The sequence below is a fragment of the Petromyzon marinus genome, chromosome 34 (genome assembly GCF_048934315.1).
Source record: "Petromyzon marinus isolate PM22_M1 ecotype Great Lakes invasive population chromosome 34, UKy_Petmar_22M1.pri1.0, whole genome shotgun sequence".
Taxonomy (NCBI): Eukaryota; Metazoa; Chordata; class Hyperoartia; order Petromyzontiformes; family Petromyzontidae; genus Petromyzon; species Petromyzon marinus.
Window position 1 is genome coordinate 2733474 of NC_133700.1, and position 144179 is coordinate 2877652.

General features: G+C 48.4%; 1 protein-coding gene across 5 annotated transcripts; it reads left to right on the forward strand.

Annotated features, from left to right (window-relative positions):
* Positions 1 to 28562: 28562 nt before the first annotated feature.
* On the forward strand, positions 28563 to 113866 carry LOC116948580 (histone deacetylase 4-like). Of its 5 annotated transcripts, XR_012945915.1 has the most exons (27): positions 28563 to 28696; positions 47311 to 47443; positions 72768 to 72997; positions 73225 to 73354; positions 73700 to 73754; positions 75764 to 75876; positions 76276 to 76407; positions 80010 to 80125; positions 81902 to 82012; positions 83407 to 83605; positions 88045 to 88295; positions 88823 to 89077; positions 90239 to 90383; positions 91581 to 91714; positions 93201 to 93321; positions 93943 to 93989; positions 96310 to 96417; positions 96719 to 96774; positions 97792 to 97879; positions 98702 to 98821; positions 98964 to 99061; positions 99769 to 99887; positions 102776 to 102909; positions 104187 to 104271; positions 104869 to 105022; positions 105581 to 107505; positions 107555 to 113866. XR_012945915.1 is itself a non-coding variant. In XM_076071622.1 (26 exons), the coding sequence occupies exons 2-26, from the start codon at positions 47332 to 47334 to the stop codon at positions 105612 to 105614; spliced, it is 3147 nt and encodes a 1048-aa protein (XP_075927737.1). In that variant the 5' UTR covers positions 28563 to 28696; positions 47311 to 47331; the 3' UTR covers positions 105615 to 113866. The 5 variants fall into 5 exon arrangements, 4 of the variants coding, with proteins under 4 accessions (XP_075927737.1, XP_075927741.1, XP_075927739.1 ...); XM_076071622.1 differs by having other exon boundaries at positions 105581 to 113866; XM_076071626.1 differs by lacking the exons at positions 28563 to 28696; positions 47311 to 47443 and adding an exon at positions 60967 to 64325 and having other exon boundaries at positions 105581 to 113866.
* Positions 113867 to 144179: the final 30313 nt, after the last annotated feature.

Genomic DNA, 144179 nt, shown 5'->3' on the forward strand with positions numbered 1-144179 from the left:
TAGTCTCCAGCCATACCCACTGCCTAGTCTCCAGTCATACCCACTGCCTAGTCTCCAGTCATACCCACTACCTAGTCTCCAGTCATAGCCACTGCCTAGTCTCCAGTCATAATCACTGCCTAGTCTCCAGTCATTGCCACTGCCTAGTCTCCAGTCATAACCACTGCCTAGTCTCCAGTCATAGTCACTGCCTAGTCTCCAGTCATAATCACTGCCTAGTCTCCAGTCATAACCACTGCCTAGTCTCCAGTCATAGTTACTGCCTAGTCTCCAGCCATACCCACTGCCTAGTCTCCAGCCATGACCACCGCATGCCGTACTTTCAGCAATTGCATAATGATGCGGCGATTCAAATGGATGACCAAAGCTCACGATAAATTGTCAATCGGCCGATCGATGAAAGCCCCATCTGTGCCATGTCAGTCATTCATGGGGAGTTGTTTGGCCATACTTCACCGCATGAAGAGAGCAATACCTCGCTGATCTCGTCAAGGAGCATCAACCATCATCACGCGAATTCCAGTGGTCATCCTCGCAGCAGCAGCGGCTTTTTGGCTAAGCCACCGACCAGAGGCGGCAGTCACCATTGCGTCGCACGCTTTAAGATGCCCTTCTGCGGCCTTTCGGAATTCTTCTCCTTCCGATATCAGGAAGCCACGAGAGCAATGCCCTTTTAAATCTAGATTGAAACACTCGTTTCTTTAGAACTTCGTTTTGTGTGTTTAGTTTGTTGTCCTTCCCCCTGCACCACCGATTATCACGGTTGGATATGTACGGTGCGAAAGGAATTCAACAAACATGCATACACTGATCTAGGCAGTGGCCATGAATAAAATTTGGGCCACGTGGCGCTTAGCACAGTGCACAAGCCACTGCACCACCATTGCATCCAAAGTTCATGATGCATGTAATGATAATACGCTTCATATGTACTGTGTAGCACTTATTGCAAAACAAATAAGCACTTAACATCCGGAGTTGCATTTAAACCAGGGAAGTAATATTACGGATACAACTCTTCATTGAAAAACCCACATCAATTATTAACATACAAAAGCATATTAAGCAACACATTAAGCACAGAAATGTTAAGGAAGATGTTATGAAAAAAATTGATGAAGACAACTGAATGGCATGTGGAGGAATCAATGTTTTTATTTTTTTTATTTTACGTGTCATATGGAACGGCTTCAAGCGGAACCACCTGTGGCAACAAGGACATTGGTCGAATGGCAACCGTTCCCTCGAACTGCCCAGAGTCTGGGATAGCGTGGAGGTTAGCGGTGTGACACCTAGAGCTCTCAGTCACGGAGACCGTTGCAAGCGAACGAGACCCCGCGGCAAAAGTCAACGCAACCCGTCGGATTACGCGAGGACAATTTACCCAGAGGGCAGCCGCGGCCCTACTTGGGCAACTCTGCGCGACCCACGTGCGGCACGCAATTTACTGTGATTGAGGGTTTGCAATAACGGGAGACCCTCATCGTTGCCGAGGACCGCTCGCCGCTCGCTCGGGTAATCCGAGAGATTTCGCTCGCCCGCTAACAAACGCGATTCACCCTCCCCGCATGGAGAATCGCAGACGTGGGTTGCCTGGAACACCCTCTCTTGCAAGAGCGCTGCGATGCCAAAGACTGAAAACGGTGGTTCTTGCCGAGACTTAAAACAGCGGTTCTCAATCGTGGCAACGCAGTGCCTTGGGGGGGTACCACGTGGCAATGTCCCAGGGGGGGATACGTGCGGTGATATATGAACGTGCGAAATGATATCATTACGCGAGAGTCGTTGGTGAATAATCACGTGTGAATCTGCCAATATAAAATTACGACGTTAAAATGCATTTCCTATGGTAAGCTAGAACGATGTAAAAGACCTTTCTAACCTCGTTGATCGAAAACAACGCGGGTTTCCAAGAGTTTAACCGGCGGGCAAATTACGTCACGCACGGCAGAGCGTCCCGTTTAATTGTTTGTATTACCAGCTGGCTAGGACACCTCGCAAAATGGACAGTTGGTTACAATGTTGATGATCGTTAATTCGTATTTCTCAGAACCATGTTTGGGTCAGGCAAGGGGGTACTCGGTTGGAGCAATATTCAGCAAGGGGTGTTGCAGTAGCTAAACGATGTTTGAGAACCAACGGACTTCAAGTAACCCACGTGTAAATTTCGATTTAAAGCTTTCGTGACTGCAATGATTCATCTTCCAGCGCTGTCCTACCAGACAGTCTCGTCCCTTCACCTGATGAAGGCCGCTTGTGTTGTGGCCGAAACGTCGTGAGAATATTATTGTGTTATGTTATTTTATTTTATCAATTTATTATTTTATTCTCATTCTACGTGACTTTACCGAAAGAACCAAAGAAGATAACCCACGTGTTTGAAGCCATCTTCACCAGGGCAGCGATGTGCTGAGGTGCCACCACTGCAACGATTGGTTTTTCGTCTTGGAGGAACACGATTGTTCGTTACTTAACGTTTCCAAAAAATATATAAATAGATTTTGTGTACGCCCAATTCGATGGCTATCAATAATCCAGACTTTGACAGAGTCGACGAATGGATTGAAACACTGAGAAACAGCACAACTCATTATATAAGCAGACAAATAATCCATCACATATAAATTCTCTCCGCAAATATAAAGTATTTGTTACGCAACAAATTGACCCCACGGCCTCCATTCTGGGTGTGCAGAATTTCAGCAGCATTGGTTCAGTGCACACACACGCTGGACTCGTTGCGACATGCAGTGTCTCATCGGCAGACTTGCCTGAACACGATACAACATAATCTTGTTGCTCAATCATCCAATTCAACGCATTGTATTTGTGAACGCACACTGTGGCGTCGCCTGGACAAAACAACAACAACAAACAACAGCAGCACAGGCAGCTGCAGCCCGTGGCGGTCAATCCAAGAGGCAGCCACCAAGTCCATGCACACACACGGAACGCTCCCTCGGCCACGTCTTCTGAGTCACATCGCCGCCCACATTCAGAGCCGATTCAAGGAACGGTCTAAACAAAACAAGCACACTGATCCGTGCAGAGACTGCCCTCTGCTGGACCACGATGGGCCACATCACCGCGCATCGCCGCTGTCGCATCTGTAAACATGGGTGCAGCGGTGGAGAGATGTTAACTACCTCGCCTGGTATGCAATAGGTCGTGGGTTCTATCCCGACGCCTGTATATTTGGAGTTTGCGTCTCTCTCTCTCTCTTTCTCTCTCTCTCTTGGTCGCGTGAATTATTCTCCGTATCCTCCGGCTTTTCTCTCCAGATTTAGGAACACGCGTTTCGAGTATTTGGCTGCTATACATTCCCGCATGATAAGCCACTTCGTTGAGCTATCGTGTGTGGCCAGGTCGCTTCTGAAAAAGAGCTATGTAGCTCAGTGGGCCTTACCTGGTAAAATAAAAATAGTTAGTTTAACACGTAGGCTTCCGCGACCGATACTATTCATAAAGGTTTTTGGTTCGATCGCGTCAGTATAAATGTGTCGTAACTCTCCAACACCCGACACAGCCAATTCGTAAGGGATTTGTCAAGTAAACAAAACGGCAATTAGTTACTACTTCAGCCCACCGGTGTGTTGGAGAGTAAATCGACAACATTTACAATTTGAGTAGTACGACGTTTCGCTGGTAATTATATAATTACATCCAGCATCATCGGGCGTTTTTTTTCCAGAATAGTGAAGCCATCCACCTGCTTCCGGTCTTAAATAGTTGCAGCAATATGTGGAGGTCTTCTAGCCCCGACGGGAGGGCTCCAGGAACGAGTTGCGTGGAGTTTTGCTCTTCCCCCTCCGTTGAAGTAACGCGGGCTGCAGACCGTGTGTGGGACCGCACATCTCAGCACGATGTTGTTGAGCGATTACGCTGGCGGGTTGTTGGTAAGCAGAGTTGAAATTGTAAGAGTTCGGCCAGTCAGCAATTTGTATTATGCACACGTGGCAAACGGCGCACGTGTATTTACGCCGTCAGATTCTGCGCAGCAAGGTAGGTTACTTGCAAACAATTGCGAGGGTTGTTGGCAGTGGTGTACAAATTCAAATCACAATCATCAGCTTCACCACCACCACCAAACAAGAGAAACAATAGAATAGGCCGATAATGGGTCAGGCCCCACTGCTCTTAATGACCTAGTGAGGATGCGTCATTATTATTTAGAGCAGCGGTCCCCAATCTTTTTGGCACCAGGGACCGGTTTCGTGGAAGACAATTTTTTCACGGACCGGAGAGGGGGGGGGGGTCATCATTGGGTCTTTCCCCCTTTTCAAAGAAGCTCTCCAGCGACATTTGTTTTTTTACTAATTTTGGCTACTAGGGGGTTAGAGCTTGTGGCCTTACCAACACTGTGACTGAGACAAGTGCGCAGTGCGGGAAAGAGGCGCGGACGGAAGTGGTGAATAATAAAATAATGGGGCGGGCCACGCGCGGACTCACCGCTCTCACCTCCTGCTGTGCGGCCCGGTTCCTAACAGGCCACGGACCGGTACCAGCGGCCTGGGGATTGGGGGCCCCTGATTATTATAGAGTATATATAAAATGTATATGTTTTGATGAACGTGGCGGATAACAAGTGGAGTGCACGCTATGCCACTCTAAACGTGAGCATGCAGTGACCAATGTGGCCCAAACTTCCCGAGCAAGAAAGAGCCCCCGGTCCTGGACCTGCAGACTCTGCGTAGCCGTCTCCGATAAAAAGTCAGTGACGTAGCGACGACATTATCAGCTCAAGGTGTACGGCAATCGGTCAGGTGGGGTGCCCCAATATTTGATTTGTCTCGCACGGTCGCAATCCAGGATATTCTTAATCGCGGCTCCTCTTGCCCTAATCACATCGCTGTTACGCTCACGGTCTCGAATATTTAACGCTGTAGGGGCGCTCCATCTTCGCAAACGACAGCCACGACAGCTTCCCAAGCACCTCTTGGGAATATTACGCTACTGCTCGAATTAATTTAAGCTAAAAAGTGGAACGTGAATGAAATAATTTTCACGAAAGTAAAAGTTAAACCGCGTTTTAAATAAGTTGGTCATTTACTCTGTTGTTGAAAACTTATCTCATGGTGGTTGTCAAGGAGGCCCCCAACTCATAGCTTTGGTCACCACGGGGGGCCCAAGGCACCCCCTGCTCCAACACTCGTTACGCAACTGGAAAATTAAATGTATGATAGTATTGTTACTCCTACAATACTTAACAATACGGATTTACAGGTTTTCGGTGTTTAAACGCCGTGGCATCTCAAAACGTTGTACACAACAGAAAACGACGAAAATGGAAACTATCTCAGGGGCAATAAAACACACATTTGTCACAAACCACAAATGGAGGACTTAGCAGAAACACGGCGACCAATGGAACACACGGCACGTGAGGGCACACGACCACAACACACGTGGCCACGTGAGGGCACACGACCACAACACACGCCACGTGTGTTGTGGTCGTGTGCCCCAACACCGGCTCTAAGCGTGGTCCCTGGCACGCTCAATGATATCCGTGAGCTGAGTCCGAGCCAAGCCATGGCTGAGCAGCTCACTCGCGAGTGACTCTATCCGGGTGTGAGCCGTTGTCTAATAGTGCCCCAGCATCAGCAAAGTGCCAAGGGAAGGCGAGCCACGACCACCGATCCCTGCCGACGAGCGATATGTCCCAAACTGCCCAGTCACAACACCTCAACAGCAACCAGAAGCCGATGCCAGGGAGATAAATCGGGCTTATATAATTGAATAATGTTTTGTTTACTCATACTCAGTGACTTGCTTACCTTTTTTCTCAATTTTGCACTCCAACAGTTTTTTTTGTATTATGTTGTTGTTGTAACTTGCTGGACATCTGTGAAAAAGAGCTTCATAGCTCATCGGATTCCTCCTACGGTCTGAAATAAAGATTCCGATTGTGATCTCCGGCAGAGAGACGCTTGGTGCACCTTCGACGAGTCTTCCACGTGGCGGTTAGGGCGGCTAGTTGGACGGAGGAATGAAGAGGCTTTACAGGAGTTTCAGAATCAGAATCTTTGAGTGTAGTTGGCCACGTATTACAATTGTAGCGGCTAAAAGTCACGTCACTTTCCAGTGGCACCGACAATTGAGATATCTGGCTCTGGGATCATGGACTACTCAGCTGTGTGCGTCGCTCTAGCATCGTTGTCAGTGTGTGATGGCGTGTTCTCAGATGTTTAACAGCCAGAGGGAGCTCATTCACTTTGATAGACCCACCCAAGTCGTTCAAAACCTAAATCCTACGTCACAAACACTGACAGTTCTAGTCTCTATTAACCCCTAACACTCACCTATATTATTTTATTGATTTTTCTAGGGAAACGTTGCTGCGTCTCAAAACATATTCAGGAGAGGCCTGCATTGGCATGTGTGGCCAGTTCAACTGAGTGGTTTGTCTTGTGGGAGGACATAGGGTGTGCCGGGAGAAAACCCATCCATATTATGGGGATAACAAAGACAAAGATGCCCTGTACAGCCTTCACAGCCTGTTAGGGCAAGTGTTGTTAGCGAGTACCTATGAAGACCGGCACGGCACATCATGGGATGGGTGGCCAGCACCACGCCCGGCCGCCTTCGTCTCCCAAGTGGCGATTTTTACTTATTTGACACTGAGTCGACCAAGGAGAGGCCCAGGACCGGTTCAGACAATCGTCACTTTTGGCCGTGAAAGGGTATCGAACTCGTGACTTGTGGTGACTTGTACTCCCACGTGTGCTGAATTGTACTCCCACGTGCGTAAGCTTGTACTCCCACGTGTGTTGACTTGTACTCCCACGTGTGCTGAATTGTACTCCCACGTGCGTGAGCTTGTACTCCCACGTGTGTGGACTTGTACTGCCACGTGTGTTGACTTGTACTGCCACGTGTGTTGACTTGTACTGCCACGTGTGTTGACTTGTACTCCCACGTGTGTTGACTTGTACTGCCACGTGTGTTGACTTGTACTCCCACGTGTGCTGACTTGTACTGCCACGTGTGCTGACTTGTGTTCCCACGTGTGTGGACTTGTACTGCCACCTGTGTTGACTTGTACTGCCACGTGTGTTGACTTGTACTCCCACGTGCATGAACTTGTACTGCCACGTGTGTTGACTTGTACTGCCACGTGTGTTGACTTGTACTCCCACGTGTGCTGACTTGTACTGCCACGTGTGCTGACTTGTACTCCCACGTGTGCTGACTTGTACTCCCATGTGTGCTGACTTGTACTGCCACGTGCATGAACTTGTACTGCCACGTGTGTTGACTTGTACTCCCACGTGTGCTGACTTGTACTGCCACGTGTGCTGATTTGTGTTCCCACGTGTGTGGACTTGTACTGCCACGTGTGTGGACTTGTACTCCCACGTGTGTTGACTTGTACTGCCACCTGTGTAGACTTGTACTGCCACGTGTGTGGACTTGTACTGCCACCTGTGTTGACTTGTACTGCCACGTGTGTTGACTTGTACTCCCACGTGCATGAACTTGTACTGCCACCTGTGTTGACTTGTACTGCCACGTGTGTGGAGCTTCAGACTCACCGACTAATTCATGTATGTGTGTGAAAAGCACATTTTTCTTCGAGATTTAATGCGACTCGCCTTGTTTGCCGAAGAACAAGTCCGTCTTGAAATCGTCTATTTTTAGCGTTCAGCCAAACAAAAAATACAGGCGTACCAACAAGCCTGTGAGTCATAAACATTTGTGAATACGTTCTGAGAAGACACTTGTTGCATTCCCAGCACAACCGTGACGCCTAACTATCACATTCCCACTTTGCGTATGGAATCACTGGATACTACTTTTAGAGTCAGTAGGTACTACTATACACACTAGATACTACTGACTGTATTGTACGTGGGGTGTGTAGGTATATATGTCTACAAAATAAAAAAATTGGGTGGTGGGGGGGGGGGTAAAAAGATCTTTGGAGGCGGGGGGGTCGACATTTTTGGAAACCTTTTAGATCAAATAATTATTCCCCCCACCACTTTCTATAACTTTTTGATTCGGGACTTCTGAAAGGCTCTTATCATTTTGTTAACGGCCAAATGGACAAAAAAACGGAACGCCGGGCTTTCACAATAGCTGAGCATTTGTGTATGTATATGTTGTGTTCTTTAAGAGAAGACAAGTTTCGAAATATATATTTCCCCCCAGGGCAAAGCCGGGTACTTCCTGCTAGTTTACCATAATCTAACGTCACAATTTTAACAAACAAAAAATCGAATTCTCGATGTCGGGGGTGGGGGGTTGGGGCTCCCCATGCTGCGCAGGTCGTGTGTGAGTTTATTTGACCATACTTCACCACGCTGTTCAGTGTGGGTTGGTGAAGGATGAGAACCAATATCGTTGGAGCACAGTAGAGTACAACTATGGGGTTCAGCTGCACTGCCTCCTGTTGACAACGCAGCATCTGCAATGGCTATTCGTTGAACGTTGCTTAAATTGAGAAAACGACTCAGAGGCGCCAGGAGGAGGAATCGCAGACGAGCGGGAAGGCGGCAGCAGCAGCTGCAGCAGCAGCCACGTGATGAGCCAGGCCCTATTTTCCCACAAAGCTCTGCGGTTCTCGACATATGAAGGTGTGATTGTCCAGCTCAAGGAGTGTTTACGCGTGGGAGGCCACTTCAGCACCCGGAGAAAAAATCGCCACGCATGAGATGGGGCCAAGCACTCGATCCCGTACAGATGGACGAGATGGCGTGTACATGTTTGCTATTCCGCCTCCTGGTACGCCAGGGTATTGGCACCTCCTTAACGCCCACGGGAAGGGAGTTTGACAACGTGTTTTTGTGATCCACCAGCCCTTGCCTTGTCCACGGAGCTGGATTGGCGGCGTGCGTCATCGCCGCCCGGCAAAAACATTTGATGTTTATCACTTTCATAGTATCACTGGTTAAACCACAACGGTTGTTGTGGCAAGCGTTGCAATTTGATATCATCATGTGAGTAAAATTGTGTATGAACAACAATCACTTTAACTTTTTTGAAAATAAAACAACGTAAATAGTTTTATATTTTTGTTTTTTTATGTTTCAAATTGCACAATTTTCCCACGTATGCCCGCATCCAACCTTAAGAGTTCTGAAGAGGCGAGCTTAATCTTTTACGATGCATCGCACTGCATGCTGCTTGACTCCGAAAGGCAAACATGATGTTTGTTAAAACTTCGCAGCCTGATTGCATCAACCTTTGACCTCCAGCCGGTGAAACGTCCTCGGTAGCTGAGATAATATAATTGGGCGCTCGTGGGCCTCATTACTCTGAAAAAAAATTCAAAATGCCACTTTCCCTTCACCTGTTATTTGTATTCCTCATTTTGAACAGCGGCAAAAGCACACACACACACAAACCTGTGATCCGCTGTCGTCAAGTGCTCGCCTCTGCAGAATATTTTTTTTTGTCTCCAAATGTTACTGATATGTCTTGTTTATTTTAAATGTCAGGGTTTTTTTTTAATGAAGGAAGGCATTCGTTTGTTTTTGTAGGTCAGGTTTAGTCAGAGGTTTATATTTAGAACGTAGCCAAAGCAAATGGTTGCACCGTCTGTCATCGCGCACGATCGATGCGAGCGGATTGCCATCGCTACCCTGAAATTTGTGTTTCTGCTGCGCGCGAGTGAAGGGAACGTCAATCGCTCCGCCCTCGACAAAGTTCAGGCCTGCTGCCGTCAGAAACTCCGCGTTGATGCGTTCATCTGCAACAAGAAGCTCTGTCAGTCAGGAACGTTGCACGCTTTCTTTCTTTTTTTTGCCGAGTTCCAAGAAGAATGAGAGATGGCCACGAAATTGTAACCACGGAGTGCACAAAAGACGAAATCAAAGGGTACGGACACCACTACCGATCAGGAGCAAGTGAAGAAGGGAGGGATGGGAACAAACAATATATGGGGGAGGCCTTTGCCCAGCAGTAGGATGATACTGCCTGACAACAACATCAAAAACAACAACAACAACACGAACTAAACGACAACAACACAAGGATGACGTCAGACCTGGAGTCAGAAGCATCAAACGCTATGCCCACGGCTGTTCCGACAGCGGCCACACTTCAGGGGCAAGGGGCAGCCAGGCGAAAGGGGAAACTCCCTCCACCGAGCAACAATGCACTGCGATTACACCTCGAACTGATTAATTAACAGCCGATGTGCCGCAATTACGCAAAGTCGCTGAGGCTCAAAGGTATTTTTTTCAGGACAGTCCTGCATTTCCGACATTAGAACCCCCGCTGGAGCAATGCACTTTTAAATCGAGATTGAAAACGCGTTTCTTTACAATTGTCGTTCGTGTTCAGTTTGTTGTCCTTCCCCGCACCTCCGATGAGCACGGTTGGCTGCGTACGGTGCTAAAGAAGTTCAACACACACACACACATTAGGATGTTTGGATGTTTGGCCAGTTCCATGCGGAAGGCTGCACTTCATACAAAAACGAAGCTACCCTGTACAAAAAAAAATCAATGAAACAAATGCAAGCTTGACATTTACGGAGCGACAGACGGGAGGACACGCGGAGACGGCCGTGAGCTTGCGGTATAGGATCGCCGCTCGTCGTCAATGCATGGTTTTCCTGCTTCTCCATCTTCTATGTGGCTCCTGCTGCTGCTGCTCGGCTGATTCGGGACGAACAGGCAAACAGGAGGTTGTGCAATAGAACGGGACGTGCACCGCCAGGGTAAAATAACTCGGCATTTATAAGTACAGCTATATGCTATTGTACGTGTGTACGTTGAACTTCTTTCGCGAAGTACGTAGCCAACCGTGCTAGGCGGAGGTATTGAGAGGAAGCCGGCCAGACATGCGCAGATAATGGTCTTGAGCCTGAACTGGGGATGACAGGGATGTGGGAAGGTCACGGAACAGTCGTCTACAGAGCAACTCCATTCCACTGCTGGCTTGGTGGGTGTTCCGCCGTAGCCGCCCAGGGGAAGTGTGCGCTGGGCGACTGGGTTATTGTGGCCTCCGGATTTCAAAGCGTTTCTCTCGCTTTAAAGCCAGCATGGCCACTTTGTGAATAGCGGCACATCTATTCGGGGGGGGGGGGGTGGCACACTTCAGCAGTGGCACGTAAAGGTTACGACGACGGAGTTTTTTTCTTAATCCATTATTAAGTAAGGCAGAAAATAGCGAGCATGGTGCACGCGAGCGTAATTCGAGTAAGTGTGTTTGCCCTGGACGTTACCCCGACAGAAAATACACACTCGGAGTAAAGCCACGGTGGGTTCTGTTATACAAAAATAAAATAAAAAAGAACGACTTTTTGCGAGAAACGTTTCGCTTGATGGAGCGTTGCTTTGTAATTCGCATTAGACGGCGGTTAAGGTCCGTTTGCGTTCGAAAGAAATTCGTCGAAGTCCCAAAGACAAAACCGACATCATCATCATCATCGCCGCCGCGCGAAACGCCAAGCAGAGCCCCCACATCGTCCAGGTCAAGAGCGCCTTTCAGTCCATTGTCCGTCCCCCGGTAGACGAGGCCATCTCCTACACCGCCGGACAGTTAATAATAATAATAATATGCCACGAGTGTGACTGTGGTCACCAATCTCAAACCGTGGACCACACAGACACACCACTGCCCCCGCTTCGGGCGTTCGCTGGCAGCGTTTCACATTCACCAGGTGTGTGCGTGTGCACGTCTCAACATTGGTAACGAATATCGGAACCGGTCCTGTTCCTCCCCCTATGGCGAGAACCGCGAATCCTGCAAGATTGTGACGTGTGATCAGATGTGCATTTATATGAGTGATGAATATCTGAACCGGTCCTGGGCCTCTATTAGGTCGACTCGGCCTCAAATTAGTACTTGGTGCGGTGTGTAAGCGTCACTACTAAGGAAACAAAGACGGCCGGGCGTGGTGCTGGCCACCCCCTCGTGTGCCGTGCCGGCCTTCACAGGTGCTCGCTAACAGCACTTGCCCCAACAGTCTGTTAGGGCTATCCGGTGGATCTTTGTCTTTGTATCTCTACGTAAGTTTATTCACCAGGCACCCTTTAAAGCCCTCCACTGGCTCACTCACCGACCTCGACACGAACATACACGCGCTGTGATCAACTCCCCCGCCGCACAAAATAACAAGAAAAAAATGTATAGATCTTTAGTTTTGAACTTAAAACTTCGCCAAACTTCAGGGATTGTATCGACCGCGGCAATGCTATTTAGTCATTACAGACACGGTTCGCGAGCCCGCGTACTCCCGGCGAGTGAATGCAATTTACCGATCTCCAGTCGAGACTGGGCAGCCATGCAAACAATGTGCTTCTAAAAATAAAGAGAGGCCAAGCGTGAGAAAAGGCCTGTTTGTGCACGTGGAATGCAAAATAAACGCCGCTGCAGCCCCCAGTCTGTCTGCGCGCTGTGACACCACTGTTCGAGGAGCAGAATGATGCCCTTTGATTGGGTTCTGGAATCGTGCGAGACGCGGGTTCGAAAATTTTTTTTAACGAAACGCGCGTCGTGCGCATCTGCTCACGCCACGACTAAGACGCAATGGTCTCTCCTCTCGGTGGAGTTATCCAGTACAGGGCCTGTAGAATACGTTATAAAGGGGCCGTAAATGGAAGAAAAAAAACACGTAAATATAAAAAAATGTACTTGCATAGTAAAGTAATTGTATTATTTCACTTGCTATACAGCCAGATAATACGACAAATCGCTCACATTAAACACGCAGTCGTTCATAAAAAGTTGAAGGCAGTATAGTACTATAGTAATAGAGCAAGTGCAGAATCACTGCACCGGAATGAATAGCTTGAAAGCATTTAGCGCGGGGTCCCGTAGCATTTGCTACTTTTTCTACTAGGATAATCCGGCACTGGGTGCTAGTACAAAATACAGAGGTACTCCGTATAGCCTGAACAGACTGTTGGGGCAAGTGCTGTTAGCAAGCAGCACCTATCTAGGCCGGCACGGTGCACAATGGGGTGGGTGTCCAGCACCATGCCCGACCGTTTTTGTCTCCCCAGTGGCGATGTTTACACACCGCACCAGGTACTCATTTTTGTCTCCCCAGTGGCGATGTTTACACACCGCACCAGGTACTACTCATTTTTGTCTCCCCAGTGGCGATGTTTACACACCGCACCAGGTACTCATTTTAGTCTCCACAGTGGCGATGTTTACACACCGCACCAGGTACTCATTTTAGGCTGAGTCGATGTCGGGGAGGCCCAGGACCCCGGTTCAAATAATCGTCACCGGTGTTGGTGGCCGTGAGCGGGAATCTAACTCGTGTGGTCGGGTTCACAGTGCAGTACTCTAACCGCTGCATACCCTCTCCCCACATGTTTGGGTGTGAGGACCCACACTCTACGACACCACATGTTGCGACTTGTACATTTGGTGACCCGGGTCACCCTTGCCATTGAGGCAATGATTGGTTTCTTGAGGTCTCAACTGGTTAAACATAATAACCTTGACTTGATGTACCGATCGACTAGTTATGGTGAATTCTAGATTTGAAGCTTTCGTGACTGCAAGGATCCATACCCTTTGGTTTTATTCGGTGAAGTCACGTAGGTTTTATTTTTTACCTACGTGACTTTACCGAATAAAACCATAGAGTAACTATGGTGAACCCATATTATACATGCTGGGTGGACACATGCTGGGTGGACAGGTAGGAGAGATATAAGAACCTTGCCTCCATTCATTGAAATTCCCAATGGCGATGTTTGTCTTTTTATATATAATTTAATAGCGGTACTAGTATTAATATACTTACAAACAAAAACATATAAAATAAACTACAGTATTGCATAAACAGTGTAGAGGCCAGTGGTTCATTGTTGAGTGTGCGGGCAGTGCAACTGCGGGAGAGGGGGGGGGGAATTAAACTAAAACTATTAAACTAGTTTATCCATGCACCAGCACCACTCGTGACAACCCATGCCACTGACAGAGGTTAATATAAATACTGTATTTTGGAATGCGAACTGCATGCTTTTTTGTTGTTTAATCTGTGGACAATCGCATAAATGTATTTGAATAAAGCTCATCGGCGATGTGCAGAACACCACCATGTTGACACCACACAGGAGGCACATACGATAATTACTCAGTAACGAAGTGATCGATAGAGTGGGTGGGGGGGGAATCTGGACACAGGAGCGGGCCCTCTCGTTTTGGTTTAGCAGATTTCGGCCGCTCTGAGTAACCACTGGCCCCGTGCAATATTCTAAAAGCAGAAGGCAATTGCGCAAATGACCGCGTTATCACGGGGACGGACGTCAGAGCCTTCATTTGAATCTGTCGTTCCATTCTTCCCGTTCGCTTTTCACATCCGCAATCCACCTAATGCGTGATGCGTGGCACGGCGAGCTGTGTGGCAAGACGGGCCCCGCTCGGGTTTCGCACGCTGTGTCTGCATCGTCTCCTCCTCCTCCTAGCAGACTATCAGAATCGGAATATGTATTTACACTGGAGGAATCCGATGAGCTGTAAAGCTCTTTTTCACAGATGTCCAGTAGGGGCGGGTAAGAACGTTACAAAAGCAAACAATCCAAAAACACGGCAGTGGTGCAAAGTACACGAGAGGTAAACAGATAACCCAAATACAAACAAATACAATACTAAACCATTCCCATCCTATCAGTAAAAGCCCACTGAGGCGTTAACTTATTTTTTTAAAGCGACCTGCCCACAAATGAGAGCTCAATAAAGTGGTTCATCATTTGGACATTTATAGCCATAAAATAATCTAAATAATCGTCGTCACTATTGCCCCCCCCCTCTACTAAATATAAAACATCCACGTGGTATCATTTTTTTGTAAATATAAATTGTACGTATTTCATTTTCGGCGTTGTATTTTCATAAACACTAATTATAATGTTCTAATTAAGTGCTCAGATTACGCTGCATGAGTCCTTTATTTAATCGGGAAAATGCCCACTGACTTTCAAGACCTTTCATGAGTGTCCTGCATTGTTATTCTTGGCCATGCTGTATGGAGTAGTTTTGTTAGTATGTGAATGCACATATATGGGAGGAAACTGGGAGTATTCAGAACATGAATTTTAAAATATACTCGCACAACGGTGCCGTAGGGATCATTGCAAATCTAAGAATTGTACAGCAGCGACAAAATAAACCCCGATGGTTGAAATCCGTGGCCAATTGATGGGCTGCTTCGCTCGGTGAGTTGCGGACACTGGAGTGTTCTGTTCGAGGGAGGAAAAACAACTTTTAAAAAATATATATAAAGATGAAGTCTACGTCGTGCTCCCAGCTGGGAGAGGGGAGGAGGAGTGAGCAGGAGGAGGAGTGAAGAGGAGGAGGGAGCCGTGCACGTTGATCCATTGGCACAGGGAGACTGTCCGTCACGGGCACGCACGCCGATGACTCTTGTGAGACCAGCGTCACAGTATGCACCGCAAACCACGTCACCCCCTTGTCATCCATTTATTTTACATCTGGCAGGCGGGGGGTTGGGGGGGGGGTAACGTGCCGGGCGTGTGGGGCTATTGAGCATAACGCCTATGCGCTGCATAATGTAACTTTTTGTTTTGTTAAATCATCAACTACAACTGTGTGCATCACCGCAGCCACTGGTGTTGGCCACGTGCACTGTATGTGCCATGGGCAAATACCAGGGGAGGTCATCATTTTTTGAGAAAGCTGCGATATGTACATTCGACGATTGCCTTATTTTAAGGATTGTGACTATCATCGTTGATGTATGATTCATGACATGAGGTTATTCCATTTTTGAGTGACTTCTAATACTATAACACGAAAAGCCCCATAAAACATTGGGACACAAATATATCAGCGGTCTCAGAGCTAAGTTGTGACGCGATTTGATGTTTGTGCTCTTCCTGCAGCCAGTGCGTTTCACAAAAAGCCATCTGTGTTAAAATGCTCAATTATTACACAAGCGACTCAACCATTTAGTTATGTATTCATTCCTCTTGCAGACAACATTTGCAACCGTCCGTGCACTGGAACCCAAGGCAGTGACTAATCGAGACGGGTGGGACATTGCCCGGCTTTGGGTCGCGGCCGCATTAATGCTGCTGCTGTCCCTACTGCTGCTCGCTCTACTGGTCGAGCAGGTGAGTAAGTGGTGCGTCACACACGCCCGCGTGTCGGATCAATCACACAACACAGGAAACGCTTTGCTCGACCCCAAGCATTAAAACAACGTCACATCGATCGGGCACGTGTACGCGCGTGGTCACATAATGAAGACTTCTCGGACATATTTGCGAGTCGATGTTGCCGGTGATTAATTTCAGCTTCAGCTCCCCGGGCTGAGCTCTAGAAAATATGTATCTGTCCTCCCCCTCCCCACACCGCCGGCTAGGGTGTAATTAGTGGATCCCGACGCAAGGATTTAAATCACCCCCCCCCCCGTCCAATGTCAGCCCCTCTTCGTGGTCCGGCGTCTGTGCCTCTGTTGCAATTACACCGCCTGCACACTCGATAGCAACGCCACCGATGTGACTGCCAACACCGAAATTACGTGTCAAGGAATTGTTTAGGGCCTAAAATGGAAGAAATAAAAAACGCAAAGAGCAATGCTGCTGACTACGTGGAAAGAACCCCTGCTGATATCACTCTTGATTGTCTCGAAATAATCGACATGCTGGCACTTGTATTATTATTATGAACAACACGTTGTGCCCACAGGTGTCACAAATACGTACAGGGAAGCGCGTCATCTGGCATGGGCTAGAGCTGGAAAACGTGTGGATAATTTACTAAGCAGTGCCACATTGTCAGGATGCCTGTGTGGGCGGATCGAGCCAGCTACATTGAGTGTGTGACGGTGGGCACTATGATCGAGTTGTTGCTATTTTTGTTTTATTATTTCGCTTTGTTTGGCCAGGAAAGTCTCACCGAGTCTCAAGAATATTTTGCAGGAACATCCTGCCAGGTTGTCCACAGCAGGGAACCATGTTGTCATATCTAATCCCAGTTGAGTAATTGGCAGCTGTTTGTTTTGCATTCGAATGCCTGTACGTATGTTGAACTTCTTTTGCAACGTACGTAGCCAACCGTGCTAATCGTAGGTGCGGGGGAAAGACAAAAAAACTAACAAGCACATTAATATTTTAGTATTGACGAAAGGACAGGGGGAAATGGTGCATATATGGGATTAGTAGGATGTCCTATCGCGTGGGCTTACGGTTACGCAATACCACGTTGCACTGGCAAAGATCACGCCGGATAATATCAAAATATCAACAATTCTGCCGTGGAAATCGTGAAGTCATGGAATGTGTACGGACGGAAAATGTTTGCAGCTCATGGTAAGAATTTGGTTTATTGAAATAGCCACGCTATTTACTTTGCAATTACCTGACTTTGTGTTCTACCGTTCTCCTGTGTAAACATTCGCGTTTGAAGTAGACACCGTTGCTGAACAGACAAATGCGATGCTGTATATTAATTCGCCTCATTTGCAGAGCTTAACAGAGTTCCGCTGTGCTGGCAGTGTGGCTATGTCACATGCCTCTGGTCCAGGCCAGATGGCATCGATCCAACATTCTACAAGAAAAAAAAGATTGTCATTACCGTTAGGTTACAACAAAAATATATGGCGAGGTGGTTTTTGTTTATTTAAAAAAAGGCTTTGCATTTGCCTCGAAAATATGGTATTCATATTCTTTGGGTCTTTCGGTAAAGTCATGTAGATAGGTTCAAAGAAAATAACAAAAAAAATAACAAAAAACTACGACGTTTCGATCGCAACACAAGCGTTCGTCATCAGGAAGAAAAAAATACCTGACTTTTTTCTTCCTGATGACGAACGCTTATGTTGCGATCGTTTTGTTACTTCTTTTTTGTTATTTTCTTCGAACCTATCTGCGTGACTTTACCGAAAGACCCAAAGAATATGAATTCCTGCAGTCACGAAAGCTTCAAGTCAAGATTTACGATGGCATTCATTTGTTGTGGCAAAATAAGCAGGGAAAGGCAGAGGAAGAAATGCGAGACAAGACCTTGAGTTCAGAGGCCACGGCTGGGCAAGAGCAACTCAGGCGTTGAGGAATACAAGAAAATTGTGGGAGGCCTTTGCCCAACAATAAGTTACCAGCTGTCAACAACGATAACATTCATTACTGTGCAGTGTTTTAATTACATTTCCATACAACGCGTACACGTTTAAACGTATTCGTCGTGTCTCCTGTCCAACCTCTTTGGCTATTTCCCAATATTCTGCACAGGCCACCGCCGCTTCTGGTGTGGGCATCGCCAAATCTCGAGGAGCGCATTGTGGCGCTGCAGGGCATCGACAAGTTCATTAAAACGCGAACACGTTACGCGTTCACCTTTAACGAACACGTTGTTACGTGTACGGGCCCCTTAGACGATGTAAATCCACTGCTGAATAAATATACTTGGTTTTAAAAACAAAATCCAAATTCCCCAACACCTAGGCTTGTGACCTCACTACTGCTGTTTTGAGACTCCCCACGATACACCCGCGTGTCCTAACCCTTGGGAAATCTGCGTCGTCCCCCCCCCCCCCAATGCATTGCACCGCACCCCGATGTAATTACCGACATAACAACGTGTCAGCCTCTCCAAAAAAATGCAGACACCACCACCTCTGCAGTGCCGGGCGTTGCCTCCCGCTCGGCGCGAACGAAAACTGGCACACCAAGTGCGCCGGCCGGCGTGTCCGCAGCAACGGCCAAACCATTGTTGCTCGACGTTACCTATGTCCCGTAAAAGGTCACGTCTGAAAATACCCTGGATTTTTGTGACACTGTAACATGCCAGGGACACTTAGTGCAAGTGCTGGAGGTGGTTATGTGGGTGTGTGTTCTGTGGGGAGCGGTGGTGTAGCGGTTAGCGCGCTGCGCTACAAACCTGGCGACCCGGGTTTGATTACCGCTTACGGCCAACACCCAGTGACGATTATCTTAACCGGTCCTGGGCCCCCCTTAGGTCGACTCAGCCTCAAATAAGTACCTGGTACGGTGTGTAAACATCGCCACATGGAAGGCAAAGGCGGCCGGGCGTAGTGTTGGCCACCCACCCCCTCGTGTGCCGTGCCAGCCTTCATAAGTGCTCGCTAACACTTGCCCCAACGGTATGTCAAGACTATACGGGGAATCTTTATATTAGTTTTTGGCTGTCACGATCCCCCATCTTCAATGCGATCAGAGCAGGATCCACTTGCATGAGACCTTTATGAGGCGGGGGCTTCAAAGAGCTTTTGTGGGCATGTGTTGCGACGTGGCCTCCTGAAAAGTTGCTTGAGTTAACATTACAGGGTTATTAGTTTAGTGCGGGCAGCAGTGGTGTCGTGGTTTGTGCACTGCTCTGTGTGTGTGTGTATATATACTGTATATGAACACGGCCACGGCTAACATCAATGTCGAGTTACATCAGAACCCGTCCTGTACCACTTTGCACTGCCGAGCGAGTATCGTCAAACACCTACCATGGCATGGGGGCCAGCATCCAGCAGTGGATTGACAAAGGCCTGTAAATTATGAATAACAATGTAACAAGTTATAACTTTACAGTATTCAGTATAAACCTATCTCCTTAACGTGTCATTTTTGTGCAAAGATAAGCAATAAGAAACATCAAAATCGTTGAAACCATCAACATGACGATGGTGGTGATTATGATGATGAGGATGTTGTGAGTATTGGGTCATGTTTGCAGCACTTAACTCTCTCTCTGTGTCAACATTCCCCATCTACCCGAATCCAACATGAGCTTGGACGTAAATGGCTCAAGTGTTCTATTTGGGCCACTCAATTCCAATTATGGCACTGTATAAATAGTAAAAATTGCACTTACTTGGGCATAGCACAGAACAAATGCATAATTTAAACATTATCGCAACATTGTTATGAAGACGCTGAATGGTGCTTAAATCACCCAGCAGCGTGGACACATTTATGCACACACACGCACATAATTCAGCGATGTCCGGTATATAAACAAGGAGCGTCCGCACGTTCAATCGCGCGCGTGCCATTTCAACCGAAAAGTCGATTCTTTCCAGCAGAAATGCACGGACAATTGGACGACATTCTTGGACGTTCACGTTTTTGACGTTGCTCACAATTTTGATTTAAAGCCTTCATGACTGCAGGGATTCATATTCTTGGTTCTTTCGGTAAAGTCACGTAGAAGGGAAACAATAAAATAATAAAAATAATTAAAAAACACAGTCAGTGAACTCAAGCACGTACACCAAGCTCTTAAGGCTAATGGTTACTCCGACTACACAATCCGCAAAGCTATCACTCCAACCATGAAGGACCCTCTTGAGGAGCCTTTCAAAACCATCACTTTACCCTACATTTCGGGGATCACAAAAAAGATCTCCAAAATCTTGAATAAACACAAGATCCAGGTCCGATTCAACACATTACATAAAATCCGTGATCTGGTTGCGTCTGTAAAATATGTGATTCCGGACATACAGTACCCTGGAGTCTACAAGTTGCCTCTGTGGTAGTAGTTACATCAGAGAAACCAAACGACATGTCTCGGACCGCATTCGTGAACACAAAGCAGACCTAAAACACGGTAGGACCAACACCTCGGCCGTGGCAGATCACTGTTGTAATTCAGTAGGCTCACATGACATTGGCTTCTCCAAGACAGAGGTTCTTTGCAAGCCATCTGGCTACCATGAGAGATTCGTTCATGAGGCTATCCACATATACAAACACAGAGACAATTTCAACCGAGAAGATGGATTCTGGCTTAGCAATCATTGGAAGGATTTGATAAACCATTTCGGGTCTTAATTGATTGTTCTTTCAGACCGCATCCATTATTTTCGTCTTCCCCCTCCTCTTTACCGAACATAGATGGACTCGTCCATCTGAACAAACTGTCAAATCGCTCTCCGTGGTGCTAACGTTAAAAATAAACCGCCACTTTTTTTAAAAAAAATCTTGCTGTGGTTTTCACACCTGATGATGATTTGCTTGTGTTGCAGTCGAAACGTCGTGAGAATTCTATTGTTTTATATTTTGTATTATTTTATTGTTTCCCTTCTACGTGACTTTACCGAAAGAACCGAGAATACGTTGCTCACAATCTCAAGTGGGGCCGAGCCTCTCGGGTTTACATGACGCTGAGGAACGGGCGCAGCGTCGCCCCCGCGCCAGTGTCGCGTGCGCGCTGTTTCCGTGGGCACTGGCGCAAGGAATCATGCCGAGCCCTCGGTCTAATTTTCCATTCTCGTCGTGGGTCCACGTGCAGTTGCACCGCCTGCACCCTCGCCAGTTACGCCGTCGCATTCCGGACCTTGCGTTCATTGCGCTGAGCATCACCACCAACCACGTTCAAGGTGTTGGTTGCGAGCCCTGCAGTGAGGGCAGTGTGTTTTTCATTGCAGGTGAACAGTGGTGGGCACCTCTGACAGCGAAAACGCCAGCTCAAATGAGCAATGTCACAGCAGCACTCACTCCGGCGCTGGGTCTGAGTCAGTGGTGCAAATTTCCACATTCCCATAGCAGGGGCCAGGTTCTGCTCTGCACACAATTCTGTGCATTTTTACTTTTTGTTACGCCAATGGTATTTTTTCGACAGTAATAAAGTCAGTTGGAACGTTTCATTGCTGTTTTCCTTAAAATTGCCATCGTGAACGTGAGGTTTCTGTGCTGCCTGGGAATAACCACGTTATGGGCTTGGGCTGACTGCGTTGCCGCCATTAGAAGGTGGCAGAGCAATGGATTATTATACTCATCTATGCAGAACGCAAAGGTGCGTGCGTGCGTGTGTTTACTGTTTACTGTGGATGCTCTGGTTTCCTCTCACATCCAATACAACCATTAATACAAATGAGCAAAACATCCTTAGGCAAGTGCCCTTCTGAAAAAGTCTTGAGACTCAGTGAGCTGTTCGTAGGTAAAATAAACGACGTTGTTATTATTACGAGAACCACAAGCACTACAGCATCACTAACCAGCACACACGATGCTCCGACATCGACTTTCACCAGCAAGTGCACTGTGCTCAATGGGTTCCCCCCCCCCCCCCATTGCATTCATCAAGGGCCCCTTATAACAATTGTGTTACCACTGCCTGGTCTTCACCGAGGAATAAGTGCTCCTTACTCACCGCTATAGGATAATGTATTAGACCAGCTATTCCGTTACACTTTCAAGCAAACTCGGAAGACTGTGGTATTAGCAGCCAGCTCCCATGACTAATTTGCTACGGCTGCTTGTATATTTACTTCGTGTTCACTATTTGCACGAAAACTTTCTCTTGACTATTAACTCGCGGTGGGGCCCGTTTCAGAGTATTGTTTAATTTTGTTGTTAAATTTTTAATGCGGTCACGCGTGTGTCTTGGTGGATTTAATTTAGCTGGGTTTTATGGATGGTCAAGCCCTTCATTTTTAATGACAAGTAACGTTGGAACCGTGAGTATGGTATTCATAACGGAGTCTCGGTGGGGCTTCATGGAGGATGAGGGAGCAAAGGATATTCTGTCTGCTTCCAAACCTACGTGCATTCCTCCGGGCAAAACGAATCCCATTTTGGAATAGCTGTGGTCGGCTTCGGCTTTTAATGACACGGGTGCTCATTGGGCAAATGCAGTGCCCCGTTATTCGACAGGGTGGTACGTTTAGATAAAGTTTTGCACCACAGACCAGTGTCATGACCATTAGCGTCATGACACTGGTGCATCGCAGAATATATTGTTCCACATCAGTAACATATTTGTGCTGTGATACTTATTCTGAATATTTGTTTAGTTTTACATCGAATGCCCCATGAACTGATGATACTAGTGGCGTCGCGTTTTTGGCACGGGTCCTGGCGCTCCTCCAAGCCCCGTCGTTGGCCCCGGTGCAGTTGCACCGCCTGCGCACTCGATACATCCACGCCACGGGGCTGATACAGTAGTTGTTGAGTGTGCCAAATGCGATGGAAAGAAAACACGGGGAAGGTCTTCCTGAGCGGGTGGTCAGGGTGCACAGCCCAGGGGGACCATAAACGACCACACAGAGCGTCTTGTTTTATTTGAAAATGTTAACGTGAGCGCGGCTGGCCCAAAACCACAGCGACAACTTGGCACGGACGTTTCCTCCAGCCTGCTCGGGCAGGCGAGGGCTGTCTGTTTGTGCACACGCGAACGCGTGTGCCATGACAGCGATATCAGTCATATACGCGTAGGCATATATGTTGAACGTTTTTCGCACCTTACTTAGCCAACCGTGCTAATTGTAAGGTGCGGGAGGTGTCACATACTGGAGGTGTCACGATGCGCAGATTAATTGATTGTTATTGATGGGATATACACCCTTGCTAAACTCGGCTTGCTTGCGTGAACAGTTGGGCCTCTCAAATGTACATTCTTCTGTTGGCGGTCATCTTCATGAACAATTTACATGCAAGCGATAGGCAGCGAATGTGTATCTTAGCCTTCACTCTTTTTGTACAGAAAGGTTGACGCAGCCTTCCACGATTGAGGCATTTTCATTTATGTATAAGCATTTAGGAAAGAAGTCGAATATGTTTTTTTTTTCCCAACAACTGGTTCTGATTCTTTCATGTCCACAGCTATATCATCATATTCAGGAGATCGTGCCTTTGTGTTACTTTGCAGAGCAGTGTTAAAATGATAACCCAGAGGGGAAGGATTGCACCACGACACACGATAGCGATGGGATCATACAATTAGTAGAGGAACTTGAAGCAGGTATCTGTGGAGAAAATAATAATTTGGGAGGTGTAATGTTGACATGGCTTTTTTCCATCTCAAGTCACCTTGTAGACAAGTGCTGCTCTCATCAGCTCTCGGTTAAAAGAATGGTTGGATACGTATGGTGCGAAAGAAGTTCAACATACATACATAGCACTACAAACTGGACAAAATGACACCATAACATCCTTGTCTTACGCCTATACCCCACCATCCATGCTGTCAGAAAAGTCCAATAACAACATTTGTAGACGCTTTGAATTCATTATTAAAAAAAACTAAACTATTTATTATTTCACCAGGTAAGACTCACTGAGCTACGTAGGTCTTTTTCAGAAGCAACCTGGCCACAAATGATAGCTCAACGACGTGTGCTTATCGTGTGGAAATGTATATCAGCCAAATACTCTCAACGCATGTTTCTAAATGTGGAGAGAAAAACAGGAAGGTCCAGAGAAAAATCCACGTGATCACGGGGAGAGAGAGAGACATGCAAACTCCAAATATACAGCAGGCGTCAGGGTTAGGATCAAATCCACAACCTCCAGTATATCAAGCGAGCTAGTTAACAATTTGCTACCGTGGCACCCAAATAGTAAACACATTAACGGCTTTAGCTATATTATTAGACTGTTCCTGGGGGCAGCGATACAGTACAGTGCAATTGTTGGGCTGTGACGTGGCCTAGCGGTTCGCATTCACCGCTCGTTTCTAGAGGTTACCGGCTTGAATCCAGCGGCTGGCCTGGTTATCACTGCGGGTTTATTAACCATGCGAAATAAGTGTCTGTCTGCTTTACAGTTGGACGTTAAAGATCCCCTGTTATTCGAAATGAGTTGGCCATCGTGTGCCGGGCGTTATGGTACCAAATTTTAAACTTACCCGAAAGTTACTCAATTGTGAATCCACACGACAAACATCGCCCACCCCCCTCTCCCCTTCTCGTCCATCGGAAACTTGGCAGGACCCTCCTGGGGAAGGGCCTCAAGACTCGGTGATGCCTTCCAGGGTAAAACAAGCGGAAAACAGCAACACCCCGATTTACGTACCGACTCGTTACATCTTTCATGACTCTGTTTGTCACTGGCCGTCTTGGCACTTTAGGCCTCTAAGGCTGTGTTCAGAAAGCGTGATTACAGAAGAAGAAAAACATCTCTCCCGATTTATTGCATTCACATACAGTGCCAGTATTTTCCAACAGCAGCATTTTGTTTAAGCAAGCAAATCCCGAAGCGATTTTCGACTTACACTGACCAGCGCGGTGAAGTTATGGTCAAACAACACGGCGTGGGGAGACCTTGTTCGACCATTGGAGTAGCGCATTGCTGTAAGATACAGAGGGATTTAGGTCTGAACAATGGGGGGGGGGGGGGGGTCTGTGAATTTGTACAGCAATTCCCCGATTTAAGTCGCTCCGCTAATACGTCGTCACTTCATGATTAACACCGCCACCTGATTTGCGTCGCCTCAACCTCCACGCTCACGTCGCTGTCAGCGTCAACGCCGACCGTTCCTTCCTCGTTATCCGTCGCCTCTCAGCCTTCGCCTCCTCCTCCTCCACCACCCACCGCTACCAACCCTGTAAAGACGCTTTTGGTCTCACCTCGTTTCGATATTCGTCGTGGCACCTTTACAGGAACGCATCCCCGACGTAAACCGGGCTCTTACCGCAATCGTAATAAATAATCATACGGTATTCATGCTCGCGGATGTTAGTAGCAACGCTAGTGGTAACGACTACGCGTGTAAGCTGGTTTGGTAATTGTGCCATTGGGAGTGATTGCAGCAGCAGCAGCAGCGTGTTCAGCTACGCAGCTCTTAGTCGGCAGTAGCGGCTACAGCCTCGCTGATCACTCCAAACAAGCGGCTACAGTCCCGCTGATGAGTCCCAGCAAGCGGCTACAGTCCCGCTGATGAGTCCAAACAAGCGGCTACAGTCCCACTGATGAGTCCCAGCAAGCGGCTACAGCCCCGCTGATGAGTCCCAGCAAGCGGCTACAGCCCCGCTGATGAGTCCCAGCAAGCGGCTACAGTCCCGCTGATCACTCCAAACAAGCGGCTACAGTCCCGCTGATGAGTCCCAGCAAGCAGCTACAGTCCCGCTGATGAGTCCAAACAAGCGGCTACAGTCCCACTGATGAGTCCCAGCAAGCGGCTACAGTCCCGCTGATGAGTCCCAGCAAGCGGCTACAGCCCCGCTGATGAGTCCCAGCAAGCGGCTACAGCTCCGCTGATGAGTCCAAACAAGCGGCTACAGTCCCACTGATGAGTCCCAGCAAGCGGCTACAGCCCCGCTGATGAGTCCCAGCAAGCGGCTACAGTCCCGCTGATGAATCCAAACAAGCGGCTACAGTCCCACTGATGAGTCCCAGCAAGCGGCTACAGTCCCGCTGATGAGTCCCAGCAAGCGTCTACAGCCCCGCTGATGAGTCCCAGCAAGCGGCTACAGCTCCGCTGATGAGTCCAAACAAGCGGCTACAGTCCCACTGATGAGTCCCAGCAAGCGGCTACAGCCCCGCTGATGAGTCCCAGCAAGCGGCTACAGTCCCGCTGATGAATCCAAACAAGCGGCTACAGTCCCACTGATGAGTCCCAGCAAGCGGCTACAGCCCCGCTGATGAGTCCCAGCAAGTGGCTACAGCCCCGCTGATGAGTCCCAGCAAGCGGCTACAGCTCCGCTGATGAGTCCCAGCAAGCGGCTACAGCCCCGCTGATGAGTCTTAGCAAGCGGCCACAGCCCCGCTGATGAGTCCAAGCAAGCGGCTACAGCCCCGCTGATGAGTCCCAGCAAGCGGCTACAGCCCCGCTGATGAGTCCCAGCAAGCGGCTACAGCTCCGCTGATGAGTCCAAACAAGCGGCTACAGTCCCACTGATGAGTCCCAGCAAGCGGCTACAGCCCCGCTGATGAGTCCCAGCAAGTGGCTACAGCCCCGCTGATGAGTCCCAGCAAGTGGCTACAGCCCCGCTGATGATTCCCAGCAATCGGCTACAGCCCCGCTGATGAGTCCCAGCAAGCGGCTACAGCCCCACTGATGAGTCCCAACAAGTGGCTACAGCCCCGCTGATGAGTCCCAGTAAGTGGCTACAGCCCCGCTGATGATTCCCAGCAATCGGCTACAGCCCCGCTGATGAGTCCCAGCAAGCGGCTACAGCCCCGCTGATGAGTCCAAGCAAGCGGCTACAGCCCCGCTGATGAGTCCCAGCAAGCGGCTACAGCCCCGCTGATGAGTCCCAGCAAGCGGCTACAGCTCCGCTGATGAGTCCAAACAAGCGGCTACAGTCCCACTGATGAGTCCCAGCAAGCGGCTACAGCCCCGCTGATGAGTCCCAGCAAGTGGCTACAGCCCCGCTGATGAGTCCCAGCAAGCGGCTACAGCCCCGCTGATGAGTCCCAGCAAGTGGCTACAGCCCCGCTGATGATTCCCAGCAATCGGCTACAGCCCCGCTGATGAGTCCCAGCAAGCGGCTACAGCCCCGCTGATGAGTCCCAGCAAGCGGCTACAGCCCCGCTGATGAGTCCCAGCAAGCGGCTACAGCCCCGCTGATGAGTCCCAGCAAGCGGCTACAGTCCCACTGATGAGTCCCAGCAAGCGGCTACAGCCCCGCTGATGAGTCCCAGCAAGCGGCTACAGCCCCGCTGATGAGTCCCAGCAAGCGGCTACAGCCCCGCTGATGAGTCCCAGCAAGCGGCTACAGCCCCGCTGATGAGTCCCAGCAAGCGGCTACAGCCCCGCTGATGAGTCCCAGCAAGTGGCTACAGCTCCGCTGATAAGTCCCAGCAAGTGGCTACAGCCCCGCTGATGAGTCCCAGCAAGCGGCTACAGCTCCGCTGATAAGTCCCAGCAAGTGGCTACAGCCCCGCTGATAAGTCCCAGCAAGTGGCTACAGCCCCGCTGATGAGTCCCAGCAAGCAGCTACAGCCCCGCTGATGAGTCCCAGCAAGTGGCTACAGCCCCGCTGATGAGTCCCAGCAAGGGGGGGGGCGCCACCGTCGCGCGGCCCCTACGTCACTCCGTCGCGGGTCCGCCTATTGGCCGCGCGTGCGTCACGTGCGCCAAACATTCCAGCTCGGCGTCGCGGCGACCACGAAGGCGAACAGGGGGAGAGAGACACGAGGAGAGAGACGGGGAGAGAGACGAGGAGAGAGAGACACGGGAGGAGAGAGACACGAGGAGAGAGACACGAGGAGAGAGACGGGGAGAGAGACACACGGGAGGAGAGAGACACGGGGAGAGAGACACGGGGGGAGAGACACACGGGGAGAGACGCGGGGGGAGAGACGCACGGGAGAGAGACACGGGGGGAGAGACACGGGGTGAGAGAGACACGGGAGGAGAGAGACACGGGGAGAGAGACACGGGGAGAGAGACGCGGGGGGAGAGACGCACGGGAGAGAGACACGGGGGGAGAGACACGGGGTGAGAGAGACACGGGAGGAGAGAGACACGGGGAGAGAGACACGGGGAGAGAGACGCGGGGGGAGAAACGCACAGGAGAGAGACACGAGGGGAGGGACACGGGGTGAGAGAGACACGGGGAGAGAGACACGGGGGGAGAGAGACACGGGGAGAGGCACGGGGAGAGAGAGACACACGGGAGAGAGACGGGGGGAGAGAGACACGGGAGAGAGACACGGGGAGAGAGAGACACGGGAGGAGAGAGACACGGGGGGAGAGAGACACGGGGGGAGAGAGACACGGGGTGAGAGAGACACGGGGGGAGAGACGGGGAGAGACACACGGGAGAGAGACACGGGGGGAGAGACACGGGGAGAGACACACGGGAGAGAGAGACGGGGAGAGACACACGGGAGAGAGAGAGACGGGGAGAGACACGGGGAGATAGAGACGGGAGAAAGAGAGACGGGGAGAGAGACACGCGGGCAGGGAGACACTGGGAGACAGAGACGAGGAGAGACACGCCGGGGGAGACAGAGACGAGGAGAGACGTACGAGGGAGACAGAGACGAGGAGAGACACGCCGGGGGGACTGGAGGAGACGCCGCCAACGCCTCCACCGCGGAGCAGGAGGAGTGAGCGCCGAGCCCGCGCCGCAGACGTGAGTAGAGAGACGTGTGAGTCGTGAGTAGAGAGACGTGAGAGTCGTGAGTAGAGAGACGTGTGAGTAGAGAGACGTGTGAGTCGTGAGTAGAGAGACGTGTGAGTCGTGAGTAGAGAGACGTGTGAGTAGAGAGACGTGTGATTCGTGAGTAGAGAGACGTGTGAGTCGTGAGTAGAGAGACGTGAGAGTCGTGAGTAGAGAGACGTGTGAGTCGTGAGTAGAGAGACGTGTGAGTAGAGAGACGTGTGAGTCGTGAGTAGAGAGACGTGTGAGTCGTGAGTAGAGAGACGTGAGAGTCGTGAGTAGAGAGACGTGTGAGACGTGAGTAGAGAGACGTGAGTAGAGAGACGTGAGTAGAGAGACGTGTGAGTCGTGAGTAGAGAGACGTGTGAGTCGTGAGTAGAGAGACGTGAGTAGAGAGACGTAAGAGACGTGAGTAGAGAGACGTGAGAGACGTGAGTAGAGAGACGTGAGTAGAGAGTCGTGAGAGACGTGAGTAGAGAGACGTGAGAGACGTGAGTAGAGAGACGTGAGTAGAGAGACGTGTGAGTCGTGAGTAGAGAGACGTGTGAGTAGAGAGGCGTGAGTAGAGAGACGTGAGTAGAGAGACGTGAGTAGAGAGACGTGAGAGACGTGAGTAGAGAGTCGTGAGTAGAGACGTGAGAGTCGTGAGTAGAGAAACGTGAGAGACGTGAGAGACGTGAGTAGAGAGACGTGAGTAGAGAGTCGTGAGTAGAGAGACGTGAGTAGAGAGTCGTGAGTAGAGACGTGAGAGTCGTGAGTAGAGAGACGAGTAGAGAGACGTGAGAGACGTGAGTAGAGAGACGTGAGTAGAGAGACGTGAGTAGAGAGTCGTGAGTAGAGAGACGTAAGTAGAGAGACGTGAGTAGAGAGTCGTGAGAGTCGTGAGAGACGTGAGTAGAGAGACGTGAGTAGAGAGACGTGAGAGTCGTGAGAGACGTGAGTAGAGAGTCGTGAGTAGAGAGACGTGAGAGTCGTGAGAGACGTGAGTAGAGACGTGAGTAGAGAGTCGTGAGAGACGTGAGTAGAGAGACGTGAGTAGAGAGACGTGAGGGTCGTGAGTAGAGAGTCGTGAGTAGAGAGACGTGAGAGTCGTGAGTAGAGAGACGTGAGAGTCGTGAGTAGAGAGACGTGAGAGACGTGAGTAGAGAGACGTGAGTAGAGAGACGTGAGTAGAGAGACGTGAGTAGAGAGATGTGAGAGACGTGAGAGTCGTGAGTAGAGAGTCGTGAGTAGAGAGACGTGAGTAGAGAGACGTGAGTAGAGAGACGTGAGAGTCGTGAGAGACGTGAGTGGAGAGACGTGAGTAGAGAGACGTGAGAGACGTGAGTAGAGAGACGTGAGAGACGTGAGAGTCGTGAGAGACGTAAGTAGAGAGACGTGAGTAGAGAGACGTGAGTAGAGAGTCGTGAGTAGAGAGACGTGAGTAGAGAGATGTGAGAGACGTGAGAGTCGTGAGTAGAGAGTCGTGAGTAGAGAGACGTGAGTAGAGAGACGTGAGTAGAGAGACGTGAGAGACGTGAGTAGAGAGACGTGAGTAGAGAGACGTGAGTAGAGAGACGTGAGTAGAGAGACGTGAGAGATGTGAGTAGAGAGACGTGAGAGACGTGAGTAGAGAGTCGTGAGTAGAGAGACGTGAGAGTCGTGAGTAGAGAGATGTGAGTAGAGAGACGTGAGTAGAGAGTCGTGAGTAGAGAGACGTGAGAGTCGTGAGTAGAGAGTCGTGAGTAGAGAGTCGTGAGTAGAGAGTCGTGAGTAGAGAGACGTGAGTAGAGAGTCGTGAGTAGAGAGACGTGAGAGACGTGAGTAGAGAGACGTGAGTAGAGAGTCGTCAGTAGAGAGACGTGAGAGTCGTGAGTAGAGAGTCGTGAGTAGAGAGACGTGAGAGTCGTGAGTAGAGAGACGTGAGTAGAGAGACGTGAGTAGAGAGACGTGAGTAGAGAGTCGTGAGAGTCGTTAGTAGAGAGTCGTGAGTAGAGAGTCACTAACACTAGCCCTGTCACTAACACTGTCACTAACACTGACACTAACACTAGCCCTCTCACTAACACTCGCCCTGTCACTAACACTCTCACTAACACCGTCACTAATACTCGCCCTCTCACTAACACTCGCCCTGTCACTAACACTCTCACTAACACCGTCACTAATACTCGCCCTCTCACTAACACTCGCCCTGTCACTAACACTCGCCCTGTCACTAACACTGTCACTAACACTAGCCCTCTCACTAACACTCGCCCTGTCACTAACACTCTCACTAACACCGTCACTAATACTCGCCCTCTCACTAACACTCGCCCTGTCACTAACACTCTCACTAACACTGTCACTAACACTAGCCCTCACTAACACTCGCCCTGTCACTAACACTGTCACTAACACTGTCACTAACACTAGCCCTGTCACTAACACTGTCACTAACACTCACTAACACCGTCACTAATACTCGCCCTCTCACTAACACTAGCCCTGTCACTAACACTCTCACTAACACCGTCACTAGCCCTCTCACTAACACTGTCACTAGCACTGTCACTAACACTGTCACACTGACACTAACACTCGCCCTGTCGCTAACACTCTTACTAACACTCTCACTAACACTAGCCCTGTCACTAACACTGACATTGTCACTAACACTAGCCCTGTCACTAACACTGTCACTAACACTCTCACTAACACTCGCCCTGTCACTAACACTATCACTAACACTAGCCCTGACGCTAGCAATAGCATTGGCACTAACACTGGACCTGTCGCTGAGATGGAGCGTTAGGATTGATACTACCACAGGCGCAGACACTAACACTAGCCCTGTCACTAACACAGGCCCAGACACTAACACTATCCCTGTCACTAACACAGGCCCTGACACTAGCACTAGCCCTGTCACTAACACAGGCCCTGTCACTAACACTAGCCCTGTCACTAACACAGGCGCAGACACTAGCACTAGCCCTGTCACTAACACAGGCCCTGACACTAACACTAGCCCTGTCACTAACACAGGCCCTGTCACTAACACTAGCCCTGTCACTAACGCAGGCCTTGACACTAGCACTAGCCCTGACACTAGCACTAGCCCTGTCACTAACACAGGCCCTGTCACTAACACTAGCCCTGTCACTAACACAGGCCCTGACACTAACACTAGCCCTGTCACTAACACAGGCCCTGACACTAACACTAGCCCTGTCACTAACACAGGCCCAGACACTAACACTAGCCCTGTCACTAACACAGGCCCAGACACTAACACTAGCCCTGTCACTAACACAGGCCCTGACACTAACACAGGCCCTGTCACTAACACAGGCCCTGTCACTAGCCCTGACACTAACACTAGCCCTGTCACTAACACAGGCCCTGTCACTAACACAGGCCCTGACACTAACACAGGCCCTGTCACTAACACAGGCCCTGTCACTAACACTAGCCCTGTCATTAACACTAGCCCTGTCACTAACACAGGCGCAGACACTAGCACTAGCCCTGACACTAACACAGGCCCTGACACTAGCACTAGCCCTGTCACTAACACAGGCCCTGTCACTAACACTAGCCCTGTCACTAACACAGGCCCTGACACTAGCACTAGCCCTGTCACTAACACAGGCCCTGACACTAGCACTAGCCCTGTCACTAACACAGGCCCTGACACTAACATAGGCCCTGACACTAACACAGGCCCTGTCACTAACACTATCCCTGTCACTAACACTAGCCCTGTCACTAACACAGGCCCTGACACTAACACAGGCCCTGTCACTAACACTAGCCCTGTCACTAACACAGGTCCTGACACTAGCACTAGCCCTGTCACTAACACAGGCCCTGACACTAGCACTAGCCCTGTTACTAACACAGGCCCTGACACTAACACTAGCCCTGACACTAACACAGGCCCTGACACTAACACTAGCCCTGACACTAACACTAGCCCTGACATTGACACAGGCCCTGACACTAGCACTAGCCCTGTCACTAACACAGGCCCTGACACTAGCACTAGCCCTGTCACTAACACAGGCGCAGACACTAGCACTAGCCCTGTCACTAACACAGGCCCTGACACTAGCACTAGCCCTGTCACTAACACAGGCCCTAACACTAGCACTAGCCCTGTCACTAACACAGGCCCTGTCACTAACACTAGCCCTGTCACTAACACAGGCCCTGTCACTAACACAGGCCCTGACACTAGCACTAGCCCTGTCACTAACACTAGCCCTGTCACTAACACAGGCCCTGACACTAACACTAGCCCTGTCACTAACACAGGCCCTGTCACTAACACTAGCCCTGTCACTAACACTAGCCCTGTCACTAACACAGGCCCTAACACTAGCACTAGCCCTGACACTATCACAGGCCCTGACACTAGCACTAGCCCTGTCACTAACACAGGCCCTGTCACTAACACTAGCCCTGTCATTAACACAGACCCAGACACTAACACTAGCCCTGTCACTAACACAGGCCCTGACACTAACACAGGCCCTGTCACTAACACAGGCCCTGTCACTAGCACTAGCCCTGACACTAACACTAGCCCTGTCACTAACACAGGTCCTGTCACTAACACAGGCCCTGTCACTAGCACTAGCCCTGTCACTAACACAGACCCAGACACTAACACTAGCCCTGTCACTAACACAGGCCCTAACACTAGCACTAGCCCTGACACTAACACAGGCCCTGACACTAGCACTAGCCCTGTCACTAACACAGGCCCTAACACTAGCACTAGCCCTGTCACTAGCACTAGCCCTGACACTAACACAGGCCCTGTCACTAACACTAGCCCTGACACTAACACAGGCCCTGAGACTAACACTAGCCCTGTCACTAACACAGGCCCTGTCACTAACACTAGCCCTGTCACTAACACAGGCCCTAACACTAGCACTAGCCCTGTCACTTGCACTAGCAATGACACTAACACTAGCCCTGTCACTAACACTAGCCCTGTCACTAACACAGGCGCAGACACTAACACTAGCCCTGTCACTAGCACTAGCCCTGTCACTAACACAGGCTCTGACACTAGCACTAGCCCTGTCACTTGCACTAGCAATGACACTAACACTGATACTACCCCGAAAGTAACACTTGCAATAAACTATCATTACAACCAAGGCGAACACTAACCCTGACACTAGCATTGTCACTGATAGTATTAGCCTTGACACTAGCCTCGATAATGACCCTTGTCCTGACACCAGCCCTAGAACTAGCACTACCAGTCTTGATGTTATCTCTACCCCTAGCACAGTACCAGCACAAGCTGCAGCATTAGCAATAAATCTAGCCCCTGAACTCTACCATAACCACACATATAGCCATACCCGTAACTACTTGACCCCATAACTCTAGCCATAGGACCACTTCTGACACTAGTCTTAACCTTAGCTGTCGCAGTAGTCCTAGCTGTAACCCTAATCATAGCCCTACTGACACCTCCAACTGGCTTCTTTCGCTCTATTAACCCAAACCCCCTTAAACCCTTTAACCCTTTGCTTCCTCAAACCCTGGTTTATCTCCCCCTACCCCTCCCATAATCTCGATTTCTGGTTCTCACCGCTGACAGCTGCATCGACTGTTTCGCGCATTTGCAGGAGCATCCGCTGTTGCTGGTGGCAGCGGTGGTGATTGGGATTTGGCTGCGTGCTGTTCACGACGTTTGCTGTTGGTGGTGTTGAGGTTGCTGACAGCTACTTCTCGTTTGTTTGTGGCCATGTGGTGGGTCAGCAACAGGTTGGCCAACTACCGAATTATTGAAGTTGAATGCCCCACCTTTTATTGTTCACGGATTACGTTTTAATGTACGTGTGTGTGCGCTATTTTTGTTCATGTTTATGAGAGTGTGTGATTGGGTGGTGCTGGCCATCCCCACCCCCTCGTGTGCCGCTTCGGCCTTCATAGGTGCTACTCGCTACCAGCACTTGCCCCAACAGTCTGTTAAGGCTATACGGGGGATCTTTGTCTTTGCGATTGGTGCAGCAGCTACGCCAGGCATAGGCGAGATCTTCTCCAGAGCACTGTGCTAGTTTTTTAAAATAGTATCTCTGGACTCTAGAGATGATCTTATTAATGAATGCAATTTAGCTTCTCATTAGGCAACACATCCATAAAAAGGAGCACCCTTTCGGCAGATATTTTACCGTTAATTATCAACAGCCTTTTGATAGTTCACCTTTAGTGCATGTATTGTTAAACCTGTGATAAATGCATTGCCATGACCTTCATGGTAATATTGCTCTCAACACTACACGTTTTGGTGCGAACACTGACCAGACTCGTCTAATGATCATTCACCGTAAAACGTCAGCTCCTACTTATCGTCGGTAAACGCTAGCACCTATTGCGACGCTCTTCGTTCATGTGCATTGATTGTATCGTTCCCACTTGTCCTGCTGATCGTGATCGATCACGGCACGCATCGTCTGGGTTGTACTCATTTCTGCACATAAGCAGCTCGCTTGCGAACGCTGTCACATTTACACAGCGACCGCTTGGCATAAACCATCTGCGATACCACGTGGAATATTAGCAATGAGGTTATTGCCGTAAACAGTGTTAGTTGATTTGTACTCCACTGTTGTGCTGTCTTGAGCTTTTTCCCTGTTCCTCATACCAAACAGTTGTTTGACGACAAATTAGTAATTGCTGAAACAACATGTTATCATCACCAGCGATGGTCCATCTACCGCTGGATGAAGGCTACGCAGTAATCTACTGAACGCCTGCGCAACGAGCTGATTTCAGCGCTAAGTCTCCTCATGTTCCCAAATTTGGCTCAAAATGTCTTTACAAGCGCGCATCTCACCATGCTTATTTGGCTCTTCACTAGTTTTCGTTTATTTTGAATCACCTATTCTATCCTTGCATGTGGAAATGTGCTCAGGAGCTAAATGCCAAATGTCCAGCTCTGCTTGACACGAGAGGGACTTCAGGAGAGAGTTGGGTGTCATTTTGCTATTCCTCCTCCCTTCAAGGTGCTTAGACTATTCAGTAGTGGTTTACTGCATGGTCCATTGTTTGGGTTGCGTGGCCACAAATCGCACTGTAGCTGTGTCTTTAATTTTCGATTGATGAAGGAGATGTGGACATCGGCCTGTTGATGATGATGTTCTGATGCGGTCGATCGTTGCACCGGTGTCCTCAAGGAATGTCAAAAGCCAGGAGGAGTGATGTGGAGTGTGGGGAAACCTCCAGGCCCTTATGGAAGGAGACCTGTGCATTAATCATTCGACCCCTTGTACCTTAAAGGATTCCAATCCTCCTGTGTAGCATGTCTGCTTCAGTATGAATATCCGAATGAGCAAAGTGGGTACGTTAAAAATTATCCACTAGCCTACTTACAAAAATAAATAAATATTCACAGAATCATTTTCATGTTAAATAATTGCAGTTATTAGCAGTGGCTGTAAGCCATCAATTTGCATGCACCCTGCTCTCAGAATAATTGCATTATCAGCAATTTTAGAATTTAAAATGTCCAGCAGTAGTTGCTTACACACGCTAGTCTTATATACTATAGTTTGTTTTTTTCCCGAGCACAACCATTTTGCGTAAAACTATAATTCATTTATACCAGGAATACAGTCTTAATAAATTGGAAATGGAACACGTATTTTGAGTAATGCATATAACAGTATTTTAACTGAATACTAGACCTTATCACAGCATATTGCATTTTCAGGATTATATGATTCCATCTAAATTTGTTATAATTACAAATTAACTTTGATTAAAAAGACATTGTGTGTGCAATGTTTAAGCTGATTAGTCATCTTTGGCAATCCATTACTCCACTTTCACTTCTTCTTGTTCTCAGGTTGAGAGAGACCGTTGATTGGTAGCCTGCCTCCCCGCTAATGTACCTTGATGCATTTACACAGCCCACTCATCAAAGTGCCCTCTCGAGTGTAGCAGACTGTTGTGCTGCTTCGTTAAGCATTCATTCAGTCAGAGGCGGCAAAATCCTCGTTGACACGTGCCTTGTGTGTACCAAGATGTACAAAAATTATGCATAGTAGTGTGTCTTACTGCCTCCTGTTGCAGAACACGGTCTGGCTCGCCTAATGCAAGCAATCAGACATGTTTTCAAATGTCCATTGGCTATGAAAGTGGCGGCAGACCATTGCAATGTTAAGAGCACAGTGTTTTGATTTCCAGCAGACCAGCTAATGCAATGCTCAGCACATCCCGATGTTAATGTAAAACATGAATGCACGGACGGAAAGCCCTGTGCATTGCAATGAAGAACATCATGGTGGTAGCTGGCATGGTCGCGGTTGGTTTGTTGGGAACGATTTTGACTATTCAAGGTGATGAGGCTATACATTTTGTCCCATCACTACTTTTATTTTGATCATCTACAAATGGGAACCTCATTTTTCAATCGGTGCAACTGCCTTGCATGAAGAGCTCATATTTAAAGGCATCGTTTTTATATGTAATATACTGTATATATATTTTAATTCATTTCAGTGAGTTACCATCTCTTTTTTTCATATCGACAAACATTTGTGTATTGCCTTATGTTGAATTTAAAGTCGGTCCAATGCTCACGTATTTAATTAGCAATGCGTTTACACATTAGCCGCATTAGGTCAATGCGTGTTATTTGAAGGGCCTGTTTAATATATCGTTTGCTGTGAATGTTGGTTGACAATGTTGTGTGGATGTGGCAATCACGTTACTCGTCACGGATCTACAGAATTGGCGGGGCGTGGCATTCGTCTTGTGGTTGCCATTGCTGCGTTGGCACTAGGGAGCCACTCTTAATTTAGGTTCATCTTTGCAAAAATGAACTGTATGAAAGGACCCGACTATATTTCATTACACCGGAGTACAATTGCGAGCGCACAGGGACCGTTGTTTGAATGCCTAGTGCATAGCACCATACATTTTTTTGTGAGAGTTTGTGAAGTCACAAGTACTCTTTGGTTCTATTCGGTAAAGTCACGTAGGTAAAAAAATAAAACAACAAAAATCACGACGTTTTGGCCACAACACAAGCGGCGTTCATCAGTGTCTAAGTAAATTATTATATATTGAACATGTTTTAATTGTGTCTTGGCTTAAAAAATATATGTTTCGAAAAAGGTCTATTTGTTACACAAATTATGAGAATTGTAAGAAATGGCAGTGCCATGTGATAGTCGTTAAATTTCAATCAAGAGTTGGCTATCAGTGCTGTCCACTCCTTGCGCCTATTCCACTGAAGGCTCAAGACCTTCTACCCTATGACTGACTACTTGCTATCTAAAAAATAAACATGCATGCCGCTTCTGTACAGCGCCTTGACATGCAGTCACATGCAGATGCTATATAAATCTAAATTATACTGGATTGTATTTTTTCCACAAGTACGTTTGGCCCGCAGGTGCAAAACGTTTTATTCACAGGGCATCTAGACTTTACACTGTGCCTTTTCACAAATCACAGCGCTGCTGTTGCATGTTTGTTGGGATGACGATGTTGCCCGCTGCTAGGCTGCGTTCAATTACGCCTAATGCTGATCATGCCCCTAATGGCGTTTGCACTGCACGGCGTTTGCAAGGAGGGAAGCCGAGGACAGAAAGGAAAACGGGCATTAGTTTCCCTCCACCTGTGGCCGATTAAGAAAACATTTTTTGTTACATTTGCACCGTAACGACGTACAGTGTTTGCCGATTTTCTCCCAAAACTCTAAGCGATCGGCTTCACTCTGAACGTTTCACTCCAGGATACGCAGTTTTCGTTGCACATCACGATGGTGTGTTCAGTTCATTAGCATGCAAACCTGGGCCTTCAGCTGTTCTGCCAGGTGGCTATTAGAGCAGGCTGTAGAGGTGTTCACCCACGAGCCCTTTCACTAAACAGGAAGTGCTTCTGTGCGAGCCAGGAGGAGTAGGAATCGGCCGCACGCTGCACCTTTTGTAGGCAGCTCTGGGCTTGGATGCTCGCTGGGAGGCGTTGACCTTTACACTCGTGGTTCGTGCGCTGAGCGACTTGGTGATGGCCGTCAAAGCTAATCCTCTGACAAACAAAAATAACATTTCAGGGACCCTGCCAGGGGGGACCTACAGGCCAGGAGCATCGGCACAACCACTCTGAGGGTTCTCCTTTTGTTAATTAATAAAATGCCGATGATTACTGGAGTGCTAAATAGTATAATTTATTTGATTGTTATTATTGTGTTTGTGTTAATGCTTCATTGCGTTAACTGAAGCACACTTCATGTGCTTATTATTACGATCTCGATAAGGGCTGTTGTAAATACAGAATATGCCCCTGGTATTTCTAGTCTCAGTCTGCGGTGGCTGCAAGCTTAATAGTTTTCTGACATTTATTTCTGAGTTACGTTAAGATAACATCATGCCCTTTAAGGAAATATGCCTATGCTAATATTTGATTTGTTTCTTAACCAATAATAAATCGTAAGCTGCTGATTTATTAAGCATTGATATATATCATCACAGCTGCTTGTCCAAGCCAAATATTTTATTAAAATGTAATTAAATAAATGTGACCCACATAAGTGTGTGTTAAGACTTTCATATATTTACCTAAAATATGCCGGTCAAAAAATTATTTTGACTTTTCACAATCCACTGTGACTTTGGGTTGAGATTGATGGCAGTTGGCAGGGGTTTAATGTTGAAATTCCTAAGATGTTTATGTCCCTTGCTTAGCTCTGACATTTAAGGTTTGGCACCGAATTTATTTCGGTACATATTGAGTCACGGAAAAACATACATGTATGAATATTCATTGCCCTAGTGATGGTCAAAATGTCAGGGTTCCTACATTGTTAAAAGGTCAAATGCAGATAAATGAGACAATTGTTTACATGCAATCTTAGATCTGAGTGTAGAGCACTTCAACACATAATATATGTATTCATAATCATCTCTTAATGATGACAGGTTTTGTACAAAATACAGTTTTGGAAACGCTTTTTTTTTATGCGACATGGGTCATGGTTAAATTGTCAATACATGCATGTATTATTCACACAGTTCTAATGTCGTCACGTGGGTTAAGGAAAGCCAGCTTGATTTCTGGTCCTGAGTTCTCATCCTCTTGCCACATATCTCAGCTCTGCAGGACCTCATTCCTACATCTTTTCAACATCTCTTGCGTCCGCCATTTCCTTACCCTAGCTGATGCCGTGACCATCATGCATACCTTCACCACATCCGAACTTGACTGCTGCAACTCTCTCCCTCGACAATCCCTTTGTCTCCTAACTCCAGGCGATCCAAAATGCCCCTGCCAGACTTCTCTGCCACACCTGCAGTAGACGACACACATCACCCCTATAACTCCACTGCCTCACAGTCCATTCCTGGGTCAGATTTCAAGATCACCATCTTCAAGATCCTCCACGGACATGCCCTCTTACCTTTTCCCACGAATATGACTACTCTCCACTCACTCTCCGCTCCAGCAACTTAGGTTTTCTGTCAAAGCCTCGCAGACAAGTTTCAGTGGAAGGCCACCTGTATTCCTCTCCTACCCTCATAGTCTACAACTCCCTTTCCCCGGCCAACCTTTACTATCGACTCTCTGCCTGTGTTCATTTGCAGGCTCAATACCATTGGTTTTTTTTTCCCCTCTCTGACTGACTGGCTCTTTAAAATAAACATTCACGCTGTTTTTGAACAGCATCATGAGATAGTCACAGTTAGATCCTACGTTAATCCAAATTGTTTTGTATTTCATAACCTTTTAACGTGCAGCAGAATGTGTTATCTCACTGCTTCACACTCTACACCCCTTAAACACTGTAAGTCAAGCGTCAATTTCATTCATTTCTGTGTTGTATGCGCCGAGGCAGATGAATTAACAAAAAAATAATACCCGGTTAACAGTGGAGCCGAGTTGCGCTGTGACAAACACAAAAATACTATGTCATCATCCTCTTCGGTCGACTTGGACAAGTTGAGAGCACGAGCGTGAAGCAGCAGCACCACCAGCTCAAGTTCGGCGAGAGTGGCGCGGCTTGGGGGGGTGGTGGGAAAGCGAGCGTAATTGCCTCCCCCTGGCAGGAGGGCCTGGGGGCCCTACAAGGGAAGTCTCAGGAAGTGAGGCGGTGTTGCCTCCCCCCCCCCCTCTCCCTCCACCGTCGCCCCTGACCCAACCGTGCGCGTGGGGTAAGGACGGGCCGAAGGGGGTGAGCAATGATCGCCGCCCAGGGCTGCCACCATTATGCACTAAATTTTTCTCCGTTACCCCGGTAAGCTGAGCTCTATGTGTATGGATATTTTTCAGACGCTAGCTGGCTATCACAAATGATTGCTCGACGAAGCGGCTTACCATCATCGCGTGGAAGTTTTCAGCGGCAGCCAAATACTCTAAACACGTGATGTTGATTCGAAATGTGTAGGGAAAAACCGGAGAAAAATCCACGCGACCACGGGGAGAACATGCAAACTCCAAATACAAAGGCGTCAGGGTTGAGGTGGAACCCACGACCTCTTGTGTGGCTGGCGAGGTAGTTAACATCTCGCCACCGCGACGCCCTTCCTTGCCACGGTGTCCCCCGGTTTCGGGGCTCCCTCGCGTGTGCCGTGCTAGGGGCGAGACCTCGGCTTCTTGCCTTCAAGGCTGCTGCCAAGGACAAAGACGTATAAACGAGAATGAAAAGTACCGACCGTGTCCTTCATAGTTGCTGCAGTGCAATAGATTTACGTCTGTTTGCGTTTGATATGCGTCATCCTTAAAAGAGACCAGGAGTTGCCCAGAAACATGGCCCCGGGTGGATTTTAGCGCGGAGACGCCGAAAACTCTGGGTGTAACTGTTGAACCTCTCCTCTACTGCTGCCCTGATACCACGGAGATTTGATGAATCGTCTTGATTCAGGGCTGCAGTTTCATTAACTAGTATATATTTTGTAGCTTTTCTACAGTTTTCTTCACTCTATTAGCCGAAATGTAACATTTCCAAATAATGTGCGTACATATGAAAGCGTCTGTTCTTGCAAACGCGATAAAAGACATTTACCCATGCATCGTGCGCCTTAATCAATGTATCGATACTTTGTTATCATCCTCGTGAAATGCCTACACCGTTGTATGCCAGCAGCACCTTAAAAACCCCACTGCACTGATTCTGGCTGGGCTGCCGAGGTAAATAACAATTCATTACCAGCACAGTGGAACTTTATTAACGGGGATGGGATTGAATATGGCCAGACAACTCAGTTAAGCTCCATTAGACTGACACGTTCAACATGAAACACAGTCTGTGTGATATTGTTTGTTCGGGTCTTCCTGCAAGGTAACACCAGAGGCAAACAGGATCAACCAATTATCAGCATCATCAGCCATGTTTTATCCACTGCTATGTGAAGACACCTCCCCTTACCCCATCACTGTATATTTCGCAGTCCTTGTGGTCCCACAATTCTTTTCACTCCTGCAAATGAGCTCATCACCCTGGTCTGTCTTTAATAACTGCCATAGGTACTGTATGTGTGTGTATGTTGAACTTTTTTCGTATCGTACGTAGCAAACCGTGGGACTCCTTTGCGTGTTCCAGCAATTGTTTCTTTTTGTTAAGCAAAATTGTTGTACGTGACGTTTTTAAAAAAAAAAATCTCGTTAAGTTCTTCATTTGCTGGAGTTCAAGTGTCCTATTAAAGGCGATGCAATCTGCAAATTTGGGATGGTTAATACTTTCACCGCTTGTATTTATGCCTTTATATCGGTTTTTCTCCAAATATCTTCTGTTCTAATATTGTAAAGAGAATATCTTCTTACTTGGCTATTCGTCTAATTTGTATTTTGTTACTTTTTTATGCAGTCTCAATAGTTATGATAATTAGGTTTTTTTTGTTTTAATTAAGTGTCGGTTTGTGGATGAATAAATAGTTTCTGCTAAATTGGTTGTCTTTACATAATCTACAAAAAGGCACGCAAAGTGCGACTTGATATTTTTTATTTATTTGTCTGTCTCTAATGGAATCTCGTTGATATCATTTGGTCAGTGGTAGCAAGGCCGTAATTATAATATATATTAGGGGGGGACACATCCCCCCCCCCCCCAATATTCAAATATGCTCAAAATGCCCCCCCCCCCCAAATATTGCTATAAAATATATTTCTGTTCATATGATTGTAGTTATGGTTGTACTTTATTAATCCCTAATCTCTGCCATGACATACAATGAAACAAGAAATGGTAATAAAGAAAAAACAGAGCAATGGAATACAATACACTATTAGACATTATGTGTTAGTGATTTTTTTTATATTTTAGGCAGGAAATTGTAGGAAATTCGTTTTCAAATTTATTTATTTTTTCTGGGGGGGGGGACCCCAGACCCCCTGGAAGATTTGGTCCCCGCTAATGTTGACTCCATGGCTACGGCCTTGAGTGGTAGTATACACATTTTATAAAACCAGCTATATCCGTCTGTTTATAATTCCTCGACGAGTGATGATGCCTCTTATATATCGTGGTTCCATCTTGCTTAGCTAGCACTTATATTCGATGTTAACCAATCATCAACTTTCTTTTGACTGCTTTCATGCTCCTACTGGTTGTTATGACATGTTCAATCATGTCTGTGTTATGTTCAAAAAAAAATCTACATTTTTTGTCGAATGTCTTTACTGAGTTTTGTTTGACATTGTTTATCCCCTCTCCTATCTGATTTTCATCGATGTGCATTTTGCGGTTTCAGAGATGTCTTCTCTTCTGATGTTTTATATAATTTTGCCCTCTGATTTCAGTCCACTGTCCACTACAGTGTGAGTTATCTCATTACTTAAAAAGTTGTGATATTCATTTACTGACTTTGCTTACTCATTTTGCTTCTATAGTGAGGACTGAGAGAGGAAAATTATTATTGTTTGAGTTCACGGACATCACTGACATGAAGTTTAACGAGTCTACAGAATGGACATGAGAAGTCCAAGTGGATTCTAGATTTGAAGCTTTCGTGACTGCAAGGATCCCTACTCTTTGGATCTATTCGGTAAAGTCACGTAGGTAAAAAATAAAACAACAAAAATCACGACGTTTCGGCCACAACACAAGCGGCCTTCATCAGGTGAAGGGACCAGCCTGTCTCGAAGACTGCGCTGGAGTGAAACAGAGCCAAGCTCAGACTGCGACCTTTAAGCTGTGTGAGAGAGATTAAGGTGCCTCGACAAAGGAATTAGCATAAAAAAAATTGCATTTGATTGGCGGACTTATCATGATGAAATGTGTAGCACAGTGATCGGCACCGGCAGTGCACCAGCCTGTGCTGCGAAAGTTTGGGGTACCACTACTTGAAAAAATATACTGTACCAATGAAAATTAGTTTAATGTTTAGTTCGATTTAGAACATCTTTCCAATGGTTACTTAAGTCCAAGTGGATCAATGACAAATCATATTGGCTTGCTTCTCACGGACGAACTCAAGATTGTCAGAGATCGCTTTGTCCTCAGCAACTTTAGAGCAGGAAGTAATCACGGGCTGGTGCAATACAAGTTACATTTCAACATTGGCAAAGAGAGGACGAAACTAATTGCGGCTAATTACCAAGACGGGTAACATCAAAACCTAGTTCAGGAAGTAGCGTAGTTTGGACTAGTTATAAGCAACAGATTCCAATCCCTATACACAAACAGGATACAGTAAAATACATTCCAACACAGAAATGTATAGGTTTGTTTTTACCTAAACATCTGCAAAGAAAACATCTGCACAGAAAATGAATGCCAAAACATATTTCTATATCGTTTATGTTACGTCTAAATGCAACTGGACACCAAGCAGCTGTACAGAAACTGGCTTACTTGTATCATGACGGGGAAAAAGGAAGGTATCTATATATTTTTAAAGCAAAGTGAAAATGAAAATACATACGTAGAGGAGAATAGGAATGTCTTGAGCCTGGAATTTAACGGTGGCAGGCAGTCAGTAGCACGCCTATGGTTTTTCTTTGTATTTTTATAACGTTGTGGCGTGCGCCCGACTGGACATCTGTAAAAAAGAGCTTCATAGCTCATAGGATTTCTCCAGGGTAAATAAAAAATCCAGATCATGCAGCCAGAAACAGCAAAGGGGGAGTGACCTCCCATGGACTGGAGAGCTATTAATGGTTTTGCCAAAAGGCCTTGGTTGCTGGAGTGGAGTCTTAATAATGCAGTATAATTATGGAAGTCCTAAGCATATGAGTAATTTTACAACATGAACTTGTAGTGGTGAGAGTACATATACTAACAAAGTTGAACTCCGACCTTGTGGCCGACAAAACGACCTGTGACTGAATGCTATTGAACCAGTTTGCACCGAGCTATCAGAGTGCCAACACTACCTGATAATTTCTAAACTAAACTATGAACTATTTTTTTATTCTACCAGGTAAGGGCGACTGAGCTATTTAGCTCTTTTTTTCAGAAGCCACATGGCCACAAATGATAGTTCAACAAAGTGGCTTATGTGGGAATTCATATCAGCTAAATACTCTTAAGCGCATGCTTCGAAATGTGGAGGGGAAAAAAGGGAGAACCCGGAAAAAAATACACGCAACCACGGGGAGAACATGCAAACTCCCAAGTCCGCAGGCGTTAGCGTCGAGATCCAACCAACAACCTCCTGTATAGCAGGCGAAGTAGTTAACATCTCGCCAACCTGGCGTCACCTAACTATGCCATCTTGTGTTGAAGAAGACTGTGTCAGACCATCATGGCACCTGATGCCAACGGATGACATCTGCGCTGCACGCAGACATTGAGCTTAATATGCATCCTTCCGCACCGCTCTGCACGTGCTGCATTTCCAATTCCCCATCACTTAGAATTCACATCACACTTGTGCGTGCTTCACCGGGCGCACGGTGCTCTGTAACCAGTGCAGGTTGTAGCTACGTTGTCATTGTGGTATTGGTGAAAAGGTTCAATGGAAAAGCCGCAATTTAAAATATAAACATTGTGGTTTGCAAGCAGCCACACCGTGAACACAACCGAATGTCGTGTATGTGTAACGTCTTGGCATAGGCAGTGTTGTACTTAGCGATATACAACACTTACTGTTATTGAAAGCCTATCAAATGTAGGTAAGAAGTTTTTATTTATTTATATTACCCATTAATCATGAGTAAAAGGTGGAAGGAATAGATGCAGCCCTGCAATTGCCTGCTCGTGCTCCTGTGTGTGGAAAGATGTCCACTCGGGGCAGCTCTATAGTAGCCACTTAGAGGATGTTTGGCCTACGCTTTGGCACTGGCTAGACATCCTGGAAGAGGTGAGGTCACCCACACTTTACCCCACCACACGTGACCTGCAGAATCATTAGATGCAGTGCAACCATTTTCTACTGCTGGTTTACAGAAGCTGGGGATGGGGCGGGGGAATAGGAAAACTTGCCCGAACCATAGGTAATGTGTTGTAAGTGGATTAAGTCTTATGTTACGCTGAAAAGATGAAATACCTGCACTACTGTGCATATGTAATACTGTCCCTATGCCATTGTGTGGTGCTAATGGTGGCAGTGGTCTTGACTTGCCTGCCCCCTTGGCCAGGAGCAGTCTGTGGTGTGTGCAATAATACGCCCAAGTGCGGGGCGTGGGAACATGCGTGTGCCTGCGCGATGGAATCACGTCCAGCACAGGAATGTGACCACGTGTGGCAGGGCTAGGATCACCTGCAGTTCTTCCTGCCTCACGTTGGCCCGCGGCCTGAGCGTTGCAGTCTGCGTTGATGTTGTAAATACCAAGGGGGTTAAATACGATCCTGCCGCTCGGGCTGCTGTGCATTGCAATGGAGACATTCATGCACCGTGATTGAAACTGTCATTTTTTTATCGTTTGCAACGATATGTCGGTCGTGTTCTGATATGACAGTGTATATTACACACAAGCGTATGACCAAACGACCGGGATGTACCCGGGCTTCGTCAGAATTTTAGATGGGTGACCATGATGCATTCAAACACGAAACTAAAACTATATATGTTTTACCAGGTAAGGCCCCGCTGAGCTATCTAGCTCTTTTTCAGAAGCGAGCTGGCCACAAATGATAGCCCAATGAAGTGGCTTATCATGTGCAAATGAATTGAAGCTAAATACTGTACTTTAATCGCATGTTTATAAATGTCGACGGAAAAAACCGGTAGGACCCATGGAAACATCCACAAGACCACGGGGACAACATGCAAACGCCACAATACATGTGTCAGGGTCGGGATCGAACCCACGACCTCCTGTATACCAGGCAAGGTGGTTAATATCTCGTCACCGGGGCGAGATGTTCGCAAGTGTCAGACTGATACGGTCGTACGGGGATATGTCAGCAGAGGGCAGTGCCGCGGAAGCCATTGTTTTACTGTACCATGTTCCAACATCTATGCTCCCCACCTTCATCAGTTCACACGGAGCAGTGTGTAGTTCAAGATGTGCTTGTATATATTCGAAAATCTTTTAAAACCACACGTACATTCAGATTGCTGTGTTGTCTAAACAAAAATGGCATTCACGCTGTATTGCCTTGCATGAAAATGAGTGCTTGAAAAACATTGTAACTGCTTATGATTTCCTATCTTCTGCATAACTTATCTTATTTCTGTCACATGTTGTCATCGACGGTCTCCATATAGATTGACGAACGTCACAATGGCATGACGACAAAGGCATCAGAAGCCCTCGAGACAAGTGTGCCTGGAGACAAGGATAAATCCATCCCACATCGGTGTGCCACGGAGGGCGTCATGAACTCCCACAGCCAGCCAGGTAAGACCCTGTGCTAGCAGCCGCTCAGCCCCCGTTGTACTGTCTCTTCTTTCTTGGTATTAGCTTGGGCGTCTACATTCGTTCTGAGAAAGCTTCACTTTTATTGTGCTTGCAATTTCTCTCTTGAGAGCCAGAGCCCCCAGAGCATTCCATTGAGGTGAAGTCACAGGTCCAGGCGCCCTGGTTGCTTGTGTAAGAGTTGTGCACATTCTTAGTAAATTGGTATTTTCAACGTTGTCCCCTCAGCACACTCTTGCCCATATTTACTTATATTGCTAATCTGTTATGTTTAACCTTTGACAGTTCTCACAACGTTTTTCCGCAACCAACTGGTTCCGTTTCCAATCTACACAGCCATGCCACGGTTGCAGCTTGTTACGGCTTCACTTGGAATAAACAAGTGAAAAAAATGCAGTGTTTTTATGTCAATGCTAAAGAAATGTGGCTTGCATTAAGAGAAAATGTGGCACATTTATCTGCGCGTATATCATTGGAGAGTGAAACTCACGAGTGACCTGAATTTAACGGCGTGATATTTTAATGGCCAAAAATGTCACTTCTCCATCTCTTCAACGACAGGTCAACAGTTGTCACATCATTTCCACTGCTTCACCCACCACCACCACTCTCTCATTGCTGGGCCCCAATAAAACACAGATATTCAAAACATCTGTTTTAAAGAGGGAGTCGTATTAAAGGGTTTGGCTGATAAAAAGCCACTGTTGTTTCAGATATAGGAATTAAAGATGGAAATATAATATTCCGTGGCATCTGTTCACCTTCTGCATGATGTAAATAAATAATTGCTTTGTATCAGATGTTATACACAGGCTCTTTGTTTAGTCCACAGTGAACCATTGTAATTTCTAAGCTCAACATTCAGGGGTACTTTAGAAAATATTTTAACATATCTTAATTTACAGATACACTCCTACATTCGTGCTTATCGCTTCAAATTCGCATGCGCAATTGATACAGTATTCAAAGCCAAGGGGAAACATACAGAGAGATCTGGTTACAATTTAAACGTTAGGCCAATCATTTGTTAATATTCATGGCCACAGTCTTGCAAACGTCATTATTTTGTGTACTGGTTATCATTGTGTACTTTGGGAGCACTTAAATGGCCTCAAAGGCAGATACGGTTTCTTAATTTGTATAAATTGTTTGGTGTTTAAATTTATTTATCTAAACGCCAGGCTATAGCCACCAGAATGTTACTAAAATTAAGGACGTGCAGTGCGCAGTTATAACCTCTGAGCTTGGCTGGCCGCTGCTTGATTAGAAATTGGCCAGCGAAGGTCTCTGTGGTCTGTCCTTGGATGATTTTAGTAAGTCACATGCCACGTGTGCCTTCCTGGCCCACTCCAAGAGGCTGCTGGTGTTAGATGGCCGAGGATTTTTTCATTAAGCTAATTTAGTGTCAGGTAATTCAATGGCATGAGAAAATCACTTCCCATTGAATCCAGGGCACCAGTGGCCAGCGTAGGCAGCTTCGCGGCTCGGCTTGCTGTGGAAAGGAAGTTGGTAAAATGCTAATCGTGCAATTAAGAATCATTTTATTGAATACGCTGGACTGTGCTGCATATTAGCATTTAGTAATGACCATATATATTTTTTTACGTGCTGGCCATGATGTGCCCCGCAATTATTCAGTTTTACAGTGCGTCGCATTTCAGTGGGTATGTTAAACAGGACCTCCTGTGGTGCAGGGGGAATAATCTATGTTGGTCCACACAGCTATCACCCCCATTAACCCGACTTCAGGCACTGGGCAGGAAATTTCGGGTCTGTTGTTGAAACCCTGGGGAGAAAAATGCGAAAGGTATTCACTTTCTCTGGGTCTTTGCACATTCGCAAGAACAATACGTCTTATTGCACCCCTTTGGGTTACCAGTAGCAATGCAATGGTTATTTTTTTTTACTTTTGGAGCAGTGTTTTTCATCTTTGAGAATATCAGTAATGGCACAAGATGGAGTCGAAATACGTGGGTGCGTCGTTTGAAATGGAATGCCTGTGGGATTCCAAGTGTTATCGAGGCTCATAGACCCAATGCTACTCGTGATTCCTGGAAGCATTGTAGCGAGAGTTGTCTGTGTAAGCATTGTGCCGTTGCCAGCAGCTCATAGCAGGGAGAACATCTTCGTTGTGTTTTTTTTTATTTTCCCCTGGCGTTAATTAATTGGGGCAAATTAGCAGTGTTTTTAAAACAGCCGATATATATATTTTTTTACGAAACTACTGAAACGATTAGCCCGTGCCATTAGCTCTTTTCCACCGCGTACGCGCGTATCCTATGCGATGGGTGCACGAGGCTAACACCGCAACTCCAATGATGACACGATGCTGTGACATTTGAAATTTGGCAGGAGTTGCTATTAACACCCCAATAAAACGAGTGTTTTTACAGTGCACACGGCTATATTTGCTGCAGTGCTGAACACTGCTCGGCGATTCCCACGTGGCACGCCGAAAGCGGGTTTCTTACCGCATAGATAAGAGCGTTTGTTATGGCGCACTGTTATGAGTCCAGTCCAATAGCGAATGCACATCGATGACACATTGAAGTAGGCTCTCTGAAACAACACTGTTTCGAGTCTGTCGCAGAACTGGTTCATACTCGGGGATGGATCCCGAACATGAGCTGGTAGCATGTTCTAGGTCTTTGGGCCGGAGACCCCAGAAACGGCGCTGACCGTATCGCGCGCGGTTTACACGCGGGTCAGCAGGTCGCCGCGAGCCACGGGTCGTAGTCGGTTTAATTTTTTTTTTACTTTAGCCCGCATGTCTCGACGTAAGGATGTACAATTAAATTAACACGCAAAAAAAACACGCGGTGTGGTTTTTTTTTGTGTTCCTGCAGCTATCTTGTGTCCGCTGTGTATTTGACTAACTCGGCTGTGCACCTTGGCCCCCGGCTCACATTATCCGGACCAGTCGCCGCGAATATATATATTTTTTGTCACGCTGTTCGAAGCATTAATAATCTGTGCAGAATTAAGCATCTGTTAGGAAATGTTCGAAATTCTGCCGGCCGAGGGAGATCGCATCTGTTGTTTATCAAACCCACTCCTTTGTGCGCCTGGATGTATTAAAAAAAACAGCTGCACCTGGCTGATGATGGTCAGCATTGAACTGTGTTTATTGGACATGGGCTTGTGCTGTCCTGGATGGTTGCTTGTCAGTGGGAAAGGGCGGCGTGCACTGTATCATTGCGTAATGGACAGTTGAATACTAGAGGGGGGTGGGATGGATGGTCTGGGCACTGTATCCATTTTGCCTAAGTGCTTCATCAGCGGCCAGGGATTATTTCTATAACCACAGGTGTGATATCGCATGCACGTTGGTGACAGCAGAACTATTGGTGAAAAATGTGCAAAGAAGCACCGCTTGGAATTGCGCCAGGAGACGAGAGAGCGGAACACGTGGATCAGAGAAGGAACGCTTTGTTCATTCGAACGCATGCTGCTTGCGTACAGCTTAGCCAGTCCCAATCGCGACGTCCGTCGGCTCAGTGTTAAAGTGCGAGACGCCGTGTCACTGTTAACAGCATGTGGCCAATGCGCCGCAAAAGTGAAATGGACGGTAAATGGAAATGGTCTTAAACAGTTGTTGAATTTTGATCGGTAGAAGAACCATTTTGATATTAGAACCACTGTTGACGAGTAGAAAAGTGGAAATGGAGCGAGCAGTAGTAGGTGCTGGGTTTGCAGAGCCTTGCGACTCATAGAGCATGGGAACCGATGCACGAGATGCTCTTGCTGATCCTGGCCCAAAACTGGGTCACTCTTGGTCCATCAGAGTTGGTTCCAAGCGGTTATGGAAATTAGGCCTGTGTGTATATACAGGGTGTTTCTAGATGGACCCAATTTGAAATCGCTATATCTCTGCAACCACGAATCGCCCACGAATGAAACTCTTACCACTTAAAAGGGCGGGGCATAGAGTTTCAAATGATTACCGCTAGATGCCTCTCCCTGCGCACAAAAGCCCCTAGCCTCAGTCATTCGCAAGACAACACTGCGTCAATGTTGGATAGGTCGCATGGGACCCCAAGACTTGGCTACACTCTTGGCCCCCAAGATCCCCAGACTTCACACCCTGCGACTTTTTCTTGTGGTGATACGTCAAAGACCCGTGTTTTTGTGCCACCATTAGCGACTAATCTGGATGACCTCAAAAACAGAATCACGGCAGCGGTGACTTCAGTGGAAGAAGACTTCACTTTGAGAGGCGTTTGGGATGAATTCAACTATCGTCTCGATGTTGTCCGTACAGCAGGTGGAGGGCACGTAGAGCATTTATAAAATGGTTAGTAAAACTTGATAACTCATTAAACCGTTTGTAACTTTTTGTGTAATTGTAACATGTTGCCATCGTGAAATATCCTGCTTTGAAATTGGGTCAACCTTTTTAAAACATCCTGTATATGGAGAGCGGCAGTGTAGTGGTGTGCGTGCTGCGCTACAAACCCGGCGACCCGAGTTCAATTCCTGCTTACGGCCACTAACACCAATGATGAATATCTGAACTGAACTGTTTTTGGGCCTCCCCTAGGTCGTCTCAGCCTCAAATGAATATCTGGCGTGGTGTGTAAGTATTGCCACCGGTTAGACAAAGGTGGTCCAGCGAGGAGCTGGCCTACCTATACCCTCGTGTACCGTGCCGGCTTTTATTGGTGCTCGCTAACATCACTTGCCCCAACAGTCTGTTAAGGCTATACGGGGGATCTTTTTAGTGGCGAGTAGCAGCAGAATCGGTCCTGGGCCTACCCAAGTTCAACACAAAATTAAATGATTGCATGGTGCAATGCAAAAACATCAGCACTGGGCTGCTGTGCAGGCTTCTAGTCACACTGCCTCCTTGTGTGCCACGTGGACCTTAACAGCACTTGGCCCAACAGTCAACAGGGCCGGAGAGAAGATCTTTGTTATGTTATATACTGCATTTACATTTCAACGTACATTATATATGTATGCGTTTGGAGCGTGCAGTGGGTCATATTAAGGTTGTGTGAGCACGTGTCAGTTACATGCTAACGAGTGGTCATCTTGCAACACAGCAGTATTTACTTAATAGGCTTGACTGCTGATGAGACCCCGAAGGTCAAAATTGGTCCAGTTTGCCTGTTCAAACAAACACGGCTGTTAAACAAATGTCCAAAGGGCCAACAGACCAATGAACAAAAAGTATTTTATTTTTTAATATGCCACGTAACGGCTTTGTGGCTTCTGTCACAATGCGATGCTTTGTGTACACGTGTAACAGTGTCGTTTGTCCGGCGAGTAGGTTTTGGGAAAAAAATATTAATCTGTTTCATTTCATTGTAATTGCACACAACCTCAGTATGTTTTCAATGTCTTTTTTCTGTCCCGCGTTTATGTTGTACCAGCGCCATGCATTCTTGTTTTTCTTCAGCCTACCGAGGCAAAGCGACTGTGTTATTGCAGTGGGCACTCACCTGGTTTAAATAAAGAATCTGACGCACGCGTAATACCCGTTCTCTTGCTGCAAGGTCACTTGCGCATATCGCGTACAGTGCTGTACATCGATGCAGAGGGATTGGTTTTGAAACGTTACGTCCAATCAGTGTGTGTGGAACTTGTGGGAAAAAAAAAACGTGACCTGTGAAACGCGGCGAGATAATTTCCAACGACATTGGGATTGTTTGTTTGTAACGCGTTTTTCGGCGCTAAATGTGTCCTCGCTCCGCACGTCGTCTTTTTGCATGTGCCTGCAGCAGCAGCGTTGGACTGTGCTTGTTGTAGGGCAGAACGATTAATCGATTTCAAATCGAAATCGCAATTTGAAACAATGCGATTAGCAAATCGCAAAGGCTGCGATTTTTTTTGCGATTTGAAAAGTCTATTGGAATTATCTAATGTTGTATTATTATAACTTGATTTAACTTAACAATTGTTCTGTGTTTGATTGTTCTATTTCAATTACAACCTTTTAATAAGTACATGTTGGAAGCAATATCTTTTAAGTTCTCATCCTTGCATTAGAATATATGGAGCAGTTCATATTTTTATGGTATCACGTAGGTAATGCTCCATCACATGTTTTAAATCTGTTACACTGAATATTGAACTGAAGCTTGACTTTAAAAAATGTAATCGCAAATCAAATCACAATATCTGTCAGAAATATCGCAAATAAATATTTTCCCCAAATCGTTCAGCCCTAGCTTGTTGTAGTCCATGCCAAGCGGAGCAGTGAAACGGTGGCAGTGTTGACTCTGAGCTTGCTGGCAACGGAAGCTGTTCGGTAACCAATCATCTATAGTGCAGGGTGTTTGTATAAATTTCAGCCACAATGTATTATGTATTTCATGTTTATTACCGGCGAATACATATAGTTCAATCAATTGCTGCAAAGGGTAGTACGTGTAGAAGTTGTACGGTTAATGGTTATACAGCCGATTGATGACACATGCACTCATTTATAACACAAAACTATAATGAGCATCGTTCTGGAGACTAAGTAGCAATATAAATAATCAAAACTACGCCACCATCACAGATTTGTTCCTCAATGTGAAAAAAATAAATGTATTTTTACATTGTATATATATTTTTTTAAGACTGAGAAAATGTAAGTATTCTTTAAAAAGAAAAATAACTGCTACAAAGGGTAGTACATATTGTGTCCGTGGAGGACCGGATTTGTGAAGGGGGCGTAATATCTGCTTATATTGTGGAGTAATTGTTACATGCCCCTGACAGTTCAGGATAAGAGTGGAGTCGTGGTGAATGGGCTGGGTGGGCTTGGGGCTGATTACAGGTTGAACGTGCGACTGGATTATAGGCCGGAGCTACGCCATCCAAAACATGAAATTAAACTAAAAAAACACGTGTTTGCCTTCATTGAAAATGCACTTTGTATACCGCAGGTTATGGTGATCTTAGCGCAGTTGTGGCTTCTGGCGCTGTTGTCAAGCTGTGATGGTCCTGGCGCAATCTTGGCTTGACAAAATTGGTACCCACTTATAATACCACGCAAATAGCGACGTGAAGCAGAAGAGCAGAAATGGACAGCTGATCCAGGCGATGGGAAATTTAGGGAGTTGGGGGTCACGGAGGTCGCTGATGTGCAAGTGGGAACTTTAATGCGATCGCTGAGTGTGGATGTTGACTCGGCATCAGGGGGTGGGAAGTCGGTGACCATGTCTCCAAACGGAGGATTAAAAAGAGGTTTTCTGTTTTTAGCCGGTCATATGTGTCAGTGGTGAAATAGCAAAAACAGTGTCCATATCTGTTTGCCAAATACACTGGATGCGCTGTGCTCGCAATATTGGCCACTTTTTTGAAAAGCTGTGATTATTTTAATTATTCAGGAAATCACCGAGTGTGGTAGAGCTGACGGCTTTCCATCGACGACATGTGCTCACAATTTAGAATTTCGTGCAATAGATGCTATTATACGCTGTGTTTTACTTCCCCAGTTTGACGAAAAAGTCGGGAAAATAAAGAGACGCTTTCACGTCAGGCCTTTCTGCGAGGAGCCTACTAAAACATCAGGACCTCATTGCGGAACCTAATTGAGCCTCGAGCAGCACAGGCAGGTCACCGAAGAGTCGCGTGACGCAAGGCCGCAAGTTTTCCCAACCGGGCCCCCGGCGTGGCCTGGCAGCGCACCGCCCCAGCCAATGCTGAATTGACAGTTGCACTTCTCTGCAGCGATTCGCGCAGAGTCGCGAGTGATCATGTTGGGTGCCTTTGATTTAAAGCTTTCGTGACTGCAGTAATTAATATTCTTAGCTCTTTCGGTAAAGTCACGTTGAAGGGAAACAATAAAATAATGAAATATATATGAAACAATAAAAAATAAAAATTATTATTGTTTTATATATTTTATTATTTTATTGTTTCCCTTCAACGTGACTTTACCGAAAGAGCTAAGAATATGTTGGGTGCCGTTAAGTATTTCAGTCTTTTAGGCATTTCGTGTGTGAAGCCCTTTACATTCGCAGGCATCAGTCGTGTGCAGCAGAGCTGTCTGAATATACACACCCAACAGAGAATATAGCTAGAGATGTAAAACGTAAAAAAAATTAAAATAAAATCCTCTAATTTAAGGAAATATATAATGAACGTCTACGGTTTTCTAGACAGCTGCCCACCCCGCTTCCCATACGCTGGTAAGAGTCCATTAATGCAAAGCTTGACACGCGAGGGAGAGTTTGCTCCGTAGCAGGGTCCTATCCAGAGGCATTCGTAAGAGCAGGTGCGGAGGAAAGCTCATGAGGCCTGAAGGACGACGGAGCGGGCGGCTATGCCAGGGAGAGGGCGTACGTGCGAGCACGGCCTGGCGCGTTCGCACCCGCTTAGCAGCCGCAGTGTAGCCGGCCACGTGGGGCCCATTTGAATGAACAGACAGTGATGCTGTGTAAGTACGTATGTTGAATTTATTTCAGGCCATTCTTGCCTGTGATACACGAGTGTTGCCACCGCGCTACCACCACCCCTGCCGCTCATCGTTATGATTATTATTGTATGTATGTGTAATGTAGCTCTCAGAGACACAGTCTTGTTCTTTACGTATATCTATTATGAATGAAATCCGCTGACAACTTAACGAGTAACTGCGAATGGCTATATACACTTGGGTCATTAAACGACTATATTCTTAGACAACATAACCCTAGCCTCAAGACGACTCGAAGACGATGGAGACCCACCCGTTCCAAGGCGACGACGGCGACGGCGATTCCCCAAAACAACAGCCCCCAGGTCCAGTTCGCTCCGGATCTTATTCCTCGCACAACCCGGCCACGCCCCTATTCCCGAACTCTCGCTCACCGCACCTGGCCCTGTCAATCTCCACTTTATTACACTTTACCCCCGTTGAGTCCCGTGCTAACCCCTCACGTGACCCTGTCAACACTTGTCCCATCAATCATCATTAGCCCGTCAATTAGTAACCATGGTCCCGGGGAACCATACTGTCCCTCTAATGCTCCGGACTGTCCTTACATCACCCCCCCCCCCTCTTAAAAACATAGCCGTCCCCGGCTAACACGATTTTAAACCAACTTTTCTAGGCCGAACCAAACATTTAACACAATGCAACGCATAACCAATGTTCTAGGACCGAAAAAGAACAACTTACCCCTTAGAAGAACAATGCAGACAACCAAAACAACAACAATGCCACAATCCGAACAACGCACGCAACGCAATCCCCGCGATCGTTACTACCACTCGGGCCGACAGCGGGTCATATACTGCAGACATCTCCTTGTAGGCATCTTGAAGCGTAGCCCTCTTCTCCTCAGGTAGGGCCCAGAAACACTGCGGGTCCATCATCGTCAAGAGCCATAGGTAAAGCTCTCAACGCCTCCTCTTCCGTCCAGCTGACAGACTGGTACGCTGCTCCAAACCGGCAGGTGAAGGCACTCCAATCCCCGCCCCCACCGCTGGAAATTCTCTGATCAAGGACAACCTTCATGGTTAGCTCGGCGGCCCCTCGCCTCGCCGCCGGAGTTGACACCGCCTCCGCAGCCTCCCGCGCAGGCTCCAAAATGGCGTCCGTCGGTTGTGTCGCTTCCCGTGAAATGGCGGCCCCCGACCGCATGGTCTCCAGCACGGAAACTCTGACCGTAGGCGGCCGCTCCACCATCCTTGTGCGACTTTGCGGCTCGTCCCCGGCTGCGCCGGCTCTCGAAGTCGCTGCCTTCGTCGCCACCAACTCAGCGATGGTCAAAAGGAGCCGAGCCGCCTCTGCCACCAAGTCTTGCCACTCTTCCGTCGCAGGTGCCTCTTTCTCTGCACCCTCGGGCTTCGTCACCAGGCTCCCGGGGCTGCTGGGGGACTTCTTGGTCATCCTCCTTCTCCGTCTCTGAAGATGCTAGAGGTGGGTTCTTATTCTTTCCTTTCTTTGGCATTTTAAAAGAGCCACTTCTGACACCATGGTAATGTAGCTCTCAGAGACACCATCTTGTTCTTTATGTATATCTATTATGAACTAGCTTTACTACCTGGCTTCGCCCGAGACTTGGATTCTTGTCTTGGATTAACACACGGCCTACGTGGAGAGTAGGGGGAGGATGCGTGACGTCAGCAGGCACAGATGTGACGTCACCGTTCACTTGCGTGCAAAATATATCCATTTTTGCGCCCCCCCCCCCCAAAAATACAAAAGTCTATTTTGATAATTTTTGCATTGTGTACAGTCTGTAAAGTACCCACATGGCAAATGTCAAGTTTGTTGCACGTCGGGAAGTACGCTAAACATTTTGAACAGACACACATTCACAAATTTCCCTTTGACATATATATAAAGTCCGCTGACAACTTAACGAGTAATCGCGAGTGACTATATACACTTGGGTCATTAAACGACTCTATTCTGAGACAACATAACCCTAGCCTCAAGACGACTCGAAGACGATGGAGACCACCCGTTCCAAGGCGACGACGGTGACGGCGATTCCCCACAACAACAGCCCCCAGGTCCAGTTCGCTCCGGCTCTTATTCCTCGCACAACCCGGCCACGCCCCTATTCCCGAACTCTCGCTCACCGCACCTGGCCCTGTCAATCTCCGCCCTTATTACACTTTACCGCCGTTGAGTCCCGTGCTAACCCCTCCCGTGACCCTGTCAACACTTGTCCCATCAATCATCATTAGCCCGTCAATTAGTAACCATGGTCCCGGGGAACCATACTGTCCCTCTATCGCCCTGTACTGTCCTTACATATGTATGTTGAACTTTTTTCGTATTGTACGTAGCCAACCGTGCTAATCGGGGGTGCGGTGGAAAGGACAACAAACTAAACACACAAAGCAGATCTCAAGAAATTAGTTTTCGATCTATATTTGAAAGTGCATAGCTCCGGAAGGGAGGGTATTCTAGAAGACCACAGAAGCGACATGAAATCATGTGATGTGGTTCGATGCCTAGCTATTCATGGGGGACGGACACAAGCCTTGCATTCTTTCTCTGCATTTCACAACTGCATCAAGATTCCAAAATGTCTTACGGCTCTGAGTTTCATACCATAGAGTCGTGTGTGTGCGTGCTGTATGAATACCTGCATTCGCGTATCTTGCATTTTGTTAGGTGGGTAAAGATGCTTTGATCCGTCATTTATAAATTATTCAATACGTGCTTTAAATCATGTGCGTAATCCTGGTTTTAACTCCTGGTTTGAGGTTGCCTCACTGCTTGAGAAAATGTATTTATGTTTTTATTTATTTCATATATGAAAATATTTATACTGGAGGAATTTGGATGAGCTCTCAAGCTCTTTTTTACAGATGTCCAGTATATGTCATACCTCTGGGGCAGTTGAAATTAGTTCTACTTTGTGGGGAAGTCAGTTGTGGTTGTCCTCTGGGTAGAATGTCGACACTCAGCTGAGGACTATAAACTTTGTAAAACTGGTCAACTCAGCTAATGATTAAACAATGGGCATCTTGAAAGTCTTTTTGTTTTCCTTTCTCCTGGTGTATCCCTCCAGTACAACCACCACCACCACCACACCTAAGTTTTTACTGGCGTCAATAAACGCATAAAACTACTTCAGTCTCGATGCGAGTTTTTCAGATGCTTCACTTTCGAAATAGAATTTCAATAATGGAGCAGTGTGCTAAGGTCATGTGATATTGTGTAACCCATATTTTTTTCTGTCTTTATAAGAACTTTGTCCACATCAAATGTGCCTCATTTTCACCATATACTCACCTCCTGGAGCTGTCTGTGCCACATGAAAGCTTACGGATTGGAGTAACCAAGGGTGTTCTGAAGATCAATACAGTATTTTCTTTTGGGATTTGTGCGCTATTTTTGATATCCTATTCCATACAAGCAATCCCATCGCAACATCAAAACAAGCTTCAATGAGTGTAGCAACAACAGCAACGTAAAAAAGATGAACTCAGAAGCGCTACTTGTGGGAAAATACAGCCTCTAAAAGTGCATCAATACAGGGCACTTATTGGGTAAAAGAGCCCTCTCAAAAATGAATGTAACTTGCACAGGAAGGCTGAGCTGATAGTTTTCTGGGCAGTTCTATGACTTTAAGCAAAACCGAGTGGACTGTGCACTTTGGAATCTGAACCCTTAAGTCCATTATCACGTATAACTGCGGTGCAAACTTAAATCCTGAATTCTCAAAAGCGAGTGAAAACACGGGCTCTTGCCATTGAGTTTTGAAAGAGCGAAAACGCGCATCTCGATTCAAATAAAAGCATAGATTTTTTTACAAAGAGAAATGCAGTCTAGCGATTGTTTCTGATTATATTTTAACGAACCTTCTGTCCATCCAAGGACGGGTGTGTTTCAGTAAATCTGAAACTTGCAAGCGAAAAGCAGACCGCGACGTGATATTCATTGCATCAATTCGTGTGCAATTTTTAAGGGTGCGGTGACACAGACCTATTTCATTTGAAGGTTAATAATACCTTGTTCATCATGACGTCCTTTTTACTTCTATGTCTGAATAGCATTACGGAGATCGCGTGACGTGAGGGTTCCGCCTTTGTAGTGAGGGTTGTAAGATGACGCTGAGGAGGGGGGAGGAGGCGCTTCGCCCCCTCCCCCATGTGGAGTGACGTCACCTGCTCATGATTATTAATGAGGGGGGGGATCCATGTGGAGGACGTCACCTGTTCATGATTATTAATGAGGGGGGCTGGCCGACGTGGAGTGACGTCACGTGCGGGACACAGACATTCTTGGCTCATAGTACAGTGAGGGAAAAAAGTATATGATCCCCTGCTGATTTTGTACGATTGCCCACTGACAAAGAAATGATCAGTCTATAATTTTAATGGTAGGTTTATTTGAACAGTGAGAGACAGAATAACAACAAAATAATCCAGAAAAACGCATGTCAAAAATGTTATAAATTGATTTGCATTTTAATGTGGGAAATAAGTATTTGACCCCCTCTCAATCAGAAAGATTTCTGGCTCCCAGGTGTCTTTTATACAGGTAACGAGCTGAGATTAGGAGCACACTCTTAAAGGAAGTGCTCCTAATCTCAGCTTGTTACCTGTATAAAAGACACCTGTCCACAGAAGCAATCAATCAGATTCCAAATTCTCCACCATGGCCAAGACCAAAGAGCTCTCCAAGGATGTCAGGGACAAGATTGTAGACCTACACAAGGCTGGAATGGGCTAGAAGACCATTGCCAAGCAGCTTGGTGAGAAGGTGACAACAGTTGGTGCGATTATTCGCAAATGGAAGAAACACAAAAGAACTGTCAATCTCCTTCGGCCTGGGGCTCCATGCAAGATCTCACCTCGTGGAGTTGCAATGATCATGAGAACGGTGAGGAATCAGCCCAGAACTACACGGGAGGATCTTGTCAATGATCTCAAGGCAGCTGGGACCATAGTCACCAAGAAAACAATTGGTAACACACTACGCCGTGAAGGACTGAAATCCTGCAGCGCCCGCAAGGTCCCCCTGCTCAAGAAAGCACATATACATGCCCGTCTGAAGTTTGCCAATGAACATCTGAATGATTCAGAGGACAACTGGATGAAAGTGTTGTGGTCAGATGAGACGAAAATGGAGCTCTTTGGCATCAACTCAACTCGCCGTGTTTGGTGGAGGAGGAATGCTGCCTATGACCCCAAGAACACCATCCCCACCGTCAAACATGGAGGTGGAAACATTATGCTTTGGGGGTGTTTTTCTGCTAAGGAGACAGGACAACTTCACCGCATCAAAGGGACGATGGACGCGGCCATGTACCGTCAAATCTTGGGTGAGAACCTCCTTCCCTCAGCCAGGGCATTGAAAATGGGTCGTGGATGGGTATTCCAGCATGACAATGACCCAAAACACATGGCCAAGGCAGCAAAGGAATGGCTCAAGAAGAAGCACATTAAGGTCCTGGAGTGGCCTAGCCAGTCTCCAGACCTTAATCTCATAGAAAATATGTGGAGGGAGCTGAAGGTTCGAGTTGCCAAACGTCAGCCTCGAAACCTTAATGACTTGGAGAAGATCTGCAAAGAGGAGTGGGACAAAATCCCTCCTGAGATGTGTGCAAACCTGGTGGCCAACTACAAGAAACGTCTGACCTCTGTGATTGCCAACAAGGGTTTTGCCACCAAGTACTGTCATGTTTTGTAGAGGGGTCAAATACTTATTTCCCTCATTAAAATGCAAATCAATTCATAACAATTTTGACATGCGTTTTTCTGGATTTTTGTTGTTGTTATTCTGTTTCTCACTGTTCAAATAAACCTACCATTAAAATTATAGCCTGATCATTTTTTCGTCAGTGGGCAAACGTACAAAATCAGCAGGGGGTCAAATACTTTTTTCCCTCACTAGTAAATGCTTGGTTCTTAGACATGTTTTAAATCCTGGATTTAGTGTTTTGGGCTCAGTAGAGTTTGCACGCTGAGCACCCCGCTTCGCAGTCTCTAAGGGAGTGTGACGGCTTCAAGCAGTGGCTTTGTGCAGCTAAACTTAGAGAAATATAATTTTACCAAAGAGGGCTCCACGGTGGCAAGATGTTACGACCTCGTGCGATATACAGGAGGTCTTGGGTTCGATCCCGACCCTGACGCCTGTATATTTGGAGTCTGTGTGTTCTCCCCATTGTCGTGTGGATTTTTCTCCAGGTCCTCCGGTTTTTCCTTCCACATTTACAATCAACATCAACGCCTTTAGAGTATGTGGCTGTTATAAATGTCCACATGATAAGCCACTTCGTTGAGCCATAATTTGTGGCCAGGTCACTTTTGAAAAAAAAAAGCTATATAGCTCAGTGTGATTTACCTGGTAAAATGTAAATTAGATTCAACAATCTATTTTTGTTGTTATCGTATTCTTGCCGTCTCATTCGTATAACGTTATCTCATAAGTTTGTTCGCTTCATCTTGATCATTACCACACACATTAAGACTGCGTATAATTTGCATGCATCATAAACAGTGTTAATGAATGTAAGTGATTTTCTGCACAACTGAGCATTTGGGAGGTACACTCATCTCCCTGTTCCCGAAGGCATACGTATTTATGCGCAGTTCTTTTTACGTGTCACAAAACCCATTTACGACTGCCAATGGCATTATGTAACAATGAAACTATTTAACGTGGGATGCTACAACAGTCTTACGATTGCATTGCACAAGTTCTCCTGAAGGAGCAGGCACTGTTTAATGTATTGCCGTCCGCACGTTTACCTGGCCATTACAGTGGAAAGAAGAGACGTGTTTTTGATGGACCTCGCTCAGCCACTTTGCTCTGTTTTTGCCGTGAACTCTGGCCACTCGCCAGAGGGAAGAGCGAAAGGGGGTCCCTTGAACATACCCCAGGCACCCCAGCGGTCCCTGGTAGGCGCCCATGGAAACCCGCAGAGAGGCTTTGCATCATTGCTCACTACCATCTCCCATTCTTTCGTACGAATTGCACTTGGTGAATTGCCGGCAATGCAGTGGCCTCGTTTATCCATCGTTACACCTAAGTGTACGTACCGCTTGCGCTGACCTTTGCGCTTGCATTCTCCATCCACTGTTTGTCTTTGTTGCCGCGCCTGCAATCTGTGAGATCTCATTTGTATCGCGTTTCAATTCCTACCGCTCGACTTCTACCTTTGCCTTGCAATCCATTGAAAGCTTTTTTGCTTGGCCATTCATCTTAGGCAGCGGGAATCTGCAGAAGCAAAACTTTGTCTGACAAGTTTTCTGCTACGTTTTTGAGCAGAGTAATTCCATAAATTGTGCAAGAGGAAATGTTACATGTTACAGCTGAAATATAATCTGGCAGGTTAGTTTTATTTCATAATAAAGAAATGACTGAAGTCTCATTGAACGCGGTTCAGAGTTTTCCTAAGTTACTTTTGGGCCTGCCCATAGTTTAGCTTTTTCTGGGTAATTTCCCTCTTCAAAAAAATATACTACTGCAGAACATGGCTATACACTTATTGAATAGCCACATTTAATAGTCCACCTTACTTTAACAGGCACACAATCATAATAGAACTAAGCATTGGAAGCATCAAAAAAATAAGTTAAAAGGAAAAAAACCGTAAATCTTATCATGGTTAATACGGCTGTGTGCTGGCCAATTGTATCATCTGAATCTCTGAATGTTTTAAGATATTGGAAGCGTAGCAATGTGAAAGAGGGTGACATTGTTTTTTTTTAATGAGAGCACCCGATCGTGAGACCGTCACAAGCCTCTTGCGGTCCGTTTCCCGGATGTGGCGCTTGCAACACGCTCACCCAGGGCGTTCACTGGAGTTAACGCTTATTGAGAAGTATCATTAGCAGTGCGATCAACAAGACGGTGTGCAGCTGGTGATCGCTCGTTCTGCTCGGTGATTCGTGAGTTATGAACCGCGAAACGGTTGCCTGTAAAATAGCATGCTCTGGCCTTCTGACGTTTTGTGTATTACGAACAACGTTACGGCAACCTTAGCTTTTTGTGTCGAAGATTTTTGTACGTGTATGCCTCGTCTGTAAGTATACATCAAGAATTAACATTTCTCAGCATGAGAGAATGCTGTTAAATTACTGGGGTTTTTTTTTTTGCTAAATATAATTAACCAATAATTTCAAATATAAAAAAATAGACTTGAAAATGTACACATGATTAAAGCAAATTCACGTGCAAAGTTTACAATTGCGGGCACCATACATTCATAGGCAAGGCAAATATGCTTTGTGTGCACTCCTGTGCTTTGAATCTTTATTTTTATTTCCTCTTTCGTAAAAGAAACTATAAACCTAATTGTGCAACCGCGCATGAATGGTCACCCGCAGTCATTTACCAGAATTCACGTGATTTCGTAATCTGCTCACCGATCTCCACGGCTTTCCATGCCCCACCAGCATTGCTTAAAACATTCTAAATCCACGTCGGGGTTACGGGCTTTGCAGTGTAAATATGGGATAAGAATGTGAACAGGTAAGCGGAGAATAATCGGCATTAATATTCTTTTTTGCCCGAGTGGGTGTTCCCTCCCCCACCCACCCCACCCCTCTGGAAGCATCTTTTGGTTGACTTGCGCTGATCTCACAGGATTGTTTTGAGTGCGAGGCGGCGGGGAGAAACGTGACATTATAGGCACCCGCCGCCGGTATAAATAGGGGGTGGGGGGGCAGTGTTTAAATGTTTTGATGCGTGTGCAAGAAAATGTGCGCTGCGGGGGTTGTGCGATTTGCATTGACGTAAGGAGCAGCCTTGGCGTGCAGGCGGTGGGTGGCCTCTCTCTCCTCTCTCTCTCTCCTCTCTCTCTTCGGCGCTGTTGCGAGGGGCGCGCTCGCCGCGGACCTGGGCTGCGAGTAAAATCAACAACAAGAAACCAGCGTCGATGTTTGGAGGAGAAGGCGTGTGGGGGGGGGTGGTGGTGGTGGTGGTGTGTGTCTCGGGCACATTTGCTGTTCGTGAGTTGAGTGGGGGGGGTTTAGTTATCGCGGCGAGGCAGGGCCGTTTTGGGGTTTTTTCTCCGTCAAAAAAGAGAGCGGCGAGGAGCGGGAGAGATTGAAGCGAGGATTAAAAGACGAAGGAGAAAAAAAACCACCGCGTTGAAAGAGCGAAGCAAGCAAGCAAGCATCGGCGTCTCGTTGACTTTAGGCGTACAAAGGGAAATCGCCTTGAAACGCCGCCGCTGGTATGTACTTACGCACGTGGAATTTTTTGTTATTATAAATATATAAAAAGCAATACATTCCGCGTCGAGCTATATTTAAACTTCGCAAACGGTCTACAATTGTAAAAGGGGTTTCCAACGCTCTAGGTGAATTTTAATACGAGCTATTGGGTTTTATTAAACGACAACAACAACAGGACCACTCCGCGTCGCGCTCCTGCGGCCGCGCGCTTCCTCGACGAAGGGGCGGCGGCGGCGGCGGCTTCGCTCGCGTCGCCGCACGCTCGGCTCCGTGGGGGGCGGGGGGGGGGGCACAGTGCAGGCTGCTCGCAGCTCTCATCAGCCGAGCCCCCCACGAGGTGTCTGTGGGGGGGGGGGTAGTGAGCGCACAGTGCAGACTGCTCGCAGCTCTTATCAGCCGAGCCCCCCACGGGGTGTGTGTGGGGGGGGGGGGGGGGCACCGCCGAGCCACATTCGCACCTCATTGGTTCGCCGCACTTAAACCTCGCTGGGTGTTGTGCACCCCCAGCGTGTTGGGGTAACACGCTGGGGGTGACGGGGGGGGGGTTACGCGGTTTATTTTGGCTCTGCGGCAAACTGCGGGGAGCGGTGGTGGTGGTGGGGGGGGGGGCAGCGGTGGTGGTGGGGGGCGGTGGTGGAGGGGGGGGGGGGTTGGTGGTGGTGGTGGGGGGGGGGGGGCAGCGTTGGCCCCGCTCGCGCCGGTCCCCAGCCCATTTCTCGGGGCAGATTAGGGTCACGGTGGGTCTCGTTCACCACGTGCGCGATCGAGCCACCATAATCCGTGTTTTCTGACTTTACAGTTTTTTTTTTTTAAAATGCGGCCACGTTGACGTGGCTTCAAGCGAACGCACGGCGGTGCGTGCGGAAGGACGCCTGCTCTCGTCTCTCCGTCGTGTGGAATCGTCGATGCCTATAACCTAGCTACCTCGTCCCCGTCACAATGCAGACGTTACCTCTATTGTTGGCGCGAATAATGCGGCGTATGTGTGCGAGCTGGGCCCTTGGGCTCATGTAGTGACCCTTATGCCGGCTGCTTTAAGATCTTCTCCACTGGAATTATACAAGTGACTGAACAGTTCAAACCGTGTTTGCACGACCGTGCATTACCCCGGGTTTTTAGTGCGCTGGATGTAACAATACTTTCGCTGGATGTAACAATACTGAACTTATCCGAGTGCCGTTCATTGTAAACACGTGTAAATTAATGAATGTAAAAAAACCCCAAAACATTTGGGGCAGATATACGTAATGCGCGTGTTGCAGGTAATGAATGGCTTTAGCAAATAACGCGCGTGTGTTCTTTTAAACGTATACACATGCCACGAATCGGCCACTTGGGACCATTTTCATGTTGGCGCAATAAATCCCGTTGGGCAGCTTGTACAGTTCACACAGCAACTCGGCATCAGGCAGACGTGTGTGCGTGCGTTTTGACATCCGTAAAAATCAGTAGCTTAACAGACGAAGTCGATGTACTTTGTCAGGTTCGCAGGTTTCAATTGGGCTCGATTTATATTTTGTGTGAATTCAAAAATTGGAAGCAAAAATGGTATTGTTGATGACAAAGCAATTACAGCAACCAATGGAAAGGGACTGCAGGAAATGATAGAATCACTTAATACAGAAGGCTGCGAGGTCGGGCTTGAGATAAATACTGTATAAAACAAAGAAATAGTCTCAGACAGAAAGTTCGCCATACAATTAAAGGTGTCTTTTGGACGGACACAGCTGGAAGACCGGGATCAACATTCTCAAAGAGACGGACGAGAGCGCGTTAGATTGCCTTTGCAAAATTGAGCTTTTAATAATGAAAAGCAACGTAACCATAATGCTTCAGGAGGGACGTTTTAATAATTGTACATTGCCTGCGTATGACCGTGTGGATTAGAAACGTTGACAACGAAAATGGAACAAAGTTTGAAAAGTCTGCAAGGAAGAATGGCGAGATGCATGCAGGGAGCACGTGGCTTTATAGAACACAAACGAGTTGAAAAGGTCACATTGTGAAGCAGAGTCAGTGGGCTTGAGCCGGACACATCGGCGGTCAAGACTAATAATGGATGGCAGCCAAAGGGTGAAACATGTCTGAGGGTATGTCCATTGTGGAGATGGAGCAATGAAATCAGCTCGCATGCAACCGCTAAATGGATTTTTTGCATTATGGCCCTGTGGGAGATGGTGGCGCTTTGTGTGGGTGGGGGGGAGGAGGCCTTCATCTACAAGTGGATAGGTCATGGCTCATCGTGAAGATGTTGCTCAAGTCTCCTTCTCACTCCTTCACACACACGTGCATCGTAATGCCTTTGCCAATCTTCTTCTGACTTACTGCAGGAGGTGTTTCTCGCGAAGAGTCGCCCGACTGCTGCGTTAACGAGCAGCCAATAACCAAAGAGACATTCTTTCTCGGCTGATCTAAAATATCAATGCTGAACAATGAGCGCGAAGCAAATCTACACATGTGCCTCCAAGCTGGTGTTGGCGGTGTTTAAAATTAATGTAATTGATTGGTAGATTAACTTGAAACGCGACAATATCTGTTTGACTTTGGAACTGCACGCTGGGTGAAAATTACACCATATTTATCTTAATTGGTATTTCGATGTTGTGCCTGCACATGATAAAATGGAAAAACTTAGATTGTGAGAGCATGGAAATTATCATTCTGATGTGTAAGGTTTCCCTAGAAACCGCAGCACACTACATGAAGGCATTCACATTAATTTGGCGGTCATACTTGCATGTGTATGCCGGTAGACACCGATGTATGTACATGTTGAACTTTAGTCAACTGTGCTAATCGGAGGTGTGGCGGAAGGCCAACAAACTAAACACAAAAAGCAGAATGTCTTTAGTTCCACTCTGTGCTGATTGAACTTAAGGGCAAGTTATGCATTTTTACAATTTTCACCCAAGTTTTAATGCCCTCCTTGAGATTTCCTTAACGTTGCTTTTCCATTCGCAACAAACATTAGCGCTGCTCATGCAATTTCTGCAGTGTAAAGATGGTGACTCACCGCTTTTATTTGAGCTGCGTGCTCTTAAAATTATAATCATTTGAGAGCATTTTTCTCTAATGCTTGTTTTCGATGTTTAATTCTTTAAACCGTATACGTATACAGCTCCAGAGGAAGGTTAAAAAAGTACATAGATAAAAGCAATTCTTACTTGGAGATATCAGGCTAATAACAGTAGTGTCTGTTCCTTGCTTGATTATTCGTGTTATTTTTTCCCCCCAAATAAATGACACTTGGGTCAGTTGACAAAAGCTGTAATATGCTTTTAAAGATTTTGAATCCTACCCCACAGTCAGAGCTCTGTTGCAACGGTATTAGGATACAATCTGCCAGCACATGGGTCACCATCATTAGCCATGCTGGCCACAATCGCACTGTGGCCTGTCTTTTAATTTTCCATTTATGAAGGAGAATGTGGCCATGCAACCCAAGCTATGGACCATCTAGCAAACCGCTATAATCTGCACTCCTTCAATGGAGAAATAGCAAGACGACACGAACTCTCTCCTGAAGCCCTCTTGTGGCTAGCAGACCTTGACATTGGCATTTACAGCCTTAATATATTGCCATGCACAAGAATATAATAATCAGTTATGATCAATTCACGACTGGATGAAGGCTTCCCCAATGCACGGCCATCGCTCATGGTTCTTTGGTGCGAGAATCCACCCAGCACCTGCACACGAACTAAATTCATCATTCCATCTCTGGGGTGGACGATCCTCTGGAGTGCGTTCCATCCATTGCCACGTGGCTATTCCTGGAGATTTGCAGCAATAAACATGAATACCTAAGGTTGCCCAGGCAGCAACATTTGCACAAAAATGCCTGTCGACCGTAAGTTGAACTAGTACAGTGTTCTTGATTGCAAGGCCCGCGGGCCACTGGCGGTCCCTGGTGGCCTTTAGTGCAGCCCCTAACGTGCGGCCCCCAACAATACAAAAATGCGAAAACAACTCATTGCAGTGTGGCGGCCCTCACACTGATGTCTTAACAGCGAAAGTGGCCCCCCTCTGAAAATTGGTGAAGAACACTGAACTCGTGGATGCAGTTTGTTGCTTGAGCTTTGTGTAAGCCTTAGGAACACGGGAATGAATTAGATGCTGGGAAGAGAAATGGTTTCGGTACGTTCCTGCATAAACAGCGGCATAGAGCTCTCAATGTTATAGAAAGTTGTATTGTGATTGTTATTGAAAAGTGCAGGTTCAATAGTGATGTAACCAATCCCTGTGTAACAAAATGAGTAACGTTCAGTCATGCAGAGTTCCTGTTTCTCAGTGTGTCCAAAAGTTGTAACACTGCGTTTGTATAAAAACTTCACTATACCCACGTAACTATATTTTATGCAGCTACCACTGTAAGGTAAAATTGTTCCTTCTGTTTCAAGGAGTGCGAGAACAGCCAAGTGAATGCATCCAATTTCAAAAAAATTCTTAACAGTTGGGAGGCGTGACATAATAGGAAATAATTTGAATTGTACAATCGGTGGCAGGCTAATAGTTTAGCCTTTGCTGACGTGTGTACATATGCCACCTCTGAAGGATCTCAAAATATACAGCTGCAACATTTGGATAGGAAAGCAGGCCCTGCGTGTGCTCAACTGAATGACTGCGCACTGATCTCATGTTCATTTTGACTCGCATGGATCAATCGACAACCCCATGTTCAGCCTCCCTCCACCTGCGCTTTACAAATACTTATTCGTGTGCACACCTGCGGACGGGTGTCTGGAATACTCTTTGAGTCCTTCGTCATATTATAAGCTTGAGCTGTGTACATAACTGTCCATGGTGTTGAGTGGTGGCACAGTGGTTAGCGCATTGCACGATGACCACAGAAAGCAAATCTGAAAAGGCCTGGGCTTCCCCCGCTTCACCAACCTGTACTGACCTGTGTAGTGAAGTATGGTCAAACTACCCTGGCATCGGGAGGCATTCATTCTGCAGTGGATTGACAAAAGGGTTGAGATTTTTTTTGTTTTTATATCCCATCCACCCTCTTGCTCAATATTCTCAGTGGGCTCTGTTTCTGTTTAGGGGCCTGTATTGACGCTGGGAACATTTCACAATGAATGCTGTAGTTGAAATGTCTCTCGACTGTTAAATCAGAGGCTGCTGCTTTGGGCCTCAACTTGTTGCCTTGAGAATGCATATCCCTATAGCTGCGTTGAGTATAATCCCACGGCACCTTGGATTTATAAACCAGAAGGGGGGGAAACAAAGCCCCACAGAGCTGAAGTGAATGCGTCATCATCGCCCCTTCGCTCTGCTCCGGGTGGCAGGCTACTGGGCAAACGCAGCTCATGCTCTGCTCCGGGTACATTTGTGAGCAAGCATAGGCTGAGAGGAACAAAATGAATCGCATACCAATAATAACGGATATCGTACAGGCTAATTCATCACGTGCATTACGCTGGTTTTAGCAGGTGATATCAGTTTATTAAATAATTCTCACGTGGCGTTAGCACAAGGAGTACAAGCAGACGTGACATTATGAACCTATTCAGCCGATGTCTCGTTGCTTTTTATTTATGATGGAGATGGCTTCGCATCACAAGCCGTGTGTGTAGATGTTAGAAGTTCCTTCCGTGAACACATCTGCTACAAATTAGAGAGAGGTTGGATGTCACTGCTTCACGTAATATCCCCCATCACAGTCTTTAAACGCCAGCTATTAACATGTAAAACATGTTTCACATTGCTTGGAGATCTTGGTTTCTGAGCTACTAATGATTGAGGATTTGAAGAAAGCAAGCCTTGTTCAGCTCGTAGGTTAAAAGGCTGGCCTGTTTTCTTTTTGTTAATCCAATAAAATTCCTAAATTAAAAGTAACATAATTGGGGAAATGTTGTTCCCTATTTTTCCATCTTACCGCGAGCAAAATGCTCTTGTTGTTTTCTGTAAGAGTAACCGCTAACTCAAGTGGACAGCCTTCGAGTATTTTTAGACGCATACTAAATGTTCCGTAGCTTTTCATTGCTCTTTTGCTCTTGGTTTTTTCATTAAAGGCGAACAAAAGCCCGACGTGAGCAGCATGCTAGCCATACGCGGTGCACCAGCCGCCCCTCTGGCACCCGTCACGTATTGACGAATAAATAAAATTAGGTTTCTGTCCTAAAGGGCGCTTGCATTGATATTTGGATTTTTATTTTTTGGTCGCTCTGCTTATTTTATACGTGCGGCGTATGAATACGAAATCGTTTCTGCTCTTGTCGGTTGATTAATTGAATCCTCGTCAAGAAAGGGTCTGGCTGGAAGAGTGAGAGAATCGATTATTTGATCGCCTGGTTAACATAGGGAAATCAAGGGTATGTTGCGTAAGTTGACAATTAAGCTGTATTGATATCGAGAGCAGGTAGGAATGCATTTGGGAAGCTGAACTTTACGATGTGAAACAGTACCAATTTGTTTAAAGATAGACGTATTTAGTCAGTATTTAGTACCTGCACTGACAGGGTTCACAAAAACATGAAAATTCATGAAGAACATGGGACAAGAGCTGAAAAGTTCACTAAGATTCATGGAGAGATCCACGCTTGGTATTACCCTGAGAGACAGAATTATCAACATATGGATATAGCCAAGGGAGTGGAATATATCTCAGATATGATGTAACTGTGAAGTCAGGTCGTTTGCAGGCCCAAGTTGGAATGTTCGATTCCATGATCGTGTAAATGATGATGACGATTTTGGGGGGAGACTTTCATCCAGCAGTATTTTGATAAGTTCTAGATTTAAAGCTTTCGTGACTGCAAGGATCCATACTCTTTGGTTCTATTCGGTAAAGTCACGTAGGTAAAAAATAAAACAACAAAAGGTCCAGTTCAATACAGTACGCAAAATTCGTGATCCCATCCGTGAAGGATGTCATTCCTGACTTACAGTACCCCGGGGTTTACAAATCGAGTTGTACCTGCGGTGATTGCTATATCGGGGAGACAAAGCGACATGTCTCTGACCGAATTCGCGAGCACAAATCAGATTTGAAACACGGCAGAACGAATTCTTCTGCCGTAGCTGATCACTGTTACAACGCTGTGGGTGATCACGATATAATTTTCTTCGATACCAAGGTTCTTTGCAAACCCACGGGGTTTTTATCAGAGATTTGTTAACGAGGCAATTCAGATCTACAAACACAGACACAATTTCAACCGAGAAGATGGTTTCAAATTAAGCAACCATTGGAAAGGTGTTCTAAATCGAACCAAACATTAAATTAATTTTCAATGGTGCAGTATATTTTTCAAGTAAAGGTACCCCAAACTTTTGCAGCTCTTAAAAAATTCCCTTTTCACACCATCAATAGGTAAACTCCCTCTCCCCCCCGCGCCAACCGGCATGTTCACCCGCATGTACACCACCTCTACACCGTTCATCATGCTAAGTCGGCTAATCAACTGCTAATTTTTATGCTAATTCCTTTGTCAAGGCACCTTGTTTCCTCGCACACAGCTTAAAGGTCGCGGTCTGAGCGTGGCTGTGTTTCACTCCAGCGCTGTCCTCGAGACAGCCTGGTCCCTTCAACTGATGAAGGCCGCTTGTGTTGTGGCCGAAACGTCGTGATTTTTGTTGTTTTATTTTTTTACCTACGTGACTTTACCCAATAGAACCAAAGAGTACGTTTTGATAAGCTTCGACGATGTCGTCGAGGTTAGCTGCTCGTCACTTGCCCTCGGTGGCGTGGCGTGCGAACCCTGAGCTGGCCGTGTCTGCCCCGCAGGCGCCCTGCCCTCGAGCGTGCGGCCCGAGCTGGAGGCAGTGTTCCGGGGGCCCCCCCTGGAGCAGCGGGGCCCCGACCCGCGCTCCTCGCTGCACCAGCAGCTCAGCATGGACATGGAGATGCTGCGCCGGAACCACCAGTTGCAGCAGCAGCTGCTGCTCGCCGAGTTCCAGCGCAAGTACCAGGAGATGAACCAGCAGCATCAGTCCGAGCTGCAGGACCGCCTGCAGGTATAATACCGCGTTGCCCAGCGGGGCGCTCGTCTGCTCGTCGATGATGAACCTTTACGAATCGAGCGATTCGCTGTCCAGCGTGCGCAGTGTCGGTGCATTGTAGGGGCACGACCCTCCATTGATTAAATAACGAGGACTTGGCGAAGTGCCTTTTTTGATGCACCGTAACCCAGCTGCTTTGACACACACAGCGGCTGTTTGTGACTACGTTTGCTTGCCTTAAGGTGCTGGCGCTGCGACAGCAGCAGGAGTTGTTGGAGAGGCAGTTGATGCAGGAGCAGGAGAGAGATCGGCTGAGGAAAATGCAGCAGCTGGAGCTCAATGCTATAAAACGCAAGGATAAGGACCAGAACAGTACGTCTTTGCAAACACACCCACGCATAACCTTGTTCGCATCCACCTGGGCTCATTAAACTCGTGCCACGGTGCAATGTCTTCTTTTCTTCCTCTGAGCAAAAAACATGTTTTGGCATTAACAGCAAATAACGTGAAGTTTTTTTGGTTTGCCCTTACGATTATTATTGCAGCGCAAGAGGGGGGAACAGAATGTCCCACCTTACAAACATGTCGGTGGTTTCATCTCCAATGGTGGTTATTTTGCACAGATACAGCTGTGGGACCCTCGGCCAGTTGCGCACCCACATTTGGCATTGGTGGGCAAGAAAGCTCTGCATCCTAACCACGATGTTCGCTTTTCAGGTGCCGTGGCCAGTCCTGCCGTCAGGAAACACCTCCAGCAGTTTGTCAAGAGCAGGTGAATGCCACATATATTTCCAAATGTGTATTTATCATTCACTTTGAATGCACTGGGCATTGATGCAAGTCACACCTTCTTCTTCTTGGTTCTTTCGGTAAAGTCACCACGTAGAATGGAAATAATATAATAAAATTAAAACGTTATAAAATAAAATTCTCACGACGTTTCGGCCACAACACAAGTAGCCTTCCTCAGGTGAAGAAACAGAACTGTCGGGAAGATCTGCGCCGACCCAGCTTAAAAGATGCTGCCAAGCTTGGCAGTGTTCACTGAAGCGCTGTCTTCCCGACAGTTCTGTTTCTTCACCTGAGGAAGGCTACTTGTGTTGTGGCCGAAACGTCGTGAGAATTTAATTTTATTATGTTTTATCTTTGTTATTTTATTTCCATTCTACGTGGTGACTTTACTGAAAGAACCAAGAAGATGAGAATCCCTGCAGTCACGAAAGCTTTAAATCGAAATCACAGCTTCTTGTTTTTTTTTACTTTTTAACAAGAATTACATAGAGATCAAGTCACCTGGATTGCATCCGATCTCATTAGGCCTCAGAAGCTAAGCAGGTTTGAGCCCGATTGGGGCTTGAATGGGCAACCACCATGCATAAATAGGTGGTTAGTTTAACACGTCGGCTTTCGCGACCAATATCATCCATAATAGAGGTTTTTGGGTTTGATCGCGTAAATATATCAACAACAACACAGTACTCAGATTGTAAATGTTGTGGCTTGGCTCTCCAACACACCGGTGTGCTGTTCTAATGACGAATTGGCATGTTCTGTTTACATGACAACCCTTACTAGTTGGCTGTGTCGGGTGGTGGCGGGTTTTAACGACACATTTACGTGATGTAACCCAAAAACCTCTATTAAATAGGTGTTTAAATTTTATTTAAAGCTTTCGTGACTGCAGGGATTCATATTCTTGGTTCTTTCGGTAAAGTCACGTAGAAGAGAAACAATAAAATAATAAAAATATAAAACAATAAAATTCTCACGACGTTTCGACTGCAACACAAGCAATCATCATCAGGTGTGAAAACCACAACAAGAAAATTTGAAGAATAAAAATAACTGCCACTTTTTTCAAAATTTCTTGTTGTGCTTTTCACACCTGATGATGATTACTTGTGTTGCAGTCGAAACGTCGTGAGAATTGTATTGTTTTATATTTTTATTATTTTATTGTTTCCCTTCTACGTGACTTTACCGAAAGAAACAAGAATATAAATAGGTGGTTGTTGGCTGCTTCGGGGGTTACTTTGTGGGCAGTGGAGGGCAACGCAGGAAACTCCACAATTGTACCGCATGTCCTCGCGTCCATTGCTCCCCACCTTCACCAACTCACACTGACCGCCTCGGTGACGTGCACGGCACTGGAAAGAGGTCCTCATCAAGCAGTGGACTGGCAAAAGATCCCTTGCATGTACACGTACGACAAGAATCGCTTCTTAGTTGTGTTCACCTTTGTTGGAAACTGCATTGAGAATGTACATTACAAACGTTCATCCGTTTCCACATCCCCTGGACAGGTTAACCTTGTGTGGTCTAAACACTAAACACTTTTTATTTTACCAGGTAAAGCCAGCCCACTGAGCTCTCTATAGCTCTTTTTCAGAAGCGACCTGACCGCAAATCATAGCTCAACGAAAGTGACTTATCGCGTGGAAATTTACAGCTGCCAAATACTCTAAACGCATGTTTCTAAATGTGGAGGGAAAAACTGGAGGACCTTGAGAAAAATGTACGTGACCATAGGGAAAGAGAACATGCAAACTCCCAATATACAGCAGGCGTCAGGGTCAGGATCGAACAGACGACCTCCTAACGCGTCTCTAACCCACGTCTATATAAACCCCCCCCCCCCCCCCCCCACCGCTGTGCTCCATCAACGGTCATCCTACAAAGCAGTGGCAGCGAGTGCCTTGTAAAGCGTGCGCTGGGTTCCTCTGGCCCACGTGGCCAGGGGGTTGCGCTACCACGCCTGATGACGCCATCGTCTCATTGCAGGCAGCCCCGTGAGTCTGGCACGACCATCTCACAGGGCAATGGATCAGGCCCCACGGCACTAGGGGGACCCAGCACGTCCGAGGGCAGAGGCAACTACCCCCTCCGCAGAATAGGTACGGTGAACCCGATCACGCTGCTTTCGTTGCCACGCTGTTGTTAATGCGTCGTTCTTATTTTTGCTGGCGTTTTTTTGGGGGGGGTGTTAAAATAAATTTGAACACGCAATTATAATTGCAATAACGTACTTTCAATTCTTCTGTGGTGTCTATTAAATTTTGACTTTGACAGGCGCAAGTCTAAATTGCCCTCATTGCCAGCAGCGAGTAGTGTTCGAAAGCTGTATTTAAATAATGAATGCATTCAGTGTAATATGAATCAATTGGCGAATCAATCACACAATTGTACCAATGCCAACTCCTTTAAGCAATCAATTTCTCTCTCGTCATTGCTTTAATTTCACCTGCCGACTCGCAATTCACCCACTGACTTACGCCTTTGGTGCGCGATGCCAGCCTCGGAACCCATCCTCAAGGTGCGCTCCAAGCTGAGACAGCGTGTAATCGAGATGCGCTACACCCCGCTCCCACTGAACTCCAAGCCTCTGTGTGACGCCTCCGCGGGGAGGAAGCCTGCAGAAGGGCTGGGTACGTCCGCTCACCCTCACAAGTGCACAGACGCGGCTTTCATTCACCCGCCGGTCACGCTCCCCAGCCCTGCAACCACCACCCAGAGGCGGCAGGGCAGCCGTGTGTGTGTGTGTGTGTTTACGTCCGTGTGAGAAAAAAACGATGGCTGACTCCTCAGAACATCGGTTGTGAAGTTTGGGTCATTCTGTCTGCGGAACTCTTATTATCAGCCCATGTGTGTATGACTATTCACTGTTGCTTCTTCAGGACACTTTGAGCTGTCCCCGGGTAAGTGCTCTTGCAATTTTGAGCTCTTTGCAGCGCCTTGCGGAACAATAATCCTCAAAACCAGCTTAGAATTCAATGCCTAAGCCAGCAGAGAAATCTCTCCGTTCATTAACATTCAATGGCTTCATTAAAGCAAACAAACACACATCAGGGATTGTTTATAATGCCTCGTGAATGGAAATTGACTCAATCAAACTAATCCTGATTGAAATAAAAGATGTGAAATTGTTTTAATTGTCTCTCTGTGCACACAGGGTGTCTGTCTGCCATCATTTTGCGCCAATGTGCTTCTATAAATAAAACTATCTATTTACAATTATTCCTCCGTTGTAATGCATTCGATAAGTGTTGCCCAATACACTTAGAAGTAATACAGAGTAATTGTAGTGCAAAATCATATCCCCTAATTAGCCCACAGTGTAAATATGCCGAGACGTAGATTAATTACCATTCCCACATGACACTGTTTTAAACCCTCCATATGAATATTAAGCGGCAAGTGCCTGCTTTCCCAGTGTGTATTGTCCAAACAAATTGGTCTTATGATTATTTATGACCTGTACCGTAAGCTGCCAGCTCAAAAGAGAGCACTGTAAAATAGAAGATTAACACTCCGATAGATACCATGAGGCTACGGCTCAGCACGTTGGAAAATACTGCTATTTGTATTGCATTTCCGGGAAGGGTTGCTTCTTATCATAATCAGCTCATTGCAGGCTTCAGTCGCCTCTGCCCCCCCTTACTGCTGGGCTGGCAGTGTTTTCCTTTTACAGTAAATGTATAAGTGGAGAATGTTAAGTAACCTTTTAGCCTCTGGTCGTTGAGAGCAAATATTCTAAAAACCAGTTGCATGTGGTTAAGGTTTAATGTGTTTAATCGTTAACATTTTTTGTTGTTAAAAGAATACCCTATTTTATGTCTATTTGTGAGCGCTGTGTTTGTCAATCTTGAGAACTAAGGTCATTCACCAGTACTCTTTGTCAGCGCCTTGCTCACAAAAGAGGAGTGGTAGTGTTGTTAGAGGTTAGCGCACTAGTGCTATGAACCCGACAACCAGAGTTCGCTTTTCTGCTCATGACCAATAACAGTGGTGAGTATTAGACCAGTCCTGGGCCTCCCCTGGGTCTGCTTAGCCTTTAAATTAGTACTTAGTGCGGTGAGTAAACATTAACACTTGAAAGACAAAGGCGGCCGGGCGTGGTGCTAGCTGCCCTACTCCGCTCGTGTGCCGTGCCGGCCTTCATAGGCGCTCCCTCACAGCACTTGCCCCCAGCGGTCTGTTAAAGCCTGTACGGGGAATCTTTATCGATGTATTTGTTCACCATGGGGTGTATTAATCGCCACCTTTACTCTGACAGGCAGGGACCAATGCAGAGTGTTGCGTGAATTTCACCCAGTGAATATGCCCTAGCTCTGGAACTCGCAGTTGTAACCTTAGTCACTTCAATTACCAAGCTGTGGTTATCTATAAAATAACTTCGCATACAGTGCAACAGAAACGGTACAAACGGTCCCAAATACCATGCCACCGTCGTAGGAAACTGCTTCTTTCCAGATGTAAATAAAAATGCTGTTGCGAATTAACAGGGGTAAACTCCGAGGAAATCAGATAGCGAGGTGCATGGTGTGCAGTGATGTTGTGTGATAGCTCAGCAGTTGGACGTAGGCCTCTCCACGTCCATGGGGTGGGACGGACATACAGTGAGGGAAAAAAGTATTTGATCCCCTGCTGATTTTGTTCGTTTGCCCACTGATAGAAATGATCAGTCTATAATTTTAATGGTAGGTTTATTTGAACAGTGAGAGACAGAATAACAACAAAATCCAGAAAAACGCATGTCAAAAATCTTATAAATTGATTTGCATTTTAATGAGGGAAATAAGTATTTGACCCCTCTGCAAAACATGACTTAGTACTTGGTGGCAAAACCCTTGTTGGCAATCACAGAGGTCAGACGTTTCTTGTAGTTGGCCACCAGGTTTGCACACATCTCAGGAGGGATTTTGTCCCACTCCTCTTTGCAGATCTACTCCAAGTCATTAAGGTTTCGAGGCTGACGTTTGGCAACTCGAACCTTCAGCTCCCTCCACAGATTTTCTATGGGATTAAGGTCTGGAGACTGGCTAGGCCACTCTAGGACCTTAATGTGCTTCTTCTTGAGCCACTCCTTTGTTGCCTTGGCCGTGTGTTTTGGGTCATTGTCATGCTGGAATACCCATTCACGACCCATTTTCAATGCCCTGGCTGAGGGAAGGAGGTTCTCACCCAAGATTTGACGGTACATGGCCCCGTCCATCATCCCTTTGATGCGGTGAAGTTGTCCTCTCCCCTTAGCAGAAAAACACCCCAAAGCATAATGTTTCCACCTCCATGTTTGACGGTGGGGATGGTGTTCTTGGGGTCATAGGCAGCATTCCTCCTCCTCCAAACACGGCGAGTTGAGTTGATGCTAAAGAGCTCCATTTTGGTCTCATCTGACCACAACACTTTCATCCAGTTGTCCTCTGAATCATTCAGATGTTCATTGGCAAAATTCAGACGGGCATGTATATGTGCTTTCTTGAGCAGGGGGACCTTGCGGGAGCTGCAGGATTTCAGTCCTTCACGGCGTAGTGTGTTACCAATTGTTTTCTTGGTGACTATGGTCCCAGCTGCCTTGAGATCATTGACAAGATCCTCCCGTGTAGTTCTGGGCTGATTCCTCACCGTTCTCATGATCATTGCAACTCCACGAGGTGAGATCTTGCATGGAGCCCCAGGCCGAGGGAGATTGACAGTTCTTTTGTGTTTCTTCCATTTGCGAATAATCGCACCAACTGTTGTCACCTTCTCACCAAGCTGCTTGGCAATGGTCTTCTAGCCCATTCCAGCCTTGTGTAGGTCTACAATCTTGTCCCTGACATCCTTGGAGAGCTCTTTGGTCTTGGCCATGGTGGAGAGTTTGAAATCTGATTGATTGATTGCTTCTGTGGACAGGTGTCTTTTATACAGGTAACAAGCTGAGATTAGGAGCACTCCCTTTAAGAGTGCGCTCCTAATCTCAGCTCGTTACCTGTATAAAAGACACCTGGGAGCCAGAAATCTTTCTGATTGAGAGGGGGTCAAATACTTATTTCCCTCATTAAAATGCAAATCAATTTATAACATTTTTGACATGCGTTTTTCTGGATTTTCTTGTTATTCTGTCTTTCACTGTTCAAATAAACCTACCATTAAAATTATAGACTGATCATTTCTTTGTCAGTGGGCAATCGTACAAAATCAGCAGGGGATCATATACTTTTTTCCCTCACTGTAGTAACAAAGTGCGTGCGTCTCTTCTCCCGTGTAGACGCTCTGCCATCCGACAGCGCCCCGGGCTCTGAGCAGAGTTCACCCAACAGCAGCTACAGCAACATCGTGAAGCTGAACGGCACTACAGGATCTGTACCCAACATCCACGGAGAGGTCTGCACACCCACACACCTCCTCCGCACTGCACGTATCCCGTTGTGTTCTCATGCTGCTGCTGCTGCTGCTAGCGTGCGTTGGGCCCTCTACCCATTACGTTTGTGAGACCGCGTGCTCCCACGCGAGACCGCGTTCGCCTGCTTCCCCCGGCCTCTCGGCTACTCCCATGCACGCGACGAGACGCTCCGACTTCGCAGGGGGCATTGAATCACTACATCTTTGTGCGTGTTTATTAGGCAGCAGCGGACATTCATCGTGGATTGGCGTGCGCCTTTTCACAGAGCCACTCGATGCTCACAGTAGTGCATGGGGCAAAAAACTCGCAGAGAAGAAATACTCGACGCACGGTGAAACCCGGAATGATCACGCTTCACTGTCCAAATAAATTAGCTCTTTTGACACACTGATTGTGTTATTCATTGGAAGGCCCCACTTGGTGTACCTGGTTGAAAAGAGCACATCGTAAAAACGAATGTATCCGTGGTCAGTGACTACAGCGTAATTTTCCCAACAGCCCTCATTTCTAGTGTTGTGGAATGACACCGGACTCCTGCCATGTTGCTTTTTTACCACTCTTTGCGACCACATGGTTTTTTTTGGAAATTCTCAGCCAAATACAATGTTTAAGTTATAATGAAAAAGGCAATGCGTTTGTTTTTATCTCATCAGAATAAGCAGTCAATCCATGGTACAAACAATGTTATTTCAAGACCGTTTTGCAATATATCCAATATTTACATTGACAAGTTCCGGGTGTTTCACCCAGCATCCTTTTGACTAGTCACCTTATAAGCCAAGCCGTGTTTGTCCAATATTAAACAGGGCTTGCAGAACGACTGCCAAAAGAGAGGTTAGTCATTGTTGTACGCGGGCTATTTTTACTCGCTTTTGTTTGCCCAGCAACTGTAGACCATTGTCGACTTGGCAATTCCACTTATTGTGCTGTTTACGTGCATAACTGTGAGAGCAAGCGCTCCATTATTTCTATTATCACTCAAAGCGAGGCGCAGCACGCCTCTAGAAGCTCAACGCCTCCTCTGTATTCTCGGCGTGCGTTGGGCCCCATGCTTTGGCAGCACGGTTCTGCGGTCAGGGGCCGGACAGGACCGACGGCAGCCGTGCTGCCGTTGTGCAGGAGGAGAAGGCGCATTGGGCTTGTGTACGCGCTGAGCTAGCTGGTAGTACCCCCCCCCCCAGCCTCCTCCTCTGCCCCCCTTCCCTTTTGCCCCCCCCCCCCCACCATACATCGTTGCCTGCCAAACTCACGCTGGGCGTGCCAAGCAACACGGAGAATGGCTTCATCTTTAAACATCTTCAGAGCTCGTGATGTTCAGAAATATATTGTTTCGGAGTAAATAGTGTCATCGTTTTTTGTTACGCAATTTTAAGTCGATTTACTCCCCCACTCTCATTATTTCCTGCTCTGCATTACAGTTAAGAGAACCGTAAGTTCAATAACGTGATCTATAAGGGCTCTAAAGCACCAAAACAGTAACTTTAATAGAAATAAAGTTGATCCATGCCATGCATGAATACACAACGTCATGAAAAACATTCAGTGAATGTGCCCAGGTAAGCCATCATTGAAAAATTTATCACAGTAATCTCCCTAACAACTTGCAGTTACCGCATATTACATCTTACACGCTTTGAGAAATACGATTTAAAGGAAGCGCTTCAACAAATGCAGTGCTGTGGTTTCGGTTGACAGAGAAGTGCCTATGAAAACTGTGACTGGCCTCAGTGTATAACACCAGCTGTTCTTTCCCGCAGCACGCATTGGCGTTGGCAATAAACCGGGAGCAGTCCGTGAGTCACCCCAACCTATTCACATCTCCATCCCTTCCGAACATCTCTCTGGGCCTCCCGCAGTCCCCATCGCAGGTATGAGTGACATCGGCCGTGCGTGTGTATGTGTTTACTTCCAAAGGCGGCCGGGCGTGGTGCTGGCCACCCACCCCGTCGTGTGCCTTGCCGGCCTTCATAGGTGCTCGCTAACAGCACTTGCCCCAACAGTGTTTTAAGGCAATGCGGGGGATCTTTGTCCTTTGCGGTTGGTGCAACAGCTAAGCCAGGCATAGGTGAGATCTTCTCCAGAGCACTGTGCTAGTTTTAAAATAGTATCTCTGGACTCTAAGAGATAATCTTAATATTAATGCAACTTAGCTTCTCATTAGGCAACTTATCCATAAAAAGAAGCACCCTTTCGGCAGATACTTTACCATTAATTATCGACAGCCTTTTGATCGTTCACCTCTAGTGCATGTATCGTTAAACCTGTGATACGCTGTGTTTACTTGATACGTTCTGTGTAAATGAAAGTCGGGGTTGAGTGTGAGCTCGCCTGGACAATCGGACCGCTGGAGAAAGAGCATCAGCGACATGCGGTGCGAGCACACTTCGAGTGCCTGCGTGGCTGGTGTCGCGAATAATGGCGGGGTTTAATTAGACGTCAACTAAAAATATCTCTCACAGTGTAGTATCGATTGAGGACGTACGCCCATTAGAAGCTCCTGAGACGATGGGAAGAAGGGAGATTGCTTCCCGATTGAGTGGAGAATGCTCTTTATGTCTTGTTTAAAGGCCCAATTATTGGCAGTTTTTATCTCGTATAAAACACGCGCGTCTCAAGTGCACTCTTTTGCGGTGTTTTTAGTGTCACACCAAAAACACTCCTCCAATAAATTTCACAACTTACATTTTACGCTGTACAGCAAGTCGTGCAAAAATGTCACACCCGCACACCAAGAAATCGTTAACGCCTAGCAAATTGTGCCGTAGCGTCATCACCATTCATGCACGCCCCGCGTGAGGAAGTGCAAGCCACACATCTTGCAGCGGAGCTCACGTGTGAACAGTGCAGAAACGTTAAATGGGTCTCCAGACGGCCTCACGTGGCCTCTATCGGTGGCCTCGGTGTGTAGACCTCACCGCCTTTGTCTCCTTGTGCCTCTCGCTATGTTGCACTGCTTTGGTTCTCCGCCTGGCGGGACGTTCCACGATCGTGAATTGATAGGGCTTTCACATCGATCAGCGGCTTCAATACGCAAAGGGGTAGTAATGTTGCTTGCATGTTCTTATTGTACATTTAAATCAACTCAAATTTAAAATGGCCAATGAGAATGAACTGTTTCACCCCGCTCCACCTTCCTCCCGTGCCGCTGTTTTGCATTTCGTTTTCCCTCTGATGTCTTGACATGTTAATCGTGGAGGGAAGCTCCCCTCGGGTGCGACGCGCCTTGGCTGAGTGTTGACCGCGGGGCGCTGTCCCTGTCCAGGGTGCTTCGGTGCTCAGCACGCAGCAGGAGGCGGAGAGGCAGGCCATCCTGGCAGTGCGCCAGGGCGGCGCCCTCACCGGCCAGTTCCTTGCCAGCACGCCACTGCCCACACAGCTGCCCCTCGCCGGGCCCGAGCCCGATGGCCAGCACAGCCTCATGTACCCCTACTTTACGCAGTCGACGGCCACTCCACCTAAAGGCAAGACGTGTGTGTGTGTGTAGCGGGGAGCAGTAGTGTTGCAGTTAGCGCGCTGTGTTACGAACCCGGCCGCCCGAGTTCGATTCCCGCTCACGGCCAACACCAGCGACGGCTGTGTGAACCAGTCCTAGGCCTCACCTAGGTCCACTCAGCCTTACAAGACAATGGCAGCTAGGCGTGGTTCTGGCCTCCGACCGCTTCATGTGCTGTCCTGTCCTTCGTTGATGTTAGCTCACAGCACTTGCCCAAGTGGCTGTTAAGGCTATACAGGGGATCTTTGTCTTTGTGTGTGGAATGATTGAGAACAGCGCTTGGCACAACAGTGTATGTAACCTGCATGGGGATCTTTGTTTTGTGGTGGAAAAAAGTGGATGGTGCTATGGGGATCTGTCTCAAACAAGTGGGCATACTGGAATTTCATTGTCTGTCAGCATCCTTCCTGTATAGCAATGCTTATTATTGTATGATGTTGCATTAATTCATTCAAATTTTCCATGTGGTCCTCACATTTGCATTTCGGGTATCTTGTCCTATGTAGCCTTATATTACTGTCAGTTAAACTCATCGTCATTGCACTCACGTTAAGTGAATGGTAATTCAACGTTAGTGACACTTTAATTTCAATTGCCATCACACCTACCATCACCACAATCGCCACCAACACGTCCATTGCGATCGCGACCACCACCATCAACGCCAACATCACCACCATCACAATCAATGCCACCACACCATCACCATGATCACAGCTCCCATCATCATTGATATTACTGCCAACTAGCCGTGGACCAGCCCCCGCAACATTTTTGACGTTTGTCAACTCAGGTTGAAAGTATTGATGTGCAATCTCCGACCATCTGTAGATAGGTCGTGGCATGGTAACTTTGATAACGATAATCCAGAAAGAACTGATTTCTAGTGTAGTGGGTTACACGGAGACACACACCTGACTTTGGAGGCAACACGTTTATTCTAACACCCCAACAGGGTGACTACATAAACGTACGGGATAACGACATAGGTGGTAACTACCACGGGTAACCAGACCCCAACGGTATAACTACATAACCGGGCCAGGTTAGTAACATACTGCCTCACCCACGATGCCAAACGTGACGACCGTAGATCGAAGAGACGTAGCACGGCGGGTTACATTCCAGAAGACATCCCCGATCGGCTCTCGGGAACTCTCTCTTATGCCCCTGAGCATGGCCTAGCTCCGCCCTCGGCCACACCCCCTTCTGGATCTTACTAGAAGGTATTGGGCCATACATCACGTGTCCCTTTCGCCACCTTTTGGCCCCCCTCGCTACCCTGTCCTGGTCACGTGCCCTCTCGGGTTAACCCAGACTGTCACGTCCTTAACTGACCTCTCTCTGACGGTCACCAGAACCATGCCCCCTAGGGCTCCCTTCCATGCCATACACACTCTGGTGCCAGAGAGAGGCTCTAACACGCACAGTTCCATTCTTGTATCAGTAGCTGGCGATAAACGCCATAGTGACTCAATATACATCACTACACTAGTATCAAGTTGTGTTACAATTCGGGACTTGCCCTAGTAGAGAACAAACCACATTGACCAAAGGGTTACCCAAAACTTGGCAATAAAAGCCACCGCTAGAAGAATTACCCTTGTCGCTCAAGATGATTACGTTACGCGTCACGCACGCGCCTCACCTCCCCATGTCGTCATCGTGCGAGGTTATCCTAGGTCTGCGGTGACGCATCCCAACAACAAGCGCATTCGCCGCTCGGTGCAAAGGGTCACTATTCGAATCCAGCGGCCTGCAGTGTATTTACCACAATGATGCTGACTTGCCGTCTGCTTCACAGCGGACGTTAAAGATCCCGTGATGTAATTCGCAAGACTAGGCCATCGTATGCCAGTGACAGGGCCAATATTTGCCAAATAAAAAAACAATTGCCCTGTAAATTGCTCAATTGGGATTGCGCGTCGGAATCATCGCCCCCGACTGGGCACGATCATGCCCCAGGTCACGCTTGCAAATGAGACTCATCCTGGTCGCTTGAGTTCTCACCTGGTTAAACAAAATAAACTCGGAACTGTTTGAGCAATATACACTGCCTTTTATTTAAAAATTACTGCAGTTTACAAAACAAGTCTCCTCAAGGTCGAGCAGAATCTATATATATCGTATCTTCAGTACAGTGTATATCTGATTTGAGTAGGTTTGCGACGTTGGAAACTCCTTTTAAAGAGCTGCCCACATGGAGAATGCCGGGAACACACCACACTGGCCAGTGGCCTTTACTGGAAATACTGAGGCAGAGCAGTGGAAAACCACGGGCCGTGGTTTCAGTAGGGCACGCACTGCTCTCGTATCTGCAACAGACTGCCGTATCTCTAGCGTGTGTTTCCGATGGCATTCCAGCCACTGACCCGATGCATTTGTTCACATTTCACGCCTGTGTGGGTCTGATGGCAATAAACAGAATCCCCTAGTAGTGCTCTAAGCAGTAATTATATATTTGTTTTTTTTACATCTAAACAGGTTCGATTACTTGGCTTTTCCTCTTAAAAGTATTCATCTTTTTTTTACGTTGAATCGTATAAAATATGATTAATTCTCCCTTCCTGTGTCTGATATCCAAGAATAATATTGTTATAGAGAAATGTGGCACAAAAGGCCTCTAACACTACACAACGTGAGTAATCACATAACCAGAAATGTAATTAGCTTATGCAGTGGTAGAGTCACCACCATCATCAGCCATTATCATTCCACTGCTGGACAAAGGCCTCCCCCAGGGCATCCGAGTGCAGACCATAAAAAATAAATGTGCGACGTTTGCGTCATCCCTCGGGGACAATCTCCACTCGATCTGGCCAACCGCATCTCCACGTGGTGAGAAAGATCGCTAATTCTCCTCCACTGCGGCAACGTAGTTTATTGTAACCAGTTGACGCTGCAGCTGCCGTTGCTGCTGCTTCAACACCCTGGGTCCACGTGCACACGAGTGGCCCTCTGGCCTGCACGCTCGGCTGCACGCGCTGTGCCGTACGGCGTGTGCAGCTGAGGCTGGCGCGGCTGAGTGTTTGCCCTCTTCCACAGTGCACACAACTTAAGAGAGAGCACCGTTTCATCGGCCGGGCACACGGTGTCACCTATTGAGCCGTCTGAGGAGGCACTCTAAACTAAAACTAAAAAAACGCACTTTTATTTTACAAGGTAAGGCCCGCTGAGCTATATAGCTCTCTTTCAGAAGCAACCTGGCCACAAATGATAGCTCAACGAAGTGGCTTATCATGCGACAATATACAACAACCAAATAATCTAAATGCACGTTTCCAAATTTGGAGGGAAACACCGGAGGATAGCTGACACCTTGCCAGTCGTAGCAGAACAGTCCAGCGGGCATCACCAAATTAACATTTGGCCTAACTCGTGTTCAGGTGTGGGAGATAAAATCAGCTGCACTTGCAGTAATTTACAGCATGGTATTGTAAATGTTATTGAAGATTTACATTAAAGTTAAATATACACTGTGTGCTTACATTGAACCTAGACGTTAATGAATAAAAGCGAGTGAGAGACGGAAGTGACCAGTTCACTCGGGTACCAGCGCGGAATCGGCACCTTAGAGATCCTGGGTTCGAATCAAGATTTCGGTTGCCTATGGTTTAATTGAGTTCTCAGCTGTAGTCAGCTGATGGTCTTACACCGGTTACCAATAACTGCAGAAATATACATCACATCTAGTTTTTCACTTAATTTTGTTTATTTCCATTTCTCAGAATTTTTTGTTGACAAATATCAGTTGTACTGCCATGTGATGAACATTGCTCTGGAAAATAGCACCCCCAAATAGGTATTTAAATGAAAAGGGTCACTTGGAGGGATCTCTGAAGCAGTTACGTGATATCTGCTTCAGTGGGCCATACAATAACACACGGTATCTTCACTCCACTGTGGGCCTTACAAATAGAGATACTTCATCTCATAACAGGGGCACTCATTTTACAGTATGAATAAAATCAGGAAAATGTAACAAAAGGGAGTGAGTAATTGAGCAGGTAAATAGATAACTGAGTGAATGAGTGAGCAAGTGAGTAGCTAAGCTATTGAGTGGTTGAGTGAGTGGGTGAGTGTGTGGTAGCGCTGCGCTACGAACCCAACGACCCAAGTTCGATTCCCGTTCATGGCCAACACTCGTGACGATTCTTTTAACAGGTCCTGTTCCTCTGCTATGTCGACTCAGCCTCAAATGAGTACCTGGCCGGTGTGTAAACATCACCACTAGAGAGACAAAGGCGGACGGGCGTGGTATTGGTCGCCCACCCACCTCGTGTGCCATGCCGGCCTTCTTAGGTGCTCACTAACAGCACTTGCCCCAACAGTATGTTAAGGCAATACGGAGGATCTTTGTCTTTGGGAGCTGAGACCTGAGTGTGGCTGTGTCCGTGTGTGGTGCAGGGCTCGTGGGCTGCGTGGGCGTGGTACCAGGTGTGGCCGTCGCCCCCCAGGCTGGCCTGCGCGCGGCTCCCACCCACCGCACTGTTAGCCGGACACACTCGGCGCCGCTGCCCCAGGCCCCCCAGGGCCTCCAGCACATGGTTCTCATGCAGAGGCACCAGCAGTTCCTTCGACGCCAGCAGCATCTTCAACAGCAGCAGCTGCAGCAGCAGCAGATGCAGCAGCAGCAGCAGCAGCGACAGCAGCTGCAGGTTGGCACGAGCGGGGTCATGGAATGTCAGAGGCATCGCACTTAGGGCAGCAATGGAAAGTACAAGATAAATGTGCAGCCCAGCAATTGCTTGCTGACGCCACTGCTGGTAGAAGGGCCTGCACTTGACAGAGCTCTCGGGTAACGTTCTTCAGGATATTTTTTACCTACTCTTCGACACTGGCCAGACGGCCAAAATCCTGGAAACCTGGGTTTAATTCTCAACTGTGAATAACATTAGTGGCAGTTGATATCTGAATGGGTCCTTGTCCTCCCGTAGGTCGATTCAGCCTTAAATGAAGACCTGGTGTGATGGGTTAACACCATCACTGGGTAGACAGAGGTGGTTGGGTGTGGTGCCGGCCACCCGGTACTGGACATGGTGCTGGCCACACTACCCCCTCGAGCGCCTTGCTGTCCTTGCTGACAGCACTTGCCTAAAAAAGTCTGTGTAGGCGACACGGGGGGAGGATCTTTGTGTTGCGGTATGAGTGTGCGTACATGTGCGCGTGTCCGTGTGCCTCCTAGAGCTATGACCATCCGCGGCTTGCGCACATGGAGGACGAGCTGAGCCCGCTGCGGCCTGCCTTCGGTCCCGGCGGCGTGGCCGGGGTCCCGCATCTGGCGGCGACGGTGGTGAGCGGCGGCCCCGGCCCCTCTTCGCCTCCCCAGATGGTGGCCATAAAGCAGGAGCCCCGGGAAGAGGAGGGGCAGCTGGGCGAGCGGGTAGACGAGAGGGAGCGGCAGGCGGAGGAGCAGCAGCAGGTGTTGCACACCAGACAGGTGAGCTGCAGCAGGAGCTTGAACTGGGACGGTTAACCGAGTTGCCCACAATTATGATTGGCTACTTTTTCTGTGGTCAATTATTTGGGCCCGTTTAAAAATGGCGGCGGCCGCCACTACGTCCTTCTTTCGCAAAGTCACACCGAGCGTGACGCGAATGACGATACTAGTGATGTCACCGAGGCCGCCCATCAGCTCCCGTCCGGTGTTACATATGGGAACAGAGGTGTGACATTTTAAAAACATTTTCATGTTATCTGAGCAATCAAATAAATGCACCGATAATGTATGTTAAACTTTGTTCGCACCGTACGTAGCCAAGTGTGCAAATCGGAGGTGTGGGGGAAGGACAACAAACTAAATATAAAAGGGGTTCTAAAGAAAATATTTTTTTTTATCTAGATAAGTGCATAGTTGCAGTGGCTTCTTAATATCGGAATGAAGAGCATTCCAGACGGGCGCAGAAGCGCTGCTGGTAGAGTAGTCAATTACTTAGTCCAGCTATAGGCTGGAACAATGCATCGATATATCGAATAATACCGATTTACAAGTCAATGATAAATGCAGCGAATGGTATGTGTGAAGATCTATGTTTTTTGATGCAATACATTGTATATAATTGGTTTGTTTCACCTGGCAGGCCCTAGAGGCACGACTACTCTCCATAAAGTAAGATAAAAAAATAATTGATCCTTGAATCTAATAACGACCTTGAATCACAGCGGCCCATCATATTGTCGGGAGAGTTATTGTTCCAGACCGACCATTTTGCTGATGGCAGCAGCGTCACTGATGAACGGCACAAGGAAGGGGAGGCCGTGTTGTCCTTTAACGACGTCACTGCCCACGCCCCGCTCACAACCCAGAGCGATTCATTATAATGATAATGAATCATTATAATGAATCGCTCTGGCTGCGAGCGCCAACTTCCAATTTGCTAACATCCCCGACCTAACAATCAGCCGGCAGTCTATCGGCGGTGATTAATATGCCAGCGCTCGATTCAGAGCGGCACCCTTACGGCCATGCTCTGCGAGCCAAGTGCAGTTTATGTTAAAATAAATTAAGGAACTGTTTCGAGTGACGTTTATACCCTTCCAGTTTCTGCTGCCCAGGATTAAAAAAAAAAAATGTGTATTGAAGCTTAACTTTTTTTTTTAGCAACGGCACTTGCAGTCACTGATGGAGCAGCCGGAGACGCCGTGGGGCCTGGGCGCGCACCTCCCGCTGACGCGCGCACGCTCTTCGCCGGCGCACTACCCCTCTCCCCTGCCTCCTGAGCCCAACCGGCCGTCCTTCTCCACCGGCACGTAGTGGCACACGCCGCTTAACCAAGCACACACGCGTTCTACAAATTCATGGTGTCTGCTGGACATCCGTGAAAAACTGGACATCTGTGAGAAAGAGCTTCATAGCTCATCGGATTCCTCCAGTATGAATAAACATTCTTATTCTGACCTCGCCCCGGTGTATAGGAAGTCGTGGGTTCCATCCTGTCCCCTGGCGCCTTATCTATATTTGCAGTTTGCTTGTCTCTGTCCCTATGTGGTCGCGTTGATTTTTCTCCGGGTCCTCCGATTTTTCCCTCCACCTTTAGAAACACGCGTTTCGAGTATTTGGCTGCTATACATTTACACGTGATGAGCCACTTCGTTGAGCCTGGTCGCTTCTGAAAAAATGCTATATAACTCAGTGGACCTTACTTGGTAAAATAACAAATAGTTGATAGCTAATATAGTTACGTATGTGCATGCACTTGTGTGCATGCGTGTGGTATAACGATAAGCGCTCGGCTTGAGGCGTGTCAGCACTTTCCTTGGCCTCCTCCCCTAGGTTGACTCAACCGTAAATTAGTTTCTGGTGCCACGTGTGATCATGAGTACTCGGGAGAAAAAAGTGGTGGGGCATTGTTTCTGGTCACACCACCCTGCCATGTGCCGTTCCGGCTCGAATATGTTCTCTGTAACGGAACTTTTTTGAAGGGTCCAAATCGATATGCGTGGGATCTTTGTTATTTTTGCATGTATTTGTGCGTGCGATGCGTTCTTAAAAGTGCACAGAGTCTGGATCACAAGCATTGTGTTGCTACCACTGCAACTTAGTGGTGAATGTTGAATGAATGTTGCACGTACGAGTGGGCATTTACAGGATTATCATGCATATGTACAGCTCTTTGTCAATCCACTGCTGGATGCGGCCCTCTATATACAGCATGTGGGTTATTTAACCATCAGTGCGGGTTGGTGATGTGGGAGCGTAGGACCGTACAACAATGGATTTTGGTGCACCGACCTCTTTGCCCACAATGTAGCCCTGCTGTAGCATAGTACACTCGTATTACGCGCGATGGTTGCCCATCCAATTCCTCTTCATGCTCGAACCCACTTGGCTTTTGTGATACGACAAGATCGGATGCGTTCCGGTTGACGTGCTTACACGCACGAGTGCAGTCCAATCGATCACCCTTGGTGCCGTTCACCAAGTGACACCGTGTGCGTTGCAGGCGTCGTGTACGACACCCTGATGGTGCGGCACCAGTGCAGCTGCGGCGACGACAGCAACCACCCCGAGCACGCGGGGCGCATCATGGCGATCTGGGCGCGCCTGCAGCAGACGGGGCTGCTCAGCAAGTGCGAGGTGAGACCCCCCCGCCTCCCCGTGGTTCAAGCCTGACCCCCGAATTGGGGGAGCCGTTTTCTCGGCACAGGAGTTACGTTCTGCCGCAGTAGCACTACGTTGTCCCCACGTCGATCCACGCGCTAACCACCTCTCGCCGCACGTTAACCCTTTCTCATTCCGGCGACGTACGTCTACGTCATCAAAACAAAACCGGAAGAAAAAATAAAATAATTTGTATTGGTACCGAGGCTCCCACAAAGCCGTGCGGGAGGGCGTGTGGCACAGTTTTTAGCGCCCACTGTCACAGAGTGCAGTCGTGTCGCTACGGTTTTCTGCGGTGAGTACATTTGAATGCGCTATGCCTCTAAATAAAATTAACGCTAACCGCTTGCGCAGTCCGTAATTCAGCAGTGAACGGGACCCAACTTTCAACTTGCAGAGGTCTCGGAACGGAAAACGGTGAATATGGGCGTTTGTGCTTTGGGCAAAAATGTACTAAGATGGATGATGGGGCGATTATGTCATGCTGCGTTGTTAATTTGGTTGCTTATTATGTGTGTGATGGTGCATCTCTTCACCGGGTAAGATGTGTTAATTAACTGACGATGGATGCATTAAACCGTGCATATAACCATCGATTGTGTGCAAATGTGTGCATGTTATATGCTGATGCTACAATTAGTGGGAAAGTACAGACAATAGTATAAATGGGAAATAGCATAGGAAAACAGGCAAAGCGACCAAGAAGACACAATACAAAATTAGATGGTAAGATTAATATGAAAAGAATCACACGATTGAATCACTATGTGGATTAAGCGTTACATGCTTGGTACTTATATGGTCAAATTATGTGCTTAAGTGACTTTGTAATGGTGCTCTCCCTACTATGTGCCAAGAGTACCCTTGTATTGAACATGAATATGTTTCACCGTGGTTATAAATAGAGGTAATGATGAGTGAAGGAGAGCTAGGGGGCTGGTTGGTGCTGGTTAACAGCGGCCGTCTGGCAGGGTCCCTTGGTCTGTGTCTCTGTTGGGGCATGACCCTGTGCTTGGCTGTAGCCATGTGGTTACGTCATCGAGTCAACCGAGTGTGGGGCTGTCCCCATTGCAGAGTTGGGCACCCTGTGGCGCATTTGCCAGAATCGGCACTCGACTTCGTGTGCCCGTTATTTAATTTTATATGGCGCGTGACCACCTTAGCCCTATCACTACGAAGCACTATATTTATTCGTCTTAGAAAGCTTCTTAGCCGCACGAATCGGATATTTGACCTGAGAACAACACTGTTTTGTCATTTTAGCATGCCAATTCACTGTCTTGTTACTGCAAAGGTCCTTAGCAGAGACAGAAGGGACCGGATGTGTGTGTGTGTGTGCGCAAATGTGCGGCCTGCCATAGGTATTTTGAAAGTCCTATTCGGGGGCTCAGAAAGAAGGCTCCCAACGTCCATCCCGTGCGGATCCACGGCCATCACCCACGGCCGGTGTGTGTGCGTGCAGGTGATCGCGGGGCGCAAGGCCTCGCTCAAGGACATCCAGACGGTGCACTCGGAGCTCCACGTGCTGCGTTATGGCACCAACCCTCTCAACCGCCAGAAACTGGACACACAGGGCCTGCTCGGTAATGTAGCGAGGAGGAGGAGGGGGCTCTCGGGCGTCGGTCCCCGCCGCCGGTACCGGCTACCAGAGCGCGCAGGGGACGCCCCACAGCTTCTTCCTCTTGTTTCTCAAATTATACAGCGGCCAACCAACGTCTGTCCCCTTCCTCGTTAGCCAAGCGAGCCACTTATAAAGAAAGGATGTCCATGGAGCTTCCTAAAATAATCTGGGCTGTCGGCTTGACAGAGTGTGTGGTATGAGGCCGATAACGATTAACTTTGCCTCATCGTTCACGCTCTCTACTGCTGGACTCGAGAGCTCAATATCCACCCTTCCCTTTCCACCTGATTCTGAATTTCTGGTGTGTTTTTTGTTATTAAATCTAATGTCAAATGCTCACCACTAACTTATTGGCATTCCCGATGGGGATTAGGGTTACATTAGGTCCGATCGCCTTGTCATTAGCCTTCGATTAAATATGAAATGAGAGAGGTGATCTCTCCGCCGTTCTTCGTAATGCCCCAGGGCTCTCGCCATTCGGCACAATAGCGACGTCTTCGCCCAACCGTGTCGCGCTTGGCAAGAGTTGTTGCAGTTATCCCCCCGTGTGATGGGAGCGCGCGTGCGCGTTGTGTTGTTACAGACGCTCAGCCGACACAGCTCATGCTGCTGCGGTGCGGGGGCGTTGGGGTGAGTGGTGAAAGTGCACTGCAGGAGACGTGGGACACGCTCACCTGCACTCTCTGTTCTCACACCGAGCGTCGATGCCATTGGATAAAATGCACTTAACCCTTGCAAAACGCCTTGTAATAAGTATGTAATTGTTTTTTTTTTACGTATCGGTTACAAACGGAAGGTAGCATACACAGGACTGTGCACATGTGTATGTTGAACTTATTTCGCATCGTACGTAGCCAAGCGTGCTAATTGAAGGTGCGTAGGGAAGTCTAATAAAGTAAACACAAAGAGCAGTTCTGAAGATGTTAATTTTCAATTTAGAAAACAAATATGTTTCGAATTTTGATTTAAAGCTTTCGTGACTGCAGTAATTCATATTCTTAGTTTTTTCGGTAAAGTCACGTTGAAGAGAAACAACAAAATAACAAAATATATATAAAACAATAAAAAATTCTCACGACGTTTCGACCATAACTCAAACGGTCATCATCGAAACGTCGTGAGAATTTTTTATTGTTTTATATATATTTTGTTATTTTGTTGTTTCTCTTCAACATGACTTTACAGAAAAAACTAAGAATATGAAATATGTTTCGGTTTATTTAAAACCGTTATGAGACAAGAATGAGACGAGAAGTTAGGGAACACACAACAAAAACGTATTGAGAATGTAATGATGAGGCTATTGGTTGTTACTTCACGAAGAGAGTAGCGCTTCTCAAACTGTTTCACTCCACGGAATACTTCCGAGCCTGCTCGAGCTTCGCCGCACGCCGATCCATAAAACCACCGTGGGCCTGGGTTGGTGGGGTGTGGTGGGTGGGGGTGGGGCGGGGCGGGGTGGGGTGGATGGGTTGGGGTGTTGTGGGTGGGTGGATGGGGTGGGGTGTAGTGAGTGGGTGGGTGGGGTTATGGGGAGGGGGGTGGTGGGTGGGGTTATGGGGTGGTGTGTGGTGGGTGGGGTTATGGGGTGAGGTGTGGTGGGGTTATGGGGTGGGGTTATGGGGTGGGGTGTGGTGGGCGTCCAAGGGTGGGGTCCAACTGCTGGCAGGCGTACTGCGCCAACGGAGAGGGGAGGGTGGCAGGTGGGGGTGGTGGGCAGGCGTGGATTGGTCACTGAACGGCAAGGAGGAGTGTTCGTCTGTCTCGCGTTTGCGAACAGTGAGGATGTTAAGTATAATTCCGAAAATACCACGGCACACCTGGGATGCTTGCGAAGCACTGCCCTGAGGTGAGGGCAGCCGCCACAATAGAGATTGATCAACAATTCTAGTATGGTGGATGAATCCTGTGCAGATCTCTCTCACCAAATAACATCATATAACCCAGAAAATAAATATTCTCTCAAATGAGCACGACAATGTTTCAGAGCTCGCAACTAATGTGGGTAACCACTGCCCTTAGCAGTATGAAAGATGGCAATGCTCCCAGCACGGATGGAATAATTTAGAGGCCAATAAACCACGCAACTAAGCTGAAATTTGTTTTCTACCATTGGCCAAATACATACATTTCAGCTATTAGATTCTCAAATTAATATATCAAATACCACACATTATGTATTCAGGTTGTAAATGTTGTGGCTTGGCTCTCCAATACACCGGTTTGCTGATTTCGTAACGAATTGGCATGTTCTGTTTACGTGACAAATCTTACTAATTGGCTGTATCGGGTCGTGGCGGGTTTAACGACACATTTATATTTACGCGACCTAAACCAAAAAGCCTGTATATGGACCACTCACTATGCCTGGCTATTGTAGACTATGAAAATACATTTAATTCAGTAGAAACTGATGCATTCAATCGGAGTCTTAGTAAAAGATATTAATCTAGAAATTATCAATACCATATATAAAGATGGCACAGCTAGGCTGAGGTCACTCGGAGTTGCAGCCAAAGGGAGGGATCAAGCCCAAGTGGATGATCACGTGTGCGCGTGCACGATGATGGATTGTGGCAATGCGGGACCGCAGAGAGTGGGGCTGACATTGGTCAGGAGGCCTTCACTCCTGCATTGGCTCGAACAGTGGGTCCCCAAAAGAGCTGTTTAGCTCAGTGGGCCTGGCCTGGTGAAATTAAATCTGAGGCTCACTGTAAACCCTAAAAACTCTTTTTTCCGGACCACCTTGCACCAACAATATTTTTTTGTTTGTTAATTAAAACTACTCTAAATCGTCGTAACGGCAATCATTCCGTGGACCACATTCCCCCGGGCCTTGCAGATCGTCAGTGTTTTGTGGATCTGGGATAGAAAATGTCTTGCACACAGCTCACGACGACTGTCAAGAGTCTTGGCACACAGCTCACGCGTACGTGGACGTGCCTTACAGGTCGACAGCGACACGTACTGGAGCGACGCTCATTCGGGCAGCGCAGCACGCATGGCGGCCGGCTCCGTCACCACGCTCGCCTTCCACGTTGCGTCGGGGCAACTCAAGGTGCCAGCCAGTGCCTCTAGATGAGCAACCGTGGCGCTCCTCTATAGTAGAGTAGAGTTCCTCTACCTGGAGGTGAAATCACCATAATGATTTCGCATCATTAGAGAACAACAGCTCAACTGGAGAGAAAGCAAAAGTGATTGAATAATATTTAATTTTGTTGTCATGCCCCCTGTCAATTGCGTGCAATCCGATTGGACCTGTTTGTTAATACTTTCTTAAATAGTAAAAATAATCATCATTGCATAACGTTCCAGCAAACGGCTGTGTTGTAACAGCAGGTGTCTCTTGTGTCCTCTAGAATGGCTTTGCAATCGTCCGCCCGCCCGGCCATCACGCCGAGGAGTCTGCCGTGATGTGAGTTGCAGTGCACATGCCAGATGATTGAGAGCCAGTGGCGTGGTTTTGTTCTTGTTTTTGTTATTATTAAAATAAGTACTATGCCTGTTTGCTTCGGAAAAGCCTCACTCAAGACTATTTTTGAGCAAGGTCCTGCCATGTATGTGCGATAGGGGCCGATGCTGCGATATATCATCCCAATTGAGTAATTTGTAGGTACATTTTGAGCATAACGTTTTGGCTACGACTCTGTGTCAGATTGCATTGTATTTCTAAGTTTACCTAGGTTTGTTTTCCACCTGATGACGATTGCTTGCGTTGCAATCAAAACGGCGTATTCTATTATTTAATTAATTTTCTCTCTACGTCACTTTACCGAAAGAACCAAAGAGTGGCTAATACTAGTTACAATATTTTTAGAAAGTTACGTGTGTAGTGTGTATGACCAAATCACCCAGAATGCACCCAATCTCATGATGAAGTAAGCTAGGCAGGTTTGATGATTTTTTTGTTCTTTGAAGAGGTGACCACCTCACACGAAACATGTTCTTCGGCTCTGGAGCTACATGGTGGACAGCAGAGGGCAGTGGAGCATAATCCATTGTTGTACAATACTCCTATACTCCCACATCTATGCTCCCCGCATTCACCAATGCACACTGACCACCGTGGTATAGTGTGTGATCCACAGGACCTGCGCGGCGTTGTGAGGCCCGTCAGGGTATTGACAAAGGGCTGTACGTGTGCAATCGGCGGAGTGTGCTTGCAGCACACGCCATTCCTAGACAATTGCAATGTGTCATCCCAATTGACAGTTGCAATCGACAAAGACAACAGTCCCTGCTATAGCTGGCACTCTTGGTCACCTCACCACGGACGCCTCCTGTATTGCATGCTCGTGCGAGTCGGTGAGTTCTCGCTGGTGAGATTGAGGACGGTGTTTTGTGGTAGGCCGGGTGTGGTGCACTTTTGGCAGGCCGTGTGTCTCTGGAGCTGAGTGTGTGCGCCCCCTCGCTCGCCACCCCTGCGCTCTAGGGGTTTCTGCGTCTTCAATTCGGTGGCGATCGCAGCGAAGCTACTCCTGCAGGAGCTGCATGTGCGCAGGATCCTCATCGTCGATCTGGTGAGCTTCCCTGTGCGGCCACACTTTCTAGCTGCATGCTGGATTTTTTTTTTCTGTTTACTATGAATGTTTCTCAATCCCACCTTATATCAGCTTTTACGTCGTGGGATGAAGATGTCGGAACTCTCGCACGGAAGTGCGACCCTTCGTGTTAGAGAACGGCTCACGGAAGTGGATGTCACAGCTACCTCTGAGATCCCTTCAAGGAACCTCTGGAACTTGCAATAGTGGGCAGCGTTTTCTCACCTGCCCTGCCAATGAGAGAAACGTTGGATGTTATCAATTCTCAGCACTGGAATTTTGCCAAATTAGGTGCAGAACCAATTAAGTGTGACTGGTGACCAGGATGAAATAATCAACTCACTGCACTTGAGAATCTGGTATAATCACCGCATTCGAATTGCAAGATCTTCTGGCCACCTTGCACGGTCTTCTCGTTAACCTCCCTTGATAATGACTTTTGAGGCCGCTGCATTGATCGGTAAAGCACACTCTTAATGGTCTTGCCAATGGATCTTTACTGTCTGCAGTCGAATTGGACATCGGCCTGACCAGACAAGACAGTGAAGCAGAATGCCATTGTATATTCTGCCTTTCGCGCAGTACCGAAGCCAGTATTTTATGGAAGTCTGGTGCATTAAGACAGCCCGTTTCTTATTAACAAAACAAAAACACACGCACGTTCTGGCTGTCCGTGGACCTCTCACTGTAACTGAGCATTTGTCCGTTCGGTTCACGTTGCGAGGACATACTGAGCCGTGTCCTGCCTCCCACCCCCCCCCCCTCCCGCCGCCGTGCCGTGCGCCGTGTTTGGCTTCACAGGATGTGCACCATGGTAACGGCACACAGCAGGCGTTCTACAACGACCCCAGGGTCCTCTATCTTTCCCTCCATCGCTATGACAACGGAAACTTCTTCCCCGGCAGCGGGGCGTCCAGCGAGGTGAGGGCGGGCTGCCACGCTGACCGCTGTGCGACGCGTTCGATTGGTCGGCGTCGGTTGAAACCCAGGTGGTGGATTGGCCGCGGTCCAGCTGGGGCCCGCTGATCGAGGGTGGGGGGGGTGCTGTGGTCACCGCGTGCAGGTGGGCGTGGGGCCGGGAGAGGGATTCACAGTGAACGTGTCGTGGACCGGTGGGCTGGACCCCCCCATGGGGGACGCCGACTACCTCGCCGCCTTCCGGTGCGTCTCCGCGCAACTCTCTCCCTGCTGCCTCCTGCTGGCGCACTCGATGCCATGAACCAATTCCTGCTGCTGCTGCTGCTGCCTAGGTTTTTTTTTCGGTCGAGCTGTGTACGGCGCTCCCAAGTATTTTGTGTTTAGCGCCGCATGTCGTTCGGTTCGACCGTCCTCCGTTCCACTGCGCGTGTCGAGAGCTTCGTGAGGATGCCGAACAGCTCCGCGCACTGCCCGAAAATTGCATCGTAGGGCTACACGGCGCAGCTGGGAAAACTGACGCAGTAGTGGTTTAGTTCTCACACTCGTTGTCAATTATGAGACACTCATTGGTATTATGCAGACGTAACGCGGTAAAAGCCCTGCTAGCCGAATTCCGGCTAGCCATATTTGGCATTAAGCCTTCCAATAAAATAATTCTGCGCAGCCTCCACGCAGTCTCCGCCCTCCTCCCCTCCACCACCCCAGAAGCATGTGGAAGCAGTCCCCCCCCCCCAACTGTGCTTGACACGGATCGTACCTCCCTTACCACTCCACGTTAAACGAGAGCGCTAGAATGTAAAGCTCTGCTCTTTTTTTCGCTCTTGACTCAGGCCTTAGGGGGACAGGAGGGCGCTCCGTGGCCGTCACCGTGGGCACAGTTTGGCCCTGCCTAAGGGAGGCGGTAGCAGCCCCCCGTGTCGGTGACCGCTCTCGTGACGGTTCCTGTGCAGGACGGTGGTGATGCCCATCGCAATGGAGTTTGAGCCGGACGTGGTGCTGGTCTCGGCCGGGTTCGACGCGCTGGATGGACACCCGCCGCAGCTCGGGGGGTACAAGCTCACCGCCTCCTGTGAGTAGCGCCTCCTCGCCACTGGGTGGGGAGCCGCGGCTCTCGGCGTCAGCGTCGCGCAGCCAGCAAAGACGTTCCACGGTTGTACATCTTCCGTGCAACCGCCCCTTTCGTTCGTCGATCCGCTGCTGGATGAGGGCTCTCCCGTACGCGACGCGGGAGTCGTGTAGGTTTATTTCGACATGCTTGACCCCCCCCACCGCTGGTCAGTGGCACGTTGGTGAAGGTGGAGAGCGTAGACGCTGGAGCGGAGCACAATGTAACAAGGGGCGCCACGGTGGTGTGATGTCATCTTCCTCGCCCGGTATGCAGGAGGTCGTGGGTTCGATCCCGACCCTCACGCCTCTCTATATTTGGAATTTGCACGTTCTCCCCGTGGTTGCGTGGATTTTTTTCTCCGAGTCCTCCGGCTTTTCCCTCCACGTTTAGAAACATGCATTGAGATAATTTTGATTATTTTGCTGCTATAAATGTCCAAATGATAAGCCGCTTTGTTGAGCGGCCTTTTTTGCCAGGTCGCTTCTGAAAAATAAGTTAATACCTCAGTGGGCTTTGCCTGGTAGGATGGGGATGGTTTAGTTTTATTTGTTTGTGTTTGGGTGATCTGTTTACCTTTTGTGTACTGGGCAATGCTATCCCCCGCCCCTACAGCTTTATAGCTCATCGGATTCTTCCAGTATAAAGAGATATTCTGATTCAATGTGTTTTCCTGCACCGCCCTCTCCTGATGACAACATAGTCCCACAGCAGCCTATATCACCTGTTGCATGCATGGTGGTTTCCAATCAAAGCACTATCCGGGCTCAACACTCTACTTAGCTTCCGAGATCTCACAATATCCAGGCACATTGCGTACTATTTAATCCTAGGCTTTTTACATGAATACGCAATACAAATCAGGAGCAGCTATTCGATTCTATAAGGAGGCACCAACTCTGTACATCCTGGGCTGAAGATTTTCTTTAGAGAGACAGCAAAAGCATTAACCCCCATGACCCATACAGCAAGGAAAGGCCCTTATCCAGCAGAGGATTGACAATGCATTCCATTAATAGTTTTAATATGTATGCCGCCTCGTGTATGCAATGTGGACCCACGTAAATTTCTGAAATACTTTTGAATCCTAAGACTAAGAAACCAACTCCAACATATGATTTTGGCAACCGTCTAGAACTGCTAATCCTGTAGGATTGTTGAGTGTTATCAGATGTGTATGTATATGAGTGATGAATATCCGAACCGTTCCTTGGCCTCTCTTAGGTCGATTCAGTCTCAAATGAGTACCTGGTGGGGTGTTTAAACATCGCCACTTGGGAGACAAAGGCGGTCGGGCGTGGTGCTGCCCACCCACCCTCTCATGTGCTGTGGTGGCCTTCATAGGTGCTCGCGAACAGCCCTTGCCCCAACAGTCTGTTCAGGCTTGAGGCCGACCGAAACTGAATTTCTGGTTTCGGCCGAAACCGAAAGTAAACCGAAAGTTATAAATTGACTTGCGGCCGAAACCGAAAGTAAACTGATAGTTTACTTTTTGGCTTCGGCCGAAACAGAAACTATGCCGAAAGAGGCCATTTGCCAACTTTCGACGCCGAAACAGAAACCGAATTTCGGTCGGCCTCTAAACGCGTCACAGACACGCACGCACACCCAAGCCCCCCCCCCCTCCTGCTGTGTGGAAGCTATGTGGAGGAGGTGGGGTGGGATGGGGTGGTGGGAGGGTTGAATTGAATCATTGGAGGGGTGGGTGGGTTGGTGTGTATGTGGCTGGTGGGCGGATGAGTGAGTATGCGCACGCGCGTATGCACACTGTTGGCATCAGCACGCTGCTATAATCTGCTCAGTGTGCTGTGCGTGCGCCCGCGTGTGTGTGTGTGGTGCGTGTCTCGAGCTGCCTCTGAGAGCCCAGCCTCTGAGCCGCTCAAATAAAAGTGCTCCTGGTGGACTGCTGCTGCTGCTGCTGCTGCGAGTGCTGGCTACGCGTGTGCTGCTGCTGCTGCGAGTGCTGGCTACGCGTGTGCTGCTGCTGCTGCGAGTGCTGGCTACGTGTGCTGTTGCTGCGAGTGCTGGCTACGCGTGTGCTGCTGCTGCTGCTGCTGCTGCGAGTGCTGGCTACGCGTGCTGCTCTTGCTGCTAGTGCTGGCTACGCGTGCTGCTCTTGCTGCAAGTGCTGGCTACGTGTGCTGCTGCTGCTGCAAGTGCTGGCTACACGTGTGCTGCTGCTGCTGCGAGTGCTGGCTACGCGTGCTGCTCTTGCTGCTAGTGCTGGCTACGCGTGTGCTCCTGCTGCTCGCTAGTTTGGTGGTTTTGAGGGGGGGAAGTTATTTTTTTCTTATTCTTCTCCGTCGTCTGTCTTATTCCCCCACCACGACCACCACACCCCTCTCACCCCCATCCTTGCTTGAGTGTGCGTGTGTGCGCTGCTTGTGATCGCCAGAGAGAGTGGGGAGCGTCTGCCATCAACCACCGCCGCCGCCGCTGCTGCCCGGAGTCGCGAGAGCGTGTTGTTTAGAGGCCGACCGAAACTGAATTTCTGGTTTCGGCCGAAAATTAAACCAGATCGAAAGTTAAAAAAATTACTTTCGGCCGAAACCGAAACTATACCGAAAGAGGCCATTTGCCAACTTTCGGTGACAAAACCGAAACCGAATTTCGGTCGGCCTCTAGTTCAGGCTGTACGGAGGGGGATCTTTGTGTTGTGTATGTATTGGTATGTGAGTGGGCTTCTGCTAGGTCAGCTCGGCCTCATATAAGCACCTTGTGCAGTGTGTAAGCGTCACCACTGCGAAGATAAAGGTGGCTGGGTGTGTGTATATGGAATAGACGCTAAAAGCCCCTGACAGAAGTCTGTATGTCTACACGGGGAATTGTTGTTGTGTGTGTTTATGGAACAGGCTTTGGGCATCTGGTTCGCCAGCTCATGAGCTTGGCCAATGGGCGGGTGGTGCTCTCCCTGGAAGGGGGTCACGAGTTGGGAGCGTTGTGCGACGGCACCGAGGCCTGCCTGCACGCCCTACTGGGCGACCAGGTAACCTCCACCGAATCGGGCACACGTCTGAGGACGCCTCTTTCGTACGGATACGGATTGAGAAGCGACCGCGTGAATCGAAGTCCCAAGTCGTGAATCCAGCCGACGATGGCTTAAAGCAGGGGTGGGGAACGTCCGGCCCGCGGGGCCGTATGAGGCCCCGCGGAATCATTTGGCAATTCCATACCATCACATTAGGGGTGAGTTAATTAAATGTTTGACCAAATATAATAGGCTAATCTTTAAGTTGATAATTTTGTATGGCCCGCGAATGATGTTATAATTATCCAAATGGCCCTTGGCAGAAAAAAGGTTCCCCACCCCTGGCTTAAAGAGACTCAAATTGCACACTTGCGGTTAATGTTTGAAGTGAACTACGACCTCTCAAAGGAATGGCGCCGTCCCCCGTGGTTCCCACCCACCCCCCCCCCCCGCCTATGATCCGTGGATCAAAATAATCATTCGAGGCACCGGTGTATGGCAGCGAGAGCAGTTTATGCGAATGCTCTCGCAAGAGGTCACAGGTTTGTAACAACGGTCATTCGCTGACTATGCGCGCTGATGAATGAGCGAATGCTTTAGAGGACGAGTGTGAACCATTCGTGCACTCGGAGGTCACTCGCAGTGGACACGAGTTCACGCACAGACCTACAGACTCGCACAGAGAACCCATAGACTCATGCAGAGGTCTACAGACTAGCAGATAAACTCACAACGTGGGGCGCCGCAGTAGTGAGATGTTAACTACTTCGCCTGGTGTACAGGACGTCGTAGGTTCGATCCCGATCCTGACACCTGTATATATGGAGTTTGCATGTTCTCCCTGTGGTCTTCTCTCCGGGTCCTCCGGTTTTCCCCTCCACATTTAGAAACATGTTTTTAGAGTATTTGGCTGCAATAAATTGCCACACCTTGAGCCTCTTTGTTGAGCTGTCGTTTGTGGCCCGGTCGCTTCTGAAAAAAAAGCTACATTGCTCGGTGTGCCTTTTCGTGGTAAAATAAACATAGTTTTAGTAGTTAGGTTACTGTTTTCTGAGGTGTGCGGCTGCCGCATTTGGATGATCCTTTTAATTTTCCAGTTGTGGAATGGGTGGTTCCACCTTCTCTGGTCAGCGCAGACACAATCTAGGCGTCCACTCAGTGCAGCACGGCGCTGCCCTGCGGTACGGAGCTCACCTCGCACACGAGTTCGCTCTGCGTAGTGTGTTGAATATTGTTCCTGTTGTTGTGTGAGACATCGTGGATGCGACGATGGTAATGGAATTTCCCCATTGCAGCTGGATCCCCTCCCAAAGGATGTTTTGGATCAGAGGCCTAATCAAAATGCGGCGGAGACTCTGGAGAAGGTCATCAACATTCAGGGTGAGTCAGTCTCGCGTCACGGCATTAGTGGAATCGCGGTTCTCGCCCGAGCGTGCGCAAATACGAGACATGCAATGATTCACGCCCCCCGGTGTTTCGATTTATGTACGTACGTATGTTGAACTTGTTTCGCACCATACGTAGCCAATCGCGCTAAAAAGATTCGGGGTTAATGATTCAGTTCAACGATCGATTTTTTTTGTTTTGCCTTTGTTTCCCATTATTTTGTCTTCTTCGTGCAGCTTTGCTCCATTCGTGTGCGGCCCTTTTGTCAGTCCGCTGCTGGATGCAGGCCCGCCCCACGCCATGTGGGTTATTGTAGTCTCCTTCACCATGCTGCTCGGTGTGAGTTGGTGAAGGTGGGGAATGTAGTCGCAGGAGCACAGAAGTGCAGTACAACAATGGATTTTGCTGCACTGCCTTCTGCTATGACCTCGCACAGCATGTCCGTACGACTCCTATGAACAGTCGATTGTTGCACGCGGGCGACTCGACAGCAAAAAGACTCAATTGCAGCCTCATCACCGAGCCCGGCCGTATCCGAGACGTCGGCGTCGCGTAACCTTCGGGGCCCTCGCTGTGCCGCCCATTGCGCAGGCAAGTACTGGGCGAGTGTGCGGCGCGGCGTGAGCACCGTGCGCCTCTCGCCGCTCGAAGCTCAGCGCAGGGAGCGCGAGGAGGTGGAGACCGTGTCCGCCATGGCCTCCCTATCGGTGGCCGTGCGCAGCGACAACGGCACGCCGGAACGGAGGTGACCGCCGCCGGCACACAGACACACGCGGCGACACTCCTGGGGTTAGGGGGACGCGCGACTCCCCCCCCCTCCACCCCGCAGGTCGCCCGATTCTGTTCTCCTTCAGCGCCGTACACACCCCTCCCCCGAACACGGCTGACTCTTACGTCGGTGGCGTTGGAACAGCCACGGGAATGTTTTTTTCTTCCTTCGGCTAAAATGTAAAGAGGAAGAGGTTGGCCAACAAACCGGCTGGATAATGAACACCAGTGTCTCGGGAGAGAGATCGGCAATGGACGTCTTGCAGGTCGTAAAAAACGTCACAGGACGCGGAGAGAGATAATTGCCAAAGCGTGGCTGGTGTCCCCACGACCTTGACGGTTAAGGGAGGGATGACGCCGGTGATGGATTTTCGGAGCACACTGTTCCTTCACCTAATTTATTTTTCCCATAATTGCATCATGACCTGAATCATTCATCAGCTTATTCAATGAGTAATTGAAAATCTAATGGGAGGAATTGTGCTTAAGCAATTGCAAGGACGACTAATCTTCCATCGTTGCTTTTACTCTCCAGATCCCTGGAGCCTATGGAAGAGGAGGCCGACTGAACGAATTCCCCACGGGTGACGGCGCGTCGCGCTACGTCTCCGCGCCTCGCAGCACTGAACCCGGGTGGCTCGCAACTCCTTACCCGCCGCTCTCGGCAGCGGCTGTCCGAGGTCGACTACGATAACGGAACACTGCCGATGACGCAAGTTTAAATGGGAAACGGGTTCCCCAAACACGTACTTTCTGCGGTCGCCGCTCTCGACCGTGGTCTGCCCGTAGTCACGGCCTCGTGCGCCCGTGCGTGTGTCCGTGGGACACCCGGCCAGCTCGCCGAGCCCAGAGCTGGAAAGCCACCGCTGTGACCGTGACCGGCTGGGCCCCGCACGCCAGCCACGGTGACGACAGTCTCTCTCACGCCGAGGCACGCCCGCGCCACGGCATTCCCCGAGCGAAAGACGTTCGAAGGTCACCCTTGTCCTGAAGCCATCGCTAAAAGAAATCCAGCAATTTATGTTGTACATAGACGTGGAAATTTACATGATATATATTTTTAACGTTACTCTAAAATTATATTTCATATAAAGAAAATAAACGCCAAATGTCGGACGTAAAGCACTAACGTGTGTATGCACGCGTAAATGCATATTCGCCGAGTGTCGACGTAGAAATCGCGATGATTCGTAGAGTCGTGAATGGGTTGTTAGTAGGAGCCATCGCTTATCGATGATGCTGGGGTCATGTCAGTAATTCGTCCGGTTGTAAATCCGTCGGCACATTTGCAAGGTGACGCTTTGGTACTCGTGCGCATTCAAATCGGACGTGGCACGCTTTAACACGTGTCGTTAGCCAGCCAATCGTTGTATCTACCTGTGAGTGACAGCCAATCACACAAGTGAGCCTGCAGGAGACAGCCAACCAGTCGACTCCCAGGCGACGTGAACGTTGAAACACTCGCCCCCCCCCCCCCACCCCTTCCCCGTTTTTTGGACCAGGTCTCAGGTGTCGCCGTATCGTCACCGCGACACTGCCAATGGGCTGTGGAGTCATGGAAGCGAGGATCCGCTTTGTTGTTTCGTTACCTTCATAGTATTGGCCTTCGTGCACGATGTTTTTCTGGGCCCTTGCGGTGGATTTACGGTGGATTTACGGTGGAGTCCACCGCGCTGCTGTTCGAAGAGAAGCGGACGAGCCATCGAATCGCACACGTTGCCGGGTAAGCGTCGTGTGCGTGGCATCCACTTGAGGGTTGCCCTGCCCTAAACGCTTGCTCCTTTTTTTTCTCCCACATTTGCCTTGGCAGCACTTAAGGCTTTGCTGTTTTGTCTAGAGGTGCCTCTGAACGCAAAATTACTCGCCGCGTTGCGGAGTGGCGAAACCGCTACACGGCACGTGAGACAGTCAGGACCGGTAATCTGAAAAGCGCCGGTTTGGCGTTGACTCGTGCAGGATAGCGATGCAAGAAATAACCGCAAGATGCGGTTATTTTTCAAAATACGTCCCTGCCAATGGGGTTAGACTTCAAATCGGGAAATTAACGCGTGACTTTCAATGTATGCACTAATCTAAGGAGTCCACGTCACACCTGCAAACAAGGCGATTTGTAAATTCTCTAGGAACGGGAAAGTGTGGCAATGTTCATCTGAGACAGACACAATTTCCATTGGCTGGGATTCAATGCACACCGGTGCATCCATGGGGGCGGGCGGCTTCATAGCAGGCAGTGCGAAAAAAAATACGTTTTACGTCCTTTTGCTGTGATTTGAATTCTGCTCACAAGAGTGTGGCATCTTGAGAAATATCTGTGTCTCGTACGTACTCGCCCTGTCGCCTGTGTGTGTGTTTGCTTGTGTACATAGACGGCGGCGCGTTGGAGTGTAAATAGGCGTGCCAGTGTATCCTGTAAGAGAGCCTCAGTTCACCATCGCGACTCCATAGACATTGGGACCAGTGGCATCATAAATAATGACACTTTACAGACTTGACACCGGTGCTCCCACAGACAGCAGACAGGTGACTTGCCCAGGAGTATGGCAAAGCGCTAAACATACATATTTCGTTGCCAAATTAGAAATGGCCTTTTGCACAAAAGATCCATTACAGGTTTTTAAGTGAACGCGTCAATAGGCTCTGCCAGACGCCTGCTGGACATTAGCCGTGGCCATTCTTTTTGGTTGTTTGAAGCCACGTTCACTTGGCAAACAAGTTTAGTGCGGCTGTTTTCTTGCGTATTCCTCATTCTTACACACACTGCTCACAGTTGGGGAGGACCTAGCCGAAAAATGCTAACATTGAACGGGGAGGAGGAGGGAAAAAAAAAAGACTGGCGTTTGGTGCAGACGTGTTTTTTCTTTGGAAGAGAAATACTCGGGAGAGTGTACGTGCGCCAGTCTCTTGCGAGCCCCCCCCCCCGACCCCCCCCCCCCCCCCCCGTCTAAACACGCGCCACGCCGCTGCCAAACTCCGCAGAGCGCCGAGCACCCAGCGTTCAATATTGCCCGAGGGCGGACCCTTATCGGTTTGTGAAATTCGTGTCAGTTTTCGGTTCTGTACGTGTGTGGCTAAGGATAATTTGTTGCCTATGGTGAATGGGGAAACATCTCGGGCTGTACGCGTGCGGAATGAAAATGCGGCCCTGGGTGGTGCGCGGTCCGACCGAATTATCCCGGCGTGTCGATTTACGAACAACGGAATGATGTACAGTTTTGTCTTACTTTTCATAATATATATTTTCATCAAATATGTAAACTAATATATTTTACGTAGAATACCTATATGGGAGAGACCTGGTTAATCCGCATTTTAGAGACATTTTTGATACGTGAACAGTGCAGATTGCAAATTCCAGATGCATGCTGTTGCTGTAACTCTGCCAAGCACGTAGCCAGGTAGATTTGTCGGCGCACGGCGATGGAATTCGTTGCCGCGCGGGTGCCGCACGATAGCGGCGACGGCGACGGCGGCGGCTAGCGCAGCGTCGCCGCCGCTGTTCAGCACGTCGCCCGATTTACCATATGCCGGCCGTCCCTTCCGCGTTCACGTTGCATCGCTTTCATGCCACTTGACGGGCTGGCCGTGTGCGTTACGGCCGCCTGATATTGGGCCCCCGATGCCTTTTGCTTTGACGAAGCAGAAAGGCGAAGCCTGCGTTGAGAGCGCCGAGCGTCTGCAGATCGGTTGCCGAACGCCCGCTCGCCGCGCGGCTTCCCCGCGGGGTGGACAATGGACATCGGCGTGGAGGTTGGCCATACGCCCCGCAAATGTGATCGCGTTCGGGCGACTTTGCCGACGTCCTACGGCCACAACCGGGAAGAGCTGGCATGGTGCGCTCGTGCGCTGGCACTGTTTACTTTATTCGTGAGTGCATAATTTTTTTAAAAGAGACTAACACATTCCATTGAACCATGTCTTTTTTTCCATCGTATGGAAATATATATAGAGAGAGGCCACGAGCGTTTACTCGGATCATACGTCGGCACTTTGTAACCGTTAAACTCACATATCTGGGATTGGTGTGCTTCATGATAAGGCTTCAGTGTGGGTAATGTCCTCTAACGTGATGTAAGTCAATGCATTGTAAAGTCCCTATGAGGTGACCTTTATATTAAATGATTGTTAGCAGAGTTGATATAATATATCTGTCATTTAGATGAATGTGAAAAAGGTTTATAAATTACACAGGCACATTTGCACATGTAATGAATATGTCCTGCACTACAGGAACACGTAACAGCATATCAGTGGAGCCAGTTATGGTTTGTTTGTTTTATATTTAACATACAAGTGTACGAGCCATAAAAGACTTATCTTGTCTGCTTTTTGAGAGAAATCGACTCCCAGAACCATACACGGCGGTGGCTATCAGCAGCAGCAGCAGCAACAGCGGAGTTGGAGCTTGCAGTGTTGCTGTGGTTCTGGTTACCGACACCATTCATCGATGCTCTTATAGAACACGCAGACCTGCGTCTGTGCGAGGGTCATTCAAAACGTTCTTGTGCCGTCAATTTACTCGAGTGGTCGGGAGGGTTCAGCGTCAGATAATTTTCTTTTGCCAGGCTAATCCACCCTGTTCCCTGCCCCCACCCCCCGACGGCCTCCTTCATAGTTCCATGTCTACCAGTCGCGTGTTACGGGAGTGATGTGCATTAGCTAAATGAAACGTGAATGTAGTGCGATTGACGGACGGGGGAACTCAGTTCGAGGTGGCGCGCTGTGGCCAGCAGTTTGGGGTGTGCTTCCGTGCGGAATCGTGGTACTTGAGACAATGACAAAATCCTCTGTCCCTTCCTTACGAGGTTTTCGGCTTTTGAATGACCCTCGAGGATGCGTTGCGCGTGCGTCCCGTGCCTGTGCCTACGCTCGCGCGTCCAGACGCAGCGTTTGATCCCCCGCGTGGTGAACACGAGCCAGTGAGGACTTCTCCGAGTACCGATGTGATGCGCGCACACGTGCGTGCGTGCGTGTGCGTGCGTGTGTGTGCACGCACGTGCCGTGCTGGCACCCGGTGAGCTGAATGTAATTTTAATCGAACAGCTTTGTGGGCCACACGCCATGCCTCGCCGGCCTCGTTTTCATCGGCGACGCGTCGACTTAGAGCCAGTCCTGTGCGTAGTGTTAGACGACGATGTTACCGACAGCGCAGTTTGTTTTGGTTTTTGTCTTCTCAGTTGCTGTTCTGTGGTGAAAGACATCGTGCTTTCGTAAGGGTCCATCGTTTTATTTCGCGGTAGGTTTTTATTTTCCCCATGATACTGTACCGTTGTTTATTCGTGCGCTTCGGTAAGCGTGATGCTGTGATTAAAGATCTCGAGCTGTGCGTTCATCCTAAGGTGGAACCATCGGGACATTTGTATACACTCTCTCTTTTCTACTCTCGATGTCAATCAACATTTACAATGTATACTGTCGCGACGTTGTTTTTACGAATGCAAATGTTTCGCTCTGTTCGGGCAAGTACTGTTTTACGATTGTTCTTTTTTTTTTCGCTCGTGAAAACTCCGTAACTTTTTTTTTTTATACACGTGTATATATAAAGCGTAAACTTAACAACAACAACAACAACAAAAAGCCTTTGTCAGCACATCACATCGTAGCCTTGTGCCGTCGCGCGATACGCAGCCGCTGTGACCAATGCTCCTCCGCCTATTTATTTCCAAGATCAACTGTTGTCACCGTTCGCGTTTTGTGACACTGAGCGGGCGCAGAGGAGGGAGCCGGGTGGTCTCTCTCGTGTCTTGGCGCACAGCATTCCTTCGCGACGCATTCCAGCGGGCTTCGCTCCTCCACAAAGCCCGTGCTTTATTTGGCTTGTTGAAACGCTCACACATATCTGTGCGCCGCACACTGCGATGAAAACGTTGCCGCTGCTCTGTGCAGCAGCGCTGCCGCCACGTTAGCACCGCGGGGGTTTTTTTTTCCATATATTTTGGGGGAAGAGGAGGGAAAGGTGGGGGGTGGACGCGTTAATCGGCGCGTTGTTCATGGGCGCGTTGTTCATGGACGCGTTGTTCATGGGCGCGTTGTTCATGGGCGCGTTGTTCATGGGCGCGTTGTTCATGGGCGCGTTGTTCATGGGCGCGTTGTTCATGGGCGCGTTGTTCATGGGCGCGTTGTTCATGGGCGCGTTGTTCATGGTCGCGTTGCTCATGGGCGCGTTGCTCATGGGCGCGTTGCTCATGGGCGCGTTGCTCATGGTCGCGTTGTTCATGGGCGCGTTGTTCATGAGCGCGTTGTTCATGAGCGCGTTGTTCATGGGCGCGTTGTTCATGGGCGCGTTGTTCATGGGCGCGTTGTTCATGGGCGCGTTGTTCATGGGCGCGTTGTTCATGGGCGCGTTGTTCATGGGCGCGTTGTTCATGGGCGCGTTGTTCATGGGCGCGTTGTTCATGGTCGCGTTGTTCATGGGCGCGTTGTTCATGGGCGCGTTGTTCATGGGCGCGTTGTTCATGGGCGCGTTGTTCATGGGCGCGTTGTTCATTGGCGCGTTGTTCATGGGCGCGTTGTTCATGGGCGCGTTGTTCATGGGCGCGTTGTTCATGGGCGCGTTGTTCATGGTCGCGTTGTTCATGGGCGCGTTGTTCATGTGCGCGTTGTTCATGGTCGCGTTGTTCATGGGCGCGTTGTTCATGGGCGCGTTGTTCATGGGCGCGTTGTTCATGGGCGCGTTGTTCATGGGCGCGTTGTTCATGGTCGCGTTGTTCATGGGCGCGTTGTTCATGGTCGCGTTGTTCATGGGCGCGTTGTTCATGGTCGCGTTGTTCATGGGCGCGTTGTTCATGTGCGCGTTGTTCATGGGCGCGTTGTTCATGGGCGCGTTGTTCATGGGCGCGTTGTTCATGGTCGCGCGTTGTTCATGGGTGCGTTGTTCATGGGCGCGTTGTTCATGGGCGCGTTGTTCATGGGCGCGTTGTTCATGGGCGCGTTGTTCATGGGCGCGTTGTTCATGGGCGCGTTGTTCATGGGCGCGTTGTTCATGGGCGCGTTGTTCATGGTCGCGCGTTGTTCATGGGCGCGTTGTTCATGGGCGCGTTGTTCATGGGCGCGTTGTTCATGGGCGCGTTGTTCATGGTCGCGTTGTTCATGGTCGCGTTGTTCATGGTCGCGTTGTTCATGGTCGCGTTGTTCATGGGCGCGTTGAAAACGGTCGCCGCTGCACGCAGGAATGGGAAGGAGTGAGGATGCGGGATAGCGTCGGGACTACCGGATTTAGCTTCAGCACTACTTTCTTTTTTCGGAGCCGCGACGTTTCGCGCTGCAGTGGCCGCGTGTGGTCATCCTCCTCTACCCCCACGGTGTCAATTCCGAAAAGCCGACTTCACGGTTCAGACGTTTCACACCATAGCCTTTCAGCTGTGCGTATACTTCCAGCGACATGCCTCGGGTTCGTCGTGCAAATTCTAAGGCCTGAAAACTAGAGGCAAAAAAGCACGTTCAAATGTAGTGAACTCGTGTCGATTCCACTTAACGTCGGCGGTTTCGTTTGGCGAGGGCGCGAGCTTGCATCGCACACAGCAACGAGGTTCCATTGTGCGCCCATCTCTCGTCGAGGAAATGGCTTTGAAATATTTTTCTAACATCGCGCATCTCGTCCTTATTTTTGTCATTTACGCCGGTGACGTGTGTGCGCGTCCGCGCGCGTGTGTGCGCGCGTTTAATATTCGCGTCTTTTGCTGGGGTTTCTTCGAGCAGCATACCTCCTTTGAACGTGAGCAGCATCGAATGAACTGAAGAGGCTTCACATTGGGCGATGACGGGAACTACCTTGGGCCGGTGACGTTTGTGGTTGAGCATGTGACCGCCACTCGCTCCACTAGCGTTGTCCTGTCACTCGACCCCGAGTCGCGAGGGATCCAGGATGTTGCGCGGAGCCTCGTTGCCGGGTGTTTGCAGCTGTGAGAGTGACTGTTCGGGGGGGGGGGGGGTGGGTGCAGTTGCCCACCACTTTTTCACTCTTGTGTGCCCGCATTGCTGTGCCGGAAGCCGGGGAGTTACTTATCCCCCAACCGTGATTTTTGGCCGGAGGTTGTGCAGCTTGGAAGCGAGTGTGTGAGAGTGAGTATATTTAGAACGAGTGGGGGGGGGGGGGAGCGGTGGCGTGGCGGTTAGCGCGCTGCGCTACGAACCTCGGCGGCTACCTGGGTTCGATTCCCGCTCACGGTCGACCCCAGTGACGATGATCTGAACCGGTCCTGGGCCTCGCCTAGGTCGACTCGGCCTCTAATGAGTACCTGGTGCGGTGTGTAGACATCGCCACTGGGGAGACGAAGGCGGCCGGGCGTGGTGCTGGCCACCCACCCCCTCGTGTGCCGTGCCGGCCTTCATAGGTGCTCGCTAGCAGCACTTGCCCCAACAGTCTGTTAAGGCAATGCAGGGGATCTTTGTTGTGTACGAGTGAGGGAGAGTGCATGCTTGAGTGACTGAGTTTGCGAGCGAGTGTCCGATTGGTCGTCCCCCCCCCCCCCCCACTTGCTGTTACGGTTCGTGGGGAGCTGGAGGTCGTCGGTGGTTGTGCGAGGACACGGAGAGGCGCGCGCGTGCGGACCCGGCCTCCTCGCCCGATCACTGTCAACGAATCCGACCGGCGCTCCCTTGGCGGCACGCAGTGCGGGCACTGAGTGGGGGCATCGGCGGCGAGAGGGCGCTGCGGTCACCGCCGCCGCCGCGTGCCACTTGGCGTGGGTTTCATGACCTTGTGCGAGCGTCGTGTGCGAGCACGTGCGCGTACACACACACACACGAACACAGTACTAAATGAACAAGATAGATATTTTATACTTACAGTTCTAAATAAAATAAATATATATCTGTGCTGTAACTGTCTGTCATGATTTGTGGATCGCGTTTTGCTGGTTTTCGGTCAACCCAACAATTGATGATTGTGGTGTTGGGTGAGCCCCTCGCGTCTGAAGGAGGCCTCTGACCCGGAGCGTTGTTTCCCCGGCTGCCGGTTCACGATGGAGGGGGTCGTGAGCGAAGGATCGAGGTGAAGGCCTCTGACAGGGGTGCAGTAATTACATTATTATCAGATCTCAGGGAGTGCGGCAATCGCTCAGGTGGGGCCCCAATATTTGATTTGCCTCGCATGGTCCCACCTCGGCTACTATTGCTCGCGGCTCACGGTTTCGAGCAATTAACGTTTGTAGGGGCGCACGCTCTTCGCAAAACGTAGCCACTACACCTCCGTGGTAACTCTCAGCAATATTAAGTTACTGCTCTCGTTGAATTAAAATGGAACGTGGAACGTAAATGAAAGCATTTTCATGAAAAAAAACTTAAACCGCTTTTTAATGACGTTTGTGTTATTTATACACTTGTTGAAAACATCCCATGGTGGTTGTCAAGAGAGCTCCAACTCGTATCTTTGGCCACGGGGGGAGGGGGGGGGCAATTCACCCCTTGCCACCTCGCGAGTTTTGCTCCTGGCCACGGGTCATTACTTGACCTCTTTTTCCACGCCGTCCCGTGTTTGTCATGTCCACCACAAACTGAAAGTGTCAGGCAGGTTTCTTTTTTTTTTGCTCTGTACTCCAAAACTGGTGACATTGCATTTGAATGAAAACATTCAAGCGATATTCACGTTTTGGCAAAATGACCAAAACGCAATCATTGCGATTTGCCTTCCAGTTTGTGATTAATGACAATGTCAATGATTTACCCCAGGTGAGACTGTCTCAGGCCTACTTTAGGAGGGACCTGGATTGGGATGTTTGGCGAATTTAATGAGTGCCTCGCGTCACGTGTAAGGAAGTAGCCACAAAGCGGCGTGACCCTCTTGCAAAAAGCGGCCTTTTGCCGAACAATTACCGCATTGTGGCTGGTACAGTTCCGGGACCTCGCTGAAACCTGGGGTCCATCTTGGGTCCCAGAGACCCAGGGAGAGCCGAGCGCAGGAAATCCCAGAACCTGGGATCCGTGACACCCAAGCAACGGGACAGCTCCTTTTGTCTCCGAGCGTTCGGGGGCAGTGCCGAGGTTGTGGGAGCCCTGGTTCTTGGAATTGCACTGCAGCTCCGCCGAGTCCTGCATCCGGATTCATTCGTGAATTCATTTCCGGAGGTGGGCATGTGACTCGCTTGAAAAGTGCAACGGAGGAGACGAGATGCATGCGGTTAAGGCGTGGGGGTGGCGAGCCCAGGACCCAGAGACACTGGACTTGAGCTCACTCAATCACCAACTTGCTCACTTACCAGCTTGCTCACTCACCGGTTGACTCACGCACTCGCCAGCATTCTCACTCATCAACCCACAGGCTCGCCAGCTTTCTCGCTCACTCACCAGCTTGCTCACCGTCCCAGCTGACTCGCACTCACCAGCGCCCTCACTCATCACCTCGCGCACACTCACTCATCGGCTCGATCACTCACCACTGTTGGGGGCTGCTCTCCAGCGCTGGGTAACGCAATGCTGAGTGCGATAATTCTGAATGGAGCAAGAAATGCTGATGACCTAAATACGGCGCTTGGTGGCTGGCTGATTAATGTTCTGTTAAATGTACAAACAATAATCCACCCATAGGTCTTATTCTATCAACACGAGTTGTTTGTTATCACAAGACCAACAGATTTGGTCTTCGAGGGCCCGTATTTACCATTCGCTGGATTCGGGCCACGTGTTTTCTGTCTCGTTCTGTTGGATTCTCGCCGTGTTTCAAACGACGGTACCGCCTCGTGTGTGTTATTGCGCAACGTTTATATGTATGTGTGTATGTGTGTTACATATTTCAGTCGTAGTTTAGTGGTACTTGAAGGTAGAGGGGTTACCAGCCCCTCGCACCCGTCCAGAGCCCCCGTTTAGCCACTGTGGTGGACACAGACGCCATGAGGGGAGGAGCCAATCGGAATTGGTCCTCCCCCCACAGCACTGTCCACGACAGAGTTGCCCGTCCGGCACCGCGAGGAGGTCGGGGGTTGTTTTGCCGTCGCGGGTTGCTGAGGAGATGGAGTCTGCCTCAGTGGCCCGCGATCACAAATCTCTATTTAACTCCATCAAAAAAGTAACCTGCAGCGCCACATCTATTACCATCATTAGGGGAAAAAACGGCGATCCAATCTCCGACCCCCAGGAACAGGTTTGCAGATTTGCTGAGCATTTCTGTGAGGTCCTGGGGGAGGGAAAATCCCTCAGCCAGGAAAACATCGTGGCACAAAGTGAGGATGACCCTGCTGAGGCTGCGGTGCCTCAAATATTGTTAGTCACCCCATGTGAGTGGCTGGCTCAAGTGCCATCTGTTGAGGAAGTACTGAAGGCGATCCGGAGTCTGAGACCAGGAAAGGCAGCGGGCAGAGATGATCTCCCAAGCGAAATGCTGAGGGAGGGTGGCGTTTGTGCACAGACTGCCCTATATGACATAACAATAGTCTGGACCACTGGACGGGTTCCGCAGGATTGGAAGGATGCCCTGGTGATCCCGCTCTTTAAGAAGGGGGACCGCACAGACTGTAATAACTACAGGGGCATCTCACTCCTCAGTGTGCCGGGAAAGGTCTTGGCAAGGATTATTCAACAGCGCCTTGCCAGGCACGCTGAGGAGAGGCTTGCGGAGCCCCAATGCAGTTTCAGGAAAGGGCGGTCCTGCACAGATGCCATATTTTCTGTCCGGCTGCTACAGCAGAGGTGTAGGGAATTCCAACAAGACCTACATCTCTGCTTTATTGACCTGGTCAAGGCCTATGATACCATCAGTAGGCCTGGGCTCTGGGTTGTTCTTCGTGCTTTTGGAGTACCTGACCCTCTGCTCACGATCATTAAGGACCTTCATGATGGTGAGCGGGCCCAGGTAAAACTACGTGGCCGGGAGTCAGAGCCATTCCCTGTACACCTTGGGGTGCGACAGGGATGTCCTCTGGCTCCCACATTATTTAACATCTATTTTGACCACGTAGTTCGTGAAGCCTTCAATAGCTGTACCGGGGGAATCTCCATATGGTACAGATATAATGGGAGGCTGATCGATGCCCGGGTGCGGTCAAGGGATGGCTCCCTATTGCTCAACCACGTTATGTATGCCGATGATTTGGTAATAGCCGCTCATTCAGAGGAGGAGTTGGAGACGCTGCTGCTGAGACTGGAGCGTGCCACTAAGAGGTGGGGCCTTACCATCAGCCCCACCAAAACTAAGCACCTGCCTGGGTATTTTGTACCATCGGACACTCCACCCCCACAACTCCCAATCGGTGATGGGGCAGTTGTGGAGAGAGTGGAGAGTTTCCCATACCTGGGCAGTGTGCTTATGACCGGCTCCAGTTTAACAGCAGAGGTCTCACTCCGAATCAGTCGAGCGGCAATATCTTTCAATCGGTTGCATAACGCTGTGTGGAAGCTACCTGGTCTGTCGCTCCGCACTAAGCTTCAGGTCTTCTCGGCCACGGTCATTCCCTCCCTTCTCTACGCTTGCGAAACGTGAACCCCCCTAATGGAACATCTTCGCCGGTTAGAAACATTTAGGCTGCCCTGCCTACGATCCATCCTGGGTTTAACGAGGCTGGATTGTGTGAGGAGCTCACAAATCCTTGAAAGATTTGGGCACGGTCCCATCGGTGAGCTCCTCCGGCAGGCAAGGCTGCGTTGGCTGGGTCATGGAGCCCGCATGCCCAGCCACCGCATGCCGAAACAGCTTTTGTTCGGCCGGATCGAGGGGGCTAAACGGGCGCGGCACGGGCTAGAGAAGAGATGGAGTGATGTGGTACAGGAGGACGTGGAGCTGAGTGGACTTGCCGATGACCGGTACCAGCGGTGTCAAGATCGGCCTCTGTGGAGGAGGCTCATGAAGGACGCTACTGGGCAGTTGGAGGCAGTCGCCCTCCAACAACAACGGAGGGCGGAGGAGCGACGCTCACAACAATGAGCGGAGCGCCGGGTGACTAGGGCACAGCAGGTAGGGGGCACAGGTGGTGCATCAGCCAGTCATCTCAGTCGACCCGTGGCACCTAGGTCTGCCCCGTGACCTGCCAGCGGGCGTTCGACACTTCACGTGGCCTCAAGGTGCACATAGCCTGGCACAAGCGTCGTGGTGACGTCACCGCCACTTAGTGGCGAATGGCGGTTGTTGTTGTTGGTGGTGGGACTTGGTGCTGATCACTCATCCCTTCGTGTGCCGTTCCGGCCTTCATACCGTCTCGCTAACAGCAACTTGTCCCAACAGCCTGTTAAAGGCTACATGGGAGATCTTTGCCTTTTGTGTCTGATATTAATTCGATTCCCGGCGATCACTGGGCCCGTGACAGCAGGACTTGGTCCTCCCACCGGACATGGCTCCACTTTCACCCCCATGAGAAAGAAGCCGTGCCGCCCAATTATGCACAACCCTCCCAAGCCACGCCCTTGCCCCCCAGTTGCCATAAGACTTTTCTCTCTGGACAGAAGCTCCCTACTTCTTCATCTTCATCCGTACAAAAACTGGAGGAAGGGCCTTTGCTATTGATGCTCCCAGGGTCTGGAATGCTATTGCCAATAAACTGCAACTTGAATCGCTACCAATGAGATCTTCTCTCAAAACTGCTCTAGAGGAGTTGTGCACCCCTAGCTGCCACTGCTATTCATTGGCGTAAAATAAAATAAAATTGTTTCGCTCCGGATAACGCAGCAAAGTATTATCTGTATTTTGATTTAGCGTGCTGATCTTAGTTCATAGATCCATTTATTTAGTATAGCCCTGTGAGCCATTCGGCTCTTGAATCGGGTGCAACCGCAACAAACAAAAAACAAAAACACGAACAAGAAAACATCTTAAAGTGACTATGTGACTGTGCAAACAGAAAATCCAGGAAAAAACATCAAAATATTCCTGAAATAGCACCGTACACCAACGCTGTGTGCAAAAATCCCAGTGGGATGCAAGTCAAACAACAACCACAAGACAACTAAGATTAAGGCCATCAGTCTAACTCCGTACTACAATAAACAAAAACATGGCCAAACCAAAAAACTTTTCGAAATCACCAAAATAAAGCCATAAATGCAATGTAACAGTGATCATAGGGACTGTGACCGAATTTTTAACAATAAACTACATAAATAACATGTAACACCAAACCCTAGAGCCATAGCTGGCTGCATGAGTCACTCCACATCAACAGGAGCATCAGTCGGAGTATCACATTTTTCAATGCACCTTTAAGATCATCACACTAAATCAAAATACAGATAATACCTTGCAGCGGTCATCCGGAGCGAAACTTTATTTTATTTTAGGTCACTGAATAGCAGTGGCAGCTAGGGGTGTACAACTCCTCTAGAGCAGTTTTGAGTGAAGATCTCATAGGTAGTGATTCAAGTTGCAGTTTATTGGCAATAGCATTCCAGACCCTGGGGGCATCAATAGCAAATGCCCTTCCTCCGTTTTTGTACAGCAATAGGGAATGTGAAGCTGGTAAATGAGCGAAGACCTCAGGTCAAATTTGTTCTTTGAAACAGAGAGGAGATCCAGCAGGTAGTCTGCGGATTTTTTTGTAAGTACATCGTGAATAAATAAGATCTGGTGCACAAGCCGTCGAACATTAAGAGATGTTAAGTTTGACCCAATGTAGAGATCACAGTGGTGAGTCCTATATGGGCAGTTCAATGCAAATCTTAAGGCCGAGTGATAGATGGAATCAAGCTTCTTCAGTACAGTACTTGGGGCTGATTTATACACGATATCACAGTAATCAAGTAGAGACAGTATGGCAGCTTTTATCAATTCCAAACGGAACATTGGGGGGAAGCAGTACTTGTGTCGATACAGAAAACCAATTTTTATTTTTGTCTTTTTACCAATATAATCAATGTGATCTTCAAAATTCAGTTTTGAATCCAGAATGACCCCAAGATACTTATAGATCTTGACTTGCTCTATTTGATAATTATTTAAGGAATGTAATTGTGGAAAATTATCTTCCTGCTTTAGTCCCGGTGAGAAGCATAGCACCTTGGTTTTGGAGGTATTCAGGACTAGTTTAAGAACAACTAGCTGATGTTGTAGTTTGTTGAAATCACCCTGGAGCGTAGCAATCACGTCATCCGGAGAGCGGCCAGTAGTATTCAGTATCGTGTCATCTGCAAAAAGATTTACGCTGGAATGATCCAGGTCAGTGCCCAAGTCATTGACACAAAGAGAGAACAAAAGGGGGCCAAGGATGGAACCCCTTTTGTTATCTTAACACTGTTTGACCTCCAACCATCTGTGAATACAGTTAGGGTGCGAGAAAATAGGTATTTTTTTTAACCATTTTACTGTGTTTTCGGCAAAACCGAGGCAACTTAGTTTACTAAGCAGGGTGTTGTGGTCTACTGTATCAAAAGCTTTGGACAGGTCAAGAAAAAGACAGGCACAGTACTGCTTATTATCAAGGCTACTGTAAATTTGATTCAGAGAGTCTAATGCAGCAGATGTGGTGCTGTATTTTTTTCGGAACCCAGATTGTTTTAGATGTAGTAGATTGTTGGTAGACAGGAAACTGCTAATTTGGTAGTTCAATCATTTTTCAAAAATTGTCATCAATGGGGACAAAATTGAGATAGGTCGGTAGTTATTGGGATCATCTTTAGGGCCCCCTTTGTGAAGTAGACGGACATAGGAATGTTTCCATTCTAGAGGAACTGATGCTTCTTTGATAGACAGGTTGAAAATATGGGCTATAGGTTTGTATATTAGGTGACCAACAGTTAGTAGAGCAAAGACGGGAAAACTATCTGCTCCGGTAGAGGAGGACCCTTTGAGGTAGGACAGTTGTTTCAGAACATTACTTTCGTGGATTGGCTGGAAACTAAATTCGTTTAATGTTTGGACAGGGGTGTAGGAATTTGCATGAGCAGGGGTGACTCCCAATACATTATCAAAAAGATTACCAGCTTCAGAAAAATGAAGGTTAAAATTGTCAACTGTTTTTTTTGGGATCTGAAAAATATTCCCCATTTCGATTAAGCTCAACGGGCAGATTGTCTGTTTTGGATGCCTTTTCGATACATTTGATTATTTTCCAAAAATCCTGGCATTTCCATGTGATTCCAGGAGAGTGGAGGAAAAGTAGGCATTTTTTGCATGCCGTATTTTTTTGACGCATCTATTCCTTAAAATCCTGTATTCTAGCCAGTTATTTACCAAATTACTTTTCTGAGCACATGCCCAAGCCTTGTCCCTAGTTTTCATGAGCTTTGTAATCAAGAGATCCTACCATGGTGGGCGGTTGCCTTTAGTTTTAAATCGAACCAACGGAGCATGTTTGTTAAGAATTTGGAGAAACGTGTACCTGAAAGTCTCCCAAGCCGTAGTCAGGTTGGGAATATCACAGACCTTGTCAATATCTTCAAGGTGCATTGAAAAATTTGGTACTCCGACTGATGCTTCTGTTGTTGTGGAGTAACTCATGCAGCCAACTATGGCTCTAGGATTTGGTGTTACATGTTATTTATGTAGTTTCTTGTAAAAATCCGGTCACAGTCCCGTTGATCACTGTTACGTTACAATAATGGCTTTATTTTTTGGTGATTTCGAAAAGTTTTTTGGTTTAGACATGTTTATTTTCTTGCAGTACGGAGTTAGACTGATGGCCTTAATCTAAGTTTTCTTGTTGTTGTTTTTGTTGTTTGACTTGCATCCCACTGGGATGTTTTGCACACAGCGTTGGTGTACGGTGCCTTTTTCAGGAATATTTTTGCTGTTTTTTTCATGGATTTTCTGTTTGCACAGTCACATAGTCACTTCAAGATGTTTTTCTTGTTCGTGTTTTTTTGTTTGTTGTGGTTGCACTCTATTCAAGAGCCGAATGGCTCACAGGGCTATACCAAAATAAAGAAACTGAAACTGAAAACTGAAATCTTCACTCTGCTGACCGCATATGAAACTGCCTCCCTGAACACATTGTCGGCGTGATCACTGATTCCGATCCCCAGGCCTTCACATGCCGAGCGCACAACACACGGGACATCTCCTGACTTCACCACACGCCTTGTAGGGATTGAGTCTTTGAGCTGCAGTGAACCCAATGTTTTTGCCTATTAGATGTACTAATGTCTCATATGGCTGTGAATCACAATTGTACCCAATTAAAAATAAAACCTCTAAATGAGTACCTGGTGCGGTGTATAAACACCAGCACACAAGGGTACAAAGGGGGCTGTCAACTGTTCTGGCCACACCACCTGATCCTTGTTCTGGTGATTGCTATACGTGTGGGGGATCTTTGTGTCTTTTCGCAATGTTTAGTTTTACGAGGTAAGGCTCCACTGAGCTGTATAGCTCTTTTTTCAGATGCGCCATGGACACAAATGATAGCTCAACGAAGTGGCTTATCATAGTATGGAAATGTATTACAGCCAAATGTTCTAAACGCGTGTTTCTAAATATGAAGGGAAACAACCGGAGGACCCGGATTAAAATCCACGCGACCACGAGGAGAGAGAGAGACACGCAAACTCCAAATATACAGCAGCAGGCGTCAGGGTCGGGATCGAACTCACGACCTCCTGTACACCAGGCGAGGTGGTTAACATCTCCTAGCCACCGTGATAATGATGAGAGAGAGAGATACCGCAAACTCCAAATATATAGCAGGGTCGGGATCGAACCCACGACCTCCTGTACACCAGGCGAGGTAATTAACATCTCCTAGCCACCGTGATGATGGTGAGAGAGAGAGAGATACGCAAACTCCAAATATACAGCAGGCGTCAGGGTCGGGATTGATCCCACGACCTCCTGTACACCAGGCGAGGTAGTTAACATCTTCTAGCCACCGTGATAATGATGAGAGAGACACCGCAAACTCCAAATATACAGCAGGCGTCAGGGTCGGGATCGAACCCACGACCTCATGTACACCAGGCGAGGTAGTTAACATCTCCTAGCCACCGTGATGATGGTGAGAGAGAGAGAGATACGCAAACTCCAAATATACAGCAGGCGTCAAGGTCGGGATCGAATCCACGACCTCCTGTACACCAGGCGAAGTAGTTAACATCTTCTAGCCACCGTGATGATGGTGAGAGAGAGAGAGACACGCAAACTCCAAATATACAGCAGGCGTGAGGGTCGGGATCGAACCCACGACCTCCTGTACACCGGGCGAGGTGATCAACATCTCATAGCCACCGTGATGATGGTGAGAGAGAGAGACGCAAACTCCAAATATACAGCAGCAGGCGTCAGGGTCTGGATTGAACCCACGACCTCCTGTACACCGGGTGAGGTGGTCAACATCTCATAGCCACCGTGATGATGATGAGAGAGAAACACTGCAAACTTCAAATATACAGCAGCAGCAGGCGTCAGGGTCGGGATCGAACCCACGACCTCCTGTACACCGGGCGAGGTGGTCAACATCTCATAGCCACCGTGATGATGGTGAGAGAGAGAGACACGCAAACTCCAAATATACAGCAGCAGGCGACAGGGTCGGGATTGAACCCACGACCTCCTGTACACCGGGCGAGGTGGTCAACATCTCATAGCCACCGTGATGATGGTGAGAGAGAGAGACGCAAACTCCAAATATACAGCAGCAGGCGTCAGGGTCTGGATTGAACCCACGACCTCCTGTACACCGGGTGAGGTGGTCAACATCTCATAGCCACCGTGATGATGATGAGAGAGAAACACTGCAAACTTCAAATATACAGCAGCAGCAGGCGTCAGGGTCGGGATCGAACCCACGACCTCCTGTACACCAGGCGAGGTGGTTAACATCTCCTAGCCACCGTGATAATGATGAGAGAGAGAGAGAGATACCGCAAACTCCAAATATATAGCAGGGTCGGGATCGAACCCACGACCTCCTGTACACCAGGCGAGGTAGTTAACATCTTCTAGCCACCGTGATAATGATGAGAGAGACACCGCAAACTCCAAATATACAGCAGGCGTCAGGGTCGGGATCGAACCCACGACCTCATGTACACCAGGCGAGGTAGTTAACATCTCCTAGCCACCGTGATGATGGTGAGAGAGAGAGAGATACGCAAACTCCAAATATACAGCAGGCGTCAAGGTCGGGATCGAATCCACGACCTCCTGTACACCAGGCGAAGTAGTTAACATCTTCTAGCCACCGTGATGATGGTGAGAGAGAGAGAGACACGCAAACTCCAAATATACAGCAGGCGTGAGGGTCGGGATCGAACCCACGACCTCCTGTACACCGGGCGAGGTGATCAACATCTCATAGCCACCGTGATGATGGTGAGAGAGAGAGACGCAAACTCCAAATATACAGCAGCAGGCGTCAGGGTCTGGATTGAACCCACGACCTCCTGTACACCGGGTGAGGTGGTCAACATCTCATAGCCACCGTGATGATGATGAGAGAGAAACACTGCAAACTTCAAATATACAGCAGCAGCAGGCGTCAGGGTCGGGATCGAACCCACGACCTCCTGTACACCGGGCGAGGTGGTCAACATCTCATAGCCACCGTGATGATGGTGAGAGAGAGAGACACGCAAACTCCAAATATACAGCAGCAGGCGACAGGGTCGGGATTGAACCCACGACCTCCTGTACACCGGGCGAGGTGGTCAACATCTCATAGCCACCGTGATGATGGTGAGAGAGAGAGACGCAAACTCCAAATATACAGCAGCAGGCGTCAGGGTCTGGATTGAACCCACGACCTCCTGTACACCGGGTGAGGTGGTCAACATCTCATAGCCACCGTGATGATGATGAGAGAGAAACACTGCAAACTTCAAATATACAGCAGCAGCAGGCGTCAGGGTCGGGATCGAACCCACGACCTCCTGTACACCGGGCGAGGTGGTCAACATCTCATAGCCACCGTGATGATGTTGAGAGAGAGAGACACGCAAACTCCAAATATACAGCAGCAGGCGACAGGGTCGGGATTGAACCCACGACCTCCTGTACACCGGGCGAGGTAGTCAACATCTCATAGCCACCGTGGCGCCCTTGCGCTTCGTGAGATGTTTGCGTCACAACGGGGTTCTGTGCTCCGGCTACAGCACAGTCTCGCGTGCGTTAATCTCCGGGGTTCACCAGGGAGACCGATGGAAATTGCTCGACGTCAGGTTGCTGTGGGGGGGGGGGGGATGGGGGGGGGACTGCTTCGTGCACACTCCTGCAGTGGCAACTCGACTTGTCACGAGGCGACGTGCGCGATCTGTCGTCCGCAGGGGCTGCTTGCGTTCACGCGTTTCGGAAACGAGCAAAGAGGCCACGTGCAGGGAATGACGCAGAGCCCCCGCTCTCTCGCCATGGGCACGGCGAAGCGACGTAGTCGGTGGGCTCTGGGAATACAATTTGTTTGTGCTTTTGCCACCTTCGGGACCACAGCTCTCTGAGCGTGCACCACGCTGGGGATCGTGCAGTTCAAACCGGGGAGGCCACCCGGGAGACAAACTGGGGCCACGGTTCGAGGCGAGTCGATGCGCTCAAAAGTGACAACAGAAAAGAACGCCTTCTTTCGTTCTTTCGGTAAAGTCACGTAGAATGAGAATAAAATAATAAATTGATCAAATAAAATAGCACAATAAAATTCTCACGACGTTTCGGCCACAACACAAGCGGCCTTCATGTTGTGGCCGAAAACGTCGTGAGAATTTTATTGTGTTATTTTATTTGATCAATTTATTATTTTATTCTCACTCTACGTGACTTTACCGAAAGAACCAAAGAAGATTAATCCTTGCAGTCACGAAAGCTTTAAATCGAAATAGAAAAAAGAACTCCTTTACTATAGTTAGGTGGGGTTTTTTTTGGTTTTGGCTAAATTCCAGCTCTAACACTCAAAAAATGTCAGTTCGCTCAACTCGCGATTTTTTTTTCTCGATTGGCGCATTACGAGATGTGCACCGAAGATGGATGAGGTTAAGAATTCGGAGTGTGCTTGCTTTTTTTTTCACTCTGGGATGGCATTTGCGGAGAGCCCTGCGCTATTTGAATGGCGCGAATACCAAACGGACTCGAGTATTACTCTGAGCCCTGTCCACTAGAGGGCGCCCGCTGTTCACGGTGGGTGCCGGGTCCCGTTGGGGCAGCTCAAATCTTTTTTTTCTCAATGCTGCCATGCCCCCCTTAATCGCGGGTCTCTTTGCGTTCATTCAGCGCTGCCCACCGACGGCTCTCGCCAGGGGTTCGTTTAAGCCGGGGCTCTGTCCGGGTTAGTGACAATGTTTGCACCCGTGACACCACATCCAGTATAGGCCCCCTACTCCTCCGACTAGCACGGTTGGCTACGTACGGTGCGAAGGAAGTTCGATGTGCATACTTTGGCAGTGGGTACTACTTTGGTCAGTCGCGCCACCTACTCCAATCTACGACCGGCGACCCGAAACATTTTCGGTGAGAGAGTTAAGCCCTGCTAAGGAGGAGAAGGACGCAGGTACCCCCCCCCCCCCCCTAGCAAGGATAACTATTACACGGCTTTATCATTTGTAAATTGTTTGTACTTGGATTCCTGATCGCTGTCTGACGTTAAAACAAACTCACTTTTAAAATGAGCGTGCGTCACAAGGGATTATGGCTGTGGCGGTTAAGGATTTTAATACTGCACCTTGGTATGAAGTGTGAGCTTGGAAATACATGGAGGGATTTTTTTTGTTTTCTTGTTAACGTTATTTTTGTTCGGGTTTTGCACACCTACACTGAGAGTGTCGAGACACGCGTCTCTCCAATCCGTGACTCTCAGCACATGTCTGGGTGGTTGGCAGCCGCAGCGAGAGGTCGACTGGACGGCGGTGTGCCTGGTGGCGGTGTCCCGGTTCGCCGACCCAGACTGACCCCACCTGAGACTAAGCGCTGGGCTCATGGAGGTCCATCATCATCAGCAGCAGCAGTGGCCATGGTCAATCCACTGCTAGACAGTGGCGTCACTAGGGGGTGCGGACCGCACCGGGTGACACCATCAGAGGGGGTGACACCAAAATGACTGTCTAGAACATTTAAAAAAAAAACTTTTTTACACCTGATGAAGGAAGCTTGTGTTGCCTCCGAAACGTCGTGATTTAATTTAGTTGTTTTCATTATTTTTTTTACCTACGTGACTTTACCGAAAAAAACAAAGAGTAGAACATTTTTGTGCAGTATTTCAGCAGAAATTTATTATTTTTATTTTAAAAAAATATCCCTGTAGTTAGTTATAACAACAAAAACATTTTTCGTAAGCCCAGCTTACATGCACTGTATCAATATACCTACAAGGCTAAAACTCTATGCTAATTTACGTTTTGAACCACCGAATGCGCTCCGATCAGAGCCGCCATTGTTACCCAACTGCAGTGACGCTTCGAGTCACGTGGTTTCGTCTGCACGCGCTACAAGCACGCGCTGTTGTTGGCGTTATTATAGTCGCTGATTTTGTCAAATTTTCTGATGTTTTATCTGCAATATTGTGGTAATTAGTATTTGTGAACCTATATGAATAACTCTCTTGAGAATGGAGTCGTAATTAAAGGAAAAGAAGGAGAAAAAAAGGCTTCCGCTCAGTTACTAATAATGTTGCAACTATGAATGTTGTAATTCAATGTAGAAATATTTGACGAAACAATTGTATTGTTAGTATTCACCTAATCTAAGAATTATGACGTTGAAGCAATTAACAACTATATTTATCACATGTTATTATATGATTAAAATTCCTAATAAACGTACATATAGAACAATTATTGATTATATAACTCTTTGATAACTAAATACAGAAATCGACAGTTTAAGACACGCAGTATGGGGGAAATGCTATGTTTCTTGAGACATGCGCCAGCTTTCAAAAGAGCGGCGCTACAGGGTGATGCCAAATGGCGAGAAAATTCTGCGCTCATGGATGTATTACTCACTCGTCAGCGAGAATGTATACTGTTTTTTTGCCGCTGACTGTTTGCCGTGAGTGCTACAGACACGACATCCAAATTTGTGTCTGGGTTTCAGAAGTGGTGGGAACTGAGCCCCGAATGTGCATAACCATGGGACATCCGAAGAGCACACCTACGACGCCTTGAGAAGTGTCAAACATTGGCAGCAGGACCGAGGCTGCACAAAACCATTGACGCCAAAACTATTGCTTTGATGGAAATGGAGAAGAACAAGTGGAGGGACATCTTGCACAGATTGCTTGATATCGCATTGCTTCTTGCCAAGCAGAATCTGCCATTCCGTGACCACAAGCAAGATGAATCTTCATTGAATAGAGGGAACTTTCTTGAGATGGTTGAGATGCTTTCAAAATATGATCCAGTGCTGAAAGAGCACCTAATGAGATTAAAGCGGAGCGCATGTAAACTTCAAGTCTCTTATCTTGCACCAAAAACTCAGAATGAGTTTCTAAGTACCCTGGCAAATCATGCGAAGGAGAAGCTTGTCATGGACATAAAGTCTGCGAAGTAGTTTGGGATCACGTTCGACAACACACCTGACATATCACATACTGACCAGATGTCCGAAGTGATCAGACATGTAAAAATCAACAAAAGGAAAGTTGAATAGAAAGATGTATTTCTATGATATTTCCCTTTAAAGGGGAAAAAAGCTGCTGACTTCAGTTCTGACATTCTTTAAAAAACTGGAAAGTTATGGACTGGACATGATGATGTGCTCAAGGTCACGATAATGCTGCATCTATGGCTGGAATCCATGGAGGTGTACAAGCCATTCTTAAGGGAAAGAACAAGAAAGCTATTTTTAATGGATGTGTGGATCATTCGCTTAACTTGTGCAGTCAGCACTCTTTTGCTGAAAATGCATTATGTGTAAAACAAAAATTGAATTCTTGACACAACGTTTTCTTTCTTTTCTGCTTCCACCCATCGATGGGATGTGTTAGTTGACCATGCTGGAGTGTCAACACGCTGGAGTGCTCATCATGCTGCACTTAAGCCAGTTAAAGAAAAGTTCGATAAATTTTGATTTCAAGCTTTCGTGACTGCAGTCATTCATATTCTTAGCTCTTTCGGTAAAGTCACGTTTTATATATTTATTATTTTATTGTTTCCCTTCAACGTGACTTTACCGAGAGAGCTAAGAATATAAAAGTTCGATAAGTTTGTTGGCGGCGATTGAAGCTCTTTGTGATCCACTGTGAAAAATTGGACCCAAGTGGAGCAGCACAAGGCCTTTTGCCTGCTCTCTGTGATTTCACCTTTCTGTGCTACCTGTACTTCCGGTGCGATGTACTTCAGGAAGTTAATCTTCAATTTTTTATTTGAAGCGTGAACACAAGGCGGATCTGAAACGCGGTAGGACCAAAACCTCTGCCGTTGCCGATCATTGTTTTAACGCTGTGGGCTCACACGAAATTGATTTTTCCCAAGACGGAAGTAGTCTGCAAACCGACCGGCTACCTTCAGAGATTTGTTCATGAAGCCATCCAGATATATAAACACAGACACAACTTCAACCGAGAGGATGGGTACAAACTGAGTAATCATTGGAAGGACGTTATTAACCAGGTAAAGTCTTTACTGACTGTGATGTTTCCATCCAACCTGCATATGTCAGCTGTTATTTCGACTTTCTGTCTCTCTCTATGCCTCTCTCTTAGATCTCTTAGGCTCACATGTCCGTTGCATTGCACTCTCATGCCTTTGGATTGCACTCTCATGCTCACATGTCTTTTGGATTACACTCTCGTACTCACAGGTCCTTCGGATTACACACGTTGGGTTGCACTCCCTCGTTGAGGAGGCCGCTCTTCTTCTTTTCTACAGTTACATGCTAATTTCTCACATTAACATCATGCTAATTTCTCACAATAACATCATGCTAATCCCTCACATTAACATAGCCACTTTCGTGCCCTCGTCGAGGAGGCCGCTCTCCTATCTTACATTTACATGCTAATTTCTCACTTTAACATCACTAGCCCCGGCCACTTCTTTATAACCCTTGAGCTACGCCCATTTCAAACCTTTTTAAAAGTCTGCCTCAGCAGCAGACCACGCTTTCACACCTGATGATGGACGCATGTGTTGCGCCCGAAACGTCGTGATTCATTTTATTTTATACCTATGTGACTTTACCCAAAGAACCAAAGAGTATGAAGTCAATCTTACACAGCAGTACCTACAGACTAAGGGCTTAACTCTCGGCAAGATTGTGACAAAGCTCGAGGCTCTAAGACTTTTTTCTGCACGAGGAGTGCAGTCACCTAGTGGAGCATGCAGTTGAACAGGCGCTTTTAAAATCAGACGAATGTGGAATTGCAGTAGAGAGAAGAGCCAGGTTCAAGGAGAAGATGGCAGGGGAGCAGGCAAGCGATGCCGGACTCACTCCGCAAGAAGAAAATTAGAGGACGATGCTTAAGTGCAGTGATCACTTTCGATCTGAACTCCAGATCAGATCTAGAGCCATCAACGAAGCAGCAGCCATGTTTGAGGCTGTTCAAGCGAAGAGTCTCATATCTGCCACCGAAGAAGAGTTAAAGGTGTCCATTCGAAAATTAACGACTTTCCATGATGAGGTATCCGAGAGTCTTAAACCTGCGTGTCCCTTCAATTCCACGTGTTCCCGTTTATGTCGCTCAGTGCAATTCCGACGTGTGAATGCTCTCCATGCTTCTGAGTGTTTTTCTTCAACTTTTTTTACGACCATGTTTCTGCACCATGTCACAGTGGGTAGTTTGCACTGCTTGAAAACCATCTCGGCACAATCTGAGTAAACAAGAGTGAGCGTGTGTGTGTGTGGATGGCGGAGAAGTTGGTGGTGCACTGCGTTACGCAAGTGGTATAATCACTTTTTATGGGCCTCCCCTAGGTCGACTCGTTCTTAAATAAGAAAAGACTACATCGGTTCAGGCAACCATTAACAGCTTACCATGCAACGGAACTCGTGCCTCTAGTGTGTGCTGAAACATAGTAAGCTCCAATTAGCACGGTTGACTACGTACGGTGCGAAAGAAATTAAACATACATTCTGCCTGACACGGCCTGCACTGGACGGGTGCTAGGGTGGGACCTGCACCACCAAATGTCCCTTTTTCAACTCGCTCTTGAGCCAGTTGGTTGGCCTGCTGCATGATATCTGTGCCATGGTGTGTAAATCCCAGCACTGGGAGACAAAGGAGCCTCATGGTGTGCAGTGCCAGCCTCAATAGGATAGATGCTCACTAACTACGCTTTCCCAAATCGTCTGTTCGCCAAAAGAGGGAATCGTTGTCTTTGTGTGAGATGCCAATTATCCAGCCTGTAGGTGATTGGAGACTTTTGGCTGCCATCAGATATGAGGCCACAAGTGGCCCTTAAGTCACGTGTCCCCTGGATGCTGCTGTTTCTCATGGGCGGGCACGTGGAGCGCGATTGTGAGCGCGTGTTGCGGTGACGTCTCCTCGAGTCACGGGCAGCCACACGTGAGTGCGGGGTGCAATGCGTGTGGGGCGACCTGCACCCAACTCCTTTGTTTGGGTCGGTGGATGGGGCGCTGGCTGTGGGCATGGCTGGCTGGCAGGGGCGTACGCACGGATATAGGAATGGCTGGCTGGGTAGATGGTAACCTTGATGTCTGGGTGGATGGATGAATAGATGACTGGCTAACTGGTTGGCTGGGTAGATGGTTATCTTGATGTCTTGGTGGATGGATGAATAGATGACTGGCTAACTGGTTGGCTGGGTAGATGGTTATCTTGATGTCTGGGTGGATGGATGAATAGATGACTGGCTAACTGGTTGGCTGGGTAGATGGTTATCTTGATGTCTGGGTGGATGGATGAATAGATGACTGGCTAACTGGTTGGCTGGGTAGATGGTTATCTTGATGCATTGGTGGAGGGATGAATAGATGACTGGCTAACTGGTTGGCTGGGTAGATGGTAATCTTGATGTCTGGGTGGATGGATGAATAGATGACTGGCTAACTGGTTGGCTTGCTAGATGGTTATCTTGATGCATTGGTGGAGGGATGAATAGATGACTGGCTAACTGGTTGGCTGGGTAGATGGTAATCTTGGTGTCTGGGTGGATGGATGAATAGATGACTGGCTAACTGGTTGGCTTGCTAGATGGTTATCTTGATGTCTGGGTGGATGATGAATAGATGACTGGCTAACTGGTTGGCTGGGTAGATGATTTGGTGGCCGGCTTTCTAGATGGTTAGTTGAGTGTATCGTTAAGTGCGTGTATGGCTGTCTTGCTGATTGGCTGAGTGGCTGCCTGGATTTCTGGATGGTTAAGTAAATAACTGTGGTACATTGGTGACTGGTTGGCTGGTGGGCCGGCAGGTTGGATGCCTGCCTGCCTGCCTGAGTGGCTGCCTGTCCGGCTTATTTGTCGGGCCGTGTGCTTTTTAAAAAAAAATCTGGGATGGCCACTGGTGGTGGGTGGATCCGCGAGCCGTACGGCACCGCTGTGTCCACGCACGGCGGTGCCGTCAGGACCGCACGTGAGACACGTGCGGTCCTGACGGCACCGCCGTCTCGCCCGACCGCCCGCAGGAGCGTCCCGTGGAGTGCGGGCGAGCGCTAATCCCGCTGTCGCGAGCCCTGTAATTGGAGCGGTTTACCTGGCCGCGAAATTTAAGCTCCCTCCCCCCCCCCCTCCTTTGGTGGAGGCCGCGACGGCGCTCGGTGTGCCGCGTGCTCGGCGCGTCGCCGGGGTGGGGTGGGGGGGGGGGGGCTCGTGCCGCGAGCGTGGACGCGGCACGTGACTTGAGCTCTTACGAAACGGAGCCGGGAACCTCGAAAAAAATGCCGGTTAGCCTCCTTCCTAGCCGCTCCTCCTTATTGAATCAGAATTCTTTATTCGTCTTGGATAAAGACGTTGAGCTATGGCGCTTCAGGAGCGCAACGTGTAGGAAAGGAAATCAAATCAGGAAAATAAAAAAATACGTACAATGTATTAAGTGTATCAGTTCAAATCGTATAAATACACCCAATTCACAAGGTTGAGCAAGCGAGACAAGTGGCATCAAGAACAGTTCCAGACCACACCAAAACAACACGCAATAATATTGCACATTGAAATTGAACTATCAATACATGGGTAAGGGATGAAAGTTAAAAATTACATTGGCAAATATCCAGCACTAATCTTCTGCTTAAGAATATGTTTGGTTTTTTTAAAGGAAGATTAACGATGGTAAGGAATGCAGGGCAGCACCACGTGGAAAGCACCACGCGAGGGCCCTGGCCACTCGTGACATCATCAGCAGTAGCAGCAGCTGTGATCAACCACCGCTGGATGAAAGTTCATCCACCCACCTCGCAGAATCAGGATCTTTATATATACTGGAGCAAGCCGCTGATCCACAAAGTATTTTTTGTTACGTGGTTGTCAACATGCATTTCTCCTGCTGGGATTTAATCTTTACAATAGCACGGGGAGGGAGGGTGAGAGGATTCAAGATTAGATACTTTAAAGAGGAGATGTTGAGTAGAAGACAACGATGGCTTGTCGGGAGGAGTGTGTCTTCGTGTACCTGTCTGCGCCACCAGTTTTGTTGCGAGCTGTCACCTGGAGCGTTCTCTCAGTGCGACACCGAAAAAAATGACTTGTGAATTTCAAAAGGAGCGACGGACAGAAATAGTCTCGATCAAAATGAAAAAGGTGGTCCCTTGTTAGCTTCCACACCTCCTGCTATTCGAGCGCCGACCTCGACTAATTGAGCCGAGGGGACCGACGTCCGTCGATCTCTCGCGATCGACGCTGAGAACCTTCACGAAAAACAACAATCACCGATTACTAACCTGCTGCTGCTGCTACTGTGTAAATTATGCTATGCTCCGATAATGCTCCGTGTGGCGTTGTCATATCCTAATGTTCTGTCGTCGTTGTTTCGTGCACGTGGGGGAAATATAATTCAAAGCTAACGTGTAAGCAGGACTCACAGGGAAGATTCACGGAGAGTGACGCTCTCCCGATTCCTAGCACAGAATCTGTGCATCAACAGTGCACACCGAGGACAACGAGAGCGGTGAAATGTCAAGGGACCCTCGTTTGCCCACGGACTGGTTTTAGTGAAATAAAAAAAAACGATGTAATCATCGTGTTTTTTTATATCAAAGTGAAACTCAGCCGTAGCTCACGGTGGACAGCGCATCGGATGAGTGTGGCCTCACCACTTCCACACTGATCTCCACAACTTTCTGGAAGTTTTGTTTTCAAAAGATATCCAACTTCAAAACAATGTTGAACTGGTGTGACTCTGGCCCCCTGATCGACGTATCCCGCTTTGAGCTACGCATACCTGATGACATTATTGAACCGGAGAGCTGAGAACTCGTTCAGTTGTGTGAGGGACTGGAGTTTCAATATGTTATCCACCCGTTGGAAGAGACTGACATCCAGATATATGTTGAACTTCTTTCGTACCGTACGTAACCGACCGTGCTAATCGGAGGTGCGAGAGAAGTACAGCAAATTAAACACAAAAAGCAGTTGTAATTTAATGGGTTTTTTATCTAGATTTAAAAGTGCATAGCTCCAGTGGCTTCCTAATATCGGAAGGAAGAGCGTTCCAGACGGCCGCTGAAGCTCATCTGAAAGCGCGCGATGCGGTGACCACCGCCTTTGTTCGATGGCGAGCCAGAAGCCGCTGCAAGGATGACCGGAGTTCGTGTGATGGTGTATGCAGATGATTGAAAACAACACCATCTAATCAGACTCTCCGGCCAAATTATTTACATATGCGTAAAACAATAGACATTTAGACAAATACAGATGTGTTTCAGTCCATCAAACTATTGGCTTTCCATACCATATTCTGCAGCATTGTTTTAAGCAAGCAAACTCCATACTGGCTTGAGCTTCTGGGTCTCATCAGCAGAGTCGGGCGTTTAGATTATTTAGATTATTTGGCTGCTATAAATTTCCACATGATAAGCCACTTCGTTGAGCTATCATTTGTGGCCAGGTCGCTGTTGAAAAAGAAGCTAATAGGTTTGTGGGCCTTAACTGGTAAATTAAAAAGTATATTTCTAGTTTGATTTGAAGCTTTCGTGACTGCAGGAATCCATACCCTTTGGTTCTTCAGGGAAAGTCACGTGGGTATAAAATAAAATAAATCACGACGTTTCGATCGCAACACAAGCGGTCGTCCCCAGGCGGAAAAAATTTCATCCAGCAGTGGAACTGCTTGAGGACGACCGCTTGTGTTGCGATCGAAACGTCGTGATTTATTTTATACCTACGTGACTTTACCTAAAGAACCAAAGAGTATATATGTCTAGTTGTTTAAAGATTTGCTTAACTTTCTTATACTTTGCACTCCCATCGTCTTGTTGTATTATTTGTTGTCTGTAACGTTCTGACCCCGTGCCCCTGCTGGAGATCCGTGAAAAAATTGAATTATAGCTCATCGGATTCCTCCAGTGTTAATAAATATTCTGATTCCGAGGCTTGTTAAAGAAATGCTGCTGTGTTATCAGGTGTATGGGACTAGGGGAATGTGGAGTCATGTATCTTTCTGATTGGGTCCTCCCTTCTAGTGACCTTCAGACTCCCAGAAGGAGCCCGTGCATTAGCGGGTGGACTAATGGTTCTCTATCATGAATGTTTTAAATGGGTTAATGTTGTTGTTCAATCCTTTGTTTAACCAGGAAGATGAACAAACCCATTCAGAGGCATGAAAGCAGTGAGGGTAAACTGGTTTACACCAAGACACACTTTAAGAACACAATATGACATGGCGTTGTTTTACATTTATATTGAACGCATTTGACGAAATATAACAATGAATTCGTACAGTGAAATGTGATTGATGGTAAGTGAATACGTAAATTGCTCTTAAAATTATAAATGTGCAAAATATGTACATGCTATATCGCTGCAAGGGTAAGACAATGGGGGGGGGGATGGTCTGAAACGGTCAGGAAACACGAAGACTCGCTTAGTCACAACATTCACAAAGTTAGCCACACATCTAAGGCACCACAGGACGCAACCTAAACTCGGCCTTTAATTTGTTTTTAATATTTAAAAAAACATGCGTATTTTTTTTTACCTCAGTGTTTATTCACAAAGTGCGCCTGAACATGAAATGTCCCTTGCTCTGTTTTGGGAGACTCGCTGATGAGTGATTCAACAAAAAAACACGCGCAAAGATTTTTTGCCGGCAGAAAAAAATAAACGAACGTTTATCCCCGTCGGCACACGATCCTTGCCAAACAACGTTGAGCACGGTAAAGCAACGCAGTAATTATAATATATATTGGGGGGGGACACACCCCCCTCAAAATGCCCCTCTCCCCTCCCCCCCCCCCCCCCCAATATATTGCTATCAAAAATATTTAAGAAAAATAATTGCTGTGCTATGTAAATAAAAACAACAATTTGCTAAACCTTGGCCACAATATCTGGACTTGTCTTCATATAACAATGCATAGATTTCTGCTTATGTTATTGTGGTTATAATTGTACTTTATTAATCCCTAATCTCTGCCATGACATACAATGAAACAAGAAAAGGTAAAAAGAAGAAAAAACAGAGCAATGTAATACAATAACACTATTAGACATTCTTGTAAAAAAATAATTAAAAGTCCATCCCACGTGTTAGTGAATTTTTTAAAATATTTTAGGCAGGAAATTCGTCAGACCCCCTGGAAGATTTGGTCCTCCCCCAATGTTGACTCCATGGCTACGGCCTTGCAGTAAATCATTCGTTTCAGCCGGCCACACTCTGCTGTGAGACTCAGACAGTAGACACCAGTCCTATCAGTTTAACCCGTGGTAGGTTGTCACGACCAATATCATCCATAATAAATATATAAATGTATCGTTAAAACCCGCCACCACCCGACACAGCCAACTAGTAAGGGTTGTCACGTGACGAATTGGCACGTTCTGTTTACGTGACAACCCTTACTAGTTGGCTGTGTCGGGTGGTGGCGGGTTTTAACGACATATTTTATATATACAGGGTGGTTGAGAAAGATGGACCCGATTTGAAATCGCTATATCTCTGCAACCACGAACCGCCCATGAATGAAACTCAAATGATTACCGCTAGATGCCTCTCCCAGCACAGAAACAGCCCCTAGCCTCAGTCATTCGCAAGATACACTGCCTCAACTCTTGGCCCCCAAGATCCCCAGACATCACCACACCCTGCGACTTTTTCTTGTGGTGATATGTCAAAGACCCGTGTTTTTGTGCCATCATTAGCGGCTAATCTGGATGACCTCAAAACAGAATCACGGCAGCGGTGACTTCAGTGGAAGAAGACACTTTGGGAGGCGTTTGGGATGAATTCAACTATCGTCTCGATGGTGTCCTTACAGCAGGTGGGGGGCACATAGAGCATTTATAAAATGGTTAGTAAAACTTGATAACTCATTCAACCGTTTGTAACTGTTTGTGTAATTGTAACATGTTGCCATCGTTAAATATCCTGCTTTGAAATTGGTTCCATTGTTTTTAAACACTCTGTAGTATATGCGATCTAACCCAGTCCTATCGTTTGCCTGTTTAAATAATGGTGCACCTAAATGTAACGTTTTGACGTGAAACGGACCCTTTTCCTGTGCTATATTTACGTCTTTATTATTGTGTATATTGGTGTATTCATGATGTGCTAATTGTGACGCAATGTTGATTGTTAAGGAAAGTGAAGTGGGTTTGGCCAGGACTCGTATTGGCTCGGAGTTACGAAGGCCGAGAGCGAGAAAAAAACTGAGCACGCAGCCAAATGAGGGCGTTGAGACCAGTCTGTGTGCAGTGGCTGGGTGGATTTTTGCATCTCAGGCAGGGGAGGTGGCAGATTGGACTACAGGGGCCGGCACTCGGTGGCTCCTGGGACGGGTCCTGCACCATGAAATGTGCTTTCGACTCCCGCCCCCCACCGCCCCAATTCACTTTGCCTAGCGCAGGGGGCGTCAGCATGCGGCTCTTTCAGTACTGTTCCGTGACGTTATTCTTTTTTTAAATTAAGGACCACCGTCTCGTGTCCACACGCATTGCGGCTCTTAAAATGCAGTATTTTATCATATAATTGTTATTACGGTGCCCCCCCCTCCCCCCACACACACCAGCACTAGGGCCCCCTCCCCATCCGACAGGAGCTGGAGCTGGGCCTGTTGGTGAAGTCTTCATCCAGCAATGGATTGCTCACGGCGGCGGCGGCTGCTGCTGCTGATGATGACCTAAATGCAACATGAGCCTGTTGGTTCTGCAGTGTACTACGTTCCTGCTCATTCTAAGTCCTCCTGTTGACACGTGCCACACCGAATAAGCTAAAAAAAACTTAACTTTTATTTTTTTATTTTACCAGCTAAAGCCCTCTGAGTTATGTAGAATTTTTTTTTCAGAAACGACCTGGCCATAAATGACAGCTCCGCGATGTTGCTGATCGTGTTGAACTTTACAGCAGCCACATACTCGGAGGGGTCCGGAGAAAAATCCACGCGACCACAGCAAGAGAGAACATGCAAACTCAGGATCGAGATCGAACCCACGGCCTCCTGCATACGAGGTGAGGCGGTTAACATCTCGCCACCGCGGTAAGAAGTGGCCAAGCAGCGAGTGCCATTGGAGCGCCGCGCACATGGATCACACATGGGCACGGATGAAGAGGGCGGCGGCGGCTGCTGAGGTGAGTGTGCGCGGGGCGTCACGAGCAGGGCACGTGTTGGGAGGGGTCGCGAGGGATTAACGGAGGAGGAGAACCGGGCAAGGAGATGCACTGGGAGGGTGGTGGTCCGGGCAATGGCCACGCGCGCGTCTCGCGTGCGCGTGTGGTCAGAGCCACGTGCGGCGGTCGTGGAGACTTTAGAGGGGGTGGAGACGGTGGAGGGGGTGGAGACGGTGGAGGGGGTGGAGGCGGTGGAGGGGGTGGAGACGGTGGAGGGTGAAGAGAGTGGTGGGGGGGGGCAACGATGGAGGGGGTGGAGACAGAGGGTAGAGAGGGCAAATTGGTCTCGCCCGTGCCAGACGTTCACGGGACGCGCGGAGTGAATCCCACGCGGAGTGAACTCACGTGGAGTGAATCCCACGCGGAGTGAACTCACGCGGAGTGAACTCACGCGGAGTGAATCCCACGTGGAGTGACCTCACGTGGAGTGAACTCACGTGGAGTGAACTCACGTGGAGTGAACTCACGCGGAGTGAACTCACGCGGAGTGAATCCCACGCAGAGTGAACTCACGCGGAGTGAACTCACGTGGAGTGAACTCACGCGGAGTGAACTCACGCGGAGTGAATCCCACGCGGAGTGAACTCACGCGGAGTGAACTCACGCGGAGTGAATCCCACGTGGAGTGAACTCACGCGGAGTGAACTCACGCGGAGTGAACTCACGCGGAGTGAATCCCACGCGGAGTGAACTCACGCAGAGTGAACTCACGCGGAGTGAACTCACGTGGAGTGAACTCACGTGGAGTGAACTCACGCGGAGTGAACTCACGCAGAGTGAACTCACGCGGAGTGAATCCCACGCGGAGTGAACTCACGCAGAGTGAACTCACGTGGAGTGAACTCATGTGGAGTGAACCCCACGCGGAGTGAACTCATGCGGAGTGAACTCACGCGGAGTGAACTCACGCGGAGTGAACTCACGCGGAGTGAATCCCACGTGGAGTGACCTCACGTGGAGTGAACTCACGTGGAGTGAACTCACGTGGAGTGAACTCACGCGGAGTGAACTCACGCGGAGTGAATCCCACGCAGAGTGAACTCACGCGGAGTGAACTCACGTGGAGTGAACTCACGCGGAGTGAACTCACGCGGAGTGAATCCCACGCGGAGTGAACTCACGCGGAGTGAACTCACGCGGAGTGAATCCCACGTGGAGTGAACTCACGCGGAGTGAACTCACGCGGAGTGAACTCACGCGGAGTGAATCCCACGCGGAGTGAACTCACGCAGAGTGAACTCACGCGGAGTGAACTCACGTGGAGTGAACTCACGCGGAGTGAACTCACGCGGAGTGAACTCACGCGGAGTGAATCCCACGCGGAGTGAACTCACGCAGAGTGAACTCACGTGGAGTGAACTCACGTGGAGTGAACCCCACGCGGAGTGAACTCACGCGGAGTGAACTCACGCGGAGTGAACTCACGCGGAGTGAACTCACGCGGAGTGAATCCCACGTGGAGTGACCTCACGTGGAGTGAACTCACGTGGAGTGAACTCACGTGGAGTGAACTCACGCGGAGTGAACTCACGCGGAGTGAATCCCACGCAGAGTGAACTCACGCGGAGTGAACTCACGTGGAGTGAACTCACGCGGAGTGAACTCACGCGGAGTGAATCCCACGCGGAGTGAACTCACGCGGAGTGAACTCACGCGGAGTGAATCCCACGTGGAGTGAACTCACGCGGAGTGAACTCACGCGGAGTGAACTCACGCGGAGTGAATCCCACGCGGAGTGAACTCACGCAGAGTGAACTCACGCGGAGTGAACTCACGCGGAGTGAACTCACGTGGAGTGAACTCACGCGGAGTGAACTCACGCAGAGTGAACTCACGCGGAGTGAATCCCACGCGGAGTGAACTCACGCAGAGTGAACTCACGTGGAGTGAACTCACGTGGAGTGAACCCCACGCGGAGTGAACTCACGCGGAGTGAACTCACGCGGAGTGAACTCACGCGGAGTGAACTCACGCGGAGTGAACTCACGTGGAGTGAATCCCACGCGGAGTGAACTCACGCGGAGTGGATTCACGTGGAGTGAATCCCACGCGGAGTGAACTCACGTGGAGTGAATCCCACGCGCAGTGAACTCACGCGGAGTGAATCCCACGCGGAGTGAACTCACGCGGAGTGATCCCCACGCGGAGTGAACCGTACGCGGAGTGAACTCACGCGGAGTGAATCCCACGCGGAGTGAACTCACGCGGAGTGAACTCACACGGAGTGAACCCCACGCGGAGTGAACCCCACGCGGAGTGAACTCACGTGGAATGAACTCACGTGGGGTGAACGCACGTGGAGTGAATCCCACGCGGAGTGAACTCACGCGGAGTGAACTCACGCGGAGTGAACTCACGTGGAGTGAACTCACGTGGAGTGAACTCACGCAGAGTGAACTCACGCAGAGTGAACTCATGCGGAGTGAATCCCACGCGGAGTGAACTCACGCAGAGTGAACTCACGTGGAGTGAACTCACGTGGAGTGAACCCCACGCGGAGTGAACTCACGCGGAGTGAACTCACGCGGAGTGAACTCACGTGGAGTGAATCCCACGCGAAGTGAACTCACGCGGAGTGGACTCACGTGGAGTGAATCCCACGCGGAGTGAACTCACGCGGAGTGAACCCCACGCGGAGTGAACTCACGCAGAGTGAACTCACGCGGAGTGAACTCACGCGGAGTGAACCCCACACGGAGTGAACTCACGCGGAGTGAACTCACGTGGAGTGAATCCCACGCGGAGTGAACTCACGCGGAGTGAACCCCACGCGGAGCGAACTCACGCGGAGTGAATCCCACGCGGAGTGAACTCACGCGGAGTGAATCCCACGCGGAGTGAACTCACGCGGAGTGAACTCACGTGGAGTGAACTCACGCGGAGTGAACCCCACGCGGAGTGAACCGTACGCGGAGTGAACTCACGCGGAGTGAATCCCACGCGGAGTGAACTCACGCGGAGTGAACTCACACGGAGTGAACCCCACGCGGAGTGAACCCCACGCGGAGTGAACTCACGTGGAATGAACTCACATGGGGTGAACTCACGTGGAGTGATATACACAGTGATATCCGCGGCCAGTTTCTCTCCATACGAGTGACACACACACACAAACTGGTTGTGTTCACGCACACAAACACGAATGTCAAGGGGTAATCAATGATTTTTCTTGTAACAATGAGGGCTTCTCCATTTGCCAGCGTGCGGTGACATCTCGACCAAATGTCCGCTCCCCTCTTAAACTCAAGCGGGAGCCGTGCGTGCGAGTTTATCCACGCCACAGATCTAATTCGGTCTTTCCTCGAAATGTCACGTGACTATTGTGAGTTTAATATCTGCGTAATCCGCTTACGCTTGTTGGAGTAACCGACTTGACTGTGAGAATACATCGCTGCGCTTCGCTCTGCCAGAGGTCAAAAGACACACGATGGCATTAGCGTAGTGGGTTCATGGTGTTCCACATAAACCACTTTGGAAGAGTGTGGTGAGGGTCATCTTGGGTGCATGCTAAGAGACAGAAATAATGCCTCTGCTGCTGTGTGGATCAGAGAGAGTTGAGCTTCAACGAAGCAACGGGAAAGACGTGTCTGCTGTCTGGGTGCAGGAGCGTACGTGCAGACGACGCTGGAAGATTCGTCGATGAGTATTCGCAAGCCACCTGCTATTTGTGTGTATGACTGTTGAACGTCTTTCGCACTGTGCATAGCAAACCACGCTAATCGGAGCGCGGGGGAAGGACAACAAACTAAACGAAAAAAGCGATTCTAACGAAATGAGTTTTCAATCTCGTAGATTTAAAAGTGCATTGCTCCATTGGCTTCTAATATCGGACGGAAGGGCGCTACGAACCCTGTGACACTGGGTTCAATATCTTGACAGCATCAACCGGTGATGTCAAAACTTCACCTGGGCCCTACCCCGAAGTTTACTCGGCCTCACACGAGTCCCTGGCGAAACGTGTGACATTGGAACATCAGAACTGGGGATACAAAGGCAACTGGGCGTCGTGGTGCGCGTGCCAGCCTTGACACGTGCAGAGGGCAGAACTTGCGCCAACATTCCGAACGGCTACGTGGGTTGATCTTTGTCCGTGCGACGTTTAAACTTTTTGTTTACGTGCACCGCATATGCACAGGACAATATAACCACGGGAAAGGCATGTGGCGCACACACTCTGTGTTGGCCGCAGTCGTCGAACGAATAAGACGGCTGATTTTAGCGCACACGTTCCTGGCGACGCGGCAGTAATTACGCCCGACGAGCGGCTCGTTTGGGATGCCGCGTCAACACAGCATGGCGCACCGCGACTCTTCACTGGGGGAAGAACGCCAACCCCCCTGCTCCTCCAGCACCCCCTCGCCTCACCCCTTCGCCTCCCGCCGCCGCCGCCGCCAGTAGGTGATGAAAGAACTCGGATCATCAACAATCCCGCACTGCCCGCATATAATCTTGCAATTTCCATTCACCTATTTTAATAACGCCCCCCTCCCCCTTTCCCCCGCCAAAAAAAAAACCACTCCCGCAATTAACCCATCAAGTGGTATAACGTGGCATTAAAGTGACACAATTCGTAATGCGCTGGGGATTATGTCGCATTACACGGTTACGGGGTGGGAGGAGGAAGGGGTGGGGGGGGGCATTCACCGTCCCCGGCGCGTTAAACCCGCGAGGGCTCAAGCCAGTGGACAAACCTCGGCATCTGTCTCCTGCACCACCACCCCCCCCCCCCCCCGCCGGCTGGATTCCGTTTCCTGGCCACCGACGCTCAACGGATTCGCAACGTCGTCATTCGCGGGGGGGAGGGGGGTTTGTGAAAATTGGCTCACGTATGTATGCACGTTGAACTTCCGTCGCACCGTACTAACTAAAAACCAAACGCGGTCCTAAATAAATGAGTTTCCAATCTACATTTACAAGTGCATAGCTCCAGTGGCTTCTTAATGTCGGAAGGAAGAACGTTCCGGACGGCCGCCGAAGCGCGCATCCGACTCGCAGTTGATGCCCTCACCCCATCTCCGGCCAATTAATCGAGGGGGTTTATTGATCACAAACTCACAACTCGAGGCTGCAAAGACCCTCCTTGTTTTGACGGGAATCTGACCGCTATGACCCCGTGGCAGCGCGCTCTCTTTTCCCGGCCACGCGCTGTTTTAACAATTCGGCAAAAGAAAAGTGACCTGGCAGCTTGTTCGTGCAGAGGCTCGTGCCCGCTAATGTGTATGCATGCATGTTGAACTTCTTTGGCGCCGTACGTAACCAACGGTGCTAATCAGAGGTGTGCGAATAACGATTCAACAATGGGCGTAGACTAATGGGCAATCATTTATACGCACTCTGTTTAATTAATGGTTTGTTTATTTCAGTACAAGGAATTAAGGCAAATCCCTCTTAAGGGTCAGCGTATTTGGGAGATTTACAGAACACCGAAATAGTACTTTAAGAAATGACACCAGCTTCCATTGTTTGTCACATTTTTTTTGTATCCTTATAAGCATAAAATATTAAACACTTTGCGATGGAAACAGCCATGCTCTCTTGCGCGATTGACACCAATTTATGTATACTCATACACGCAGCATTGCTATACAAAGACAAAGACCCCCCGCATAGCCCTGACAGACTGTTGGGGCAAGTGATATTAGCGAGTAGC

Excerpts from the sequence above, each read along its gene's own strand:
- LOC116948580 (XM_076071622.1), top strand. The coding sequence starts at position 47,332 with ATGACGACAAAGGCATCAGAAGCCCTCGAGACAAGTGTGCCTGGAGAC. Across the intron at positions 75,877-76,275 it reads CTACCCCCTCCGCAGAATAG|CCTCGGAACCCATCCTCAAG; the intron begins GTACGGTGAACC and ends GCGCGATGCCAG. Across the intron at positions 99,062-99,768 it reads GACTACCTCGCCGCCTTCCG|GACGGTGGTGATGCCCATCG; the intron begins GTGCGTCTCCGC and ends GTTCCTGTGCAG.